At 37.8% G+C, this 134,523-nt stretch overlaps 10 protein-coding genes and 1 non-coding gene across 17 annotated transcripts; 7 read left to right on the forward strand and 4 right to left on the reverse strand.

Annotated features, from left to right (window-relative positions):
- The first annotated feature begins 8,428 nt into the window (after positions 1–8,428).
- LOC117291889 (carboxypeptidase M-like) lies at positions 8,429–22,386 on the forward strand. Of its 2 annotated transcripts, XM_033773885.1 has the most exons (11): positions 8,429–8,729; positions 11,330–12,009; positions 13,178–13,294; positions 16,387–16,580; positions 17,001–17,101; positions 17,467–17,639; positions 17,770–17,954; positions 18,761–18,949; positions 19,584–19,736; positions 19,895–20,043; positions 20,247–22,386. In XM_033773885.1, the coding sequence occupies exons 3-11, from the start codon at positions 13,266–13,268 to the stop codon at positions 20,466–20,468; spliced, it is 1,395 nt and encodes a 464-aa protein (XP_033629776.1). In that variant the 5' UTR covers positions 8,429–8,729; positions 11,330–12,009; positions 13,178–13,265; the 3' UTR covers positions 20,469–22,386. The 2 variants fall into 2 exon arrangements, with proteins under 2 accessions (XP_033629776.1, XP_033629774.1); XM_033773883.1 differs by lacking the exons at positions 8,429–8,729; positions 11,330–12,009 and having other exon boundaries at positions 13,002–13,294.
- A 95-nt stretch (positions 22,387–22,481) lies between these two features.
- LOC117291887 lies at positions 22,482–28,321 on the reverse strand. The gene is made up of 4 exons (XM_033773881.1): positions 28,111–28,321; positions 26,983–27,192; positions 24,309–26,720; positions 22,482–23,401 (listed from the first exon to the last, which is right to left on the reverse strand). Exons 1-4 carry the CDS (start codon positions 28,181–28,183, stop codon positions 22,872–22,874), a joined length of 3,225 nt encoding a protein of 1,074 aa, XP_033629772.1. The 5' UTR covers positions 28,184–28,321; the 3' UTR covers positions 22,482–22,871.
- A 1,329-nt stretch (positions 28,322–29,650) lies between these two features.
- LOC117291890 (Golgi reassembly-stacking protein 2-like) lies at positions 29,651–38,289 on the forward strand. Its single transcript, XM_033773886.1, has 8 exons — positions 29,651–29,916; positions 32,201–32,281; positions 32,576–32,779; positions 33,435–33,521; positions 34,254–34,384; positions 34,839–35,001; positions 35,524–35,689; positions 35,964–38,289. Exons 1-8 carry the CDS (start codon positions 29,854–29,856, stop codon positions 36,224–36,226), a joined length of 1,158 nt encoding a protein of 385 aa, XP_033629777.1. The 5' UTR covers positions 29,651–29,853; the 3' UTR covers positions 36,227–38,289.
- A 970-nt stretch (positions 38,290–39,259) lies between these two features.
- Positions 39,260–44,656, reverse strand: LOC117291888 (pre-mRNA-splicing factor CWC25 homolog). The gene is made up of 10 exons (XM_033773882.1): positions 44,553–44,656; positions 43,811–43,923; positions 43,300–43,472; positions 42,762–42,894; positions 42,434–42,540; positions 42,110–42,179; positions 40,984–41,840; positions 40,692–40,791; positions 40,298–40,359; positions 39,260–39,960 (listed from the first exon to the last, which is right to left on the reverse strand). Exons 2-10 carry the CDS (start codon positions 43,826–43,828, stop codon positions 39,852–39,854), a joined length of 1,629 nt encoding a protein of 542 aa, XP_033629773.1. The 5' UTR covers positions 43,829–43,923; positions 44,553–44,656; the 3' UTR covers positions 39,260–39,851.
- A 394-nt stretch (positions 44,657–45,050) lies between these two features.
- On the forward strand, positions 45,051–49,031 carry LOC117291662 (death-associated protein 1-like). Its single transcript, XM_033773504.1, has 3 exons — positions 45,051–45,245; positions 45,756–45,855; positions 46,212–49,031. The coding sequence occupies exons 1-3, from the start codon at positions 45,209–45,211 to the stop codon at positions 46,375–46,377; spliced, it is 303 nt and encodes a 100-aa protein (XP_033629395.1). The 5' UTR covers positions 45,051–45,208; the 3' UTR covers positions 46,378–49,031.
- Positions 49,032–49,461: 430 nt separating this feature from the next.
- LOC117291700 (obg-like ATPase 1) lies at positions 49,462–57,023 on the forward strand. Its single transcript, XM_033773549.1, has 13 exons — positions 49,462–49,633; positions 50,660–50,771; positions 51,082–51,152; positions 51,560–51,575; positions 51,982–52,038; positions 52,212–52,339; positions 52,706–52,881; positions 53,454–53,531; positions 53,864–53,961; positions 54,455–54,595; positions 54,876–54,972; positions 55,298–55,420; positions 55,714–57,023. The coding sequence occupies exons 2-13, from the start codon at positions 50,674–50,676 to the stop codon at positions 55,819–55,821; spliced, it is 1,191 nt and encodes a 396-aa protein (XP_033629440.1). The 5' UTR covers positions 49,462–49,633; positions 50,660–50,673; the 3' UTR covers positions 55,822–57,023.
- Positions 57,024–59,855: 2,832 nt separating this feature from the next.
- LOC117291238 (transcription factor Sp3-like) lies at positions 59,856–67,856 on the forward strand. Its single transcript, XM_033772853.1, has 6 exons — positions 59,856–60,027; positions 60,231–61,217; positions 61,640–62,264; positions 63,450–63,660; positions 64,198–64,397; positions 65,079–67,856. The coding sequence occupies exons 1-6, from the start codon at positions 59,965–59,967 to the stop codon at positions 65,321–65,323; spliced, it is 2,331 nt and encodes a 776-aa protein (XP_033628744.1). The 5' UTR covers positions 59,856–59,964; the 3' UTR covers positions 65,324–67,856.
- Positions 67,857–68,315: 459 nt separating this feature from the next.
- LOC117291239 (zinc finger protein 436-like) lies at positions 68,316–78,928 on the forward strand. Of its 3 annotated transcripts, none has more exons than XM_033772854.1 (10): positions 68,316–68,383; positions 69,268–69,363; positions 70,056–70,195; positions 70,781–71,114; positions 71,558–71,754; positions 72,020–72,151; positions 72,480–72,671; positions 73,393–73,513; positions 74,092–74,297; positions 74,614–78,928. In XM_033772854.1, the coding sequence occupies exons 2-10, from the start codon at positions 69,287–69,289 to the stop codon at positions 74,934–74,936; spliced, it is 1,722 nt and encodes a 573-aa protein (XP_033628745.1). In that variant the 5' UTR covers positions 68,316–68,383; positions 69,268–69,286; the 3' UTR covers positions 74,937–78,928. The 3 variants fall into 3 exon arrangements, with proteins under 3 accessions (XP_033628745.1, XP_033628746.1, XP_033628747.1); XM_033772855.1 differs by having other exon boundaries at positions 70,880–71,114; XM_033772856.1 differs by lacking the exon at positions 72,020–72,151.
- LOC117291241 (DNA primase small subunit-like) lies at positions 74,949–85,376 on the reverse strand. Of its 3 annotated transcripts, XR_004519146.1 has the most exons (13): positions 85,121–85,376; positions 84,518–84,675; positions 84,206–84,312; positions 83,915–83,988; positions 83,323–83,459; positions 83,140–83,198; positions 82,676–82,788; positions 82,277–82,374; positions 81,963–82,165; positions 81,380–81,468; positions 80,697–80,795; positions 75,984–80,301; positions 74,949–75,886 (listed from the first exon to the last, which is right to left on the reverse strand). XR_004519146.1 is itself a non-coding variant. In XM_033772858.1 (12 exons), exons 1-12 carry the CDS (start codon positions 85,344–85,346, stop codon positions 80,282–80,284), a joined length of 1,383 nt encoding a protein of 460 aa, XP_033628749.1. In that variant the 5' UTR covers positions 85,347–85,376; the 3' UTR covers positions 74,949–80,281. The 3 variants fall into 3 exon arrangements, 2 of the variants coding, with proteins under 2 accessions (XP_033628749.1, XP_033628748.1); XM_033772858.1 differs by having other exon boundaries at positions 74,949–80,301; XM_033772857.1 differs by lacking the exons at positions 74,949–75,886; positions 75,984–80,301 and having other exon boundaries at positions 80,332–80,795.
- A 10,064-nt stretch (positions 85,377–95,440) lies between these two features.
- Trnay-aua lies at positions 95,441–95,513 on the reverse strand. Its single transcript has one exon. It is a non-coding gene; the product is annotated as a tRNA-Tyr (tRNA).
- A 6,661-nt stretch (positions 95,514–102,174) lies between these two features.
- On the forward strand, positions 102,175–129,101 carry LOC117291242 (nuclear receptor subfamily 1 group D member 2-like). Of its 2 annotated transcripts, none has more exons than XM_033772861.1 (7): positions 102,175–102,434; positions 120,669–120,779; positions 124,025–124,169; positions 124,630–124,841; positions 125,440–125,691; positions 126,387–126,528; positions 127,089–129,101. In XM_033772861.1, the coding sequence occupies exons 2-7, from the start codon at positions 120,675–120,677 to the stop codon at positions 127,286–127,288; spliced, it is 1,056 nt and encodes a 351-aa protein (XP_033628752.1). In that variant the 5' UTR covers positions 102,175–102,434; positions 120,669–120,674; the 3' UTR covers positions 127,289–129,101. The 2 variants fall into 2 exon arrangements, with proteins under 2 accessions (XP_033628752.1, XP_033628751.1); XM_033772860.1 differs by lacking the exon at positions 102,175–102,434 and adding an exon at positions 106,885–107,268.
- Positions 129,102–134,523: the final 5,422 nt, after the last annotated feature.

Below are 134,523 nucleotides of genomic sequence, written 5' to 3' on the forward strand. Positions count from 1 at the left end.
GAGAGTTCCAAGACTCCTCGAAATTGATTTTATCAGAAAATACATTCAAATAAACTTTTTTTTATTAACGGCCGTGTTGATCCCAAGAGGGCGCAATACCGAGGTATATGCACTTTCGTACCTAAAAGCACAACCAAATGCTTACCAGAATAAGGTTACCAGTCAAACTATTACGTGAGATGTACAATTTGTTGTGACTGGTACCCTGCTCATTGCTGCCTAGCAGAAGACATGGGCTTTCTCATTGATATTCCTTGCCAAAACAAAAAAGGGTCGATTTTTGCCTATAATCGATTCCATGTTTTGTTATCTTTACGCTACTTTTGCCTATCGATTAGCGTTATGTTTTCAAAATTTAGTGTTCTTGAAAATATCGACTTTGGTAACCGGCTTGTGTTTCGGTTACTTCTATTATTCGGAAATCGGTATCATTGGGTCTGTTCTTCTCGCGCCAGACTATTTCCAACGACGAGGCGAGTATCGATGCGTAGTGAGCAATTTGAGGCCGAGGTAAATGTCAATTATTTCTTAATTAACCACCACTCTTCCTTCTTCTAAATGAATCAAACATATCTTCCGGTATTTCTCATTTGAAAAATTCAACACATCTTTGCATAGGTTGTAATACTTCAACAAATTATGAGTTAATTTTTTAGGTAAGCGCGGATTCACTTTTTAAAATGGCGATGTCACCCGCGCCGTATAGCCTATGTTACACACGTTACAGCGTTGCTGTTTCAATTTCCGACCCATACTTTCAAAGTATTTTTGCTTTTTTTTCTAGAGATATCAAATGAATCTTTAAGTTTAATGCCAAAAACAGACACGTAACAACAAACAAAACTTGTCAGAATCACAAAAAATTACCACCCTCCCAAAAATAAATAAAATATCAACCATCAATGTCAACTAAAAATACTCAATGGCTATCAAATAACTAAAATTAATTAAATAGAATGAATTAAACAATAGACAGAAAAACTTCCAGAATGTTTTGAGCAAATTACCAGCAGCTGAGTTTGTTGGTCATTCTCCATCAACTAACGTCCGTCGATGCCAGTTTTTTTTAATAACCGATCGGCGATATATCAAAAATTCAATATCGAGTTTACTCGATATATCAAAGGATGAAGCCAACTAAAAACAGTTCAAAAAAAAAAAAAAAAAGAAGATCGACAGTTTAATAATTGGGTTTATATTTGGATAACTTTCCGTAAGGCGCCACCACTTGTTCACTCATTTTTACAAAAAGGGATATATCATTGAGGTAAATAAGTTACTATATTATTTCATATCGAATGAAAAAGTGGTGGCGCCATACGGAAACTTTTCCTTATATTTAATGGTTTTTTGCCCCGCACTCCGTTTTTTCTTCTTCTACCAACAAAGAAAAGACGTGATTTCGTTGCCGCTTCTGCTCGCTAGGCAAAGAGAGAAAGTCTGTCCCTGTATGATTGACACCATGTCCATAAGGCATGCTCCTGTTTCCAGTATAGTTTGTTTACACACAAAGGTACCAATATCATATGCGGCTAACACAAACTTCACAACTCTCCTCGTACAGCAGACGTTGTACACTGTTAATGCACAGTCTGGCTCCATGTGTTTTTACACGATTCTCCTCGTACAGCATACCTTCTACACTGTTTTCTGCACAGTCTGGCTCTGTTGGGCCTTATTGCTTGTTGTATAAGGGAATGCGGGGCCGGAACCAGATGAAAAAGGGAAAAAATACTCGACGGCAATCTTCAGTTTTAATTTCCGTATTTTTTTCAGCTGAAGAATTGCATGCCTGTTTTTTGCATGGAAGTAGGTTTTTGTGACATCAAAGTTTTCGATATTAGCAAAAAAATTAGGTCAATCAAAAATTTCAATATTTTGATATGATTAAAAAAAGTGTCATCAGCGATTTGGATGTTGAAGAAATATCACTTCTTTTTAGTATTTTCGATATATCGACGGACGTTATACTCAACTAATGTCAAAAGTGGCATTATTGAGGCCTGCCTCAGCCAAAATATTAAGCTTTGCAGGTACTCACCACGACTTCTACTAGAGCCTATGAAATATTTCCTTTGTACTACAAAACCCATAGAGATGTTAATTCATATTATGCGCTATATAAATGTAATTTATTATTATTATTATTATTACAACTAGTCTCATTCACGCACAGCATGTCGCACGTTGATCACACCCGGCCCACACAACTGTTGCGCACAACCTTTACGGGGTCAAACTTAACAGGCAGTTGGCGAAGTAGTTGTACTTTTCAAAATTATTTAAACTTCATATTCTGTTGAAGGCATGATTAGTTAATCATTTTGTGCTATTTTGATGTTCGTATCTTAAAAGAATCCACCCGCTGTAATAAAACTTGAGTTCATTTCACTTTGTGACCCGCGCTACATTGTAAGTAAAGAGAGCGCGCAAGCATGCTTGCTCTGTCGCTACCGATGCGTTGTGTATAAACAACCGTCATGTTCTTCGTGAGCCCCAGTGAATTATTGCCACACAAGTACCAAGTACTTCAGTTCACAAGGAAGATGGTGCCAGCTTTGTTTACTGTTTTTGTTCAACTAATACACCCGCTAGTTTAAGTACATGTACCATCTGCGGTTTAAATGCCAACAAAAACCTGGATAATGTTTGATCGAATGTGGCGAGTGTGTCGCGGCATGTAGGTAATTGAGAAAGCGCTGTGTGGAGCACACGTAACCTTTCACTGGTATGGCACACACTGGGTTTCTGCCCTCACGCACTTTAGCAATTGTGCATTATTGCGAAAAAGTCATGCTGCATGCGCACTGTGCAAAATTGAGAAGCGACTTAGTAAAGTTAAATACTGGCGGTCAATGTGAGACTCGGCGTGTACAAACTATTTGTAATGAAACAAACTCACAATTTTATGGCACAACACTTAATTGCAAGTGAAATTCAACAAAACTGCTTGGCCGTAGCACTTTCGGCTACAGCAGTCAAAGACTGTAGAACAACTTTCCCTGTCCAAGCTCAAAGGGAATCTGGGATTTGAGGCATTGCATGATTTGGGGTATCAACATATTTTGATTATCATTAAAGGAAATAATTATTATATTTGTAGTGAATTCCTTTAAGAATAAATAAGACTTTCTTTGTGCACAAAAGACGCACGCTTTTGTTCCTTTCTTCTTTTGAAAACTGCTGAGGTGTAACGACAACGAGGGGCGCATAGCAAATGCTCGTCCACTTCATCGTCAGCTCTGGTCAGAGAAGGTTCTCGATTATCAAAGCAGTTTTCTTCGCTACTATTTTCCTTAGCCAATGTAGCAGGTTTGGACTTGGCTTGGTGGTGTTTGCCCCTCACAGGGAAGAACCTGCTCATTGGTTAAAGTTGTAAGTAGTAAATATTAATTATTGTTAATTAGTAATTACCCCGCCTAGGCAGTTGCAGGCACATTCCCATAAATTAAGGCCTCGGCAGTTGCAGGCCAATCTAATTTGTATTGTTGGTAAAGGTATAAAATTACTAGCCTCTTACCACAAAATATTATTATTTTTGTGCATGTTACAGGATCCAAGTAGATGTCTGAGGCCAGGACTTGAGGAGCTTCCTAATATTGTACAATGAGTTTTGTAAATGAACTGCTCTCTCCTTGATAAAAGGTAAGGGAAACTCTCGAGTCGTGAACATTAGAACAGCTGTTAGTTCATAAATCTATCATAGTTTCCTTCATTCATTGGCAAACTTGCCACCTTTCTTCTATTGTACCTCCTACTGACCACCAAACTGTAAAATTGAAAGGGGGGGGGGAGTGACACTGTTATTAGGAGAGCATATCTAATTTCCCTCGCATCCAAATGTTAACAGCAGGAGTGGTAACAACTAAACACAGAGAGTGTTTTGCTTAGCCTAGTTTGCCATAAAACAAAACCAAACATGAAACCAATATTGCTTTATCATTTTGACGTTGTGGTTGTGTGGAAGCTGCTCAACTTTTTGCAGCTGTTTTCGACTGCTTTGAGCATTACTAGTATAATAATAATAATAATATAGAAGTCTTACATAGTACATGTATCTACCAACAAGGTACTCAAGGCGCTTAGTATATACATTTATACAGAATGAGAGGTTATTGAAAGGTACGAATTTTGAGACCCAATTGTGTAGCACCTTATTTATAAGAACAAGTTTCAACATGTGGGTTCAATAACTAATAGCACAAGGTGTTGCTTATTTAGAATTTTTATGATCTTGGCTCACAAGGTGCTACAGCCAGGAACACCGGGGCGAACCCCTTCTCTCTTTGATAAGTGCACTGGGTTCTTTTACATGCGTTACAAAACACATGGGACCAACGACTTTACGTCCCATCCTAAGGACGAAGCAATGGTTAAGAGTCTGGCTTAAGGTCACAGCTGATTCAGGCCACTATGGTCTCTAAAGTATTCTAACCCTAAAAACCTGTGCCATTATTCTAGAACATGAGAGTTTCATAATAAAAAAAGAGTATAATCGTTACCTGCTCGATTCCTCAACCCCCCCCCCCTCTAAAAAGAAAAGAAACATCTTTTTCATTTTGCTTGAATTGTTGAAATCAAGTCTTTTGAGATGACTTGAATGCCCCCCTCAAATGGTAAAAGCCTTATTAAATTGTTGCTGCAGATGAAGACACACCACAACACACCTCTTTTACAAGATATTGTTTATTTTTGTTTAGCTACAGAAGGATGCCATTGTCAGATGAAGTCTACCTCTTCAATAGTAGATGCATGATGCTACCCAGTGTCAAAGTACATCAAGGTCTTCCCCATCAACAGGTAAGAACCAGTTTTAACATGTGGGTTCATTAACTAATAGTTCAAAGTGTTGCTTTTGTAGACTTTTTATAATCTTGGCTCAACAAAAACCACGGACAAAAAGGTTTTATAAACATACCAGCTAAAGAATCGAGGCTTTCATTGTCATTAGTTAAATTTAATTATATGAACCAACATTAATTTGAGATTTTAGACAGCTCAAAATAATTTTGTTGAAACCAATTTGATTGAGTTTTACTCAATTGTATGTAATTATTACATGTGGCACTTATTATGTACTTGAGCAAGACACTTAACAGTAAGCTTCTCTCCACCCAGGGGTAAATGGGTACCTGTGAGGGCAGAGTTGGTTCTTGTGATTGATTAGCTTAGTATTTGGCAGCACAGACTGTATACTTCCCAGGGAGCTGAGCTGGTTGAAGGAATTATTTATGGCCAAGTGACCAGGGGTGATAATGTTGAAGCGCCATGAGCGCCACTATGTGACCGACCCGATCGCTGAACAAAAAGCCTTTATTATTATTATTACTATTAAAAATGTTGAAGTTGATCTTTAATAGTAAATGTTCAAACTGCCCTTGTACTTTATTACTTGCTCTTGCTTCAAAGCTTAATAAGCGTTATTGTATTTTCTGTTTGCATTGATAGCTGGGGCAGTCATCAGACAGCGAGGGTTGTCAGCTCCACAGAGATTTACTCATCAACCAAGTAGATGTCAGAGACCTGCAGTTGATGAGCTTCCTAACCGTTAACATTGAATCAGGTAAATAAACTGCTCTAAAAGGTTGCGGAAACTATTCTGCACATTACGAAAGCTGATGGATCAATCATGAATCTATCCCAGTTTTGTTTTCTTAATTTTTTTCACTACTTTGTCTTGATAGTTCATGCAATAGACCATTAGGCTCCGCCCTCCATTGAAAACATTCCGCTCACGTGGCTGTTAAATATATCTACACAAACTGAAATAATAACAACTTTTCTGGGGGGGGGGGGGGGTTTGGGAAGTAAATAATTTGAAAACAAAATTTACACATACCTCAACATAATGGCTGTTCCTTCAAATGCCTACATCTCGTTGTTTGATCTTGATAATTTTTATCTTTTGTTAGTACATGAAAAACTAAAATTACATTGTTTAATGTCACAGTCTAAATATACCTTAATAATAAACATTTGTTTGTCTTAATATGTCTTTTCTGTGTCCCGTTACATCTTAGGACACCTCAATGTTTTCATCTCACAGCATAAAAAAAGCCGATATCCTAAAACTTAGAGAGTGTAGCAAATAACTCTCATTACAATCTTGAAAGCTTCAGAGTTTGAGAGAAAAAGTAATTTTTATTATTTAAACCTCACGGTCTTCAAGGCATTATATATGAAGGAATCCTAAATGAGCAACCTGCTTGTTGATTTCATTTGTAAGTAGACATGTTAATTATCTATTGTCGGAGGCAGATGTATTCTAACATTCAAGTAAATGTTCTTGTAAAAAGTAAGTGTACAATTTGCAAGCAAGCACACAATTTGTGTGTTTTGAACTCACAAAGTTGGAGAAAAATGTACTGTTTCTCGGGGTGGAATACTTCCCGAAAGAGTGGCTTTAAGATTTCAGAAAGATAGTGGGTCTAGTATAGACTTTTGTTACCAGGAGGAAAAAACCTTAGCTTAAAATAAGATTTCTTGCAAGGTACACTTATTTACTCCACAACTTAAAGCTTCACAAAATTTTAAAGTAAACTCATAGGTCAATATAAGTAGCCATAATCTTTGCTCTTAATGTTGTTGACTTAAAGACACTGGACACTCGTGGTAATTACTCAACATAATTGTTAGAATAAAAACTTACTTGGTTACGAGCATGGGAGTGCTGTTGATAGTATACAACGTTTTGAGAAACGGCTCCCTCTGAAGTGACATAGTTTTTGAGAGAGAGGTAATATCTCACTCAAATCTTACGCAAGGTGTACAGTGCCTTTAGAGGTATTATTTGCATAGTGGACAAAGATCTTAAAAGCAAATTATTATTTGATATTAATGAAAAACTAGACATTTAAATAAAAATGTCCTTCACAAGTTTTGCCTATCAATTTATGTGACTGGCTGACGAAACCCTACTCTCTGAGCCAATAAGTATTTTGATATTTTCTTGATAAATTATTTAATTGACCAAGTGTAAAAAACATGATTTAAAACCAAAAACCCAATACCAGACATTGTAGTTTCTTGACAGGAATACCTGATACGATGACAGAACTGTTGCATCATAATCAATTGGGCAAGAAAACATTCCTCATAGTAAAAAGTGTTACTAGCATACAATCTGTTGCAAACGATTTTTCTATGATTTCTGGTATTTGGATTTTAAAACTTGCACAATTTCATAGAGGTGCTTGAAGCCCAAAAGTAGCTAAGCACAAACATAAATATGCTTGCCAAAATATGGTTACCAGCCTAACTACCTTGCTATGAGTAAATGTGTGACTGGTATGGTATCCTGCTCCTTTCTGCTGAGCTGAAAACTGCTAAGCAATATTTTCAGCTGAAGCAGCTCTGTGAAGATTACTTTGTTGTGCTTAGCTACAAGAAGGGTCATGAGAGTGCATAAAACAGCACTCTGCAAAAGATTCAAAGTTTTTGCAAAGAAAACCAATTTAAAACAATTGTCTTACGCTGGTAATGTTAAGATACTTTGTTTACATTATAATATACTCTTTGAAGTTTGAGTTGTCAAATAAAATGATTCTATAAATGAAAAAACAAATCTCTCTATTTCCCTTACTTAATGTGCTATTGTTTTACATAAAATGTGTTGTGGGTTATAAGTATTAAAAGTAACTGAAAAGTATTTAACTAAAAAGTATCATACCACACTTTTAATATGAAAAACCCCCACCGTCAAATTACATCTAAGAACAACCACTTTAATAGAAAGTACTACACCACACCTTTAATGCAAAAAAAACCTTCCGTTAAATTACATCTAAGAATAATTACTTTAATAGAAAAAGCTCCACCCCATTAAACACTTTAATTAAAAGGTACCACACCACATCTTTAATACGAAAAACCCCTACCGATAAATTACACCTAAGATTAACCAATTTAATAGAAATAGTTCCACCTCAATAAATACTTTGAATAAAAAGGACCATACCACACCTTTAATATGAAAAACCGAGCCCACTGGCTAACCAGCAAACTCCCAGGCCCTTGCCCGGGAGTCTCAGAGCAGAGGCAACCCTTACCCTAGCCCACTGAGCAACCTCCTTGGCCCCTCAGCACTTAGACATTTAACTCCTCCAGCCAAGCTCCAAGGCCCTTGGTAGGCCCTTGGTCAACTCTCAGATCAGCTAGAAATCCAAGGGAAAATAAATTCTGAAATATTTTCTGTCAGCCATTTTTAACTTTATCACTCCAAAAACCGTTAGATTTTATAACAGCTCATTAGCACAGCAGTGAGAGAGAGAGTGCTTACAGAGTGGAAGGTCCCAGTTTCAAACCCTGCACAATTTTATCAGAATTATAAAAAAGTCTTTTTTTATTGGTAAAAGGGTCCCCGAAGGGATTTGAACCCACCCTGCTCACAGCTCCAGGCGTGTCATTCCACAAGGGGCCATAACGCATCTCCACACAAGACTCTTTTACCGCCATTTTTCTCTTGGCTCATACGCCAGTTGGGAGTGGTCTGCCAAGGCGTGACAAACTCTAACCGTATACTGTTCAGCCTCATCAAAGGTCTTAGCATCCGTCACAGAAAGGTAGCAATGATCACCAAAACTTGTCTATGGACTGATGCAGAACATGCATGGATATACGATCAGGAAATGCGTCTGAAGGAGAGCTGAAACAGTGAAGTTTGCCGCCATTTTGAGCGCCGAGTGATAGCGTCTGAACACGGCAGGACGACGTGTCTAACTCAGCAAGTGGTAAGCTGTTGTAAGCCGTACCCCCGCCTGTCTTTACTCTAAGTTAACTGTTTTAAATGTATTTTATTTTATTCCGAAACGGGGAGGGTAACATTGTAAAGAAGTCATAAGTCATAAGGAAAGGAGTGTGAAAGGAACATGTTGCCTTGGATCGGTCGAGTTGGTCTTTGAAACAGTTTGTTATAAAATGCAAATGGTTTAGAAAGATGTTTTAAAAGTAGAATACAATGATCCAATGATCCACACACATTTGCCACAAAATTGCGTGTTTTTTCTATTACTTGACGAACTAACACGGTCGGCCATTTATGGAAGCAAAATAGTTTGACTCCCAAAAATGGCCGGCCGTGTTTGTCGACAAGTTATAAAAGGAAAACCACGCAATGAGTGGTTACTTAGAGTGATACTTGTGTGGATCATTATGTTCTACTTTTAAAATATATTTCTAATCATATGTATTTTATAAAAAACGTTTACAAACGCTTTTCAAAGACCAACTCGACTGATCCAAGTCAACGTGTTTCTTTAACTAATAAAAAAAAACATATATTGGTATAAAGCCTTGTTCACACAGGTTGATTTTTTTTAAACGGTAAATAAAAAAAACATACTTTGCAACGCAATGAATTATAGCTTCATCAGGAGTGTCCATTAAAACAAACTTACATCTATCTTCCCTACCAAGAATTTAAAAGTCTTTGTTTTATCAATAACATAAACCAACATAATATTCATAAAGTCGATTGGATAACTTTCAATATGGCGCCACCACTTTTTCACTCATTTAAAAAAAAAAGGGGATCTACTTGAGGTAAATTAGATACTATATCATTTCATTTCGAATTAATAAGTGGTGGCGCCATACGGAAGCTTTCCAAATTCTTTAGCTTGACTCTAACCCAATAAACCTCCCTATAAATCAATAAGTAGCTTGTGTGAAGAGCATCTGAATTGGGCCAAAGAATGGCGATATTATAATTAACACAACGTAAATATAACTCAAACTCAAACTGGGTTTGAAGATACGGTATGTCCTGAGCTTAGTCTTTCGGCCAGAATTAGTTCTATAGCCATTATGCAGTCTATTGTACCAGTTAGAGTTAAACACTTAACGTTTCACATTCCTTTGGCTATATAGATGGTACAGTTCCTTTTAAGAATGAGAAATACCGATGTTTTGCGGCCAAGCCCTTGTGTTTGATCACAGAGAATGTACAGCATCGTTATCACGCCATTTCAACCAGTAACTTAGCATTAGTACAAAGGAAAATGACAAAATTCATCCCGGAATAAATCGGGTGTACGTACAGCTAACCGATGACGCGGTAAACTTGTAGAGATTGGGCATTAGTCTGGAGTCGAAATGACCTTAACAAATCTGTGAACTTTTATTAGACAGCTCTGTGCATAAAAATCCCTTTTGGGAGGCTGTTGAGCACAGTTCTGATTCCCACTTACTTGGTTTTTTCCGCTATCAAGAAAATGTCCAAGCCGCCCTAAAACTTTTACAATTCTGATGCAGGGATATGCCAGGTAGAGTCGGGTACAATGACTCCGTGTCTCTAGCATGTTTAATTTCAGAGTTATTAAAGAGTTCGGCTCAAATTTATTTAAAAACCATTCAACGTTCGTTTCGGAGCACAGCCACATACTTGTAACTTTTGGTATCAAGAAGTCTGGAAGCCGCTGTACTTTTTATTTTCTCTGTGCACAAAAATCCCCTAGGGAGGCTTGTTGAGTTCGTTTCGGAGCACAGCCGGCTTCTTTTAATTTTCGGTGTCAAGAAGTATGGAAGCCGCTCTAAAACTTTGAAATTTGAATTTAGGGACTTGCCAGGATGACGCAGGTACAAACTGCGTCTCTCTATCGTTTTCAGTTCCAGAATGATTCAAAAGCATAGCTGAAAGTTTTTATAAGTCCGGGCTTTTTTTTCAACACATATATTATTTGTTTTCTCCATTAATCACCACATGCCGTGTGTATCATGCATTAAATGTCCCAAATTTATGGGGTGTGTCGGGTCTACTCCCGCCAGAACCACCAACACATCAACTGTGGCTGACCCAACCAGGTTCCTTAATAAAGAATGGAACGCCAAACTGGTCCAACAGATGTTCCATTGGATTCAGGTCTGGACTGTTTGCAGGCCAATCCATCCGGTGCACCCCAACATTTTTCAGGTAGTCAGTCACCAGTCGGGCTCGATTGGGGCGAGCGTTGTCATCTTGAAAGATGGCATTTGGTCCAAGAGTCTGCAAGTATGGGACTGCATTCGGCTGTAGAATATCGTTTTGCAAATACCCATCAAACAAGGTGTTTTTCGTTAGATGAGGGTTAATTGTGTCCGATGAGCTCACTGATGCAAATCATTGTGTAAACCATTATTGGTTCTGAAAAGCTTGATCGATTCGATTATTGAGCATTACCTATTGACCATTCACAGACAACGGTAATTTTGGCACATTTGATTTGTGACTTTGCCTCATTGTTATTCGTGTAGCCAAGTTCATCAACATGTGATCATTGCAAATATGGTATCATTTTAAAAAGGAACAGTTCAACTTGCTAATCACTGAAAATGTGTGTATATTATTATTTAGGTGTTTTTGAAGGAGGCTTTAAATCTACCAGCAGAGGACTGTATGCGAGTGCAGCGACCAGTAGAATTCCAGAGGCGGGGCCCATGGTAGAAATTCTTGCGTACAGAATTCTGAGTTGAAGAAGGTGGGCTTTTGTGTCACGACAAAAATTCCTTAGATTTTTTAGACTGACATTTTTACCACAGCCGATTGGCTGAGATGGGTTCTATTGTTATGCAAATGAGGTGTTTATATGGCGCTGATATCGAAACGTCATTCGGCAGATAAAAGACAGTTGGATTGTTGTTGTATGGTGATGAAAGCATGCTGTAGTGTTTTATAAACTAAACGGGATTCCAGCTTCACTCTAATTGTGAAAACTCAGTCATAGCTTTGCTCTAATTACACACACATTGGTATGGAATCCTCGAGAAACGTGCAGTATGTGTTATGGTGATTCCAAAGCACTGTTGGACTCTATTGTGCTGTCCTTGCTGACTGAAATGACTTTGAGTTAATAGGGTAGAAACTAGAAATACACCGTTTTCCGAGGCGAGGATCTCAATCAGAACATTTGACCGAGTTGAGAGTCTTGATTGTCCGTGAATAATGAGGACGTTGTGAAAACCTTGGTTAACCAATGGATGTTTCCATGGGTTAATTTCCAGGGATAAAGCGGTTATACCGAGACTAACTTTTTGGTGAGTTTTGTTGTTTGAAATTAACACTATTTCGAGTGTGCTATGTGTGGTTTCTCTATCCACTCGATGGATGAACCGTCAAAGGACTAATGGTTTAAGCGAAAATCTCCTATATGTTCTCTCTGCGTTTAGAAGGTTTCTGCCACCCTAATTTTATTCTTTTATGAAACACAACAATATCAAATGTACTCAAATGAGTTCACATTCCTTTGGTGAGGCATGGAGGTGAGGCATGGGGGCGGGGGTAAGGCAGATAGGAAAAGAACTGCGCCCTCTTAAGATTTTTGTTAGTTCAAATCAAGGTATTCGGGAATTTTGTTTATAAATAATGGTCAGTCGGACTTGTATTTCGGGTTTACACACGGATTAATCTCTTTCTGTTTTTTTTTTACATTTTTAATTTTAATGTCCTTGCTCTTTAAGTTTGTAGTTATTTTGTTCAACTGAGTGTTGATAACGAGGGGTTTAATTATGGTATGAATGTTCATAGATTATGATGACTATTCATCATAAAGAATCAGGCATCATTTGATTGAATGATGAGGTCACTAACAAGTTGCGTCTCTCTTCCCGTGTGTGGTTTTGGTTTGAATAATAACAATACTTTATTTAGGCATAAGGCAATACATACACAAATATAACAAATTTAGTACGTAAATAAAAATGTATAAAAATATAAATACCGCCCTATCTATACACCACAAAAAAAAAAATTAATGCAATTATAACGAGGAAATTACATGGAAATGGAAATGGGACACCAGGGAGCCACAGACATAACACAAGTTGTTAATCACCATACATAAAATAAAGCTCTATATTTGGAGCTACCGTAATGACAGGAAAACCCCAGAGTACCAACCCAATGTTTGTAAGGTAATGGCATCCGCCTGCCTCTGTCTTTGTGAATCGGCTGATCTCAAGTCAACCCCATGCCCTGCACTTGTCGCTTTTTGACCAGTCGGAAATGCGTCACACGAAAATCATGAGTCACTTGCCGCATCCCACCACGGGCTTCTCATGCATGTACACGTAACTGTCGCTCCTATAACAGCCCACTCTAAACCGTAGAAGTCCCGAAACGGCCCATTGATTTCTTGCAGTAAGAATCGTCTGATTTTATGAATGGAAGACTGATAATTGTGTCACGTGCATGCGCGTAACCCAGGGGTAGTCCAACAGTACAGTGGATCTGGAAAGTTCCTGACTTTGATCAACGCCAAAGCAAGACAAGGATTTTAAATTGCTCGTCTTGAATGTTTCATTCTCGGAGCAGGAGTAAACGGTAAGTCGGTGAATTTTTTATTTTTTTATTTTATATTTCAATTATAAGAGTAATTTACTATAAGCAATAAATCATGATCAAAGATTGCTATTGAAACAGCTGTGTGTTTAGTGTTAGCCTACGTAGGTTGAAGCTAGGCATATGATATGTGTACACTGTATATGTGTTGAAAGGTTAGCGTGTTAGACCCAATAGTTTCAATAAGTTTCAGAATGTGTTAAATCAACTCTACTCTATAAAACTATCTGGTCACAAATTTTGCGTAAGTTTAAACCATTTCTGGATCACTTGGAATCAAATCAGATTCTTAACGTCAGGGTACCCTGATCCAGGGTAAATTCTGACCCAGTGACCCAGAAGTGTTAAAGGGTGAATATTAAGTGTTAAGTTAACCCAATACGACAGACCTAAAACACAAGCAAATAATATCTCCAAGTGCCGAAGTGTGACCTGGGTTTAGTCAGGATACGTTTGAAGTGTTCCAACCCCAGCCAACATTTGGGAAATCCCCATAATCGGTTAGTGTCAATGCCTATCTTGAGTAGCTTCAGTGAGATGCTTGACCAATATAAATCAAACCACTGAAATGTAAAGAATCATGAGTTGGTTATTTTGAGAGGGTTGGGCCAGAGTTGTCCAAGGTTTCCCAGAATAAGGCAAGACTGCCAAACCGTAAAGTGACTCAAAAGACGTGCCCATCAACACGGATCAGGTCCCTAGACACATTCAAAGGAAACGAGTCGGAAGGAAAAACTGTCTCAAAAGTTGCCTTGTGGTTGTGTTTTTATTCCAAGTGTTCTTTTCTTATTAGTCTTATTTCGACCTGTAGTGTAGATACGCCCCCAGTAAGAAATGTCAAAGATGGATTGCTATGAATGGGGCTTTGATAATAGGCCTTTTGTAAAATCCTAAGATAACAGTTTTAATAAAATATATATTCAAAGCATGTTGAACAGCTTCCATCTTAAAGTAGAAGGTAACTTAACCGTATGCATTATAAAATAAAAATAAAAAAACAGGTATTCACCAAAACTTCCACCTTCAATGAATTGTACTTTATGCGGATAATTAAATTGAACCCCAACTGAGGCATAGATTGCTTTTTGACTTGCATGTGCGAATCTTATTAAATTGGAAGTACGTTCCCATTTGACGTTAAGAGTAATGAACCACCGGTTGCTTTTTCTGTTGGACAGCACATTGCATTCCCACTGTCTGATTATATAAGAAAACGAACAAGTTACCGCTAATGTTAGGCTTTTAACAAAGTTTCTCACTTATTTCCTGCTTTGGAAGACAGTGGATATGAGATTAGTTTCCAACATAATCTTTGAAGTAACAGCATTTTAGAATTGTTTTCCCCCCAAAATGTTCAATCACTTGGCAAATTCGTTTACGATGTCCCTTCAATAAAAAGTATAGGATTCTTGCATGGTGGGAGTATAATTAGATGAGGGTTTGCGGTAGATGTGATAATAGTTTTTGGTTATGAGAAGAACCGTTGTTCAATTGTGAATATTGATTGAACATAATTTAAAGTTTGCAAATCAGAATCAGAGTTTGGTATGACTGCATTTATAATACACAAAAACAAAAATAGGCGAGGGAAAACATTGAATACAATGGCAGACTAGACCTGCAGGATATTATGTAAACACAACTGCACTTTGACAAAACAATATTATTAGAATGGAATTCGGTATTGTTACAAAGGTGGATGCCGGCATCGTTTGACTTGCATAAACCCGCTCCACACAAAGATCTGTCCTCTCTTACCTTGATTTCTGAGGTCTATTTTTGATTATTCTTTCTGACTGGCATTCCGGACAAGTTCACAGTACTTAGTAATTATGTACGCATGCCTGCTTGCATTATAAAATTACTGGACGACTGTGCAGGCCTACAGTCCAAAAGTTACAAGAGATCTTCATATAGGCGCAATTTATTGGAAAATAAAAGTAATTCTACCAAAATATAGATTAGGGCATAATCTTTTAAAAACTTAAATCATTAAAGAAGTCTCCAGATTTGTCTTATCAAAATCACTGTGAAGTAGAGCAAGGGGAATATGATATAAATTGCATTCCCGCGCGGATTGCGTAAAAGGCACCATTCACACGTTCCCGGTCTTTGGTTTCAAACAATCACCAAAAATATGTCTTTCGAGAAAACACCCTGTCATTGTTGAGATTTGTTATACTTTGTTTTTTTAGAGGAAGATTAGGCTTACGGTATAGGATATGATTTACAGTTAACCTCTTGTTTCCAGATTTAATAACTTCCCAGGGAAGTGCACACATTAAACCAATCAACCTTCACCCAATGAGTTCTTTGAAACCTTAAAGTCAATGGTGGGAGTATTGCTCATTAAGTATTCAGTACGAGGAATTGTTACTGTGGGGGCATCCATAATAATATTTAAGTTTTGAGCATTTCAAATTGCCTTTTTGAACGTGGGAAGGTGTTAATATTTGAAAAATCTAATAAAAAAGGGCAAATCAAATGTTTTCATGGATGGGTGATGAGCGAAGAAAGTTTACACATAGTTGATATATACTTAAAGGTGGTTAAAGGGAAGGTACACGTTTGGTAATTGCTCAAAACAAATATTAACTTAAAAACTGACTTGGTAACGAGCATTGAAGAGCTGTTGGTAGTATAAAACATTGTGGGAAACGACTCCCTCTGAAGTAACGTAGTTTTTGATAAAGAGGTAATTTCTCACTCAAGTAATAAAAGGCTTCTAGCTAGAAGTATTTTAATCTTATCTCATCTGAAACCACACAAATTCGTCCAACAAGGGTGTTTTTTCTTTCCTCATTTTCTCGCAACTTCGATGACCAATTGAGCCCAAATTTTCACAGGCTTTTTATTTTATGGTTATGATGGGATACACCAAGTGAGAAGACTGGTCTTTGACAATTACCAAACGTGTACCTTCCCTTTAAGTTCTGAATGGCCTCCAGTAGTTCCGGGGGGAACCATATAGTTTTGCTTCATGTCTCGATTCAGTAGTAATTGTTAGATAGAGGTACCAAATCGTCTGTAACTATTGTCCATAAATTATTATACTTTTTTCCCTGTCATCTTAGGTCTGATAATTACGTCACCATGACGTCCACACTGAAGGCCATTTTGATACTCTACCTGACCTGTGCTGCAGAAGCATTACCAGTGGTGAAGACTGATTATCACAATCATGCACAGCTGACGTCAGTGATGACGTCACTTTCAAAAATATACCCGGATACTAGTTACATGTACAGCATTGGAAAATCAGTGAAAGGTTTAGCTTTTTACTTTCGGGCTGTTCTGTGGAATTATTTATGCATTTCTACTTAACAAATATTACTTTCTTTCATGTATTGTCGTAGAATATGGAGGGTGTAAGCAATTTGTCAACCTTCATTCCATCGTAGTAGATGTATTCACGATAAGCCCCTCATTACATATTCACCACCAACCATTATTCACTTTTGTATATTATGACAACGAGTTTGAGTGATGTGGGAGAAGAAGCTCTATTATACAAGGATGATAAGGGGAGGGAGTTTCATTTGAGATGCTAGGCAGGCTTGTGTATCTCGAGCTCCTAAAAGGCCTCGATGTCTGGAACGATTTTTATGCAAGACATTTAACTAACCACAACCGCATAATGTCCTGCAATAACGTTACTCACTCATTTCTCTCCTCTATCATTGTTTAGGTAGAGACCTTTGGGTGATGGCTGTTGCTGGGAGTAAACCAAATGGTCGGGTAACGGGCAGACCAGAAGCTAAATACGTAGGCAACATGCATGGCAACGAGGTGGGTTCTAGTCCTATAGGCCTTTACCCAAACATAGGCTTGGGCCCCGTCATCCGCTTCGGGCTCCATTACAAAGGTTTCAAACAGCGTGTACATTGCACGAGGTAGACTTGTGGACAAGTCGTTAAATCGGCCCCACGCGCTGAGATAGTGGCCTCGCGAGATCACAGCGCGTGAGGCCGATTTAACGACTTGTCCACAAGTCTATGCACGAGGTGGTTCGAACATCAGCCGTGGAGCCTAGAGCCCGCCGGAGCCCAAAAGATTTTTAAGAAAGACCAATTTTCTTGAGTGTTTGTTTCGGAAAAGTAAGAATGGAAAATGAATATTTCAAAAACAGATTCCTTGTTGTTTTGTCCATTCAGGCTGTCGGTAGAGAAATTTTACTCCATTTTTTGGAGCATCTACTTCTGGAATATCAGAATGGAAATAGCGAAGTAATACAACTAATGGACACCACAAGGATCCACATCTTACCCTCTATGAACCCAGATGGGTTTGAACTATCCACGCAAAGATGTAGAGGGGTTGACTCAAGGTAGGCAAGCATTTCTGGTATATCCTAATGATAACTTATAAATAACTTAGTATTCCTTTGATAAGGGCACAACATTTACAAGGTTTTTTGCATAGTTTGAATTGACTCTTCAAGTTACCTTTCTCCTCAGATCGAACGACAACGGCTACGATCTTAATCGGAACTTTCCGGACTTCTTTGAACCAAACAACAGCCCACTTCAGCCGGAGACACTGGCCGTGATTCAATGGATACAAAGAAACCAGTTTGTCCTGTCTGCTAACTTCCATGGAGGAGCTCTGGTTGCTAACTACCCCTACGATATAAGGCCGCCTGGTAAGTGATTACGCCCCTTTCTTGACGCTTGTCACACAAGGCAACTTTTACTGGCAACTTGAATGCAACAACTGCAGTGATTACGCCTCTTTCTTGACGCTTGTCACACAAGGCAACTTTTACTGGCAACTTGAATGCAACAACTGCAGTGATTACGCCTCTTTCTTGACGCTTGTCACACAAGGCAACTTTTACTGGCAACTTGAATGCAACAACTGCAGTGCAAACTACAGGACTACTTTGGTATAACCATCATGAGTATAGTTTTTTCAAAACAAAGTCTTACGATCCCTGAGAATAATACGTGAACATTCAAATGTGAACGAATTCTCTTCTTGGAGATTGTCTTATATCTGGAACTTCTGACTTTTAAATTGCCTCATGGGACATGACGTTCTCTCCAAGATAGACACACCTCATTGTAACTGTCAATGATTATGTGGTGCTTGCTCTCAATTGTCCCTACCTCATAGGCTAGTCGAACAGTGTAAAAATGAGAATTGTATTTAACGATTTGGAAAATTCACATTCAAAAATTAGTTTAGCAGACCCTTTCTCTGTACTTTGATTGGCAAATTGCTCCAGCAAACCCCTCATCATTTTAAAATTATATAAAATGACTTATCTCTTGGCTTAGGGGAATGTTTCACATTTTTCATTTCAAAACAAATTATATGTTGTCCTATGTGTGATATACAAACAATACATATTTATGTTCATAATCTCTCCACACAAGACGCTATCTAGAGGGAGATGGTGAATGCAAAAAGAAAAAACAGTGATCTATTTCATTTTGTTGATCACAGAGGCTGAAAACACCCTGGAAACTCCATACCACCAAAGTCCAGACGACAAAGTGTTTAAATTCCTCGCCAAGACGTATTCCAAGACACATCCACGAATGCATCTTGCCAATGAGAACGCATGTGGTCCGAACAGCGATGCAGGCTTTACGGATGGGATAACCAACGGAGCAGACTGGTATCCTGTTGCAGGTATATACACAAATTAATAGTCATGTACAGGATCTTTTCGAAACCACGAAATTTGTATCTGTTGGCTCAGTCAGCGACCTTAAAACCGTGGCCCCAGTGCCGAACCGCATGAATACCAAAAGTTCCTATAATAGCTTGAGAACGAAACCATGCTTTTAAAATTAGGTCCAAGGAACCACCTTTGCTTTTTGTAACAAGTGTTTACTTTTTCTCAATAAAAAGGGGTCAGTATAGATTTTGATTTGTTTTTGTTTTTATTTGAATGGGTGGAATGTTTTATAGGGAATACAATTTCGGATAAAAATATCGATGACTTTTCCCAGCTATGGCTGTACAATACAAAATCTCATTTTAATGAAGTGTAAACAAAAAATGGTATTGAAGGAAAGTATTAATTGTTTCATGTTTAATTGTCACATGTAAAATAGTTTATACTTTGAAATGCATTTTGGTTTTGCGTGTCTAATAAAAAAATCACTACAAAATACACACTATAAATTGCCGTTATATACAAAAAATAAATTGACAACTATAAACATTTATGAAAGGTATGACAATATGCAGGCGTAGTACAAAGGTTTACAATCGGCACGTTATGAATAAAATCAGAAAATTAATATTGTCTGTTTTTCAGGTGGGATGCAAGATTACAACTACGTCTTCGGTGGTTGCTTGGAGATCACCTTGGAGGTTTCTTGCTGTAAGTACCCCACCGCTTCCAAGTTGTTGAAGTTCTGGAACGAGAACCGGCACCCAATGATGGAGTTTCTCAAGCAAGCAAATCAAGGTATGCTCACACAAAATGTTTTGTCTTTTCAGGTTTATTCATTCTGTACATTGTATAATCTTAAAACTTCTTTTCCCCTAATAAATCATGCGTTTACATACCAATAAAATTCTTACATAACTTCTGAATTTGTTTATACTGTTTGTACTTACTTTTAGGTGTAAAAGGTCAAGTGTTTGACACGAACAGGAACCCAATCGAGGGCGCTAGCGTATGGGTCCTGGAACACAAATCGCCTTTACCTCTCTTCACCACGGCGTCTGGAGAATATTGGAAAATACTTCTGCCAGGATCGTACACATTAAATGTTAGTATATTGATTTGGTATCCCAATAATAACCCAATTTCAACAAACAAAGAAACGAAAAATAAATAACTGAATAAAATTGTTTATCAATATAACACGTAGCAATATTATGGTGATATTTCCTTCAAGTGATGTCTTAATTTTATCAATTAGGTTACAAATTAAATGTTTTGATAATTAATCATTGTTATTCTTTCTTTCAGGTATCAAAGTACGGTTTTGTGACCCAAAACCTCAAATTCAAAATCCCAGAAGGTGCAAATGACGCTATAATCTTTGATGTCACTCTTAAAGACACCAAAAGTCACCTCCTTGTATCTGAACAAACTGAACCCACGCCCTCACTTGCTATGATTTGGTCAGTCACTAAGAGGCAGTCCATTGTAATGACAACGGTTGTATTATTGATGCAACTATGGATATGAATTCGAGGAGAGAAAGCAGCATTTTAGTCTACCTTCTGGCTCAAGACATACTCTTCAATTTGACCAATAAATTTAGACATTAAAAGTTTCAAAACAAAAGGCATGAGCTGTCATTTTGTGTCACCATCTCACGGCTTTGTCTCTGGCTTCGGCTTTCTTAAACTAAGGAGCCTAAGCTGGAGTGGAAGCAAATAAGGGTGCCCATCACTGTAGCAAACCAAGTCATAGTCCGAGGGGATGATGTCTTCAAGCAATAGCTAGGATCGTCGTTCCCACAATATCCAGTCTTTCACTGAGTTGAAACGGGTCACTAGCTCTATGCTCAAAACTTCAACTATATTCATAATATTTATCTCAAATAGCAATTACTAAGTTTTTCATAATTATTTATAACTTTGCAGCTTCAGGGCACAACGTCTTTCGATGGGACAATAAATTGAAAAGTCTAGATTTTCTTCTTAGCAGGTATTTTATTTGAAATGACATGTCCATTATATCCATAAACGTATACCACAAAAAGATCACACGTTTCTGTCAATCATGCACCACTATTACACAAAATTGTTGTCTTTGAGAAATATTTTCTATAACCACATTGAGGTGTGTAAGAAGAAATAATTGGCCGACACATTTCTGTCATGAAAAAATAAGCGTAGAACTATAGTTACAAAAAGAACTCACAGACAATCGTTACATAAAAAAAAAAGAAAGTTAATTCCCTTTTTGCTTTTGTTTAGCAAAGTATATTCATGTAGGGTAAGGAGGGAGCATGTGCCCCGGATGACACGCCCAAAATCGACCTAGGTTCGTTATTTTTTTAGTAAGAGAAAAAAGGGTGGGTCTTGGCCACTGGCAACAAGACCACACTGTACAGCCATGTGCAACTTTACCATACGGACGCATAGGTGTAAAACTTCTGTTCTGTTAGTCCTAACCCCTTAATTACACCAATTACATCAATGCAACTAAGCCATAGTAAGGCATATGCTTTCTGTAACTAAAAGTAGGCAACTTCATACATGTACAGGAAACTTACACAAGACGGTAATAGATCGATAAAGACCCGCAAGAAGTAGGGCGCTTGGTACATAAAGTTCAAGGCTGGAAATATATTTTAAAAACTTCTAAAAGTTTTGAAAAGTAAGGGCTTAGCTCAAAAGCAATCAGTTTGGGGTATTACTGTGGCTACAACATGTATATATTTTGTTGAACAGAAAACCCATTGAAAAATAATTTGGTTAGAGATTTATGTGCCAAACTATAACTAGCAGGAAGTTAAATCAGTTACCATGGTGCATGAACCGATGACAATGCTGAAAGCAATCATGCTGAAGAAAACACCTGTTTCAATGTGTGTTGTGTCAAGGGTGTGGCAACAATCAAAACAGAATGTCATGATGAGGCGACATGGTGACCCAGAAATTGTGGAACAGATTTTACAGAAGGAGGATTGGTCATTTGGACAATCTGACAGGTCACTGATTAAAAAGTTCAGACCATCACCAATCATCAAGGAATAAAAGCACAACTTTCCGACTGATTTTACTGTCTTTCAAGATCATTATTATACTCTTGACCTTTTAGTTCAACATAGTCCTTGTCACAGAGAAACCCCCATGTTGATTTGTTTAAATGCATATTCATAAGCTGACATGAATATTGATGACCTGTACCCATATTGTGAATAATGCAAAAGCTTATAGAAAGCTTCTCTCTATCCACCTGTTGCTGCATTGTCTTGAATTGTTCTAACTTCTGTGAAGTATGGCCAAATATTTTGTCATGTATAGAGTACAAAGCATTTTTATATCTAGGCAAGAAAATATTAGTCATAATATAAAAACAAACTAAAATCTCTGTATATACATATGCTACTTCCTTTATGACACAGAAATAAATTGTACTCCTATTTAAAAAAGAGTCTGTCTACAAGTTCATCTTCTATTACATTTGATTTGATGCCCTTTCACGTTAAAGCAACGTCCTTTCACGTTAAAGCAACAAGTCTCGCGATAATTTCACCCTTGGTCCCCATTGGTGTCAAGGGTCAATTTCTCGCGAGACTCCAATCATAAAAAAAATATATAATGCAGAGTTATCTGCACAGTGTAACAACAAATAAAATGCGTAGCTGGAGGCCAAATACCAAAATATAGTATACAAAATAAGCGATCTGTAGCCTAATTATATGGTTTAATTTATAGTTAATGCGAATAAAGAGTTTGCACATCACACCATTTTGTGCGATATCGACTACCTAAGTAAAAAATGTCTCCTTTCAAATATTAAAGTTCGAACTGACATAAATTGCAAATAAAATTGTCCAATCATCGATTTTTTTCCCACGGAAATAGAAAAATATGCCCAGCCTCCACACCCCCATGAGTGGTTCAGCTGCGTTTGCTACACATCGGAGTAGTGAAAACCCAACGGCCTCGCGCTAAAAGCCGGCATAAAACCAAACATTTCCGTTCGCGGCACGTACACCCACATCCAGTCCACCTCACGTTGCTGACCTGAGTTCACCACCACGACCTCTGCCTCAACCACGCTGACCTCGTCCTCGTCATGCGCAGTGTAATCCTCAATCACCACGTACGTCTCAATCAAGGGGGCGCTAGCCTGTGATCTTATGTGAGTGTTGAATTTGTTGGGACGCGCTCGTGATTTTTTCATTGGCTGGGGAAAGCGACAATCAGGTATGTTTTGTGAAAAACTTGATTGGGATTGGTTGATAGTTTTTGAGGGGAAAGTATCCACAGCTGATTGGTCGGTGGACTGCTTATCAGATGATATAGACTGGCGCTTTGGATTGGCTTGTTGGGCAAGATGGCGGGAGTTTGAGTCAGATGTGTGACTTAGTTGCTTGGGCAGAGATTGCTCGCCGGAAGAAGATGCCAAGTTGTCCCGATGATTATGGTGACTTGGTGGCTCTAAAACAAAACAATAAACAAGTATACTATATGAATGAGTTCATTAAATATTAATTTTTGTTTTTACCCACATTCACCGATGTGTGTTAGCACTGTATACTCAGTACTTCCCCGAGTCCTGTGAAAAAATATCACAGGCATGTTACTCGGGTGGGATTCGAACCCACGACCCCACGAGTTCATTAAATGTATCGCTACTGTATAGAGTAATGAAATGTGAACAGTGTTAAAACTGTAGATGAATGGAACAAATTGGCACGGGCACGAAGAGCTCACTAAGGAACGGATACCCGGGAAAAACTTGTTTTAAATTATTTTAATCGAGATAATTAATGACAAAAGAAAGTACATGCGAGCCGGTGTCGCATGCATTATGTCCTCTATGCAATACTATCCGGAGGACATTATTGCATATGCAATAATGTCCGCCGGACGGTTTTGCATATACAATCGTGTCCGCTCGGACGCTGCTGCATAATGCAAGTGTGTCCGCCCGGACACATTTGCATATGCAGTTGTGTCCGCCCCCGTGCAAAACCGTCCTTGCAGTTAATTTAACGCCTTGGTCGACGGAACACGTTCGCCATTTTTTTACGAGCTATTCGTGCATGTCATAAATGACATGGGAAATGTTCGGCCGTTGGGTGTTCGCTGCAATCATACAATACGTGTACATGTATATTCATGCTGCATATACGTAGGTTCAGTGCATGCACGCTCATGTACATGTCAGCCGGACGGTTTTTGCATAGCCCCCGGACACGATTGCATATGCAAAAGTGTCCGGAGCGGACAGTATTGCATGGTGGACACAATTGCATTTGACACCGGCAACTATGTTTTTTATTGTGCCGAAAAATGGCAAATCCAGTAATGTATGGGAGTTTGTTTTTGTTTCAATGCTAACCTTCCTCGGATGTCATATGCAGAAATATTCTCGGAACAAATCCTTCCTCTTGAATCTTGGAATGTTTCTTCACGAACAGCCAATCAGAATCGTCGGTATTCAGCACCTGGACACACTCCCCTACGTCCAATGAAAGATCGTCTTCATTCCTCGCTTCGAAGGCGTAGACAGCCACGGCTTTCCCAAGATCCTCTTTCACGATATCGGTCCTTCGACTAACTGCGCCCTTCTCTTGATGATTATCCCTCTTTTGAGTGGTAGAGTCCAAAGAAGCCTTCATTGCAGCAACAACTTTCACGATGTCCTCTCTCGATGCTTCCACGGCAGAGATATGCCGGGCGCGTCCATTTGGATTTCCAGGGGCGCTACGTCTCACCTTCCGTTTCTGTTGGTTGGAGAGGGGGATCTGCAAAGCACGAACGTTAGTTGCTGATCTTGTTGCCGAGGTTGCAGAAAGGTCTTCTTTAGTCTGGTTAGTTGATCCGGTAAAAGATGCAGATTTATACATCTTCACGGGCAATGGGGGAATTCGATCGTCTTCATCAACTCCGGAAGTTGTTTCAGCCGCCATCTTGGATGTACTGACGATCCTTGCCTCCTTGAGTGCGTTGGCGGCAAACTTTGGTTTGTGGATGAGATTTTTAGGCGGTTGATTTGAAACGACCTCGGCACGAACAGTTCCCTTATCAATGACAGTCTCTAAATGTACGTTCATTTCATCTATTTGTATAACCGAGGACTCAATAGTGCTGGGAGTAATCTGACGGGACTGCTCGTCTTCCTTCTCACCGAAAATCTCGTCATTTGGTCCGGGGTCACTTTTGCATACTGAGGTTAATCGCTGCATCTGAACTCCTGCTCTATTTCGATTTGAACCATCCAAATGTCGTTCCTCGAAGTTAACGTCTGTCACGGCACCACGATTTGAATATTCCTTTACAGTATTTGAGTTCACCGATCGTAAGTCAAGTTTGACATTCGAAAAACCCTCTCGATTTACAGCATTGCGAGTTGCTTTCTGTGTTTTCATTTCAACTTTATTAGTAATGAAAATATTGTCAATGTTTTCTTCCTTCACGGTGAGGTTTGGCGAGCGTGGAGACTCATTCGTGACCTCAGTTGACACTCGTCTGAGAGAGCTTCTCCGTCGACTCTTGACGTTCGATCTCTGCGGGGTAGGTCTCAACTTCCCTGCAGGCAACTTCACCGAACCCTGAAGTTCTTGAGACCGACGAGGGGTTGTCCTGTGAGCCGGTGGGGGTACCGAGACGGAGCTTCCTCCTGGGTGGATATATTGGTGATTGATCGGGCGCTGAATGATCTCCATGCGAAGGCAGACAGACGGCCGAGGGCGACTCACATTGGTGGCTTCACTTAAAGGTGATCTTTCTCCAGTTTGGCGCCATTTTCTGGCCGTGGATGACTCGAGCCTGAGCTTTACTGCACTTGGATCCAGTGCACGCTCCGAGGTTGCTCGCATGTAGAGTGGTTTAGACCTTACTAGGCTTCCGACTGCACTAAACTGTCCTCGGTTCCAATGCTCAATGTTTTCATTGTTGATATTTTGTGTGGAAGTTTTTGTCAAGTTTTTCATCACGGGTTGCTTTTCCTTCCTTCTAAACGAACCCATCTTTTTAGACCTCCTTCTGAGACTCTCCATACTTGGGGACTTCTTTATTCTTGAGTGTCTTTGTTTAGGAGCAATAGGAGAGTTCTGGAGAAGAAGAGGCTCTCTTTCGAAGACGGAATCATCGGTCATGACAGACTCACTTCTTCGCGTCTTCTTTGGGGAGTATACATTCATGGCTTTCATGTCTTCGGCAATCATGTTCACATGGAGATGGTGATGTCTTGGGTGCTGGAGATGGTGATGTCTTGGATGCTGAATCTGGTCATCATTGAATACAACATCATTTGAATCATCACTGTGGGTTCTCTTCACTCTACACATACTATTTTTAGATTCCGTAACCTCTGACCTCGGAGCCTTTTTTCCAGTTGCTTTGTTGTTGTTGTTATCGTCTTTGCCGATTTCAGACGCCATGCTGAAACTACCCAGACTGACGGCGTCTATATTATCAAAATCGACCTCGTTCAGTGTGGGTAGGCACCGACGCTGCCTCACCCAAGTCGGTAGGTTGTAGTGTGCCTTTTGGCTCCCGCTGCTGGACGGCGTTGTCCTGGGGTCACGTCCGTAAGACTGGGCTGGAGTTTTCTGCTCTTTAAAGGTGTCATTAGTTTCTGTCTGATCAATGATTGAATCAATGTTAGTGACGTCATGTTGGTCTTGGGATGAGATGAAGGTCTCTTCAAAGAAAGTAAAGGACTGTACGGTGGCAGGATCGCGTGAGAGAAAACCGGCATCTTGGGGCTTTGTGCAATCATCATTTGTCAGTAGAGTCTTTTCAGCATCTGAAAAGAACAACAGTACATAAAATCAAACTCTAGAGGGTTGATACATAAAATGAGATGTTCTTGGTTCATAGTGAATACAAAAAAGTGGCGGTCGGATTCGGCATCTTATTTTCTAGTAAAAACAAAGTAAAGACATTGAAAAGTGGGTCAAAGTTTGGAGGTACGTCACAGCCAGTCACGAATTACTTGAACAAAATAATGCAAATAAGACAACGTTTGACTGTACAGATAATTAAATAAACCGTGTAAAAATGTGTACCTCCACCGACGTACACTCCCGCGTAAGATTCCTGTCGTTCAAGTTCTCGTCCCGTTTCACACTCACGACCTGATCCTATGTCACCGTAGAGGGCGCTGAAGCCTCCTTGAGATGCTAGAGAGACATCGCTCCCTCTCCTCTCGAAGGAGACAGATGTTCCCCGATTGCGGACGTTGGAACGAATTTTACCAGTCCTTGGCCCAGCGAAACCTAATGATGGAAGACAATGCAAAACGTAATTCGACACCAAAGTGATTTCAAATTATAATTAATTTATCCAAAACGCAAAATGATTTGTTTTTAAAAGGGATAACGTTTAGGTTATTAAATTTAGTTATAGGGGACACCAAAGCTGTCAATATTTGCTTTTTACCGTCATCAGGGAGATTTTGTACTACAAGCAGGGTAGATGTAAAAGTGTCCATAATCCGAGAGATTTTGAAAATTGTTCATCATTTAAAAATAAAACATTTTTACGATATTTTTTAAGAACTCGAGAGGGTTGTCAGCTCTTCTGAACGGGTAGACAACCTTGTTAATTAAATATCTTTTTAGGGAGTATCCATGGAGTAGATTCTGCCCCCCCCCCCCCGGCCACCCACGGCGAATTTTGTAAAAACTCGCCTGAGTGATGGCGCCCTCTTTTGAACCATCATTCTTCAGCCTTAATATTTTATCGAGCTAGGAACACACGAGATAAGGAGGAATAGTCCCAACGTTTTAAACAGGGGAACGGATTTTTTGGATTGCAAGGAATTAGGGTTATAATTATTGATTATATATATCAAGTTACAAATCAAACACTGCGATAATACCGTACCACACCGTTTGTAGAATATTATACAGTATAAATTATAGACAAAAGTAAAAGTAGACCTCCTTCCTCCTGAATAATCATAACTTATAAGAAGAGTCTCATGTCTAGAGCACGGAGAGCTTTTAATTGCTCAATGCGGAGAGAGGAACATATAATACAGAATGTTCTTTCTACTTATGTGCTCCACAAGTAGTCACAACCGTAAACCACACCATTATTGGGAAAACTGAGTAAATATACAAATTGAGTCAACGGACAGCACATTTTCTATCTGGTTTTAAGTTTTGTTTTTACTGTGTAAAAATGCTTACCTGTTTTTGTAAATCGCCTCAGCTTCAAAAGCCCCACGCTTGGACACAGGAATGACATCACCAAAGTTCTCATCAACTTGACAGAAATGACAAGAGAGTGTACATCACCAATTACATCATCCAAACAACGCGGACATTACTCTGTAATGTCTTATGTACTTATTTAGGCCTGTAGCTGTTATTTGTTTTGAAGGTAGCAGTTGAGTTTCAAACCCAGCGCCACACACGATTGAAAGAATGCGATTGGGTTGCCCTGCTGCTGGTGGGCCTTTCAGCTTGAAAGGTCACATTCCAACGTGCAGGTTGTTATCGCTGCATTCAATTTGGCTACCCCTCTGTGTATGGTGATTTCGTGACCATGTTTACCCTCCAAAGATTTCACTGATTTTACTAATCGCATGAGTGGGTTTGTGGTTGCAGGCTGGATTTATTCTCAGACGGATCAGCAACAGGTGTAACAATAGAGTGGTAATTGGGGTTTTAAGATGTCACTTTTATTACCAAGTCGAGCTTTTTTTTAGCTGGGTTGGTTGGGGGAGGGGGGGGGGGGTGGTGCAGCCCTGCGCAAATTTAATTTTGAGTTTATTTATAGGTGTCTCTTCTCGTCATCATTCTCTGAGTGCTCTTTTGTGTTTTGATAGAAACTAAGTGGGGAAAACACAAACGAAACACAATTGTGGCAAAATATACACTAAACAATAAATAATAGCCATATCATAAATAATTAGATGCCCCATTTGAGAACCGTAACGTACATTTATTGCAATTTTTTGCAGTGATTCATTTAAAACATCGGTTGGTAAAAGTAGCTCCCAAGTAAAAACTTCACTCTCGGATGATACCACGAATAGCACAAAATAAAAAAATTCGGAACCTCCAACCCCACAAAAACACAACACAAACGCGTGTTATGTTTGAATTTCGAAAGACAGTTTTGTGTTCTATTTTGAAGAAGGTTAAAAACACTGAAAGGTACAACGAAGTTGTCGGTGTAAGTATTCTTATTTTTTTAAACAGTGGTTATTTTTTTGTCTCGGAGACATAGGCCCTCAATGGGGTTTTTCTTCATATTTACTGATGAGAGTAGGTATTTTATTTTCCAAATTGAGGCTCGTTTTGAAAATTACATTATATAAAGTTGGAGGAGGAGTGACGGGCCCAGGGATTCCCATATTCAGCAGGGGATTAAAGTGAATAATTTTCCCGTTGCATTGAAAAGTTTTAGTCTTTTTAATATTTACCACTCAGAATGAAAGTTTATTTGTACCGAAGGGTAACAATCGCCACTAGATTACACTTAATTGGATGTCTGTTCTGCTTTGTAATCGCGCAAATTGGATTTAAACCTCTCAGTTGAACTAAATATTCAATTCACAAAACAAATGTCAACTTTATTTTTGGTGTTTTTTCTTGTCAATCAATTAGTGGTGCTCTAACTCAACACCCACAATGCATTGGATGCCACGTAAGAAGCCATTTTGTAGCTGGTATCCGCTTGTATACAGTGTAGGGTGGCAGGGAAGTAAGCGACAACCAGCGATCGAACTATGCACACAAAAATTGACGTGTATCAATTTGCGCCGTGTGTTTGCAGATTATCCACCGGGTAGCACGAAAAAACAACTCAAAAGTTACTGCTTCTGCTAAATATAGAAAGTCTGTTGCGGAGTTACGGAGGCTGTTTCGACCATCAGACATATTTCCCGACTTGTGCATTGTTTTCTGACTAATTTGTAGGTGAACATGGGTGGAAATACCAGCGTAGAAGTTCCCGGTGGTGGTACCGAAGGATATCACGTTTTGCGGGTAAGGAATGACATTCACGCCGTATCTCAGGCCGTAAACCACGGCCGAGCTCAGTGCTTCTCTGCCGGTCAATTTTCCCAAGTTTGGATTCGGTTTTCATGTTCAAATTTAGTTGGCTGTATGCATCCATTTTCCTGTATTCATGTGTAGTTGTATTTGTTCGTGACTTAAACATAAATTTTGCACATAAACTGTAAGACTAATATTGTTCAAAAAGAATTTTGTGAACATTCATGATTCATTCATGAATCAATTCAATTTCAAGTCATTTAGATTAGAGCAGTCAAGTCCATGCCTCAAATTTGACCAACAACTCCCAGTAAATCTGTGTAAAACTGGTTATTCCTTGTTTTATATACTTTAGCCATTTTATAACACTATGTACGTTATTGTTTAATTGTAAAGAAAATCTTTGTTTATCATGGAGAGATAGAGTTGTTAAATTCTTGTATGTATTATTGTATGAGATATAATTTCCTGACCCTTTCTTTCTCATATACAAACAAACATTTGTTTAACGTCTATGGTTATGATACAGTAACTAGACGATTCAAACTCACAACCTTGTGATTGCAACTCCTGCAGTCTAACCACTTGACCACGGTTACTTTACCAATTAGATTATGCTTGTCTCTAAGCTTGTTCTCTGACAAGTTTGCCCATTCCAGTAATCAACTAATCAATCCAAACTTGTTAAGGTTTGGATTTGATTTATTTATTTGTTTTTATAAATCAGAACAATTTCAGTCCCATTGTTGGTTCAACGAGCATTAACCCAATGCAACTCAAAATATTTAGTATTTTGAAAAGATTCAACTTTTTATTGAATTGAAGCCCCACAAAAGACAGTTTGTTCTTTACATTGTGGAACATTTCCATTAATTATGTTTTAGCCGTGTCAGTTTTGGGGAATACCAGTTTCTCATATACCGGTATGCAATATTTTCAACTTTGAAGCTAAAAAACCCTTTGTGCACTAGGTGCTTTTCCCTCAAACATGACACCATATTACTCAAGTAGCTTACTGACAAATGCCATGATTAATCTCTATTTTGTGTTTTGTTTGCCAATGGCCTATAAATAATTATTACACATTTTAATAGAAATGTCCAAAGTCTCCTCAAAGTGATTGTATCAAATCAAGAATGCGTCAAACCTTTATTCATCTGCAGGTGATAATTTGAAGTAGTTGCTGATCAAAGGTGACTGTCCCACAGATACTAGAGCTGAAACAGATTTTATTGTTTGCATCCCAAAAATTCATGGCCTGTTTTTATCTTTATGCAGAGACGGGACAGGTTTTTGCTTTGTTTGCAAAACTCCATTCCCCCCCAAAAAAATTGTCAAAAGCATTACCCGGTCATAAATACACGTACACATGTATTGCAGCATTGCGCTGTTTGTAGGAACAAATTTAACAAAGAATTTGTTTAACTATTCAGATAACAAAAATCTGAATTAATTCTTTTGATAACCAAAATAACCGGTAAAGTATCCGATCTTTAAACCTTTATTATTGAAGTTTTGATATTGGCTGATAAATTTGGCTTTGTTTGTGTGCATAATGTGCTGCTGGGTTAAGTTGTTCAATATCTGACGCTGTGTGTGGCACTTTAAACTGTATTAAATCTTGGTAAAATCTTCTGGGAATTCATAGACACCCACACCATTTGTTTGTGATATTGAATCGGAATTTGAAATTGTCTTAGCCAACACCCAATACATTGTACAAGGATTCTGCCTTTTTATATTGGTTGAGAGTGCATTGCAGATTAGTTGTAGTTTTACAATGTACCGTACCCGTGGCAACCAATGCATTGCAAGCAGTGTGCTATGTGTCCATAGCAACAGCAGCTTCTTGGTACCTAGACAGTCTATGCACAATTGATGAATACTGTGGGTTGTTAAGGCCGAGTCACTTTGCAGCGATAACGAAAACGATCACATCTGGGGTCATAGCTTTTTCAGAAGCACTCAAAGCAGTCAAAGCAGTCAATATTTGCATTTATCTCAGTCTTCAATTACTCAAATCAAAAGATAAGTCAAAGTAATTTTGCGATGCTTTTGGTGTCGATGTCTTTGGGTTGAAAGTAAATGGTATACAACTTTGAATGGCATATACCGTTTTCGCTGGCAACCTGTTTCTGCTCAGCAAAACTTTTAGTTTGCTAGCATTTGTTTATCCGTTCGAGATCTCGTTCAAGATTCTGAATGATATATTAGCTTTTAAAAACAAGGAAGAATCACCAACATTGACACATTTTATTTGCTTCCCATTTTTCAGGTTCAAGAGAATTCACCAGGACACAAGGCAGGGCTGGAGGCGTTCTTTGATTTTGTAATAGGCATTGGAAACACAAGACTGGTATGTTATTTTACATCAATGATCATATTATTATATCACCCAAGTGGACCCCTGTCATTTGATTAGAGGATAGTGGGTCACATTATTTTACTGCCTACTCTTTTGTCGTAAACTGTGTAATTAGCCGTACATTTTACTTCATTTACCGTGTATTTTACTTCCAATTGGGGTACATTTCAATTCATCACATTTGGTCTATATTAAACTAATTTAATTTCATGTGGTGTTGTTTTTCATTCTGTGATATTTCTTGGCGATTATTGTTTCATCCTGTGTTGTTTCTTGACGATTCAGGACAAGGATGATGACACTCTGAAGAAACTCCTGAAGGAGAATGAAGAACGTCCAGTCAGAGTGCTGGTGTACAGCAGCAAAACTTTATCCGTCCGAGAGGTCACGCTGACCCCAACCAATAGATGGGGCGGTCAGGGGTTACTTGGGGTCAGCATTAGATTCTGCTCCTTCGAGGGAGCAAACGAGAATGTTTGGCATGTTTTGGTAAGGATAAATAAACAACCATTAATTACTAAAGATGACAAATACCATAATTTACTCCTTGCTTGATGGGCAGCGCACTTTCAGTTTCATTTCGCCCCTATCCTGTTCCCCATTTTAGGAGTAAAAATGTACACAAATATAGTGACCATCAAAGTGGTGGAAATGGTATACGCGCATTTTGCAGGTAGCGCCTTTTACCTGTGCTTTTTTTAATTTGAATGTTTTTAATGTCTTTGAATATTTTTATGTTTGTATACTTATTTACATGTCTATGTCTATGATTATATTGTTCTGGTAATGAATAATTGAGTGATTTGTGATAAAAGGTTTAGCACATGAGCATTGAATTTAATAAATGTGTTAAATTTATCAGCATGTTAGGTGCTGGAAGCACTTTTCTATTTAATTGAAGTTGAGGTTGCAAAATATTTGTGATTATTTAAATATATAATTCTGTCTTTAAATAAGCAAATAAGTTTTAAATTTTAACTTATTAAAATATTATTTTGACACTGCCATATTTGTATAGTACACATGCTATAGTTCCTTCTTTCATTTTCCCAAGCTGTTTATAACGGATAAACAGATGTTGATGATTTTCAATAAATTAATTGCTGAATTTGATTAATAATTATTTATTATTGACACTTTGCAGGATGTACAGCCAACGTCACCTGCAGCCCTTGCAGGGTTCAGATCTAACACAGACTACATCATCGGGGCTGATACTATCCTACATGAGGTATGGTTGTTAGTTCCAATAGACACCCATGGACAGTGAATTAGTTCTTCCATTGAGGAAGGAAAATTATCCATGGTTCAACACACTATTAATAATGTTATTGTTGAATGGACTATGTATAGAAATACATCAAGGTCATTCTATACAATTCCCCAATAACATTATTACAAGTGTGTGTATCACAGTGTCCTGGGTATAGTTCACTGGTTTACTGTTACAGTGCATAACATGCATTTATTTTAACATTATTTGGTTTTACCTAAATTAAGCACTGTATACTCAGTACTTTACAGAGTTCTATGAAAAATGCCTTTGCTTTGTTAAGAATTTTCATGATTTCAGGATTTCTGTAATGAACTTGATCTTGTTTTTTGTATGTAACTTAATGGATTGGTGATTTGAATTTGAATTGTATTCTTCACATGACGACGTATCAGATGTATCTGTTGTTATTGTGTTATTGTTTAATTATTTTATTTTTACCCACATACCTATGTAATGTACTGTAGATGAAGTTTTCATCTATTTGTTTATCTCCTTCACCTGTCTGTAGTTTCATTCCATCATTTTCTTAATTCAGTTCATTCAATAGTGTATATGGTTTAATCAAATAAATAGTTACTGCAGAATTAACGTGTGCATTAATCAATCAAGTCAAGACCATACAGCGGCTTGAGGCCAAAGAGTTCACATAAATCATCTTGTGTGATTTGGTATTTTTTCTTATTTCAGTCTGAAGATTTGTTTTCCTTAATTGAATCTCACGAGAATCGTCCTCTCAAGCTGTATGTGTACAATGTGGAGACGGATGGATGTAGAGAGGTCACCATTACACCAAATCGCACTTGGGGAGGAGAGGGCATGTAAGTAGAAGACATCCTTCAATACCCTCTGAATATTTGGCCGATAAACAATGTTGAAAAGACAATTATTAGCAGTATTTGTACTCTTTGTATGTTTTTTAAAAAGGGAGGAAAATATCATCAAAACAAAAATGTTTGAAAAGAAATTTCTCAAATCCTAAAATTTGATCACATTTAAACATACCATGTTCATGCCAACATCGGGCTACATACTGTTACTCTGTTGGTAGAGCACCGGCACGTTGATCTGGAGATTGGAGGTTCAAGTCCTGCTTTGGTCAATTTGTCTTTGTTCATCCCAAAATTATGCTTATTTTAGTAACAGCTATGTGAAATCAGGCGGCACTTTGTGTAAAATAAATTGTTTAAGGAAAACTTGCTTCTAAGGAATTCCTACTAATTTTATTTATTTAGCTATCATTAAATCAAATTCTGTAATGCTTTTATTTGTCAGCCTGGGTTGTGGAATAGGATATGGATACCTGCATCGGATACCAACACGTTATTTCCCAGAGGGGCGTAAGATGACATTCTCTGCCCATCTCAATGCTCCGGTGATTCCTGCAGAAGTCTTAGAAGGTGTCAGCAAAGATCCACTCTTAGAAGGATTTGCAGAGGTGGGAAACTTAAAAGTAGTTTGTTTAACTTTCATAACAGCAATTTGTGTTTAGGGCCTTGTCAATTAAAGCAAATTTTACGGTCAACTTGGAAGCAACCAACTGCAGTGCAGGCTATAGTACCACTTCTATAGCACATGAGTCATTCTTTTAATGTTGTGTTTCAGTCCCCAAGAAAAATATGTGAACTTTCAAATATGAATGCCTTTTCTTCTTTTGGAGATTGCCTGGAACCAGTTGCCTGTAAATTGCCAGTATGACTTGGCCCTTATGATTTGTTTTGAACTTGAACTTTTACAGGTTGTCTATATTAGGTCACCAAAGTTGGGGATACTGGTCTTTGACAATTACTGATGTTTGCTGTGTGCTTTGAGGTCTAGCAAATAAATAATGTTTTAAAAACAGATTTCCAAGTTTCTTATATGAATGTATACTTCTTGGTGATTCACCAAAATCTTTACAAGGTTTTTCTTGAAAATGGCCTGTTGTGACAAGTTGTATTTCTGATATTGTTTGTTGTAGGTGTCCCTAGCCTCCTCAGCAGACACAAGTCAAATTGAGAAGGGTCTCTCCAGTGTATCCTTCTCTGCTGACCTCCCTGTTCAGATCCCCCATCCTGCTGCTGTTGGAGCTCAACCAACAGTGCCTGTCACACCACAGAACTCTGCTGGTGATTCAGCGACAGCAGGTGAGTCCCTTTACACACTTCGAACATTCCTTTTGTAAGTTTTCAATAAATAGTGCACATGTAATTTACTGAATCACTCTTTTTAATAATTGTTTGGTTTTTTAAGTGTTAACATTGTATGTGGAAAGTTCCCATATATTACTCAATTTAGCATTTGGTTATCATGTGATTTTTAACAAACCTTTAATAAATAAATAAATGAATGTGTTCAGACACAGTGCTGTTCACAAACATGAAGTAACTTTAGTTTATCTGTCTTGCTCTCCCTCTACAGCCTCTACAGGAGTCTTACCACCCGTCAGTCTGGCCAATATTCCCGGCCTTCCAAATCTCAACATATCCCTGCCTCCTATGCCTACCCCGGCCCCAGTCACAACACCTGCAATGTCTGCTGCTGGCACAGCCCCAGCAGCGTCTGGTGATGGTGTCACAACTCTGCCACCCCCTGTGTCGCTCCCCGGTGGTATCACAATACCAGGCCCCACACCACTGCCCACTCTTCCTGTTGGAATCAGCACAACATCGCCGTCATCATAGGACTTGGATCTCTCTTTGTTTCATCTTTAAAATTCGGGGAATTGGTAGAAAGGGGTAGGGAGATTAATCTTCTTGATGACGAAGATTCTCCATCGATTTGATCGTATTTGTTGGTCAGGAAAAATTCACTTTGACACTGTCTGCGGCTGTTTTATTGAAGGTGTATAATTAAACCTTGCTACAGCTTCAACAGTTTAATTCTACAGATCTTTATCTGTGTGTCACCATATGTAGTCTTGCTGCCAGTGTGGAATGGCAATATCACATACTGATTCTCATTCTACTGACATGGTACCAAACTATTCGCCCTTCTAGCCTCTGTTTGGTTTATATTGATTTGAGAGGTAGGACAAATAAAATGGTGGCCTGATAAAAGACACTATTCAATGGTTAAAGCTAAATATACTGTAAATCTAAATACAGTTTATTTGCTTGTTTATGTAGCATGGAACACTTCTCACATTATGTTACATAATGTATAGTCTGGCACCCTGACTTACTTGGCCTAGCGAAGCTAATTTCCATACATTTGACTCTCTGAGGTTGTTACCACTGAAAGTGTAAACTAAGTTCTGAACTTGTGATATACCTATACCATGGATTTAAAGGTCCAACTTGTGTGAAACTTCCTGCATCCCTAACTGTGGTTTGAGTGCTGCCAGGTACAGGCACTAAGGCAATGGCCAGGGGCATTGAGACAATTGCCGTATTGCCCCCATGAAGTATCAGGGCTGTGTTCATGTAGGCTGATTCCCATCCAAGCTCACATGAGTGTTAGGGAACCAACACAGGAATGAGCTCATTTGGAGAGTGGTTTTATTTATGTCCCTGTGGTCAGCAAACACACACTGATTTACGGTTTGTGCAAATTACCATTTCTATGTAGTAATTTCTAAAGACAAAGAAGGAGACGAGGGAAGCTCTTACTTCAAGTTGTTTACTTTTTTATTTTCTCTTCCATAGTTTACACAAGGATCTAAGAAATGTATCAAATATTCTTCTTAGCACCTGAATTATTTAACCACAGTTAAGGTTGACCCAATATAAGGTCTCAAATTAAACCAAAAAAAAACAAGAAATTTTCATAGGTTTTTACTGCACCCTTTTATGTTTTACATACTTTTCAAAGCATATCTAATTCAAGAATTTATTGACCCAAATAACTGCTCTGAAGAATTTGCCCAAACTTCAGCCTCATATAATGTTTTGTACATATAGAGTATTTACCAGCAGCTAAAGTTGTTTGTGTTAAGTAACATTTGGGGGAAGGGGGTGATCATACCATCAGCATGAAATTAAAAATATAGAAAAGTTTATGTTTTAGGTTAATAAATGTCCCACATCCTCTCCTGAAATAACTGCAAGTCCAAACCATCTCCTGTTAAATTCATATACATTGTTGCTTATTTACTTAGGCACACAGGAGAATTGTTAAATCAGATCCAAAGATTGTATAGCGCTGCAGGCGCAAGACTGGCAACTTGGGCTGAAATGTAGGCTTTGGATGCCATTTCAGTAAGCAACTCTTTTTATTCGACAACGGATTAGTGCAGTTGCTGTAGCAAAACATTTGCTTACCAAAATGGCGCATAGCCATACTCTCACAATAGATAGAGCTCCAATTGCCTTAAAGCGTTTTACCAGCTTTACTAAAGATTGAACTTGCCATATTACGTATGAATTTGTAATTTCCAGTCCAGTAGCAGGTATCTTATAAGGTAATGAATTTTGTAAATATTTTGGAAATTTTCTGATTCTCTGGGCAGGTTTGCAATTTGGTGTCCTTTGCCCTTGATGAACACATGGCATTTGACGCATAACAATATCCGATTTAGGCCTTGCGGTTCATTCTTTTGAGGAAAAGGTACTTTTCCTTTACATATCTACTGGTATATTTCAAGGAGCATGAAGGAACTTGCCTCCACACAGTACCGAACTTGATAGTGTTTTTCCTACATAAGTCTTAAATCTTATACTTCATAATTGGGGGTCAATCAATGTGTGGTACAGAATGTTTGGAAGAGTAGGTCATTAAAAATAAATTGTCCCCAAACCAACCTCTAGATATAGGGCCACTGATTTTCCGCGATCGCGGAAAACGGACGGAATTCGCGGAATCCGCCCTTTGAAACGGAAAACGGGATTTCAGAAAACTTGATTTTTTTTTTTTTTTTTTTTTTTTTCTTGACGCCAAAACTATTGAAATTGCATTCTTTATTAAGATTCTTTTTGTTAAACTAAAAAGGCATCAGAAATCAGACCATTAAAAAGTACGAGATCGTAACCGTGGATCATTCTGTTCTACTTCACACCATCCTCAATGTTTACACACATGATGTACACACGTTGTTAACATGGTTAAGCGAAGGGCATTATTCGCGGCACGTTTTAAACATTTTTTGTTCACCCAAATTGCATTTTCTCCCTCTCTTTTACCAACAATAATACACAAACTAGCTTACCTATGATCTATAAGAACACATACAATGTTTTTTCATCTCGGAAAGGTCTAAAATAAAACCGTAAACTGTCAACATTCTGTCGCCAAAGCGAAAACAAAATGGCTGACATTTTGTTTGTGGATGGAGAATGGTCACGTCCATAGACTTGTTCCCAAGTCTTTGATCATGCTGAAACAGCGCCCTCTTGTGGATACACTCCTGTCATTAGCCTACAATGTGGCTGATGCAGAGAATCAACTGCAGTTTTAGACTTGGAATCAAGTCTATCACATCATGTGCATTGATACTGCAGTCACAGTGCAACCTTTTTAGAACAGCAGTATACAAAATAATCAACAATTATAAAAAAAAGTATTTTTTTGAAATTTGTCAGTTCAAATGAACATTTTACGAAGTCAACAGTGCAACTTATCTCAAATTGATTTTTATAAGTGTGTCCCTGGGTATTAAACAACCTTTTATCTAATTAAAAAAACATGAAACGGAATTTTTTGTGCCTGAAACGGAATTCATGTTTTTGCCAAACGAAATTTGCACTTTTCTGAAACGGAAAATCAGTGGCCCTATAGATATGACATCGCAGTGTTGGTTGGTACGTAGATTGCTGTACATGGCAACATTTGGTCAATGTGTTTGTTGAGCTTGATTAAAAAAGTTGAGCATGAATTATACACAGTATATCAAAACAAAGTAAAAAACAAAAACAGAGTTTATGTAGACTTAAAAAAAAAAAAAGAGTTAAACACTTCTATATTTGAATTATGTAAATTATTATCGACTTTAAATTTAAAAGGGTAAAATTGAAGTCTTGAAAGTACCGTATACTTTAAGGAAAGGTCTTTGAGGAATGAACTAAACCAAATGAAATTACAACAAATTTTATGATTATATATTGTTTGCTTATTGTGTTGTTCTTTTTTGTCTTTTTTCCTTTAAATTGGAGTTTTGTTTATGAAACTTGAGCAAGAAGTATCAAGACACAACATAGGGTACATGCATGTAATAATTGTATCTAGTTTCTCCACTTAAGCTTGTTTCTGCCCAGTTCCTGAACCAGTTCTCGTGTTGACAAAACAATCCAACTTTGGATCTATAAGATGCAGTTGTCTCGGAGTAACATTACCAATCCTAAGAATGTCATTGTTGATCCACTATTATTCCGGTCACCTCTTGGCGAAGTTCTTATCAAGAGCAGCTTTGGTCCGTTGGATGTTATAGATATTTCTATGGATACGATCTTCTACTGAGCTGTTCTCAGGTAACTTCATAGGTCTGAATAATGCAAAAGCATGAAAGTAATGATCAGTAAAGCTGTGTTGGGATTAATGGCTATTGTTGTGGCTACTGCCTTATCACTGTAAGGTCTGTATCAGTGTTATTACTGCAGCCATAAGCCATAGTCATGGCTGAGGTCGTTTAATAGACCCCCTTGCTTCTTATCTCACAAAGTCAAACAGAGCCCTCACTGAGGTCAACATCGGGGTGTTGTGAGAAGTGTGTACACATTTGCACCTCTCCATTTTAGTTTTCAGCCTTTGATTACGTAGACAGTTTTATGAAGGCTTACTGGTATTGTGGTACAGTTGTATTTCATATTGTGATAACTTACTGTGCAAATTCAGCATTCTTGGATTTCTTCTTCTCCATTTCGACCTCGGCCTGTTCCTCTTTCTGTATGAAACGAATTTATAAAAATGCAAGATTGAGGAAAGGAAAAGTATAGCAAAACCTTTACTGTGACTGTAAGTTAGTCTACCAACAGCGGTGCACACCACCGTGAACATCCAAGCCATGTAGATTTTTTTTTTTCAGATCTTTGAATTGGCCAGAATTCAGCAGCTATTTTTTTCATATGTGCCAAAAATACATGTTCCAAAATAAATAATTCTGAAATTGACATTTTGGGTCCTGAAACCTAACCCACAGTTCATGCCAAAATTTTTCATTATGGGTAGATTTTTTTACTTCACCAAAATTAAGCATTTGAATAATTAAAGACTGACCTCGTAGGTCATGACCCTTGACTTGCGTTGGTCATCCCTCCACTGTGCATTCGTCATCATCTCAGCTCGCTTTCGCTCCATCTCCTCGGTCGTCAGTTTCCTTCACAATAAAAAAACACAATAATCCTGAGTTACTATTGCTCCAAATGAGAAAACAAACGAACTTCCAATAGGTCTTCAGTTTTGTCCTTTAACTTGAAATTCTAATAGCTTTTTAAAAGATGTTAAAGTTTTCATTTTCTGAAACACATGACAAGTAACTATAAGAAACCAATTGTTTATCTATTTGTACCTTTTTGGCGCCATACTCTTTTGGCTATTCCTTTGCTGTGGAGATTTGCTCCTCGAGACTTTGTCAGATGACCTCCCATGATGCTTCAGAGGTGAACGTGATCGACTCCTTCCCCTCCGTTTCTCACCTCGATTGTCACTATTTCTATTTCTCTCTACTCTGGATACGGGTGAGGGTGACCTATTCTGTTTTTTCTCGTGGTGTTTGGTTCTAGAATGGGAAGATCTATCATGGTTTCTTGAGCTATGCTTGTCTCTACTGTCGGACTGATATTTGGGAGGGCTGGTTGCTTGAGACGGGGGCGGGGATCTTCGCTGACTTCTTGCTCCTCTCTGCAGACCATAACCTGCTGGAATTCTCTCTTCATCATGTCGCTGTCTCCTTGATGCTGGGGGTGATGACATATCATCTCTCCCTCTCTCATGAGATCGTGACATTTTCATTTTCTCCGTTGATTTGTGTCGTTTTCGCTGCATGCCCTGGTCGTCAGAGTCACTCTCGCTGGAGGAAGACTCGGACTGGACTTTCTTCCCTCTATGTTTCTTCAATATTTCTCTCTCTAAAAGCTCTTTCATTCTACTCTTGTTCAGGGAAGCAAGTGTCTGTTCCTGTCCTCGTCCGCGACCCCGATCGTCGTCACTCCCACTTGAATGTTTTCTGTTGTGACCTCTCATGTGATGTTTTCCTTTGTGTCTTTCGCTGGACGCTCCAGAGTTGTGCATTCTCCTCTTCTGGTGTCTTGAGGCTGTGTCATCATCGCTCTCGCTCTCAGACCTCCTGTGTTTGTTCCTCTTCTTCTCCTTGTGTTTCTTGGCCTTTTTACTCTTCTTTTTGTCGGATCCAACTTGAGAATGAAGCTTGAAATGAAAATAAAAAATCAAACTCATTTAGTTTTAACATCTTGTGTTCACTGATATAAACTTGACAAATTTACAGAATTAATCTTTTTTTTTTCACAGGAGTCCGAAAATATTCAGAAAACTGCTATACACAGGTCTGTGTTTAGGGTGTAACCAAACTAATGTTCTTTTTCCAGGATACAACAAGGAAGGACAATGTACAGACACCATCAAGAATGACTCAATCAGTTGTGAAATATAAATAAGATAGCTTCTTTAAAGCTTACCAATTGTTGTAGCTGTTTCATCCTTATTGGATTACTAACTAGCTCCTTCCGATTGTTCAGTTCACGCTTTCTGAAAAAGTAATACAGTAGCCAGAGTGAAAATGACATCACTTCCCAACTTGGCATATTTTATATAGCAACATTAATTGTTTAGTCTTGTATTCAACAGCAATATTTCTGAGTTACAGAGTCAACAAAATTATCCAACTTGAGTTTTCTGAAGATGATGACTTTTTATTTGTGTATTTTTCTACAAATGTTGGATTGAACGTCAAAGAGTGGAAGAACATGAAGAAGTAGAAATTAAAAACTAAGTAAATTTACTTGATTGCAAAGAGTGGATCCTCTCGCATCTTTCTAGCCATATCCTTGGCATCAATAGCAGGACTTGCTGGGCTGCTCACAACTGCAATAGAACCACGATCCAGAGCCTAAAAACAAACACAAAATGCACAATCAACATTTTGATTATGAAACAAGGTGTACACAAATCTTTCTAAAGGCAATCCACAGGTGGCTTGAGCCCCCTGCTGTTTAGAGTAGACTGATGTCTGACCGCTTGATTATCAAGCTAAATGCAGAGACTTTGTGAGTGAACATTAGACTTCTTAAGAGGCTTTTTATAACCTAAAAATGAGTGAGTTCTTCTTACTCCGTTGGACTGAGTATTTCCACTTTGTTTATCAACGATGACTTTGTCAACCTCCTTCCCAAGCAGGTAATCGTCAGGGTTGACATGACCCCCTGGTCCTTTGTACATCCAGTCTAGGCGATCTTTGCGTTTCCTTTTGTTCAATAGAAAAACAAAAAGCAAAATTTAATTGTTACTTCAAGTTTATCCCTCCCTGGGCAAGACCAGCGAAACTCTGAAGGGTGTTGATGGGAGAAAAGTGAACAAATTTATTAGTACAAATGTTTCCGCCTTTGATATTGTCCTTTGTGTTTCCATCTCCTTGACGTCAAACCAGCCCCTTCCCTCCCCCTTTGTCTACCTTTTATTACTGTTTACCCCTTGCTTTGCTGTGTGCTTCCTGACTTTCTCTCTCTATTCATGTATTCCCACTTGACTGCTTATGTAACACTTGTAAAGTGTGTTGTGTTGTCATTTAGCCTTTAGAGTCTTTTCCACTAGAGTCGAAAAGTCAGACCAAACTAGAAGTGTTGTATCTGAACCAGTTTCAAATACTCACTCAATGACCCCCGCATCTTCTCCTCTCCTCCTCATCTCTTCTATGGCTCTCTCTTCTTGACGCTCCTCCTTGAGTTCTTCAAGTCTCTTTCGCTCCTTCTTGTCACTCTCCTCTAGCTTCCACTTCTTCTCCTGGTTGTCAAGGCGACGAGGATCCCAACTCTTCTTCAGGTTCTTGGGTAGTGAAAGGATTTTTAAAACATTATTATATTTAACCAAAAGGCTTGTTTTACAGTGTGATGTACACTGTATACTGTAAACAACTGCAAGCTCTATTTCTTCCTTCATGCTTTAATTCACTTCTATTTGGGATACAATTGGTCTTGGTACAAAACGAGTCCAGATAAATATTTCTAGATCTGAAAAATCCCCAGGCTGAGATTGAGGCTTTATAATCCATATGCTGCTTAATATTTCCATTGAAATTCCTAGATGTATTCTTTTCTAGGGCAATTGTTATTTCTCTGTAAGTACTAGCCTCTACAACTTATTTTTTTTTAAAGTTAGTTTACCAGATCTCCTCCCCCCATGATGATGGTCTGATCTCGATCTGTGTGATATCTTGACTGGTGGTACGTCTTTGGGACGATTGTAGCTGTTGTTTGACTGTAGAATTAGCTATCTCCTGCCGCAAACATGGAAAAGAATATCACATACATCAAACGATAAGGCCATTTAAACTGGGTTTACTATACTACTTCTCATCAGACATCAGTACTTGGCCCCACACACAGTACAGGGACAGTGTGAACCAGTGTACTGACTGACAAGCCCAATCATTGAAGACGCAGCCATTTAAATGTATAAAAAAAAACACACCCTGTGGTGTAACTTGTTTATATAGCACCGCAAACTGCTTCAAAGTTAAATTCTAATCATCATGCGTATGCATAGATTTCGATAAAATAAGAGTTAAGACAAAAAGAAACAAGAACAAATATTATTATTATAATAATAAAAGTCTGACCTTGTGACACCAAGATCAGTCTCTGCATGGTCTCTGTTTTCTAGTGTCAGTAGAATACTACACTTTACAATAAAGCTACAACAACACGTTGTTAATGTCAATGTAATGTTTGCTGAATGATTAGTTTAGTCTTAAGTAGAATAAGAATGCAATGCAAGCCAAATGGCAATGCAAAGTATTGCAGACAATTTAAAAAAATTAATTGTAAAAGTGTGCAATTCAGACAGGTATAACTGATTTAAATATAAACATTTAATACAAAAAAGAAACATATAATTATACTTTACCCATCAATCACTTATTCTGAGTTGCTGGGTCTGTGAAAAGCTCAAGTTGGCAACCAAATTTCGAGGGAAATCAAGATATTAAAAAACACCTATACGTTTGTGCACAGCGATCAACCTCGTTGTGTATACGTCATAAAATAATGTGCACTCCACCTCGTTCCCAATAAATACACACAAACGTATTGCTCAACCCTCGGAGAAAAAGGTTAAATGATGTGTATTTTGAGGTCACGCTTGAAGGTCTTGCCGCAAGGGCAGGTCATCCGGGGGGTTCCCCACCCCAATTAAAATAGTTTAAAGCAATCTTAATTAAACGATAATTGATCATAGTTTCATAAATTAATTGGTATATAACATATTAAAAACATGTTTTATGGAAATAAAACATTGAGATTGATTATGTATTTAAATCAATCGATTGAAATTTTAGTCACCAATTTTACCGACCGTGAGTCTAGGGTCACAGGGTCACAAAAACGTAAACAGTGGGGTGTTTATAATCTTGGCACAACGTCACGTCGACACACACACATCGCATGCTGCAGCAGCGCGGAGCAACAGTTCATGCAGTTCGGGCGTTTTGACACGAACACATTTATTTTGCAAGGGGTTGCAGTTTCAAGTAACACGCAAGAAAGAAGCTCTGAAACTTCATCATGTCTGAGGATTTGAAAGCTGGACATGCACCTGCAGGTACTGAAGTTTAAAGTAAACAGAGGTTTTTAAAACACTTTTTTAGTTGCCCAACCAAATCGTAAAATTTAAATGCCAAGAAATGAGTTGACTGGTATGTTGTGCAAATAGCATTCGCAATTTTGCAGCAAACCTGATGGTGTAGATCCTCCCTAACTGATTTGGTGGCCTCGTCTAACTTTAAGCCTTTGGTAGAGGGCATGTTGGGACTGGAAGTGTGGGTGTGCATTGTGGGAGTGCCGGTATCTGTTTCTGATTATTTTCACATTACATTGATTCATTGAACTTAAGATTTTGTAGACATTTTGTCTGAGCGAAAGCCCTCTTTAAGTCTCCATGCTTCAATCAACCTCTGGTAGTTATTTAACCATAATCTTTATAAAATAAAATAAATATTTTTAATTTGTAGTATTATAAAATAGTACGGGTACAATTACAATCCATACTAATCGTGTAGCTGTTATTTTAAAGATTTGTTTTGTTGATTTTTCTCTTTTTCTCTTTATATAGTCAAAGCAGGAGGCATGCGAATTACGCAGAATGCCAAACCGCATGAGAAGCCTCAAGAAATGACCCCAGAAGAAGAAGAGGAATACGGCCCAGCTACAAGGTGAGGCATCAAGGGCTTGGCTGATGGTTGCTGGCTGTGATTTGCAATTTTGGACAGCACTGAAATTATATTGGGATGGACCTTGTCTTTATCGCCGTGTGTGTGAAAGAAGGGCGTACAATACGAGGAGTCCATTATAGAAATATATACCTGCCACACTTAATTTCGGCCAAACAACATTCAATACGTGTTTAACATCGCCTGAAAAAGGCTCAAAAAACACGTGAAGGATTAGTATGCTTTACATAAGAAACTAGAGGAGGGCTTTGTAGTTTTTTCTTGTCAACTGGTTCACAACTTTCAGGAAAATTGAAGGATAATGGAAGTCTGTCAAAGTTTCTTTCTTCTTTTTCTAGTCCTCCCAAGCCCGATGTTCAAGTTTTGATCTCTGGCGCCCTGTCCAGGGGGAATAAAGACTTTCCACCTGATGCTGTACGTGCATTTCATGATAAGCCTCAACCTTCACACCAGAAGTCCCCTCAGGGTAAACAGAATCATCATCTAAACCAGCCCCGGAAATAGAGAGCTTACAATTCGCTTTCAGGCTGCGCTTTCATGTTGGGAACAGATCTGAGAAGGAGGTTGAAGGTTGCGTGGTTGATGTAAGCGAAGGAGTTGTCAGGTTTTACAATACTGTGTGGTGACATTACTGCCTGGCCAACCCTGTTTTACGTCATGAATAATTCATGGCAGGTCCTTAACAAAATATCTTAAAGGTATTGTCAAACAATGTTGACGCCCTGTTTTAAAATTTAATAAACAAAAAAAGATTACAAAGAAAACTCTCAAGATTTATTTTACATTTTATCCATATTCCCATGCCAAAATATTTTGCATGTAATGCTTTCATCTTTGAACAAAAACATATATATTGACCGATTGTTTTTGAAATCACAACTTTTATTTAAACAAGAGGTGGTGGGATTAGTGGACTTAATTATGCTTTACATTTTCTACACTGTAGACTGGCAAGTCTTATTTGACTTATGAAGGGTTTTTTGAAGGCCGTCATGATGTGTTGAAGTTCCAAACAAATGTTTAGCATGGTTAAAGCATGGAGGAAGGAAATTATCCTCCATGGTTTCCAAATGAGACTTCTGAAAATTCTTTAACCTTTTTCCCCTCTATGTTTCACATTCATCTGTTTTTTGTTTTGCTTTAAAAGGGAATTGAGTCATTTAATAACTTGCCAAAAATTGTTGTTATTTAACTACACCAAAATCATGTAGAGTCACTTTCCCTGGTTTGGCCTGATTTTGGATTGAGTAATGCAAAGATATTTCGTTTCCCTTCAGCAAAGCTGGTGTATGAATCTTAAAAGAGGATCTTACAGAAATTGAAGTTTACTATCTCAATATTCCATCCTTTAAGGATTTTTTTTTTTGAAGAGATACATGTAGATGCTGGAATCCTGGTAAAACTTTCAACTACAATGACAGACTTTTGGGACTCTAGGTGGCAGCAGACCTGCCTGTAAATCCACCGTTCTTGGAAGTTTGCACATGCTCAGAATAACATAACAATGAAAGAATTACCTAGTATGCCTTCTGCCACCAGGTGTCCAAAAGGGTCTCCATTGAAATACAAATTTACTTATGTGACGTAAGTTAATCTAACTAATCGTGTAGACAAATTCTGTGTAATTTTTGGAAATCACCAATTGTAAACAATTTATGACAATTCAAAAGCGCTCTAAGAAGAAAGCAAAAAAAACTGTCTTTTAAATTAAACAAAGTCTGTATCTCAAACTTTGTTAGTTTTATTTTCCTCCTTTGACTTTTGCTGTTCAAGATCTCCTTTATTTAGCACTAGTTACAGTTTACTACAAATTCAAGTTAAATGATATATAACTCATTGTTTTTCTTCTCAATTTCCCAAGTTTGTTCGCTCACAAATAAGTGTTCCAGTAACAACTAAATTGTCATGTTTTACTACATACAACTCTTGCATTATTGACAAGATTTATTGTTCTTTATTGATATTATGCAGTTACAAACTTGTTTTGTATCATTAACAGCTGATACAGTCAAATATATATTTAGTTTGTGATGTTAGCAAAGTAATCTTATTTGATTCTTTTATTTTTCATAAAATGGATCTTTTCAAGCATGATCTGAGCACAGTAATCAGACTTATTTCAATCAGATTTTATTTGTTCTGCCATTTTATTAATCATGTCTGTTAAACTATTTTATGTGCAGGGATAATCACTTCAAGTTTGAAAATAAATGATAATTTCCAACATTTGTAATGCCAGTAAGAAGATTGATCATGAAATCGTGAGTTTAATTTTTATAAAAGTATGTTACAATAATAAGGAACATCTCATAGAAATACAATTCTTATCTTTAAAAGGACATTACAGTATAAGTAAGAATTGAATGCATGAATTGTTAGCTAGATGTTGAGAAAGCTATATACCATTCTTTCCGAGAAATGTGTTCACTGTAATTAACCTCCAATTTGAGAAAAGATACGACATTGTGTGTTGTAATTGAAAACCAAGTTGGTAGACACTCTTTTTGTAACATGAAGCCATCTTGATGTTGTTCTAGTGATGCTTTGCCCTAAGGTTCAGTTGTCGATGTGGCTTGATTGTCATTAGCACAAGCCTTGAAGCACAGACTGCCCATAGCAACCTTCTTAGCAACAGCTTTAGCCATGGCCGCCATGTTTTACATGTTAACTTGGTACACATGTTCAGGGATCTGACTCTACTGGCTAGTTTGTTAACATTAAAATAAGAGGACGCTTCATCATAAGAACTTGAGGCGATTACAGAACCTCAGGCTCTGAAGTTAGACTCGGTGTATTTGTACCCCCTTCAGAAGTGTCGCACCAGTTCTTGACCACCATTCATTATATAGAAATATGTGCCATATTATTTCTTTGAAATTGTTAAAGGTTTAATTTTATGAGAAATCTTTGAAACTACACGATCAGGAATACCATGGCTATACTCTTAAGTTTACTTGAAAATGTTTCTCTATAAAAGTGTGCTTTGGTGCTGACAAACCATATTTCATAATGTTTCATATTTTGTTGCTTTGCAAGTTTTCTTTTGAAGAATACTGCAATGGTCTCCAACAAATTCGTCTGTTCTTCCAACAAGTGTCAATCAAATCATGAACTTTATGACTCTCTGATACTTTAATCAGTTTAATTTTCCCGAGAAACAATTACAGAGTAAAGGAAAGGGCAATTTTATGCTGTTTTGACACCAGGATTTTTGTCCTGCTTTCAAAGTCATTTATTTTGTTTAACATCTTTATGCTTTTATTCATTTATTCAATTGAAATAATAAATACCTTTAAAACAAAATTGAAAATGTTTTGACTTTACTTTTTTACTTTTTTTCTGGTCATTGAATTTTTGTATCTTCCAACCGTAACCGGATAATCTTGTGATGCAGGGGTATTTTTATTTGCGACTTCAAAGATGGAGAAATGCCCTTTACCAGTATCTATTTTACCTCCCCCCTCCCCCCATTCCTGCCTAGTCCCCGCCCCATCCACTTCCATCCGACATTTTTTAGGGCATGCTAAATTGGTCTGGGACCCGGACCCGTGACCATAACCCAGATTGTTGCAAAAGTGGAGAGTCGGCAGCCAGACCTGATGTTATTGCATTGGCACCACACGTTGCAAGATCGCTTGTTCCTCCATCCATGCTGCAATTCCTGTGCAAGAAGTAATCAGAAGAGGCTAGCGTATTGCTTGTTCAGTGTCTGGCGCGCCCTTGTATCTTGCAAAATTGAGCCAGGTTCTGTCTCTTGCAGGTAAGATTTATTTTTTGAATAATTTCCTAGCTGAATTGTCAACGCCATTATATGGCACTCTGCACTGAAATCTATTTCTACCTCTCCCTCGATTATTGAAGTTGAACATCAGCAGCACAGGGGACAGGCTTGCATTAAAATTAGGTTGACGGATTTCATACATTCCTCAACTCAGTCAGTGCATAGTGCAGTGATAATATTAATAACTCTGCATTGTAATAATAATATAGAGTTCGTTGCTCTCTATAGTATAATGCACAGGGAGACTATTTGCTAATTTTGTTAAAAATTTCATAGGTTTGTCTCATTTTGCTATAAAAAAAATATAATTATAATATTATGGCACAGGTAAGGAGATTTCTCAATTATGTTCTGTTGACCGTTGGCTGCTTGATAATAAAATCTAACTAACAGTAACAAGTGATATAACAATAACATTATTATTTATAAATTATTTTAAAATATGGAGCTCGGACACGGAGTGCTGTTTTCTGTACAAATCATCAATTATTCAATTTAATTGATTAACATGCATATTAATATTATTAAGCATGATAAGAATAAGACTACTAAGAGACAGTTCAGCTCGGGCAGAAAGTTGCGATAACCAACCAAACCCTCCATCCTCCCGACCGCAACAGTCAAAAGGAAGAAGGAAGCAAGGATGGAGGAACATCTGGAGGATAGAGGGTTATTTCTACCTCCATGGTTATACTATAGTAATATAGCAACGTAACATTTATCCGGACAAAAATATGCATGCCCTCCAAGTTTAGTTTTGAAGTAGACCCAGTAGACTGGGGCTGTGTACAATTTTTATAAGTTTCTGAAATCATAATATTAATTTGCATCTCGTTTTTAAATAGAGTACAGAGCCCCAGTTCTTGCTGGGTCTAGTTGGGGTTAACAGATAGCTGGCTGGGGTTAACAAAAGTTTTCAGCACTTTGATGTTGAAGGTTTATAGACCCCCCCCCTATATTCTCTGTATGACTTAATTCTCGGTATTTGTTTTTCTTTGTCTGCAGCTAGAGAGTGAAAAATGCCTCCAAAGAAGAAGCAAGAAGTCAAGCTCCCTCCTCTTATTGGTCGAGTTGGGACATCACTGAAGTGTGGTATTCTAGGATTGCCAAATGTTGGGTAAGAAAAATGCTGATTTCAAAAAAAAGGAAAAAGTTTCAAACAAGCAGTGAACTGAAGTATTTACATACATTGTCAATTTGTCTTGGGTTGTTTTACAAGCAATTTTTTTTTATCTTCAAATGCGTGGAACCATTTCTGACCATTAAAGAAACTTACCCCCCCCCCCCAACTGAGCAGGACACTACCGTATACAAAAAAAACATGGGTCTATTCTCTATACTCCAATTGTTCAAAGGAGGACAAACAAATTTGCTTCTTTATTTGTTGTTACATTTTCATTTTTATGTAATAATTTTTTTTCTTACAGGAAATCAACATTTTTCAATGTTCTAACTAAAAGTCAAGCTTCAGCAGAAAACTTCCCATTTTGTACCATCGGTAAGAAATACAAATATAATCCCTTACAAATACATACAATTGCATACAGTAGGGTGGATTGTGCATGTTACAAATAATTATTATTAGCAGGCCTAGTAGAAGTTTGTAAAATAAATAAATCACATTTTGGTAAAACTTTTTTTTTTATATTTTTTATATGTTGGTCAGGGTTCCTTTTCATATTTTGAGAGAACCCTGTGAAATATCCTTTCATAATTGCTTTGGTGATTTCGTTTCAATGCTGCATAATTTTGAAAGTCAACCCAATCTTGGTCCTAAATGTAATGTCAATGGTGTAATATTAGATCGAGTGTGAAGAATTGTTTTGTTGAGACACGTTGTGATGACTGACATTATTTATTTTTTTTTCATGTACTTTTGCTGTTTCCTGGATTCTTTGTGAGCAGAACCCAATGAAAATAAGTATACACATATTCTCATCTAATTAGAGCATTACAAAAACCACTAATAGTCTGTTGGATTTGATTGCAGGATGCGGTATGGTAAACCAATATACATTGAACACAAGAGGGTGCTTTTGTTTGCTCCATTGTCGCTTTGTTGTGAATAAAACCTCTAAGGCCCAATTTCATAAAGCTTTTAATCAGATAATTTTGCTTAGTAAGTTTCATTGTTACGCAAGAATTGAGTCAAGTACCAGTTTCAGCAACGTAAACTGTATGGTGTTTTGGCCGGGTTAAACCTATTCCTGCTAAGCAATGTATTTATGTGCTTATCAAGTTTTTATGACTTAATGCTCAGTTGGGTACAATGTGATGGACTGAAGGTTTTATCAAAAATGTCCGATTGTTTTGTTTCAGGTACATAGGGTACCAGTCCCAGATGAGAGGTTTGACTTTCTGTGTGAGTACCACAAGCCTTTAAGGTAAGACTTCAGTAATTACCATATCCCATAAAAGAGTGGTGACAAGGTCATAAAATCCTGACTGTGGCAATACCCTCTTGACCAATCCGAATGGATATACTGTCCCAGGTATTTATGAAAACATATAATGAGCCAGAAAAGCTTTCAAATATGCGTTTGTTTAATCCTTACAGCAAAGTACCAGCGTTCCTCCATGTGACTGACATTGCTGGCTTGGTCAAGGGTGCCCATGAGGGCCAGGGTCTTGGTAACGCCTTCTTATCCCATGTCAGTGCCTGTGATGCACTATTTCATCTCTCAAGTAAGTTGAGAGCTGTTTCTTACTTTTTGGGCATGGCCTTCTGAATTGATGTTAATACCTGGGCCCATTTCATAAAGCTGGTAAGCAGAAAGTACTGCTCAGCAAATTTCTTTGCTAAGCCAAAAACTAAGTGGGACACCAGTTGCAACAATGCAAACTTTATGGAATTTTGGCTGGTAACCAGTTTCTGCGAAGCAAGACTTTTCTTTGCTTGCTTACAGGCTTTATGAAATTGGCTCAGGTGTGTTTCAAAACATGGTGCTGTAAAACTGTATCCGTTAAGGAACAATGTTTACATCTTTTGTTGATATGTTGTTGCTCTTTCTTTGATTGCCTCTCTCTCTCTCTCTCTCTCTCTCCCCCTAGGGGCGTTTGAAGATGATGATGTTACCCATGTGGAAGGGGATGTGGATCCAGTGAGGGATCTTGCAATCATCTTTGAGGAGCTCCGTCTTAAAGATGAGAGCATTCTTGAGCAGAGGGTCAAAGACATGGAGAAGAAGACTGCACGAGGGGTTGACAAGAAACTCAAACCAGAATTTGTAAGTCATCATTATTTTAATTTTTCATTTTATTTGATGATTTCACATCCAACAGCATTGGCACCAATAACATGATGACTAAGAAACAAGAAGAAATGTTCAGTTTTAGATGTGGAAGGAAAACCCACCAAATCAGGTAGGGACTGTAAACCCGATCCACGTGCAAGGCTCTGGTCTGAGGTGGGATTTGAACCGGGGTCCACAGAGGTTGAAAGACAGGGAAAGAAACCACTGAGTCAACCTCATCCCCAATAATAGGTTTTTAAAGTGGGGTGAATTGTACTGTCTACCATTCATTGAATGTAGGCTGGCATAGTTTAGCTATCATTAAAAAGTAAAGTGAAAGATATATCGAATGGTAACACAGTAGGAGGGTTAAATAAAATATCTATGATTAATTATCTGGTATACAAAATTATATTTTGAGTTTCACACCTTTGCACAAATTAGATTTTCTGCAGGGTTGAGAAAGCACCAAATCTGCAGTGCTTGGGGTGTGAGTGAAATAAATAATCCTAAATATCATTATTGTCTACTTTATTATGTTATTGTAATTTTGAATTATTTATTAGGATGCATTGTTCAAGATTCAGAAACATGTGATCGAGGACAAGAGGCCAATAAGACACAAGGAATGGAACGGAATTGAGGTGAGAACACTCTACTGATAACAATAATCTCACACTTTATCCCTGGAATACTGCCCTTGGGAGGCAACATGAGTTTTTGACCCCACAGTCACCCTGTTGCACTTTTACACGCTCCCCACCTATGTCCCTATTCTAAGGTGTTCCTTTTGCACGTTTCAAGAATACCCCAGGGTTTTATTGCTTTCCAGAGCAAGGGTGGCCATTCTGCGGGGTATGCCAGATTTTTTTCTCACAACTTTCTTATGGCTCCAATAACCAAGTGAGCTTGATTTTTCAGAGGTTTGGATAGTGGTCTTTGACTTTTTAACAATGTTGTCCATTTCCTTGAACAGATTGAGGTACTCAACAAGCACATGCTGTTCACTGCTAAACCAATGATCTATCTGGTCAATCTATCAGAGAGGGACTACATAAGAAAGAAGAATAAATGGTAAGACGAGAATAGAAATCGCCCAAAAGGGGGGCATGACTTTAATGACTCGCCATGAACCTGTGACACTTGGATTCTAATTAATCTCAAACCAAAAGTGAGAATGAAATCCCAATCTGACTCTGCAATAGTGAGATCCCAATCCAACTGGCTGATAATGAGATCCCAATATCTTTCAGTGATATTAATATATTTTAATCTCATTGATACTTGATCGTTACCCAACTCGAGTGATAATGAGGTCCCAACCTTACTTAGTGAGCTCATAATCCCGCTGTGTTGGGGTACGGAATTCCCATTTGCACTAACTGTTTAATGAGACCTATAATCCTACCCAGCGATAGCGAGATCCCAAGCACATTCAGTGGTGTAGAAATCCCAACCAATCCCCATGGTGTGAGTTCCTAGGTCCACTCGCTCGCCGATACAGACAAAGTTGCTTAGCGATAGTGAAATCTTAACCCCGCCTTATCCCACTGTTTTTTCCTCTCAGGTTGTTAAAGATTAAAGAGTGGGTTGATGTGAATGACCCAGGTGCCACAATCATTCCGTTTAGTGCCGCCTTTGAGAATAAAGTGTTTGACATGGATGAAGCTGAGAAGAAAGCTTTCTTCGAAGAGTCCAAGGTCACAAGGTCAGTATATCTGTGTGTCCTTCTTGGAGTATGTTTGACTGGTTGTTTGTTTGATTAATATATCTTTGATAAAATCACCCTCAGAATAATATTTGTTTTAAAATGTGTATGTGTATTTTGTAGTCGACCAACTGTGATCTTAAAGATGTATTTCAAGACAGTAATTTCAAAAATACTCAATGCAAAATCTATCCTTTATAATGAGTCAAACTTTTATTGAGCAGAGTAAGGAAACCATGTACAATGTAATTAGAACTCCTGATCATTTTATTTATCGCAGTGCTCTGAACAAGATCATAACAACAGGCTATAAAGCACTACAGCTGATGTACTTCTTCACTGCAGGGCATGATGAAGTCAGGGCATGGACAATACAGGTCAGAGATTTGATTAGATTAGAATATATTTGTTTTGGTTTGTTGTCATTGATCTACAAGTATAAATTTATTAATCAAAAGCCAGGGTTGTAACGTGTTTCCTCAGAGGATGATCTAATTTGAAATCATTGTTATTGGACGTTTGTAATTTTCTTAAGCAATCTTTATCTGTTTATCTCAAATTGCTAAGTATAAATTTGTAGCCGTTTTATTATTAATATTATTACCAGCACTGGTTTAATTGTTGTTGGGCCTAGTATAACTTACAACTTCCGTAAACTCTCAGTAACCGAGGCAATCAAAGTTTATTATTTGTTCTTTACAGAGAGACACCAAAGCCCCTCAAGCTGCTGGAAAAATCCACACCGATTTTGAGAAAGGTTTTATCATGGCTGACGTCATGAAGTTTAATGACTTCAAAGAGCTAGGCACTGAAAATGATGTCAAAGTGAGTGGAATGTCTTTCATTCTTGCTTATCACCATGTTTGAAAAAGGATTGAACTTGAATGCTTTAAATGAATGTTTTTTTATGTGTCATTGTTAATTAATATTTGTCAAAACTTTTTTTAGGGTTGACAATAAAAGATCCTTTATCTCTGTACCTCGTCTTTACATCTCTCGGTCAACAAAATGAGTGGATGGAAAATAGTAACATTGCTTTTATGATCAACAATTCAAACTGTTGACTATTACCCAATGTGTTATTGAACTGTCGTTATTATTTTAATTACTTTTTTCAGGCTGCTGGGAAGTATCGACAACAGGGAAGGAATTACGTCATGGAGGACGGTGATATTGTTCATTTTAAATTCAATGCTGGAGCAGGATTGAGCGATAAGAAGAAGTAGAGAAGCCATAAAGAAAATAAATATTAAGAAATCACCATCGCAACAAGATGTCTGAAGAAGCTGACAAGATTCAGTAGTTTTTTTAATCTGCAGAAAGTACTCAGTTTTTTTGTATCTTTAATGAATTTGTTGTGTCGATTATCAAGAACTTTGACTGTTTCTTAAGAAAGAAAAACATTACTCATACAAATATTTTCTTTTCATTTTCAGCATCTTCAATGAAATATATCTTTAAACACATGAGGATTTTCTCTGAGCTGAATCATGTGCCATTATTTGCTTAAAAACATGATATTTGCGGTGTGGCCAAGCAAGCAAAAATGTGGTGTTTAGTACTTAACCACTGGGAGTCTGGAAGGACTGATTTATCTGTTTCAGGATTTGTTTATTCTCACTGATCAGCCATCTTAGATGGAATACAAATTCACTAATCAATTATAAACAATAGAGGACGGTATAACAAGTCTACAATATTGTTGAAGCTTTCCAATACAATATTTCTACATAGATGTGTAAAGGAGTAAAGAGATAATTAATTTTCAAGGATGTACCTCCTTAAGGAACTGTTTGGTTGTTTCTATTCGGGTAGCTCCCGAAAGTTTTAGGAAACGTGTCTGTTTGGACTTGTTAAAACACGCTCCAACTTTGTGGTAAGAATTAGTGGTTGAGTTTGAGTTATACAGAGCATCACATGCAATGAAAATTATGAACAATTATGAGGGTTTGGGGTATTGTCTGGTTAATTTAACCAACAAGTTATTTCAGATTTTTTCAAAGTTATCACCTTTTTTTCTTGTGAAGAGCCTCTGACCTGGCCTTGTTTTTTATCTTACAAAATGCCATAATATCAGTTAGAGATGTGCAATTTCAAATTGTTTTAGAACTCATTGTTTTCAACTTATGCGAATTTCCTCTTGGAGAAAATCCATTTGAAAATTTGCATGAGGGTGTTCTCTTTTGTGTTATGTTCCCATTGGTTGAAATTTCTTTTCAATGCTTTCCTATAATCCACTTTGCAAATTCAGAAAAACAATTCAGTGTTTAAAAAAATGAAAACAATCAAGATGTGATTTCAAAATGGTTTCTGTTAGTAGGTCAGCTCTCGTAAAAACAATAATAAATTCTGACCTGTGGAATTTAGTTGGCTATGTCAGACAAGAGATTTATTTTTCTTGGGGCGAATAAATGAATGAAATGACAAATAGGATTGTGTATATTTATTGTAACGTTTTTGTGTGCTTTGGGGGTCGGTTGTTTTACTCTGAAAAGGCGCACCTGGTTAACATTTTCTCAAACTTAGTTGGTTTATTTTTATTATATTTGATGTAAATCGGTCGTCTTTATTGAAATTGTCATTTTTTTAAAATCGAAATACCAATTGAAAAATGTGTCCAAGGGATTACCACTGGACCGAAAGTGAAAGAATTTGCCGTTACGTCAAAAAGTCCTCGGTGCTTTCAGTAAACACTGTATGCAAGAAGTGGGCGTTTGTTATGTTTGAAGGGCACTACTTTTCTTAAATAATTAAACCTTGGGGGCGGGTGCGGTCGGGTCATTACGTAACACGAAGCCATATACCCGCCCACCCTATAGGGTTCAGCGGCACGCATGTACTGTACAATAGGTCTAGACCTCGAGATCTGACTCGTCCATCTTGAAGATGCCTCCTGACTAAGCATTCTCAAGTTGTCCTCGAACCGAACAATACGCCGGGACCCCTGCTGGGCCGAGCTTCAAATAGATAATTTACTTGGAAAGCAAAATAAGATACCACAATACAAATGGTGATGTGTAGTGGTATTACGTAACTTCAGAGTTTCACTTTTGATTCCTCGATCATTTCTGCTGACAGAGAACAGAAGTTAAATAAAATGTGTGAAAACTGTTCAAGTTGTATGAAACTTGCTGTGCATCCTGGGGCAAGAAAATGCTATGTGTACTAAAATAAAATCGGCCATCGAGAAAGTCCCGGCTAGAGTCGAAACGTCATCGGGCCCATTTGTTTTTAAAGTGCTGATTGGCCTTTTGTTTGAAAGGTTTTGACAACGTTTTTCCCCACAAGATAAACAATTGTATTACTTTTCTGCTCGTGTTGTTTGTTTTGTTCTTTCGCTTGATGTTAGTGACGTTTGGGGTTTTTTGTTTCATTTTTTATATAATTTTTTTTATAAGCAAATTAGGTATGAAATTTCACAATCTCTTCAGCTATAATTTTCCTCATTCAATCTACAAAGACCTCTTTTTATCTTGAATAATTTGCCATTACAACGAAAAAACCCGAGACGTAACATTTCTTCACGGACGGTCACTCAGCACTAGGTGCTCGTTGCAGGGGTTCCTGGTACAGTAGGCCGCCGCGGTGCGTCGGATCCGCTAAACCCCCTTTATAGTGTCCGCCCACACGACCGCCTTAATGTCCCGTGTGTACACCCTAATGGGCGGAACGTCATGAGGTCGGGTTGTCTTTATTGTGTTCATATAATATGGGACACGCGGCGCGCGATACTTCACGAATCTCACTCAGCTGGGTGACAAGTGTGAAAGTATGATTGTTTTTAACATAACGGTTTAAAAACAGCTAGCCTATATGTTGAATTCCCGTGCTTTGTGAGCAAATACAGCTTGTCCTTTTTTCCCATGCTGATATTTAAACCATTTTAAACGATGGTCACGGGCTGGACAGATGATCTTTATGTAAAACCATCAGCCCCTGTTGGTTGGCGCTAGTGCGACACCCTGCTCGTGACCAGGCAGTGAGGCGGTACATCAAAGACATAGTGGTCGGCATCGTCAAAGAGAAAAGCGACCCCCATAGTGCACCCTTGGGTACACTAGTGCAAATTACCTGGCAACGAATTTTAATTGCCAACAATTCTTAGTTCTCCTCTGGACCGGAGATGTATATTGGGTTCACGTTGACTATACGACAGCAGGCCTACCACTTGTTGATATGGTGTGTTCGGTTGGTTAAGAATTGAAAGTAATTGGAACGAATTTCCTGTGAATAAATTAAGTGTTAACGACATTGGTCATCGCCTATAGTTTTCATTTTAATTCATAAATAAAAGTCAACAACTTGTGTGGCTCCCTTATAATTTAAGATATGCATTTAACTATGTAAAATGTACAATGGAAGCATTCATTCTAACTCAACTAAATATACATGTACATGTACCATGGTTAGCTTTCAATGTGGGTTTTCGTGGCCTATATATTTGTCTCTGACTAAATTTGTTTGGATTTTCTGACAGGAAATTCATCATGTCCTTCCTTCCCCTAATGGTGAAAAACATAATTGAAAACATGAATTTTTCAAAACATTTAACCGTGCATAACGGTCTAAAGAGGCGACAATGAAAGCGATCATTTTAGTTTCTACAAAAGACGAGTTTTTCTACATTCAAATGAAATAATTATATTTTATGCCGCCCAGCCGTCGGGACGCCTCGGTGTTGACAAAGTAATTCATAAAGCAATGTCACCGTTTCTACACGCCCTAAATGACCTCTGACATTTTGCACATAAAACACCCTTATAAATTATGCCAATTTACACCAGTTAGCTGCCATTATCATTCTATAAATAGGGTTTATTCGAGCAAGTGTATTGTAACGATATTGTCCTATGTATTTTAAGACTGATATAGACAAATAAAGAGGTAAAACTTATTGGTTCAGTGCTCGGTAGATCCAAAACGGTTTCGGCAAATGCCTTTGAAGTCTGGATGTTGGGCCGCCCCGGTCACTAGCCGTCAATCACTTGCCTTGCCAAGCGCACTATTTACAGCGCTACTCCGCCATGTTTGACAGTACGCGTCAAAAGTAGTTTTAAATACGAGATATTTTTTGAGGTAATCATAAAGTGCGTCAAAAATAACTTATTTTATTGACTAAGTCGTATGTAGCCCCACAAAATAAATGATAAAAGTTACAACTAGTGGAATAAATTGCATGAAATAAGCTAAAATAACAGCGCGTATTAATATTTTCCTTAATGAGTGTAAACAGTCAACCTGCATGCCCAACTGGCGTGGTCCCACGTACAGCCCATGTACTACATTGATGCAATTTTTATTCATGTCTAGTCTGGGAAGTCGCTATTTTAAAACAAATTGTCCATCGAAAGAACGATAAATTGGGCAAAATGTCGACAGCGGCTGTTACAAGAGGACAGTCGGAGTATATTCAACCCTCTACTGCCACACAGGTAAGAAAATGTAACACATTGAACCAATTTTTCTGTCATTTTGACTAGATATGTTTGAGTCGTAGGTTTGGCCTAGTTGACTTCGTTCATAACTTCCGCAACGCTTTATTCACACCCACATGTAAAGCCCGCCCCTTGATCCATCCCGTAGATTTATTGAACAACACAAAAACAGAAATGTTGCTCTCGTCACCTCTTTGCAGGGAGACAATAGTGGCCAACAGCAGCCATCACCTCTGGCGTTGCTTGCAGCAACTTGTAGTAAGATTGGATCACCGCCTGAGGAAGCCGTGAATACTGCAACGACCACAGCCGTCCGGTTTGTTGGGCAGAATCAGGGCTTCCAAGCGGCAGATACACAAATAGGGTTTGTGGGCGCCAACGGCGTTATAACCGCCATTCCTCATGTATCTGCACAACAACAACAACAACAACAGACACAATTCCAGACCATCTCTGCTTTTCCCGTTCAGATTGCCGCTGCCACTCCTCAGTTACAGCAACAACAGCAGCAGCTCATCGAGACAAACAACACCAGTAAACAATCAGGTACGAATAATGGAACCAATATACTGAACTGGAACCCACAGGTGCAGCAGCACCAAATTATACAGCCATCCCAGCTTTTGACAGCTGCACCTACAAATGCAGCCAACTCGGGTGGTGCATCAGGCAATACAGTTCAGTACAACATTATTCCACAGCTTCAGCTAGATGCAGATGGTAACATTATCGCAACTCAGCTAGCGAATGCCATCAACCAATCGCCAACCATCATCCGACCAACTGCTGCATCAAACAACTTCACAGGCCTAGCATTGCAAAATGGGCAAATTATACAGACGCAAAACAGCAATATCATGCAAAATATTGCTACACCACCGAGGGTGGCCAGTCAGCCCCTTACATTCCAACTGGCTCCGGTGGCTAGCTCAGGGGGTAATATGAACGACCAGCAACAGCAGGTTTACAGCATAGTTGCAGCAGCTCCAATGCAGCAAGATTTCACCAATGTAGTGCAGATCCAACCTCAGCAGTTTCAACAGCAACAGCAGCAGCAGCAGATAGTTGCAGCAGAGCCGCAGCAGTTGCAAGTAGTTCCCCATCAGCAGCAACAGCAAATTGTGCTTCAACCGCAGCAAGCCAATTCGATACCAGTCGGCATCAGCATGGCTCCTCAGCAAGTTCAGGTACAGTTGAATTTTTGCATATCATCAAAGAAAAGGTATCTCTATGGTACAGCTTTGAAGTCTACTCAATTAAAACATGTTAGCCTGTTAAATTAGAAAAAGGACTTTGCTGTATAAAAAGGTACAGCAAATTTATCTTGTTTCTACCGTTGTTGAAAGTCAAGTAAAAATCCTTCAATCGTAGCAAATATTATTTTGAAAGAATTTGTCCATATCACAAGGGAAGTGGTTCAGTGATTTGTGTCGTAGCACATTTCAGTCATAAGCCATGAAATTATAGTTTTGAGCATGTTTTCCTTCTTTTTTAACCATTGACAATTTTTGTTCAAGTTAAATTTAAAACCACTTGTACTTTTGTTTTGACTTTCAAAGCAGTCACTGTACCTAATAATATTTCTCACTCATCATTTTTATTGTGGTAGATTCAGCAGCCTCAACAGAACTCGGGAACCACAGTTACTATTCAACAACAGCAACCACAACAGATAAACATCCAGGCTCGCCCACAACAGCAACAACAGCAGCAGCCTCAGCAACAGCAGCAAAGCTTCACTGTGCAGCCTGTTCAGCAGGCATATGCAATCCAACAAGGACAACCACTGCCGGTCATTAATGCCTCTACCTCAGGGCAACAGACCATTACAATCCCTGCCCAGACAGTCACTGGTCAACAGGGTTTCCAGAACTTCATCTTACAACCACAGAACCTAAATGCAGTTCAAACAATCCAATTGCCCGGCCAGCAACAGACGGCGACCATCTTGCCTGGCTCTATCTTTACGACCCTCCGTTCTCCTAATAACACCATCAACCTTCAAGGGTTACAGATACAGGGGATCAGCATGGCTGGTACAACGTCCCAGCCTCAACAAACTTTAACATCTACGGCAGGGATGGGGAATACTGGTTCCGTTGCTGGAACACAAACTGTCACAGCCTTACCCAATTTCAGTTTATCAACGGGGAATTTGGTTTCTATGGGAATGCAGCTACAGCAGATAAGTAAACCGGGAGCAGGAAACAACACAAGATCCACTACAGTCACAGGTAGGTTTGAAAAAGCTATTTGACTCATCGTCGATGTTTCAATGTCCAGGTTGTTACTTTACTCTACCTGCTCTTAAGTAGGATGTTTAAACTTTGAGGTTTTCAGTAGCACCATGTGTAAATCTCTTTTAAGTAGTGTTGGTTTTAAAAAGAACTGGTGTTTCTAATGACTTTTTCATTCTGCTACTGCAAACTTCACAATTAAAAGCGCATTGTTTGGCATAATGTATCTTCCACAACTGCAGTGGATGGTATTGAACTGCTAGACACTGACAGTAAAGTGCTGCAATACCTTTTGGATGTTGTGGCTTCTTATTAGTTGGTAGTTGATTAGCAGCTTGTGGGTGGGGCCAGCTGTCAAATGGGCATTCAATCAACCCTTATTGAGTCGCTCACCTCCATTCACTCCCTCTGACTAATTTGCTTGTCTCCACTTTTCTCCTGTCCAACTTATTTTGTTAAAATTTGGCCAATACAATTTAATGAAGGCTCACTTATTGTGTTAAAATAAAACAAAAATTGGAATAGTCTTCCCAAGATTTCCACATTCCTAAGAAAAGGCTTTGCATCATCTTTATTTAGATATAACATGCAGCGAGTAACGAAAATACAGAACAAACTTATTTTGATGCAGAATATATTTTTGGGTGAGCACTCAATTATAATTTCACTCAGGCTCTTGTATAAACTCTCTTTTTAAGTTGTCTGGTATCTACTTTGATAAGGTCTCCCCCAAACCAAACAAAATCAAGATAAAGGGTATTTCAGGTCAAGAAGTTAGATTTGGTGGCCATCAATCATCCTTTCATACCAATAAGACATTCCTTTAGGCTTTGCCTCAGACTGTTGACCTTTGTACTCCCTAAAGGTGTGTGTTACTTAACCTCATATGCATTATCGACATTGTACCGAGGCATTACTTTATAATACTCTTACATGTGGACAGCAACATCAAGAGAAATGGAAGACAATAAGAGTATAGCATTTGGAATTATTTAAATTCTCCAATCTTGTAAAATAAAATGTAAAAAACAAGATTGTCATTTCACTTCCAGACATACCTTAAAATTCATGACATTTAACAAAAAAATAAGTTGTTGAGGAGAACACAATTTTTCAGAGGAAATATGTTTTCTAACAGAATACTCATTTGTTACTATTCTTTGTGTCTCGTGTCTCTTTTAGTTGCACAGCAGCAGCCTGGTACTCTTCAGGATAAGAAGTGGCAAGGGCAAACACAGGTTATTAATCCGGTGCAGACTAATACATCCATTAGTCTGGACAATCAGTTTGTAGGGTCAGATGAGGAAGAGAACCAGGGACAACAGAACCAGGTGCCTAAGCGGCTCAGGAGAGTGGCATGTACATGTCCCAACTGCAAGGACAGTGAAGGAAGGTAGGTGCATGTAGAATATAAAAAGAGCCTGTCGGTACTACAGGCTTGGAATAACATGAAGGCCATGTATGGCCCCTGTTGCCCCTGGACGTTGCCTTGGTGCCAAAACAATTTCACATACACTAGACTTTTGATTTCGCAATTGAAAAACTTTTAAAGTGGCACCAAGGCCAACACCAGGACAACAGAGGTCATGACCGCAGTAGCCTTTGTGTAAATTCCAGACCAACAACCTTCTTGTCTTCCTTTAGTATAAATACAGCTTGAACTTTGAATATACAACTTTAGGTTTGACAATAAATCTTTATTCAGCCACTTACTTCATCCTTCATAAGTTTTAGTGAAAATGATGCTTTAGATCTGGACCAAATTTCATGGTTCTTCTTCTTTCAGAATTCTGTGCTAATGGCTCAAAAATCTACATGCTTAACAGCCCACCGAAGGTACAGAACTCCGCAGTAATTAAAGCCATGAATTAGGATCCAGACCTGCATGCAATTTTCGTTTCTGAAAGACTTTTTTTGCTCACCAAAATAGGAATCTGAATGCAGAGGGTCGCAAAAAACAACACATTTGCCACATGCCAGATTGTGGCAAAGTGTACGGCAAAACATCCCACCTTCGAGCTCATTTACGATGGCACACAGGGGAGCGGCCATTTGTCTGTAACTGGTTGTTCTGTGGTAAGAGATTTACAAGGTCAGATGAGCTACAGCGACATCGGCGGACTCATACAGGTAGGGTATTAGTGACATTTCTTAATTTTTGATGTAAATAATCCAAATAATCCAATATTCCAAAAATCTGCGCCTTGAACACCCAGCAGAGTGGATATGTGCGCATTATAAGTCTTATTATTATTATTATTATTATTATTAAAGGTATCACAATGTACGACACTGTATATTATGACCAATATGGGTATGTGGGAACCCCCTTCCCTCAATGTTCCAATATTTTAACACACTGTTTGCCTCTTGTACGGAAGTACCCCCCCCCCCTTCCCTAAAATTCTCTGAAAGAATTTCTGTGATTCCAAGCCCACATTTGAAAACACAGTAAGCCCCATGTTTGAGCTGATGAAGAAGAATTTTACAAAAAGCACTGATCATATACTAGTTATATCAACTGCGCAAAATCCACCCCAGCTTTACAAAGTTGTAAACGTGTAAAATTGATGTAAATATAAAAGTTCAAGCATTTAACAATTAGCAATGTAGGATTTTGACTGGTGTAAACTAGTCACAGGCATGCATGCTTCGTTAATATGGAAATTTCTACTGGAGCATTCCAAGGGCACCAAGGCAATGGCCAGGGGGCACAGAGGCAATCGCCTTCGTTGCCTCTGTGAAGTATCAGGCCTGTAGTCATCTTCAGGATAACTAATACATTCTCAACAATTATATTGAATTTCCCAGGAGAGAAGAGGTTTTCCTGTCCGGCTTGCTCAAAGCGCTTCATGAGAAGTGACCACCTCTCCAAACACATCAAGACTCACTCCAATAAGAAAGCCAACCCAAGGGATGATGAGTTTAGTGACGGTACAGTGACACTGGAAATGGATGGAAGTGAAGTGATGGCCACTCCAGACCAAGAGGCCTTGACCAATGCTGTGGTCATACGGATGGGTACACAGGCTCTGGACAGAATGGAAGCCAGCTAGCAGGCATTTTAATCGGTGACCCTTTTTTCAATTCACTCTTTGTGGAGTTGGTCTTAGTTTTGAATATTCGGGCCGTGTCACAGGGGGCGTTTTACAGGCAACCAGTTCCAGGCAATCTCCAAGAAGAAAAGGCATTCACATTTGAATGTTCCCATATGTTTCTTAGGGATCAGAAGATCCACATTGCTTGAAAAAAAGACTCATGTGTTACAGAAGTGATCATGTATTATGCCTTGCAGTTGGTTGCCGGCAAAAAGTTCCTTGTGTGACAAGGCCCTAACTTTTTATAACACCACATTATTATCCAGTGTATAAACATTAACAAATCATGACAAATAACGGTATTAAGTGAAACATACAGTACAACTGGTTTCAGGCCTGATTCTTCATTTGTTGATGGTCAAGGGCAACACGGCATTTTCTTCTTGGTCAAGGACAACTCTATGTCAAAATTGTAAATTTCTATTGGAACAAGGAGGCAATTGCCTCCATGGAGTATTATTTAATGCACTGAACTCATGAATTGAACATTTACTGTAAAATAATGTTAACTTATTTTTGGTTTGACATCCTGAAATCATTGTGAAAGCATTTCAATTATCAATGTTTGTTTCTCTCCAAACAGTAAAGTCAGCTATAATAAGATATAAATTCACAATAGCACAAACAATCTTAATTAAGAGAGAAAGCAGATTTTTGTTTCAGTTGAAATGAGCTTCAACAACCAAAAGATAATAATGTACTTAATTTTGTTAAGACTGTCTTTAAATGTAAGACACACAATTTACCAACAGTATGAACTGCCTTAGATTTGTTTTTTTAAATCCACATGGATTTTTCTATGTGCATTTAGGTAGTGATATTTATTATTTTATATTATTTTAACTTGGCACTTAAAAAGTAAAACATTCACAATAGCAATGCTTGATGTATGTACTCTCAAAACAATTTGAGGGACACCAAGACCAAGACAACAGTGATATGGAGAAACATTTTCATCGATTTTGTTTTGAGAAAAATCAGTCTTATTGCAGCTCTATAGCCATTTTGAGATATGGTGGACAATGCACTATGACACTATCTATTAGATTTGGTTAAAATGGTCTGAAAGTACATACATACCCAAACCAAACAGTCCACTCCTACCTATAGTGGCCACCATTTCTCAAAAAGGTTAATAGAATGGTCCCCTGATGTAGACAACATCAAAAAAATGTCTTCAAGTCAGCAGTATTAGGGCGTATCCAAATTGACGACTTTGGTTCATAGCCAGTTTAAAGTTAACTGCAGATGTTAATGGCCGTAGCTGTGGTCCAAGGGAAGTCAATTTTAATTGGATGCAGCCTTTATCAGTCATACACTCATGGGGCAGTGGCAGCTTTCTTAAAGAAAATCTCATCTGCCATTTTTATCCTGTTTTCAACATACTCAGTATATTTTCCCAAATTATAAGACATTCTCACAGTGCCAATTTTTATCCATAAAGCTGAAATATTGTAAATACTGTACATGTGACCCTTGTTTAATACAAGTTGAGCAAGATTTATGGGTTTCTGTTCAGAACAAGCTTGCCTTTTATTGTATACAAAATGTTGGTTGTACATATGAAGAAATTAAATTTTTTGAACCAATTTGTTTTGGCAGATGTTACAAATAGGGATGGTGTCTTTTTTTCTTCTCGTTTTTTCCTTCTGACATCTACAGGGTATTGCTTTTATAAAATTATGAAAGTTGTTTTTAAAAACCTCAATTTAATTAACGTGTGCATTTGAAATTTGATTATGTCAGTTTCCATTCTGTCAAGAGCTAATATGCACAAAATTACAACAATGTATTCCAGAAACATTTTCATTATTGTTTCATGGCATTCTATTATTGAAACTGCTCATTTTGTGATAGCCCGGCAATATACCTTGAGAAAAATGATCTTAAATTACTCAAATTCAGATTTTGGTAAAAGGGGGAAAATGAAATTAATATAGATTGCCACTTTATTTTCAACTAACTTTTATAAAAGAGGTTCTGAAGTTCATCTGATGGAATAGCTTTCATGGTCTTCTTTTGTTTCAGACGCAAATAGAAGGTAGACATGGTTTACCTGTAAAGTGTTTCCTTTGGCTTGATTCAGAGCAAGCCTTGTAGTTGAAGTTTATACATTTTTTATTTATTTTGCTTTGAAGGATTTATGTTTGTCGTGTATATAATATGTTAATGATATTATTCTTGCACTAGGGATAAAATAGTGATTGTTCAAATTGAACAATTAATTGTAGGTTTTGCTTTTCGGTATGTATTATGATCTCTGTTTACATGCGGTTTTCCGTTGTGGTGGGCAAAGTGAAATTGTTTTATGTTTACTGGTCAACTTGGAAAGCACCTTGTATACATCAGTGATTTTACAAATACATGGAATCATAGTACTTTACTGAGAGACAAAACCTAGAATAACTTAAAATAAATTGTACATGTACTTATTAATTCTATTGAACTCGTCTGTTATTGGAAATAACACATGAACAAAAGATATACATGTACCAAAGAAACTTTGTGTCGTTCGTTATTTATTTTGTCAATTTGTGTTTATGTATTGTATGTTGAATCTCTGAAACTGCAAGAATTTGAAAGAAAAGAAAACGAGGAACCACAGGGAGTGGGTTTGTGACAATCCTTGGTGAAAACTTTGTTGGGGTTAAAATGTTTTGTTCTAAAGAAAGGGACAATTTTGTCTAATATAATTAGTTCCAAAATTGCAGATAGATTCTAAAAAATTATCAGTTTGAAAATATATTTCACCAAAGCATCATTTGGTAAAAACAAATTCAGGCACTCACGCATGAGCAGTGCCCTAAAAAGGGGGCCCGTCCAACCCCGTAACACCCACCCCCCCCCCCCCCCCCCCCCACCTGCCCCAAGCTTTCAGAGTTCACTGACCTCGACGCCGCCCTTCATAACTCGCGAAGGGCGCCACCAAGTGGTTGTTGTTTAAACCTTTCGTGAATGCGCCTTTGCTGGCATATTTGATCGCCAAACGGGGTTGTGTCTCCTTATTTCTTCTCAATGGTGAGTACTTTTAGCTTACTTTTATCGTTTTAATGATTTTGAATGCTTTTAGCTTTCTTCCGTATGTATTTGGTTGCGTGTTGAATTGAAACAATGACTGCAATAAAGGATTCTGTGGTGGTACATTGTCTGCCATTAATTTGGTACTCTTGTGAAAATAGTGCCCAGTTTCCGGACGCCTGTCATTTTGAGTAATGTATAGCATGGATGGCATGGGCAACTGGGGGATATGGCGCCACCACTTTTTCACTCATTTTTACAAAAAGGTATATCTCATTGAGGTAAATTAGATACTATAGTATATGGATAACTTTCCGTATGGCGCCACCACTTTTTTACAAAAAGGGATATCTCATTGACTCTGACTCTGAGGTAAATTAGATACTATATTATTTCATATCGAATGAAAAAGTGGTGGCGCCGTACGGAAACTTTTCCTACTATATTATTTCATTTTGAGTGAAAAAGTGGTGGCGCCATACGGAAACTTTTCCTTATTTATAAATTAGTCCCACTAAATGTACGGATGCGTTCGACTACCAGTAGTAGCATTGACCTCCTGTGATTTCTTCCTCTTTGTAGATGGTCTATCTTACAATAATTAATATTACAAAATGTTGGGGGGGGGGGGGGTTCCAGCCTTGTCAGCTGTCTGCTGAATCATTCATGAATTGAATTGAATTGAATGTCTTTAAAATTTTATTAACAAAAACTAAATTATAAAGAATAACAATTTAATTTACAATCTTGTTCCAGAAATGATTTCTACTTTATTAAAAAGTTTTATTTGATTAAAGGAAACACTACACTTGTTTGTAAGTTTGTTGACGTCAGGGTTATTTAAAATCCAAGGCCTGAAAAATGACTCACTCCTTTATTCTCAGATTGAGTTTTTCATACATCATGCAAGCTTTGATTGATGTCAAACCTGATGAGAAGCCAAAACTCTTCTGCATCTGCAAGACACCAGATGACGGAGGGTAGGAATTTATTTTCTTAGATTAGAAGGGCCTCTGTAGAATTGTACAAGGCAGTATATGCAATTTCTTCTGATGTACTTTATGTGTTATTCTCATGGAGCGTTCTACCTGAACAGTTTTCCTCTGTTCAAATGCTAGTTAAAACACCTGAGGACCAGTCAAAATTATCTCTAAGTGGTCTGGCTGGCTTGAATGTAAAGTGATTGTAGAAAGGCATCAATATTTAGAATGGATTAGGACTAGTAAAGAAGATGGTAGACAAGTAAAATGACAAGCTTACTGTTTCCGCAAAGGGTAAACACTGAAATAGTTAAGGGCAAACTCTGTCATGGAATCTATTTTAATTATTTATTATTTTGCAACCACAGGCGCTACAAATAATTTATTGTAGATATCGCATGTGTCTTGAGTAAATACCTTTCCTCCTTTTAGGATAGATTTCCTTGACTGTTTAGGACATTTAACCTTTAGAGAATATTTTTGTTGATCACTTGATCTAATAGATAGACACAATGTGAGATGCCATGTAAAAGTTCCATTATGTTTGCACATATAGAAATGCAAAATAGTTAGACCAATATTTTTTTATTAGTCATGTGGAATATGATAATAACATTCACTGTCGGAATGATTGATAAGTTATCACAATTGAGCATTGTACATAATGGCCGTATTATGTGACACTCTTTCAGGTTCTACTTAGGGTGTGACAGCTGCCAAGGATGGTTTCATCCAGTCTGTGTGGGTGTGGCCCAACAGGATGCCAAAAAAGACGGAGCATGGCACTGCCACGCCTGCACATCTAGGATTGCAGGTGACCCTGCAAACAAAGGTAACAACAAACAGGGTGTGAAACAACCAGGCAGGCTACTCGTGTGGGATTCAAACCCAAAACCTTTGCCATTCCAGAGAAGATGACGAACAACTGGACAACCTCATTCTTTAATCATTTATTACCTTGACAATCATTCCCCCTTGTGTGGGGTTGACCAAAAAAAAACTAAAGGTTAACTTACTTTGAGAAAGTTTGTGTATGGTTAACAACACGTCTTGAATAGAACCCCGGACCACTCGGCCACCAATGCTCTACTATTTCTTTCTATACTTTCTGCTTTTTCTTTCATGAGAGGCTTGTTAACACTCGCTGCACAGGGGCCTAGTTTGGCAGAGCTGCTAAGTAGATTGTGTTACTGTGCACATTATTGCTAAGCAATCACTAACAAGGGAACAGTCTTGTGCACATCTTCACATAGCATTGCTCTGATAGTGACCTGTTTCTGTATAGCACACATTTTCTCCTGTGTGCTGTAAGCAGCTCTACAAAATAAGCCGCTGTGGTTTCTCTCAAACTCTTAGCGCACATTTACACCCTGTCGGTATTGTGCCCTGACTCCACATCGCTTAATTTTCCTTTCAGCTGCAAATGAGCACCATTGGCCTACTGGTCCCTTCATTATACCAGTCTCTGAGATGCCAAACGAAAACCCTAAATCCCCTGAAATTCCCGACCTTGCAGTTGACATACCCAGCCTTGCTGACGAGCTCGCCGACCTGCAGAACCCTCAACCTCAGCAGCAGCAGCAGCAGCTCCACAGCCAGGGGATGATGACCGGTGTCGCCCAAGGGACCGCTGATTGCCAAGGAGGAGCGTCTACTCGGACAACAATGGCGGAGGTTAACAACGAAGGGATGTCCATGAGACCTAGACGGGAACGATGTTGCTGCCCTTACTGTGAAGAAGACAGAAAAAAGTAAAAACTCTTCTTCTTTTTTCAAGTTTGTGTTTTTTTTTTTCAAGTTTGATTTTTTCTTTCTTATTTTGTTTAAGTATTTGGTTTTGGGTATTTTTGGCATTCTATTTAGCAAACATAGTAGGCATGTAAATTTTGTCCAGACACGCCTTCAAGCAGTTTTAAAAGCTGTGCAAATTTCCATTTGTGTTAGTTGTTGGCAACCCGGCAAAGGGTTACATATATGTAACATTTTCTGATTGGGCAGTTGGAAAGCTTCAACTTGCCGACCAGCTAAGAAAAGCTGTCTGCCATAATGAAAACCAGGCTCACTGGGTAGACCACTCAACATTTTCAAGATTTTTGTTCTACGAATACAACTTTGAAGAAACAGCTCTTTTAAAAAAACACTTGCAGTCTTGTTCCTAAATAACATACACCATACTGATTGATTGACTCTTTAGGAGTGGCATCACCCTAGGGGTCAGAGGTCACATTTGCCACATCCAAGCCTGCAGTCGCGTGTTTGCGAAGTCAACAGAGCTCAAGGCTCACTCAAGGATTCACACCGGTCAACAGCAAAATGTCTGCGACTGGCCGGAGTGTGGAAGCAGTTTCTGGCGATCTGATGAACTCCTGCGACACTACAGGACTCATACAGGTAAGGTGTTCCGGAAATGATTTTAATTTGAAGTTTTGGTTTTGTTGAAAAAAAAGTTTAAAATGCCTGTAAATGATACACGTGTTACATTTGTTGTTGCTGCTACCACTTTATCAATTCTGATTAATAACCCTTTTTCCCCCAGAAGTTTTTACAGAAAATAATCTTGCTAGTACAATCACTGTCAATTATTACCTTTTTGGAAAGAACTTTTTTATTACTTGAGCCCAAATAATTCTTTCTGTTTGGGGTTTGAAATTCACAGCCAGACGCCGCAAAGCTAAAACCACGCCCAGTAAAGTGGTTGGGGAATTGCCGCACATCTGCGACTGGCCATTGTGTGGGCGGGGCTTCAAGCGGGCTGACAAACTCCAACGACACTACCGGACGCACACAGGTACAAATATCACAAACAAATTATCATTAGATAAACCTCCCTACTCTCATGATCAAGTTATTTGGGGCTTGACAAAGTTAAGGTGTCACTAATTCCATACCTTTTTGACCTGTGCATGTTGAAATAGTGGAGTTTGTCAGCCCATTCATTTAGAGATCATCTTTGGTAAAATTAAAAAATGTTTAGTGAATTGAGAACATTTGTAACTTTTTTCCTTTCTTCACAGCTTCTTAACTTCATGATCCTATAGAAAGAAACTGGCACAATTTAAGATGAGAATATATTTTTGTTGAAAAGTTTCTTTTTTTTCTTGTCTACTGGGAACCAGGAGAGAGGAAGTACCAGTGTACACAATGTCTGAAGCGGTTCCTGCGTAGCGACCATCTGTCCAAACACGTCAAGACGCACGATAACAAGAAGACTAGAGGTCGACGGAAGCAGACTGGTCCAGCGAGTGCAGATCAGAACATGATTGTGGACAACGTGGTGCCCATAGCTGGGGGAGGAACATCCAATACTGGTAAGGAAAGGAAGAGAAGCGTTTTAATTGTGAAATACATTTGATTTTGAAATTGATGTTTATGTCTTATCAAGATTTTATATATACTTGTGGATATAAACTTTGTATTATCCCATTGAGATGTACATATCTTGTTGATGCCTGTTGGTACACTATTGATATCTTATTGATAATTGGTTGATATTTGTTGACATAATTAATATCTTGTTGAAATTGTTATAATGATCTTGTTGAAATTGTTTATTTCTTTGTGATATCTTGTTGGTATTTTATTGATAAGTGGTTGATTTCTTGATGACATCGTATTGTGTTCTTACTTTCATAATATCTTGTTTATTTCTTGTTGATATCTTGTTGATGCTTGTTGACAAAATGATATCTTGTTGGTATGTGTTGATTTCTTGTTGATACGCTTAAAATGTGTAGATATTTTGTGTAGATGCATTTACATTGATGATATAATTTTTGGTTATATATCTTGCTTATTGACTGATTTACCTCAGGAAGTGTAAAAGTCCAGATTTCACTGTGTGATTATATTCTGCGGAAATGTACTATTATACATCCAACATTTGTATAATAATAAACGGCTGTTTTTATATATCACATTCTACTGATATGTTTTTTTATAACCTACTGAAGTATTTATATTTTATTATATTATGTTGCCAATTCAATTTGATGAGACTTGTTGTTGTTATTTGTTGTTGTTGTTTATCAGTTGGTTATAATCAAGCTCCCATTGAAGGATCGGAAGAAGAGTCTAAAAAACAAGCAGCTGCCCAGAAGAGAATACAAAGACAGCCCTGTAGCTGCCCCAACTGCGTGATGGACACCAACAGGTAAGATGGTATACCCAACATACAGTTGGTGAAAGATATTTTATGTCATTCAATTCTACTCAATTATTTAAATTTTTATTTTACAGTTGTTGGTATCATTATAAAATGTTGCTAAAGATTTTGTGTGTACAATTTCAGACACGAATGACAACAATTTTTTGGGGCCACGACTAATGGTATCTTTGCTTATCATTATTTGTGTAAAAAAAGCATCTCTGGTACTTGCGTTGCTTTAGAAATGTGTTATTGGGACATACACTTATTATAATAATTTATTCCTAATAAAATCATCTACAACCTCATCAATTTCCTACTAATCATCAAAATTCTGTTTTTACTTTGTGGAGTTGTTGCACTTAATATTTGCATCTTTTGTGTTGACAGATTGAAATTATGTTAACTTCCAACATTAGTTTCATCCAAACATTATCTCTTTCTGAATTTGTTTTCATTCCAATAAATGAGAATAAAGTTACAGCATTGTTTGAGTTAGTGCCCTTTATTCAGAGATACTTTTTGTAGACTCTGAGTTAATGGAGTTTGTGTGAAGTAACATTTGCCTGATTTCCCCTTTACAGGCAACCGGGTGAACCAAGTCCCTTTGGTCCTAAGAAGCATTTATGCCACATTGAAGGCTGTGGTAAGGCCTTCGCTAAGACGTCCCACCTTAAGGCTCATATCAGGGGTCATACCGGGGAGAAACCTTACATCTGCTCATGGATGGGATGTCAAAAATGCTTCACAAGGTCAGATGAACTACAGAGACACTCCAGGACTCATACAGGTAAACAATAAAACCAAATCAGCAATTAATAAATACATCGTTTGGTTATTATCCACTACTAAAATTGGGTCAGTTTGAATCTGAAACCTGATAATAAATAGTTCTTCCTAAAATACTGTCAAAGTTAACCACAAAGCAGATGAAGATTTTGACCCCCCTCCCCCTTAAAAAACATTCCCCCCCCCCCCTGCAATTAAGTAAAACCTGACATTATCTAACAAAATCTTTTACTAAACACTCTTTGTTGTTTTCACTAAAAGATGAGAAATGAAGTTATCTAAGGTTGGTTTTATTTGATTGTTGAATCCTTATTCAGGGGAGAAACGCTTCTCATGTCCAGAGTGCCCGATGAGCTTCATGCGCAGCGATCATCTCTCAAAACACGTCCGGACGCACGACAACAAGAAGACCCGCGTACAGACGCAAGGGGAACGAGGTGAGAAGCGCCATCAATGTCCAGATTGCCCCAAGCGTTTTTGGCGAAAGGACCACCTAAAGAAGCACGCTAATACTCACCCAAACCCACAGGGTAACACTCCTAATCTCAGTAGTATCCAAGCGACGCTGCAGATCATTAATCAACCTCAGTCTGCACCCATGTCGGAAAGTTTGCCTCCGTTGGCCTCAACCTCTTCTTGAACTTTGTATTGTCAATGATTTCTTTTTTAAATCAATTTTTATTTCCTCTCAAAGATTTTTATTGTGAAACTTCCAAGGTAAAAAGTGAAACACTACTTCCAAAATCTGGGAGGTACTGGTTGTTACCCTAATCTTCTTCTCAACAAAAGATAAACAATATCAGATAAATAATGAGTGACAAAACAAATCAACAAAAGGAAACAAAATTCTGATACCAAATGTGTGCGATCTTTGAAAGTAAAAAAGCAGTTTTATGGAAGTGTGCTTTCATAACTTGCTGTATTTCTTGAAGACCCAAGGCTTAACAGCATCTAAAAGCTTAAGATAATACAATATAATTTGTTTTAAAGCAGTAGTGTTAATTTTGTACATTATTTTATTTGTGTGTAAATTCACTTTTTTTTTTTCCCCCGTAAAAGTTTATTGTTGATAGTTTAGTCTGAGAGCATTATGAAGTCGTGTTTGATTATTTAATTAGAAATGTTTTTTATTCTAAATGTTGTGTTGTTTATATTTCTGAGATCTGCTTCAAACACTGAAATAACACCGAGTGTATTATGGTGTTTGGTGTTTGCTTAGTGTCGAGACTAACTTTACCCTGGCCAGTCTTTTCTGCTTGTGATGGGTCTGTACCAAGAATGATTAACTAGCGTTTTTAGTAATAATCACCAGTTGTACAAATATACTCAAATATAAAATCAAGAAGTCATTATTTTAAAATGAAAATAACTTCCTTGGCCAATCGTCACTGTTGTTTGTCTTCAGCCTGTTAAGCACTGAGACAAATCTGTCTTGGTAGGTTACTTCATAACTTGTGCTTAGCGTGATGGCTATATCATCAGCGTAAATGTTTTGAATTCACTCGTTTCCTTGAGCAGGACCCTTCATCTTAATATCTGTTCGTTACCCAGGAGAGTAAACGGTTACCCATGAGGGTTGAGAATGATTACCTACGGGTGTGCCAACTTGGCTAATGGTGCTGCATACTCCTCAGGAGTCGTTACCTAGGAGAGTAAACGGTTACCCATGAGGGTTGAGATTGATTACCTACGGGTGTGCCAACTTGGCTAATGGTGCTGCATACTCCTCAGGAGTTGAAATAATATAAAGAGTGCCTTTGGCTTGATGAATAGTTGGTAGATAGCGCAAGTCGCTTGGTTTGATAATATGTATGAAATATATCATAACTGTTGCTTCTATACGCTCATTTCAAACTACTTTAGGTTTTTTTCACCAGATGAGTTCTTTGAGATGTAAATTTTTAGAGATTTTTTTAGAGCATTTGCCCTAGAGAACAGTGCTGCACAAACCGCTTCACTTTGGTATGTAAATAGGATGAGATGTTGAGGATGGGTGCCTTTTGTTTTAAACCATTGTACACACAACTCAATCACAGTATTAATGTTATATATTTTGAAAACTAGTGTAATTTTCTCGGTTGACTTTTTAAACCAATGTAGACGATGCACAACACCGCGCACCATGAAGAGTCACTCACTAGATTGTCTCAGCTTGTCAAACACAAACATTCTTGTTGACCAGGCAAGATATTCTTCCTACCGAAGTCTGTTTCCTGATTTTGTTTTCCTTGGGAAAAAAATCACAATTCTTCAAGTAGAATGTGAAACTTAATTTTTTTTTAGAGTATATTTACTTTCTCCTGACGATGATGTGAGCATACTGATCAAAACGTTGAGTTTCCAACCACAGGTTCTTTTCAGAACCAACACTACCCCAAAGAGATTTACACATTGTGCTACGGCAAACCTGGCCTGATTATAATACTTTTAATTAAGGTCTATTAGAGCCTTAGCTATGTGTACATATCGGTTAGCAATTCACGTCTGTTGACTGAATTTGCAAAATCAAGGTCTCCTTTGTGAAATGAAGCTGATCTTATAAATTGGGTATGTCATCGAGTAAATTTGTTTTATGTTAGTCCTCCAAATGACTTTTTTTTTAGTGTACAATATCAAAGGTTTGGAAGCAAAGGTTCAACATATATTTGAGAAATCCACAGATTATAAGTGCACGGTTTGCCTGCCTTTATTTGAAAAAGGATCTCGGTGGGAAAACTCTTCATGATGCTCTGTATTGGAATCTTCCAAATTGTTGTGATGTAAATATGTGAATTCAAATAATCACCATTTTAAAAGTAATTGATTAAGACTTTCCTAATCCCAAGTGTAATGTGCCAGTTTACAAACAGCTAACCAATCATGAATGCAGAATGGTTCATTGATGAATGTCCCAACTATAGTTGGGACCCATCTATAGTTGGGACAGGCCTTTTAAGTGCAACTTAGAGCAGGCTTAACTGTACTCATTTTGGGGCATAACATGGGTAAGAAATACATACAGTCTGCAATTTCAACACTCCTCCTTTGGATGTAATCTGTAAACAGAATCTCCACAGTGGCCAGTTTGACTTTGTTTTTTTAAAACAAAATCACTTTGTTTTCTACTAGTGAGTAAGGTAAATTAATTTCTCAATAAATAAAGGCCTACAAGTTAAGTTAAAATAGGAGGGTAGCAGTAGTGAAATCTGCAGAAAAGTGAAGAAAAAAAATTGTTAAGGTCAAAGTGAGAATAATTTCCAGTACATGTATTTGTGTCCTTAAAAGTTGGCTCCAAGTTGTGTGGATAGATTTGGGGGTACACACATTCTTTTAGTTACCATTACTTTTCTTAAAAAATGAAATGTTTGTTAGTTGTGGCAGAAACAGTACATGTATAATGAAGTTGTATTTTGCATTCCCTAACCCGGTGTGGCGGTTTCAACTTTCCGCCGTGTTCAGTTTTCCGAATGACCAAATACGGTAACATTACGTCATGCGACGCCTGCGCACGGCAAGCGAAAGTAGTCAATTGTTAGTGCCGTACTGAGTCACGGAAAAATGAACAAGGCGGAAGACTGAAACCGCCACACCGGCACTTTTGTTTTTTTGTAGGTGTTTTTGTTTTTTGCACACAATTTAGGAAATTTAATGAAGATAAACAAATGTACATTCTTGCAATCGACTGTTTTTATTTGTTAGTACTATATAATATTGTAGTTATGTACAATGAGCCAAGAAATTGTGTATACATCTAGGCTTGACATCGGGTACCAGTGTCATAGCTTTGTTTACTGCGCAACACTGTAGAATATTACAGAATACTGCAGAATCTACTGCAGAATCACGACTCAATGAGCCATAAGCGCAGATAGATCTCTGCAGTAACCAGAACCATGACAATGAAGCCTGGTCATTAAGATTTTTTAAATGACAAGGGGAACATTATGGGGACCAGTTACAATGTACCCATTTTTGCCATGTACGCAACCAGTTTAATGTCATTTTCCAATTGTGTACTTTATATCCAAAGGCACCCTTGTTGGTTTTGTGCACATAATTTACTTCTGATTATTCTCGGTTTGCCAAACCACATGAATCCCTTTTTTAAAGAATCGTTGATATCAACTCCAGACATGCTTATAAACATATGCTCATAATTGTGAACCATATTTTGTAAGCTTTATAGCAATGCTTAGCTGGCATCTTCTTGTTATATTTGTTCATGGAACTTAAAGCAGTCCACTGTGAATACAATGGCTTGAGCCATAAGCCAGCCATTCCATGCAGGATATCACATTGTTGCAGATGGTAGAAAATGGTGCCTAGATATGACTATATTCACTAACGAGTTTGTACAAGTTTTTAGATTTCAATTTATAGACGTGCTGGCTACAATTTGCACTCACAATATATACTCTGAAAACTACAACGCCCGAACCCAAATTTACACTGTATTAAGTTATCAATGGTGAATTTCCTTTGCCAATTAGGAATCCTAGAGAGTGCCTAGCTTCAACTGGATTATTGAAGATTGTATTTACCCATTAAACGTCGTGGTGCTAGTTACAAGAAGAAATTAAATCCTAAACATGTCTTTATTTTGTACAGAACACATAAGAAATTATTATGACAATATACTAGACATGAACTTAATCAGTAGGACAATGCGTGTCTCTATGTATTATTGTGTACATGTACATGTATATAATTATAATCATTATAATTGTCTGTCCCAAGTCATACAACTTGAAGCTTTGAAGTGTGCTAAGGTTGCCACCATTTAGTTGAACATAGGCTATTTTCCAAACCTGGGCTAAATTTCATAAAGCTGTTAAGCAAATGACTCTGCTAAGCAAATATCTTGGCTAAGCAAGAAATGACTAGGGTACCAGTTGCAGCAATGGCAATTGTTAGTATTCTGGTTGGTAAGCTATTTCTGATAAGCAAAAGTTGTCTGTGCTTACAGGCTTTAGATCTGGCACCATTCACCTTTTTGAAGTCACTGGTAAGAAAGTATAGGTTTTCAAAATGAGTGCAAAGGCTAAGAAATGATAGCGTTAATATAGTTGACTTTGGTCAAATCTAAAAGCTACAAAGCATAGATGCTTAAGCATTTTATTTATATGGCTTGGTTAAGACCAGTACCGGTAGTTGGGAAAACAGTTAGCTGCACTACAAGTCTGTAATTACTCCTATTATTCAACAGTTTTTATTGAAAAGTTTGTGTTTTTAATCATGAAAATATGTAATGTAAATTAAGAAACAACGGAATCTCACTTCATCCTCAGATTGAATTTGACGGAAACAGAAACCAATTTACTTGATAAATAACTTGTGATTAAATTTGTTGTTTGGGGTTTCATGATGAAGCAAGGGTCTACTCTAGGGTCAGACGAATTCAGGAATATTCACCAACCTCAATATATTTGCTTTATATAGAAAGTGTACACATAAGATATTAAAAATGTAAAATACAACACTGATGAATTTGATCCATTTTAAGGTTTGATTCTGAGACAACTTTCATTAAATACAGTGTAACATTGGGGTTTGGTTAAATTAACTCCCGTTTATAAACACTTTGCCAACTTCCATACTAACCATCTTTCTCTGGATTTCCGTAGGTGACATGGTGTCAACAAGGAGGGAGTCTGGATGATTTCTTAACAGCTTATTTTTACTGTTGTTATTCAATTATGGAATGGCATGGCCGAGTGGACTTGTGCACCAGACAGTTTCAGTGTTGTGTGGGTTTGGGTCCGAAGTGGCACTTATATCCTGGAGTTTGTATATACATTGTAACTGTATTGTTCTTCATATGGGACATAAAGCAGCAGGTCTTGTGTGTTGTGTAGCACACTTAGAACCAAACGGCACACTTATTGCTAAGTGGAGGGGTTTGCCAGGTGTCTATGGCATGGTTGGCTGCAGACTGCACCATATCTCCTTGTAAACCTTGATTATGTTACCATGGCGAAAGTCTTCTTGCTTGACTTGTTGAAATGCTCAGAATTCTTTTTTGATATCTGTGGAGGAAAGAAAACATGCTTGATTTATTGACAACTGCAAATACAAGTCCCTTCACTATTAGCTCAATATGCAGTTGTGTACATCAGCTTTGCGGATGACTATTTCTTGCTACTGTAGCTGATCATTTCAGAACTTTGTTAAGTGGCATGAGAATGAATTGCCATTTATGAATCACATCTTGAGTCAACCTACTATCATTATTGTACCCTTCTTTCTGCTCTTCCGAGATGGTGAGCATTTGGACTCATTATTTACTACTCAGGGAGCCATTCAATGACAATGAGTCAGTCGATTAATCTGGGTTTGTTCTTGTGAGTCACAATAACTCAAATAGTTATTTGCGGAGTAGAATCTGGAGTCACTCGTCATACACACGAGATAAAATACTCACCACTTTGCTCAATTAATTTGCCCTTCCGTGTGCCTTCCAAGCCGGTGACAAATTGCTCAAATACTTGGATGCTCTTCAATAAACTCGTCTTCTTATAATCTGATTAGTGAAAACAAGAAAACATAAACTTATCACTTTGTGGATTGTAGTCCAATGTCATAATGTTGGTCTTAGTTGGTGTGTGCAAAAGAAGTTAGGAGTATTGTTTCTCACGGTATAAAACAGTACCAGACTATATCCTCTTCCAACCAGATTTTGATTATTTGAATATTCATGAAAGAGGTCACCAAAGTGGGTCATGTTGGACAATAATTACTTGCATACTCCAGGCCTGTAAGCTTCGTTTTTGAAAGGGCAAGGAACCCAAGGCATTTTCTCCTTATAAAGGGGCAACCTATAAGGAAGTTGTCAACTTCTACTGGGGCATTTTAAGGGCAACAAGGCAATGATACTCCCATCTCAATGATACTCGCATCTCTCTGTAAACTTGACAATGGATCAAAAGCTTCTGGTTTCAGTTAATTCAGATGAATCTAGCGTATTATTCAAGCCTCAACATTTACCTTCAGACTTGTAACTCTCTTGCCTTCCAGTCTCATTTTACTTCTTGAATAAAAAAGGTAAAACACAACTTAGAGGTTTTTCTTCTTCAAGTCTTACCAGGGAAACCTTCATGTACCTACCCTTAATCCTCTTCTTTGATGGAGGCTCATTTTCATCATTTGTAGCTTTTTGTTTTCTGTCAAACTCATCAATTTCCCTGCACAGCTGGCTGAATCATTGAAAATAAAAGAAAGTTTTTCCTAAATTAAAACAGGCGGCCAACTTTGGCGATTGTCAAAAACCACTTAACATCACCAACATAACATAAAACGAAAATCAGAGTCACAAGAAAATACAATCTTCAAATTTGGGACTTACAAGATCAAAAAAAAGTTGATCATAAACTATAGTATTTCAGGCCAAAATATTTCAAGGAAACTTTTCCACCACAACCCTCTTCGTACCATGTTAGTTATGTTTAAACTGTAACAACTTTTGTATCTTGTGAATATTGAGTACACCCTTTAAGAATCATTGGAAGTAGAGTTGTGATTTGTAAAGTTTCGACCATGCTCGAAAAGCTTACACACTAACACAAAGTAGGTTTGAGTTTTAATTCTTAAACACACTGGCAAAAATCCTAGGCTACATTACACCTTTGCACATCAGGTCTGGGTCTACTACATTGGAAGTAGAGGGCAGAGAGGAAAGAAATATCTTCACCTAATATCAGGGACAGTGAATGGATCAAAATTGTCCACATCTTTGGCGTCGAATGCAACACAGACTCTGCCCGTTTTCGGATGGACACAGAATGGACTCTTGAGTAAATGGTTGATTCCTTTACTGACGTTGACGTCCAAACGAGGGTAACAATACTGGAACTTGATCTCTGTTACAAGGTGCTGGCACTTCTTGACATTTCCCTAAGACAAGGAAATATGGAAAAAGTTATCATGGCTGTTTTCCGAGGTTCAAGAGATATGACAAATAATTGGTAGTTTGAAATTGCTTATTCTGGCTTTGAGATGGCTTACTTTGCTGACTTCCCCCATAATGCATCTCTCTAAACGATCCCATCTCTCGGCTGATGTTTTGGCGCGCTCCATCTGCTCTGCAAGTAGTTTCCTAAGATGTGAGGGCACTATATAGTCAAGGAAGAGCTTTGCAATTAATAGAACACTTCTTTGTTTATTTGGATTCTTTCTTGAAAGAACATGTCTGGAATTTCATCTTTGAGAGGACAGCGATATTTTTATTTTACAAAAGGCACTTCCAAAGGAAAATCTATGAGAAACTTTAGAAAGGGCACCAAGGCCAAGACCAGGGCATTGGAAACCATGTGGTGAACCAGATTTTCTGAAAGACTTATGAAAACAATGAATCTTAAAGATACTTTTTTTTTTCTTCTCAAGAGCTTTGTGTTTAAAGGATATTAGAATCATTGACAAGGGTCAAGACTTTCTCCCACGATGCTTTGTCTTCCATCAGACCCTGGTTCCGCAGAGCATATCCCTCAAAATAGTGATTGATGATTCGTTTGGCTTGCCTGAAGAAGGTAAAAAGAAGAAACGACATAATTGGATTAATGTATTAAACTGAAGTGTGTGAAGCCTGCTCAATGCTTAATTTATCTGAGCACTTCAACCAATAGCAACACATACTAAACGTGTGGACCATATTTTATATCACTGATGCGCCTTAGCAGGCCTGGAATTTCATCTTTGAAAGGGCAAGGCCATTGGAAACTTTTGAAGAGGCACCAAGGCAAAGACCAGTCCATCGCCTATGTGTAACTCCAGCATGTGCCTGTCAAACAAATAACTATGAATGGCTTGGCTGCAAAATGGATTTCTTGGCAATCTTATTGTATGGGGACTGTTTTATTATCACTACTTACTCGATGGAAGGATGTAGATGCTCTGGAAGACTCACTTTCTTGACTTGGTTCTCACCCCCCTGTTTAGTAAAAAAATATTTGAGATAAAGCCTGAAATGTTTGGTTCGAGACACACATTTGAAGGTTTAAAAATGCACTGTCATATTCAATCCCCACCCCCTCCTGTCAATACACAAGTCTTACCTTCACAACACTCAAGTATTCTGCAATTGCTGAGCGTGCATTCTGGGATAGTTTCCTGGCGGCCTCATCAGCGACCCAACAATGAACTCCTCTCCGGCCAGAATAAACCCACATGCGATGATCGAACCCAAAATCATCTTAAATACAAAAGAGACATAGAATTTAAATTATAATTTCGACTGATTTAAGTAAATATCAGGCAAGCAACTGCAGCTTGTCTTAAATTGCCAGGCACAGCGAGACAGTGAATGAATCAGCTAAAACATTGCATATGGATAGTGTATGTGTCTGTGTCTTGCTTTCCTGTATAAAAATAAATTGATAACAATAATCGTATAAGACTTGGAGGAATTCCTATGCATCTTTGTTATTCTATATTTTTGCACCGTCAGCAGAAAACATCGGTCACACAAAACTTTCACAAGGGTTTCCCTTCTTTTTCTGAAAAACTTGGCAATCAGCTGATAGGATTCACAAGTTTGGTAATTGGTATTCACCATTGACAGTACAAAGGGACACAGGAAGCTATTTACAATCCTTCCCCCTTTCTGGTTGTGAAGTTTAGAGAAGAATAAATGAAAGTTGTGAATACCATGAAGTGCTCGATCAACGATGCGGACTGCAATTCTCATAAGCGGCCAGCACTTTTCACAAATATCAGCTCCCCTAAAAGATGGAAGAGAAAAACATATAGAATTTTTATTTTCAAATGTAATTACTCCATTCTTTGGATGAAAATTTAGCCGTTTACTCAGGAAATACTGCCTTGACTTTACGAGATCGAAGTATCAGGCCTCTGTAAGTAGTAACCATGCCCATTGCCCCATAACACTACTACATGGTATAATAATTTCTGGGTTGAAATGCTTCCTCTATAACTTACTGACAGCACACCCTGACATCATCGTAGTCTGTCATATCGATATCAAATACAAGTTCCTTCTCTTGAGCTTGAAAAGATGCTGCTTTCACTGTCCTGTGATCCTTCGGCTGAAATATAAACAAAATATAAATAATCAAAGAACATTTCTGCAATTCCCCCCTAATGAAAATAAATCTTTCTTTGTGGAAAGTCTTAATTTGTTTTGAAGGCAATCTAGCTATCATTGATGGGGTTGAAAGTGAGGGGCATCTACGACAGTTTGCATTTTAAGGTCGATTAAATTCCTAAATGTCATTGGTGTTGCTTACTTACCCGGTGAGTGAAGACTGCGCCGATATCAATCTTGTAAGGACATCTTTTCTGTATTTCTTTCTCCATCTCACTCTGATCGGCAAACGACTGGTAGCGAATGTAGATATCATCTTTTAGCGTGAATGAGAACTCACGATTCTGGAAGTACGTCTTAGGCACTAAAAAATGAAATAAATCATCTGCAGTTAAGAATCATTCATGGACAATTATGTCATTGAACATTTGGTACTCTCGGATGTACCTGTGTCTGTTTGGTATGTACTGTTGTTTAACTTATTGACAAAAGAAACATGAACCATGTGAATTGTTTTATACACTAGTGACTACACAGTCATGACAATTTCTGGTTTTATTTTAAATTACACACAACACAAGTAACTTAAATTAACTATCAAGCTAAGAACAAGAACTGAAGCTAATAGTAATATAAAAGTCAGTACAAGCACCGACAAAAACTAGCTAAATTAATGATAGGACAAGGTTGATCACAATGTTTACAAAATAATGAAGTTTTTATTTATTAATAATTTCATCTTCCCAATGCCAATCAATCAATGCAATAATGGCCAATCAATCCAATATTAGTTGACATTGTTCGCTTACGTCCGCCGTAGTTGAGCCAACGGTAGTACTGATTATAAGGAAATAGACGTCTGTAGTACAAAGGCAATAATTCCGGCAGCTCATCCTGAGAATATGTAGATTTTGTTGTTGTTTCTGAATGATCGTTGAGCGCCATGACTTTCAATTGTTTGTTATGATCGGTTTTGTACAAAGTTCTAGTTATATATATGCCACAGTGTGTGACACTATATAATGCAATGTACATTCCGCTGGTGGTGTGTGTACATGATATAAAATTGGCGCGGAAAACATGGCAGGATGACAAAACAGAGGGCGCTGTTAATTTATTTTTACAATCTTGGCTTGGGTGGTAGGGGCGGGGACAAAGACATAATTGGGGGAGGGGATATTCAAACCAACAATAATAAAACTAAAAGAGGGAGACCATTCAACAACACAAGACACTGTAGAAAATGTTGAAGCGCCTTGACAGTGCCATGCATTTATTATGAGTCAAGGATGTCAACAGACAACAGAGTTATTTGAATAATAATTAAAATTATAATAAACAGAACGTTTCGATTAAGCTTACTTACTATTGTAAAATTTGATATCCAGATATTGCTTCTTCTTTTACCTTTTTATGTGAAAGCCTATATTACCTAATAACTCTGTGAAAAAATTGGCACCAGTCGAATACAGCGGGTATGTTGGGGGGGGGGGGGGGGGGGGTGTTGCATGCAATTATGTCCTCTATGCAATACTATCCGGCGGACATTATTGCATATGCAAAAAATGTCCGCCGGACGGTTTTGCATATGCAATCGTGTTCGCCTGGACGCTGCTGCATAATGCAACTGTGTCCGCCCGGACACATTTGCATATGCAGTTGAGCCGCCCCCGTGCAAAACCGTCCTTGCAGTATACTGACGCCCTTGGTCGAGCGACAGAACGTTCGCCACTTTTTTTCAAGCTAAGTGCATGTCATGGGAAATGTTCGGCCGTTGGGTATTCGCTGCAATCATAAAATACGTGAATATTCATGCTGCAGTGCACATACGTAGGTTCAGTGCATGTTTTTTGCATAGCCCCGGACACGATTGCATATGCAAAAGTTGCACATGCAAAAGTGTCCGGAGCGGACAGTATTGCATGGCGGACACAATTGCATCTGACAGGGGCGTAACAAATGAATTACATCACAGACCATTCAACATGGTTGGGAGGGGGGGGGGGTCAGTTACTGTAAAATAGGGGTTCGATATAATTATGAGGAAAAAACTTATACAATTTATGGTTGTGCAACTTTCCGTCTCTGCCACGTGCTCACACCAAATCTCTTCTTGTTGACGTTTAGGACGTCAACAAGAAAGAATGGACCATTTCCAAAGTAGGGGTGTTTAGTACAATCGAAGCATTATTGTTACACCAACAAGTTAATTTTACTCTAATTTCACACAATCTTAAAACAAATTTGAAGTATTGTGCCAATATTTTATTTTAAAAAGTCCTAAAATGAGTTATATTTAAGTAGTAGATGGGTGATTTTTTAAACTGCCCCTCTGAGCTGAATTTGTTGACACCCCTGTCATTAGTATAGGAGGCACATGTCACTATATGCAGTGTGTTTGGATGGTTTTGGCTGGCACGTAGCAAACTCACGTTTCTAGGCGCGTGGACTGAATTAAGTTGCATGGTTTGCAGTAGAAAAACCACTGAAATCCCTTCATTCGATTACCAATTATATTTTGTGGGGTCAGCAGTGGGCGTGTGGTATAGTCACTATCAGGTTTTCAAGTCAGCTACTTGTTCTCGTGCATTTTGTGTCAAAACATTCATTTCTTTGCCAAGCCATCGACCCACCAAGATCAAGAAGGGAGCTACCGAAATCGTTCCTGACGTTTCATTTTCAACAATCGGCTTACACCACCCACCATTGCTTCACTAGAGACAACAAGCTGACAGGAGTCTTGTGAGTTCCAATCAGTCACAATATTTACAGAGAACTTTCTGTCAAAGTTGATCGGGTCTACTAGTGCTACAATTTCTCTTCAGTGACTTTTGAACAAAAATTGCACTGGCAAAAGAATTCAAAGATCGAGCCTGCTGGTCACTGTGTAAGTTTCTGCTTCATTTTCCTTCTTGACCATAAATGTATATTTTTTTTTCTTCATATTGACAAGAAATAAAAATAACACAGGATTGTATAATAATTCTTATCGAAAACTATGAATGAAAAAATGTTCACTTCCATTTTAAATTAATTTCATACCGCACTAGACTTGTCTCGTTTATATACCAGTCCTTCCCAGAGAAGTATTTTACTCTATAGAGAAAATGGCGTCCGAACACCCCAAATCACGTAAAAAATATTCCAAAAAGATAAATAGTAACAATATGTCAGACTCTCCTCCCTGAACCCTCAAGAACCAGAGATAGTTTAAGAGAAAGATGCTGCCTTCATTGCACATGTCGAAAGTCGACCACGTTTGGTAAATATAAAACTATTTTTGGCAATAAAAATGAGTGGAAAGTTGTGGTCTTTTTCTTTGGGGGTCTATTCTTGTCTGAAGTCTCTAGCCTAGGCCTAGCACATTGTTTGTGTAGCTAGATTGAAAATGTCTTTTTTTCTAAATAACTATGGTTAATTAGCCCTCAGGTTTGGACCAAACTTCGTAGCACTGGATACCACAGAATTCTGCACTTACTTACCGTGCCCAGTAAATAGCTGTGATTTCATGGGTAAACTCAAACTGTTGATATAATAATAATGTTGATATAAACTATTGAAAAGTAAGTAGACCCAGTAACTGGGGCGTTGTACTCCTTTTATTTCATTATTCATTGGTTGTAATGTATACGAAAATGTCAAAAAAAAAAAAAAAAAAAAAGTTGTACAGTGCCCCAGTTACTGGGTCTCATTATGAAGGCGCTAATTTTGAAGTTGTGGCTTGGTTAAAAGCGTGAAAAGAAAGCTTCATTCATGAAACCCAGTCAAGTCAACTCAGAAATGCCAATTCCATGCAATAAAGGAGTCACTAAATCGGTTGTTAATTTAGACGTGCCAGCCTTATAAGTTATACTTCATGTGCATCAATTGAGGTAACCCCAAGAATAAGGATTCATGAAAATCTTTCACCAAACCAACTTATAATATTGCTTACTATATTAATCAACCTGGTTGTTTGATGGTTGTTTGTTTTTCACAGATTGGGAAGAAACTTTGTTCTTGGCCATCAGAGAATGACCCAGAGCCTCCTGGCATTCAATACAACCCTACCACTATTGGTGCACTGCACAAGAGACACCCAATCACCAGCTTCAACTTTCTGAACATCGGATAAAGTGCTGAACCGGACTGAAGAATGACTAAGGTTAGTCTTAAGCCACGTTCTTACCCCACATCGTCAGGAAATTCCACACTATTTTGTTGGATTTTTCACACTTAACTGCAGGAAATGTTTGGGAAGTATTTTTTAACCAAGTTGCAGGTGTTTTTATCCTCCATACGAAGTGTGGACCTGAGAACAAAAGAAGTGCACATAGTGTAGGGACTTGAAACACTTTGTGGACTTTCACCCGTCTACACTTATTTTCAGTGTTGTAGAGTAGCATTTTTCTTTAGTGTTCAGAGCTTGCGTTCAAATCAGATACACCCAAGGGTTGTACATGTGTTATTGAAGTTTCAAGTCTTGCTTGGGGAAGCTTTAAAAAGATTGAGGTTTCAAATTCATGAGGAATTTTCTAGAATAAAATCCTCAAGATATATAGCTTTTTCTCAATTTAAAAAAACAATAAAACTATATGATGAATTACTTTCACCAAAGAAGGACTAATTGTGATGATCCAAAGCTCAGGCTAAGCTTTAAAAAGAGCTTGATCCCATGCACACATGGCTGGCGAAATAATCCAATTCTCCCCCCCCCTGCAAAAAAATATTTTGAAGCACTGTATGTAGAATAGTAATAAAAAAAAAGAGTACATTATAGCCTATAGGTTGTTTTATACAAAAAATTATTGCTTTATCACCATGGATACCAAACCAGGATGGTCTTTCTGTTTTTGCAGCTTTGATTGAGGCAAAAACATTAAGTCACTATGTATAAAATACACTAGTTAATTGTTTTTGAATGTTAAGTTTATAATTAATTGCTTCACTCATGGCTCACCGGCTGTCAACTTTGGGGTCGAAAGTTTGTCTGTAAAATGTAGCATGTCTGTAATGAGCTCGTTAGTAAGATGATTCACGTGTACAAGAAACGTGACACTGTCACGTTTCAATGATAGCATCCGAGAATTGGATGTACTTGCTCAGCCTTATTAATTAAGTCTTGGGGAAAACTTATAAGAAGTCATTGTTGTGTTTGTTCTGATTTGTTTTTGTTTACCTGCAATCATTTGTAAGGAGTTCTATAAGGACCTCCAAACTGTTATCCTCTCAAGGTTTAATATAATTATGGCAACTTTACGTCTAGTTAGAGGTTCATCTGTGAACTATTGAGGTTGAGCTTGATTGTAACCGATAATTATTTCAAAGGCTCTTTAAATTATTATCTGGAAACGATCAGTTTTGCAAAAAAAGAAAAAGAAACAAGTCTGTTTTGCTATAATTGCAAGTCTGTAAAACACCTATGTTCTAGTTGTCCAAAATCAAAACAAATCACCTCACATAATTCATACATTTATCTGAGTCTTGTAAATTGGTGAAAGACACAAAATCACAAATTTCTTTGGTCCTAACATTTCAGAATGTGTTAGGCTTGCAAATAAAAATGGTAACATTGATGGTCAGTGCTTACAGTGCAACACAAATTTAATTGTCGTAGAGAAGATATATGAAAGTAGAATATTAAGAAATCTAATCTTCAAATGAGGCATTTAAAAAAAAACTGTATTTATTTGGGGTTTTAATACCGAGTTGAAAGCATTTCAACAGCCTATTTTATGAATAGTTCCATTTGTTTTATTGGAAATCTTTGTGAATGTAGTGATGATAATATGCCTTGAAAGATATACTCTTGATTTCATTATTGTTGACAGTTTTGATTTTCTCTGGGGACAACAAAAAGGAAAGGATACTGTTTGAGATTTGCATCTGATATGCATTTGTGATAGATTGTTTCTGGGTAGTAATTGCAGCCTCGCTAAGGTTCACTGGAAAACAAGTCCATTGGTCACATGTATGGTCACGTGCAGACTTGATTGTCTCACGTCCGGCTTCAACCTCCCTCAGCGGGATAACCATCGCAAGACATATCTAAGTCTTCATACAGCTGTTGATGCTCTAATAGACCCTTGCTGTAATTCATTTTAAAATCACCTGTGTACAAATAGGTCCTTGATTATCTTCTGATCAATCCATACGGTACTAATCCTTTGAACCCACGCTATATGACACGTTTTGGGACATGTGCAGCGTACTTTATTGTAGCACTTCATCCTCAAGATCAACTCCTTGAGGTTTTTTTGTAGACAGATATTGTGTGCGGCATTTCTTCAACTAGATTGAAAGAAAACTAATAGTGAAACAGCGCTGAGAATTTCAGGACTGATTAATAAGTGATTATTTCTTTATTGAAAGAAGCTGGAAATTAAAATTGTAGAGTGTTCTGAACTTGAACAAGTGGCAATGTCATCTTCAATTTGGAAGGCAGTACTTACATGATAAATGAATTTTACAGTTTGGAGAAATAATTTGCATTTTGTGTTTATAAAAATAATAGCAACCATACATGTACAAACACAGTTCTTCACTCACAATAATTTTGGTGCCGTTGTTGATAGGCTGCATTTTAAACTGTATACTGCCCTCTGTTGGGCTGTGGTTGTTGAAGATATTGGACGTGCACTTTTATTTTAGCCTAGCCCTGCAAGATTTTGTTAAATATTTTCATGATGTGTTTTTTTGGAGACCACCAACATAGGGCTGGATAGCTCGGGTGGTGGAGCACCAGCGCATTAATCTGGAGGTAGCGGGTCCAAGTCCAGCCCTTGTCAATGCTTCTTTGTTCAACCCCAAACGATTTATAGAAATACATAGCATGAAATGGTCACTGGTAGAAAATGAGTTTTAAAGGGCCTGCCCTTTTGTTTTTAAGTACATAGCCAACCGGACTCATGAACTTTCCATTTGTCTTAGAATGTTCACACTATGAGCATAATATAAAATGTTTTGTGCAGATTTTATGCAAATGATAATTTTGGGTAGTAACTGACTTTTTGTGTTGCATTTCGCTCTACTGTACAAGGAAAACCCTTCAATTATAAACAAACCCACACCAAAATTTGTGGAGATGTAGTGCAGGATAGTCTCTGTATCCTTTGAAAATGTCTCATACATGTACAACTGTGTTTGGAGATTGTGATTCAACTTAAAGGGTAGACTCCTGCCCTCAAGACAGAATTGTGTACTTTTTGGTCAAATAAACAAACCGCACCTCTTTCAGTGGCACCCAGGACTCATGATCAAGACATTAAGGAGACGTTTGTACCTTGTAGAGCTGGAAAACCTTATTTGCATAATTCCAAATTTCTTTTACTCACCTGAACAAAAAAACAGAATATGTTTATGACCTGCCAAGGTTCAACAGGATTTCCTGGACCCGTCTCCGAAACTAGGATGTTCAAGTTCCTTTTCTGTGTCAAAAAAAAAAATGCGCTTTCATTTTGAAAAGCAGAACAAAAGCTGTTTGATGGGTGGGTGTTTTTCTGACGAGCTCTTTTGATAGTGTGTTGGTTCTAACTATATTTTTGTTTAATTCTTAAGCATTGTGAGAAACGGCTCCCTCTGAAGTAACATAGTTTTCGAGAAAGAAGTAGTTTTCCACGAATTTGATTTTGAGACCTCAGATTTAGAATTTGAGTCTCGAAATCGAGCATCCGAAAGCACACAACTTCATGTGACAAGGGTGTTTTTCTTTCTTAGTATCTCGCAACTCCGATGACCGATTGAGCTCAAATTTTCACAGGTTATGCATATATTGAGATACGCCAAGTGAGAAGTGGTCTTTGACAATTACTAATAGTATCCAATGTCTTTTAATTTAAAAAGAAACCTTTGAAGTGTAGATGATGGATCTGATATGAGCTGGTTGATTATTCTCCATGGTTTAATTAGCTCTAGTTGTATAGTCAGAGGACTACCCAGGATGACATGCAAAATGGAGCCTCATTTGAGATGACAACCTATCTATTAAATGGAACTTAAAGTCATTTTAAAGGAATTTAATGTGATGCCATATTTACTACATTCGTTAGGCTTACTGAACAAGGAGCTTACTACTAAAAGACATTGTAAACATCCCGTATTACTGATATTCTAACCGAATGAAAGTCAGAAAAGCAAGCGTATATTGACAAAATAAACCCAGTCTATGCTTACAGTGTATAGAGGAGTGTACTGTAGTTGGCAGTTGGCGGTAGGCGTATTGTGAGAGATGCACAGTCTAAGCAGCCCTGACCTAGATGTACTTGTTCATCTATGTATGTGCTCGGCCTACTTTCTTGATGTTTCACTTAAATCTCTTAATCACACCCTGTCCTAGTTCTCTTCCCTTTTTGCATATTTGCTCTAAATGTTCTAATTTAATGATGTGTACCAGCTGGGAAACCATGCAGAAAACTGTCTGAATGTGATTCATTAAATAACATCTGGTTAGTTTTTGCTTGAAATTTCGGCATAACGGTTCTATTTGTTTACTTCAGAACCACTTTAGATTGTTGACCTACAAACGTAAAAACATCGGGGATTACACAATTCAGAGAGATAAACAAATTAATACGTAAGCGGCTTTTACTTTGTAAAAATAACTTTGTTAGAATCCTACTTTTTTTCAAATAGAAAAAAAACAAACATTTTCACAATTTTAACAAAAAAGGCTGTCCTTTTAAAAACCTTTTTCAACTTTGGTTTAAAAAACGGTTTTATTTTTAAGCACACTGTAAGTAACTGCGCCATTCTCAAGAGATTTGTGAGATTGTGTATGGGCCAGTTCAGTCAATTTGTAAGTTTAAAGCAGTGTGTAATCCATCAGATGGATAACAATTGGTGCTTTGTTTAACATGTTTTCAGGTGGAAATGGACAACTCATGAGGTTGACATTAGATTTTAATGTAGTCTTAGCCGCAGGAGTTATTTTGCACCATTCTTACAAATTAAACAAAAAGTAAATTTTTTGACTTTTCCTGCGCCTTATCTGTAATTTTGACTGAAGAAAATGGCCAACGTCTTTAGGAGTTTCAGCAAACTTAGAGATGTCTTATATCCAGATCCTAGCTAATATCTTCTGTATATTAATTTTAAAACTTGTCAACAAATGAAGGCTCTCCCAAAATGAGCTAGAACATCCAACGCACGCCTATTGAGGAACAGCGTGCGCAGTGCAGCTGGATTTCCCAATCACATTCCACCCCCCTCTCAATCAACTCTTGACTTTCATGTTCACGGATGGCACAGAAATGTCAGCAATAATGAGCCCAGCCCTGGATTTTTTTGTCTCGGGCCTACTGTCTCCCTCTCTGCCGGCAGCCCGCCACCCCGCCACCAATAACAAGCCAGTACCAACGAGCAGAAATTATATTGTTAACATCAATTCAGTGGGTGCATTCATCCATCATCAATGCAATGTCATTAGTCACGGTATACACCGAGCAGTGCTACAAGGGTGCTCTTCCGGCCCAGTTACGATTCCGATCCTGCGATCCACTGGCCTTGGTGCTGCTACTATGAGGATGGCAATGTAGTCTGCATGTCTCACGTCCCTCGCAAACCCCCGTATTTTTTTCCCTTTTTGTCGTTGCTTGAATTAGGTCAAGCCGAAGGGAAAGTTACGGAAAGCCTGGCCCGCTGCTTCGTCACTCAGTGCATTTCTAACACATGGCTGGATCATGCACAAATCATATAATCAGCCTGCCGGGATTGTTTCAAGATGACGATGGGCCAATTGGTCGCTTGGCCTAGTTTGCCAGACGTGCTGTGGCCTAGATATGCCATCCGGGTGCCAAATGATGGAAGGGAGGGGGGTGGGGTGGGGGGGGGGGTGGACTTCAATAAGAAATGAGCCACAAGCATTTTTTGGAAGGCTAGCATTCATGGTGGCCGCCAGTGCCAGCAAACTGGTGTTATGGATGTGCACATGTTTCAGAAGGATTGAATGTTAGAAAAACCTGTGGCAAGAAAATTAAAAAGGTTTTTGTAAATTTGTAGGAATACGTAACAGATTGTGTGAAAAATAAAGTGTGCAGTACATTACTTTGCTGCAATCACTGATGCTCCCTAGTAGCTGGTAGGCCTATAAATTAGAAACAGACGACCACCAACTGCAATCACTAATGCTCCCTAGTAGCGGGTAGGCCTATAAATTAGAAACAGACGACCACCAAAAGTGTAGTCATTAGTGTGTTTGAAATTGTTATTGACTGGTCTCCCTTCCTCACAACAACAGTTGCAATGTTTTTGTTTTTTTCAATTTTACTATACCATTGAAGCTCAATTTCATCTGCTCAGTGCTTTAATGTCTTTAACGCAATTTTATATCAAAAATTATCAATATGGAGACATGAAATTATGTGTGTGGCTTGGTGTGTACTTTCCTTTTTACTCATTGCGCACTATACACATTACCAACAATGCATGACAGATACATGGATTTCTGCTCTTACCCCTTTGAACATGACACGGGCATCAAACAACACAAAAGGTAAACGCAGAAAAAGGTCAAAGCAGAAAGTATCTGCTAATGATTTTGGAGTGGGAGGGTTACAAAAAATCTTCAGTCTCCCCTCTTCCAAAGTGTTTATACTTTATAGGATTTCCTTTTAAATCAAACTTTATTCAGCCAGGTATTGCGTTTTTAGGGGAAGCAGTTAAGTACACACATTGATGAACAGAGCTGTTTTAGCAGCTGCCAGCTCAGCTGTTTCTGTATTGGAATGAGCAATTCTCCAGAAGTGTTTTTTCCTTCTTTTTTCCCCTCAAAACATTTCTGAAAACCAGTTTAGCGGGCGGATTTCAGCCATATTTGTTTTCTGTTTAACACAGATTTACATGATGAAATTGCAATTGTACACCAAACATTATTTTGTTTATTCAATTCAATTCAATTTAGTGGAACATTTATTTCCGCATTGGACATGGATACATTGTCTTTAAAGCCGACAATTTGTAAACCTTCAAACTTACATCTTGTTTCTTGTAACAAAATTGTGAATTTGTCAAAAGATTACATTTCTGACTGATTGTCCCAGTCAGTTTTGGTACAGTGTGTTTTATTCATTTTGGTTTTTACCCATACACCGATGTGTGTTAGCACTGTATACTCAGTACTTTCCCGAGTCCTGTGAAAAAATATCACAGGCATGTTACTCGGGTGGGATTCGAACCCACGACCCTTGCAATTATAGAGCAGTGTCTTACCAACTAGACTACCGAGGTTGCCCGGCAGCTAGAGGCAGTTCGAATCCTATGTTTTGGCAGCGGGTACAGCAACGATATAATAGATGTTAAATTTGCATCGGGGATAAAGTATATTCATTTTGGTTTTTACCCATACACCGATGTGTGTTAGCACTGTATACTCAGTACTTTCCCGAGGTGAAAAAATATCACAGGCAGTGTGTTTTGTTTGTTTATTTGTTTGCTTGATTTCTTTTTTAGGTAAAAAACAAACAAAATGGGGGGAGGGTTCTTGCTGTTCCTTGCTCTATGCTTCAGAGGGAAATACCTCCCCGGTGGTCTGCTTGTGTGTTTTTATGTTAGTAGTTTCATCAACTTGACAGCTTATATGAACTTTCAGAATAAAGCTTTGTCAGCTTGTTTAATAGGACCTGATTTCAAGAAAAGTTTGCTTAACAAAATCAAAGAAGGAAACTAGGTAGGCCTATATGTTATTTGGTGTGGTATTTTGGCTGGTAAACTGTTTTTCTGGTAGGCAGAAGTGTGCTGTACTTAGCAAGTATTAGTATGTTCCAGCAGCTCTTTGATTGTCCCCCTGTTCAATTATGGCCAGTGCAGTATCATGCATAGTGGGTGTTCTAGGTTGTTGTGAGTATAAGAATTCACAACTCTATTTATTATATTTACAGGAAAGGGAGAGTTTTTACCCCCATTTTCCTATTTTTAAGGCAATTTGGATTATTTTTTAAAAACCTTGGCCCAATGTCGTACAGCTGAGATCTTATTCTCAGCTGTAATTTCTGCTAATCAAAAACAGGAAAACAGTCTAAGCAGGAAAACAGTCTCAAATGATACAATGGTATTAAGGCTGATAGCCTTCTGGTAAAGTAATCTGGTTGCTGTGAGATTAGCTTCTAAATAGGGCTCTATTGCATATTGTGCTGTTTATTTACTACACGTATCGCTATCGTTTAATGCAACATTAAACGTGTCTGAGAGGCTGTATAGAGTATTTTATAGTGTGAGCAACGAGACACTCTAAAATAGCTAATAATGCAATTTTGCTGCTGATTGAAAACCTAATCTATGAAGCTATGATTGCAAACCAGTTGACCTACTTTAGGAGAATGTGCACCTATCCACTTTCCTGATTGACCTGTGATACATGGAGATTTCCCCTCCCCCCCCCCCCTCGATCTGAGCCTCATTTATTCCCGATGTCCGCCCCTCCTAAAATTGACCTGATTCTAGCTGACACTGCTTGCTCTTCTTTTTTTTCCCCTTTATTCCTTTTTTCCCCTGTTTGATTGGGGAGAGTACAAGGCTAGGTCAATGAACCATACGGGGTTGACACTGTCTCACCACATTCAACCAGTCTGGTTCCTGGTTCACTAAGAGTGAAACTGGAATAATCCGGTAGACAAACAACCTAAAAATAGAAAAAAAAGACAGATGAATGCCAACTAAAGGACCATGGAGTGAGCCAGAGAATCGGACATTAAGAAAACAATGTTGAGAGAGAGAGAGAGAGAGATGGGGAAACAAATGCAGTACATTCAACACGTGTTTTAATGCCAATGATGCGAATAACACACCCAAATGACAGTGAGAAGTCGGGGTCTGAATGGTGAAATCCATATAGGCCTGCGGGGGCCCAGGGCTGCCATTTCACGCCATGGCCCACCTCGATTGACCTTGCCGGAGCTCCCTACTGGCCAATCACAAACCGGCCCTCTGACGTCACTGACCCAGTTTTATTATTTTTTTCCCTCTTCTATTGAATGCCCCAGATGTTGTGTGTGTGTATGTATAATTTTTCCTCCCCCTCTGGTATACAAGGGCATTGGTTTTATAGGCTGTTTGTTTTGAGGGAGTTGGATTTCTTGTGGTTGTCCGTTGCTGCTGGGGTTCTAGAGACACTTCGTCCAAGGACAGAGGGGTAGAGGACCAGACTTGAAGGTGCTTGACACACGTAAGCCCTGCTGGCTGACAAAAGACAACTTGGCCCAATTTCTAATCTCACTGGTACCCCTGGTTTTATGGCCTTGTTACTCGTCTTTGAAATTAAACAAAAATTACTTAGGGTTGAACTTTTTTAAAGTGCAGTGCACAAAACTGTGTACATTGGAAACTGTTAATTTTAAGAGGTCATGAGAAAACAAAGAAATTCTAACATACTTTTGTTCAACATTAGTTCTTGTATTTTTTCATGCAGGAAACTCCTTTGATTTCTTTTTTTCATATGTGACAATTTGATAGCAACTTGGCAGATGTCGAGCCCAATTGGCATCAATCCATTAAGATCAATTGAAATACTTGCATTCTGACCCTCTTCTGCATTTGTCTTGATCTTAACTACGAGCTGAAAGATAACTTTCCACGTTGCCGTTGCTGAAATAGCGTCTGATTTACAGTTAGTGTATCGCATGTTGTCTGACGCCCTTTGGCCAAATGTCAAGAAGTTTGATACAACCGGTTTCTAGGCCAAGCGCATCCCATAAAATTGTCATGAATGAGACCCGACGCCCTCGCTCCAGCTAAATCATGAGGAAGTAGGTTAAATTTACAGTATGATGTCATGGCAGCTCCTGACCCCCTTAAAAGTAATGGAGCTGACTCTATTAGAGAAAAAAACCCAGGAAAGTGAGAAAAGTTCCAAATAAATCTGCAGCTTGAAGAATCAGGCCGTAGCTTGGGTCTCATGAATGATTGAGTTAAAAGCAATATTTTTCCGGACTTTTTTCATGTCCCATTTCTGTCATGTGTTAGCTACAATATTGCATTAATATAACCCTTGTAAAAGAAGTGCCTCACAATAACAACTACCAAATCTAGGCAGTAAAAATACTTGATTTTTTTTTGAAAAGTCAGTAAAAGTGTACTGAGGACGACTATCCAAGTACTTATAATAAACACATGTAACACACTAAAATTTAACTAAAAGGCAAGTTAAAAAGTAAGAAGAAGATGAAATCCAAATGTTTAAAAAACTGAAAAAGTATTGAAAAAGACGATAAATACTGCAGGTACAAGGGAACAAAAATTAGAACACAGAACACTCCTATCTGATACAAAAGCTCCCTGCTTCACTTATTTTGACTGATACTTTCTCTTTTTTGGAGAGAGAAAGTCACTTTGTCTGTTTTCCCATCAGTTTCAAATGATTTCAAATGTTGTAACTTCGAGTATGAGTAGCAAAGTTCTGAAAAAAAATAATGTACTGTAGTTCTAAAAGAAGAAAAGTTGTAGGTCTTTGGTCCAAGATCATCAACATTAACAGATGAGTAGGACTAAGACCACAGGGCTCGATAACCAAGACTCCTATAAGACTTGAGATCTGTATCAATTGGGTAGGAAGAAGAGCAGTTTGGGTGTAGGTTCAAAGTAAACCACCATATAGTCCATCATTTGACATCTAAGGGATCACTGGTTTAGAGGAAGCTATGAGAAGAACCAATTCCTGAGAGCAATTATTGATACTCAAGACATAGCTTGGGAAATGAGTGGAGAGCAATTATTTATACTCAAGACTAAGCCGGGGAAATGAGTGGAATATGTTGTGGGGGACTCCAGGCTATGAATGCACCTTCCCTTCCACTCTTTCCAACAGGTCTGAGCGGATCACAAGAGTGTCACAATCATCGCTTTTATACATGTATCTTGAACTCTAGTATTCCCAAGTCTGAAGAGCTTTTATTCACATGATTTTTGTCTTCATTTGTCAGTTGATCGTTCCATTCTCTCCTTCCCGCACTCTCTTCAATAGCCCAATCCCCTCGAGGTGTCCAGGGGGAAAATTTACGTCCTGGTAAAGGCGCACACCCGAACTGCGATGAAAGACTGTTGTTTTATTTTGTCACACGATCCGGTGCGAACTCATTACAAGGGGTCAACGAACCCTATCACTTGACAAAACTAAGTCTTGGTGAATCTAGCTCATGATCCGGGGTCGTGACCCCTACCATAATGTTCCCCTGTTCAAGTGAGTGTGTACGTGTTTGCTGGGGTTGAGAGAATGTTCTGAGAAATCTATGTCGGGGTTACATCCAAGACAGCATGGGGAGACTTAATTGACGCCCGTACTGCTATAATCTGTCTTTCCTTACTGAGATGGGACGTTTGTTACTCTTTGTGTTCAACTGCTCTTCGGACCAAAGAGACCTGGAATATTTTAAAGGCAGTGGACACAGTTAATTATTACTCAAAATATATGTTAGCATCAAAACTTACTTGGTAAGGAGCAATGAGGACTTGATAGTATAACATATTGTGAGAAACGACTCTCTCTGAAGTAACTAAAGTTTTTGAGAAAGAGGTAATTTTCTCACTAAACTAGTTGAATATGAGAAAGACCTCAGTCCGGAAACCTTTCTATTTTATGCATTTATGGTGGGATACACCAAGTGAGAATACTGGTCTTTGACAATTACCAAACATGTCTAGTGCCTTTAAAGCAAGATTGTTCTCTGTCTTACATAAAATACACAGACTTGGCTAACTTTTTTATCAAGTGTGGTTGGTCACAAATTCAGTTGTTTGTTATGGATTATGCTAAATACTTTGGATTAGAAGACTTGGTCTTGGGGAGAAAATGTATTTCAAAAAGTTTTGCTCTTCAAGAATGGCTTTGAGTGTTTTCTTATGGGTGAAAACAACATCACACACAGGACAAACAATAACTCTGCTAGTTGTTGGTACTTTGGATGGCAGCAAGCGATGCCAACTGGTAAAACTCTTATGTTGCTGTTACTTATTACAACAAGATCAAAGAGCAAGGGCAACTTTCTACGTCCACGTCACTCATTTTCTACATCCACGTCACTTACGTCCACGTCACTTCAGAATGCATGCTTGCAATAATCATAACAAAGGTTCTTTTGTTCTTTTCTGAGGTCATTGCCTAGGTCAACAATGTCCAGTAACATCAAACAACTGAAAGGAAACCATGTTTATGACCATACATAGAAAGAGCGCATTACAATACTGAATGACACAACAATGCAAATAGGTTAACTAGCTAAAAACAAACCGTTTTTTTATTTCTTGCTGAGGCCATCAAAATTCAACAACCTCAGCACACAAAGAAAGAACTGTGCTAACTGTTAATTGGTGCTATGCAACAAAAATTCTTTTCTAAAAGAAAAGTTGTCTGTTTTTGTTGCTGATGAGGTCAACAAAATAATCACAACATCTTATATATAATTGTGGGAAAATAGAATTAGCTGTTTCAAACTGCCTAGTCCTACTTACCAAAATGACTATTAATGCAATGGCCTGATGTTTCGACCCTAGCAGAGTCTTTCTCGAAGGATACAAAATTAATGTTGATTGAACATATACAGAGGAATGCTGCAACGTGTCGAATGCAATCAAAGTAAAAAGATGGTCCAAAGTTTGTGTCCTCTCTGATAGTGCAAATGCTTGAAACCTGTTGCCAGATCTTGACAGTTTATTTGTTCGATAATGAACCATGCTGTTTTAGTGTGAAGTTAAAAGAATGGACTTTATATTTTCTAAATATTTCTATATATACTTTCTTCTAATTCTTCTGACGTTTCCTTCACCAGTTTTTGTATTAGAAGCATCTTGAAGATAGAAGCCAGTCAATTGGATTAATCTTGTAGACCAGGGTTTGAGATCTAGGCCAATGGATTGGTGAATCGACAAGTGTCATTAATGACAGTCTCTCCAGTAATTGTGAAGACAGCTGTGAAATGTTTTAGCCTCAAATGCGAGGTGGCGGTGTTCTGAAAAGCGTAAAAGGGTTTCTTTGATTTTGAATGTCTTAAATCTGTTTGCAGGTCATTTTTATGGGTGTGCGTACATCAAGATGTCAAAACAAGGAGCTCTTAAAATCAGTTAGGGCTCTGATGATTGTTAAGAACAAGGAAACTGTCAGAATCTGTGCTGGGAGTAAACTAGATCAGGAAGCAACATAGCTGTCTTTTCCTTGTAATTCCTTTCTAAGTTCATAGGCTTGTCCTTTTCAGATTTTGTGTGTGCGGTCCAGTTAAGCATGATAATTTGCCCAAATGGTGAACAGGCCTAAATACCTGCCCCTGGTCACTGCCTTGGTGCCCCTCCAAATGTCCCAATGGTTAGGAGAAAACGCAATTAAAGGTGAAGCATCAAGCTGATTGGTGATTATCGATTAGGGTCGATTTCACTCAATCTTTAAATTATTCTTGTGAAAACTAGCTCGGGTTCCCTATTCACATAAAACAAGTCCAAGTTTTGTTACTTTAATAAATTTTAGTTGAAACGCTTATGGTTGCCACCCTTAAAAAGTAAAGTACATAACACTAGGATTTTGGGGTTCAGAAATCTTTTTGGAAAAAGAATATTACATTAGCTATGTAAAGTGGTCATCAACCAAATCAAAAGGATCTACAAATGCATTAACATTTTGTATAAAGGCCTCACAATTCGACCCTAGTGGAGTCTTTCTCAAAGGCTAAATCGACAACACAATATGCACACAATTGCATCAAATATAAATACCCGTTTTGTAAACTGCATTTTCCCCTAGAGGAGAAACATAAACCTGAATATAGATGGCCCAAATCTGGCCTATTTAAACTAGCACAAGCATTGATCGAGAACAGGAAAAGCTCAACACACAGTTTATATAGGTCAATCAGGCAGGCCGATGACCTTGTAAGAAAAGACCAACTTGCACTTGTTCATTGTAGATCGGAGGTCCATGACACTGGTTTAACAACAGAACCCCCAAAAATTACAACTCTTATCAGTGAAGGGAACCCTGTCAACTCTCTCAGTTTGGTTGGTGGAAGTGCTTGAACCCACTTGCCATTTTGGGAGAACCTCGCTGTGGTTGTGTGAGAGACTACATGTAGCTGGTTCTAATTGGGTCAGATTGATTAGTGACTTCAAAGTGTGAAACAATCCAGCTTGATCTTTGCCGTTTTTTTCTGCTGTGGAGGTTCAATCTATTGGAAGGTAAGCTGGTCTTATACCTGAGTTTTTTATGGTTGTTTCCTTTAAATTAAAAGCAGTTTAAGTGCAGTTCCCCTACACAGTTAAACTGTTGTGAAAAAGGTACCATACTTTATGATGTACATTTTCTATCCTGTGAAATTGGATTAAAACAATTAGAGGTCAATTGATATAGGAATTTGTTAGTAGGCTTTTTGTCTTGGCACATTCTTATAACCAACAATGTGCTAATATTCTGTTCAGAATGAACAGGTGGATTTAAAATTGTCTTAAAAAACTAGAAAAACTATTGATTGCCAAAAAAAGTTGAAAGATGGAAAATATTTGCATCATGTTTTTTATTTTAGAGTACATTTTCTGTGTGTACACTTCCAGCAACCTTTTCGTGCAAAATTAACGTTTTTAACGGCACACTGCTTCTTTGCGTATACGGCCAAGTTGCTCCAGATGGTTGTTAAACGCAGGTGGGCTCTTTTGATGTAGAAGGGTTGAGGTCACAGCGTTTTGAGTCTCGGCATTTTGCTTCAAAACTTTGATGACAGTTTGTTACTCACAAAGTGCATTGCCTTGGAACAAACAAAGTATGTGTGAGGCTATGTTTTGAGGGTTTTTATTTGTATGTTTCTTTTAAATGTAGAAGGTCCTAACTACTGTTTTAAAATTGATTGATTGGATTAAATTCAGTATTGAGGATAAAGGAATTTGTGGGTTGTTTTAAAAATAGGTGTCCCCACCTGTTTGTCGAAATGAGGTAATGTGGTGTGAAGGTTGGTGTCCATATTTGTTCATTGTTAAAAGTTTTTTCCTGGAATTTTCAGAGTGTGGGGTGTTCGAGTTTCTGTGTCTATTTTGTGTTTACTGTGGCAATTTTTCAAATGAAAATGATGTACACATGTGAGCCATTTCATTTTGTGCATTGTCATGAGAAATAACCACGAGGTGAAATTTTGCTTCTCTATTTCATTTGGCTGCTCCTCATGAAATAGAATAGTTCAGACATTGTAGTTTACAAAACATGAAATAAGAACTTGGATGGAACAGGTGGAACGAGGCCCATATTGAGTTGCTCACAGATTTCCCCAACAACACTCAGTAGCTCCATCTTTGTGATAAACATATGTCGGTAAAGGGAAAACAATAGAAATCATTTGTCCTACAATGAGTGGTTGATTTCATCACATATTTGTCATGATTAAACTGTGCATCATTGAGCATGAAAACCCTGAGCCATTCCCGGAGCAATTGTATATTGATTACCTTCATTTACCGATGGTCTTGAAGTTGCTTCCTTGTTTTCAAAAGGCAAGCCGCGCCAAGCCTTTTATACCCTGTAATCCTGCATTCTTGTAGTCCGATAGATTGATATTTTGCTCTAGGTATGGACAGAAATACTCATTTGAATTGCGCCTTTAGTAGTACCCTCTCTGGCTTCAGTGAAAGCTAAGTCAGCCATGTTGAGGCTTTCAGTCGGAAGCAAATTGGTCTGAAATTGGTCATTGAGCAACAAACTGGTTTAGAACAGTCACCTTTATGTACTTTTCTTCTCTCAATGTGCGCAAAGTGCATTCCCTTATACTAAATTGTGTCTTTTTGGACGAGTGCTTTCTCAAAACAGTTAGGACAAAACCACAATTTCAGGGAACTTTAAACATTACTAGCTTTCTTTTTTTAAATCATAAGAACAATTTTTTTGTTGAAATATCAGTGATTGTCATGTTCACAGATGACTAAGTTGGTTTCCTGTCAGCGAAGGTTTTGACTGTGTATTTGAACAAAAACACATTTTTTTTTTTAAAGGGAAGCATTTTTGTATCACACATGTGCGTGCTTATTTCTCAACAGGAATCATGTTTCCATTGTGTTTTATTTGTTGTTGCCAGAAGTTGTGTTTGACTTTTGTTATTGGCCTACTGTTGAGCTTTTGTTGAAGTTTTTACTTAAGTCTGGACTGTTTCTCTTTTGTAGGAAAAGCTTGTTGATCCGTGCTGTATCTTACAACTGCTGAACTTTCAGTATAGAAATGAATCAAAGGTGCATTTTTTTATTATAAGTTTTGTTTTTTCAATTATGTGAACATAGACAGTCACCCAAGGCTGAGCAGTTGGGCGCCTTTGCCATTTTCAAAGTCTAGTTACTTTGTCATAAAAAGGACAGTTGAAGTACTGTGTAGTCCTGCGTTCTTCTAGTGTGTTTTCCCAAACAAACTTGTATTAATTCAAAATAATCAAATAACACATTTCAAATATATGGATTTTTATATTTTGTTCAGGGAATTTGTTGTTCATAATTCCTAGATTTTAAATCAATAATAAACCAAAGCGGCATTGAAGTTGACTGGGGTGTGGAATGTAACAGGCAATTTATTGTGGAAAACCACTGACCACATGTTTCAACTTCCACTCTGAAAGTGTTTTAAAAACCCAGAATGACCTTTAACACCATTTCAGCATGAGACAAGAGACTTGAAATACTGGTTTTATTTTCCCAATTGAAAAACTGTCGGTATTTTTACAAAAAGGAGAAGTCTCATTTGAGCAAATAAGATGAACAAGTGGTGGCAGGATACAGAAACTTTTCCTCACAATCTATAATAAGGAAAATGAGTGTATTACTAAAGCTTGGGCGATACCACGATATTATCGAATATCTTGATACTAATTTGGAAACGATTTCGATATCGGATTGATTTGGTTTTATTCGAGATATCGATATATCGCGATATATCGCGATATATCGTGATATCGCAATATCGCGATGTATTTTCTAGCTGAGACATCTTGCACCCCATAGGTTTGGAGTAAAACCAGAAGAATAGGTCATTAGAACACCTCTCTTATGCTGTGACTGTCTCTTCTACAACTTTCACTTGGAGTTTGAAGACTGATGATGTCAAATTTAATTAATCGCGATTATATCGAATATCGCGATATATTGTCGGCGATATATCGTGAATAAAACAAATCGATATCACCCAAGCTTATGTATTACAAAACTGGATTTGCCCTTAGAGCCCAGGCTTCTCAACAGCTCCCTACACCCCTGTATTTTCCTTGACTACCCCCCCCCCCTCCTTCAGCTCCCGCCTACTACAGAGCCTCACTCTACCTTCATACCAAATGACTTTGCCAGACTGGGGTTCATGCAGCAGAATGGTTTAAATTTGCAAAATTGAAAACACTCATAAAATCTGGGTCCGTCACCCTGAGCAGTAAGGGACTTGTGCTGAATGCTCGAAATGCCCCACAAGGTGGCGCTCTCATACTTGGCCTTGTCCCTCGTCTCTTGAAGAAAAGAAACTTTTAAAATAGTCCTGTGTCCACAAAGAGATTCTGATCAACATCAATATCTTATCATTATTGATTGTTGGACCATTTAAGCTATCCATTAAGTTTTATTGAAATCAATTCTTTACAAATTGTTCAGATACCCTGCTTATGAACAGGCAGACAGACAAACATAGGCAACAACATTACTCTTAAACATTTTCTTTAAACCCAACCTACATATTTAGGCCCCTTTACCGGTAAATGAAATAGATTTCAAGCCCATCCAAGCTCCTGCTTGCCCTGTCTGCCTCAAAATATCAAAAAAACATGTTTAGTTTGCTGCACTGAAAATATTTTAAAGAGACACATGTGTAGAACGTGATGTCCCAATTTTCTGTATGTCAATTACCCTCATTCCATACTATTGTGATCAGTACTGTACTCATGCAAGTTTTTTTCTCTTCTTTTTCTAAATTGACGAGTGATGATTTTTTGTAAGCTTATCATGTTCCTGCTGGTCAGGCAACTACCAGTTCATCAAATATTTTTTTTCCAGTTTGGTGGTCATGTTTCTGGATTGATTTCAAGGCTTATTTGACCTGGAAAAAAAAATACATAACAAAAAATTAGGAGACCCTGACTGCATGGTCACCTGCAGGAGAATCTAGAGCAATGTAATCAGTGAGCCCTCTCTTGTATTCTAATAGGCTAACATATCACTATACAACACTTTAAAACACATTAGGATTGGGCCATAAATAAACAGGACAGTTTGTTTAGAAAAACGTTGTCATAAATTGTCCTTGGAGCTTGGGAATTAAATAGTTTGTGTATAACCTACATATCTGTCAAAAACTAGGTTCTTTTCACACCTCCAACGGGATCGGGAGAAAGAAGAAAAAAATTATCGGGTAGGCAGGACCAAAACGTGATATGGCACAGTTGCCGATAAAAGCTAAATTTATCCCTGCTGTTTCCAGCCCTCCCATTGATAGCCTGGCAGGCAGAGTTTTTGAATTGGCAGTGGAAGTTATTCAGGCATTGTACATGCACGAGGGAGGGATTGGGTTGTCTGGGAGGCCAGGCTTCTTTCCGTCTGTGACACATATACAGCGTCTCATGTTTCCAGCCGGATTGACGCGCAGACAGACTGGAAATGTTTTCTCTCCCGAAACTGGGTCAGTGCTGGAAGAGCCGTGGGGGGAAATGTAGGCCAATCCCCAGCGCGCTTGACACCATTAACGCAAGACCTGTCTCACTCATTCCCTTGCCGGCTCGGTTTTTATTGCTTAGGCTTTTTTTTTTTCCTTCCCCTTTTTGTGTGTGTTGCCTTGGTGGATTCCTGATGACGACCTGCGTACGCTGAAATTCTCTCTCTGGCGACTTCTTGGTCTAGATTTGCCTAGTTTTCATGAGTTGTCAAGCTCTGTCGGCTCAGGGGGATGGATGTTCAGTGACGGACGGGGAAGCTTCAGTGATAGTTGATAGTTCAAATCTCTCGTCCCATTGATCCGCCTTGCAAGACGCTTTGATTCCGTTTCAAACAGTACTTTTTGTTTACATACGTACTGGTGAGTAGCTCAACTGTTATTTTTTTAAGTTAAAAAGTTCCTTTTTTGAAAGTTTTTTTTAGGATTGAGTCTTTTGTTTGAATAACTGTAGTCTAAAGCTTATATTTGTTTTTAAAAAGTTGACTGACAGGTTACCAAAGTTAACGATTTGACCACAATTCAAAAGTTTGTTCTGAAGTTTGACGTCTTGCAAATTGTACTTGTTTCTCGGACAAAATGTAAAAGAAGTTCCTTTTTTATATGGGTTTTGTTCAAACTAGCTAAGTTTTTGGTGAAAATTTGCGTAAAATGCTTCGAAGTGAAACTGTTTAAGAATTTATTTTAAGGAGTGTTTTAAAATCGCTAATAATGTTAGGCTGTTGTAACTTTCTCCCCACTTTGAGTTGAGTGTCTTTTGAAGTGTTTATTTTAATATTTGTAGTTTTATAGTTTTTGTGAAGGAATGTTTTAATTGAGGTGTGTGCAGTGGAATTTGATCGTAAATAGTCGTTGTGTATTCTCATGTTTGTTCTAGCTTGCTTTATTTGGCTTCACAGGACCCTGTCGTTAGACATTTGATTCATATTTCATCTCAAGAACGGAAACATTTGTAATTAATGAAAGTTTGTTTTGATTGAACAAATAACATAGAAGATACTGTTGCCTTTTGTTAATGTTCCCCATCTGTGCTTGGTATCTGCTCTCTTTCCCTTGTGCAACTTCTCAGAAAAGTTTACAAGAACTGTTGGAAATATTTTGATATTTTGGATTTACACTTTATAAAGGCGATGTTTTTTATTTAACAGTTCCTCAAAAGCCAAAAATGTATACATGTCATGCCTTATCATTGATCACCAACTAACAAAACCAGTAGCTTAATGTTAAACATTTTAAGTTTATTTCCAAAACTTAAGACAAAATCTGAGCCTGAATGATTAATCGATGAGGTTCCAATTTGTAATTGGGACCAGAAACTGCTTTGAAGTGCAGAAACGATGAATTGATAAGTCAACATCCATGTAAAGAGTAGAAATGAAAGTGTCCAAGTAATTATTATTGTAACTTTATTAGTTTGTCAAATGATTAGCATTGGATTTTTTGCAATTTCTTGGTTCTCCAAAGTTCAACTTCTAATCAGTTTGCTCTTCTAATCATAAAAGACAATATACAAGATCGGAAAAATCAGAGAAGAAGTTTGAGAATCAACTGGAAAAGATGACTGATTATGCCATTTGAACGAGTAACAATCCTTTGGGTAGAATGTGATCTCAATTCTGCCAAAGGATAGCATTTGAAGACCACTCCCCCATTATCTGTTTATTTATTTATTTTGATTGCGGTAAGCAAAATACTGGTATTATCTATTATTATTAAGTTTGTAAAAGTTGCATGATTTTATGGTTTTTTTTTTATTGAAGACTCAAAGAGTGAAGGCGAAACTACTCCACCCCAAAAAATTAAATGAATTTAAAAAACGAATAATTAAAACAAAACAAACACACTCAAAACTCGAAATGATTTTCTTTCCCTTTCTGTAAACTTTCTGTTTACGCGTTTCCTGAGGAAACCCATCGTGTCACGTTCTTGTTTGGTGTTTGAGGTTTAACACAGACTGATATACAAACTAACCCATGTTTCTTGATATGAACCAGGAACCAGTAACTAGACATAAATTAACCTGGATTCCTTAGTATCCAATTGCAAAGTTGTTCTAGTTTCATGAGCTGTTGGTGGTGTACATGTACATAAGTACACGGTGGTGTACATGTACATGTACACGTAACTATAAGGCCTCCTGCAATTCGATAGAGTTCGCATGTCATGATTGTCAGCCAAGACCGGCTTGCATGTCAACAAACTAGTACTATTTATTTTTATTAAAAAATTATTATATCTTTCTGGTAATGGCATTAATGTACCCTTAAAACTGCTAGCAATGTGACCTGTAGGTCTGGAGATACTGGTGTAAAGAAGGTGATGAAGAAATGCCAGTTTTTAAAATCGGAATGAGTTTAAACAATTTCTATTGAAGAAAACAAGATTTGTATAGAAAGAGAAACAAATGTTTAGCTCATTGTGATCATGTTTCAGAGAATTTTTTAAATGTAGAAACTCAAAATTACTTAGGTTAAATCATGAGAAACAGCTTTCTGCTATTTTCTTTTTTCTTCGTATGATTTGGATTACATATTTAGGAGGTTCAATGTTTTTTTTCTTGTTTTTTTTTTCTTCTCTTTCTCACAAATGTGGATTTGGAAAATATTAGAATCCAAATGAATTGAACTAATGATTCCAACAAATTGATTTTGATACCACGGATTCTTCCATCTGGAAATTATTTCTTTTAATAATTGCTGTTGAACAACTGGAACCCTTTGTCGCAAAGGACCCAGAAATAAAAATCAGATTAAGTCGATCGATTGACCTACATAAAATATATACAAAGTGTTGTAAAAACCCTCCAGTCACGCGATAGAATTCTAAGAAGAACGAATAAAACCACATGATCGTTTTTGTTTCCTGTTTTGGCAAACGCATGAAAATAATGAAAATAGTCACGGAAATGACAATCCACAGTATCTTTGTATACTTCTTTTATAAAAAGCATGAATGTTTGTTTTAGGAAGTGCTGCCTCAATTCTAGATCAATTGTTGGGTTATTTCTCAAACCTAAATTCTCTCCCTTTCCCCCACTTACAAGAGCAAACTTTATTCTTTGATATTTGTTTTATCTTTAGAAAACGCGTCAGTGATCCAGAAAGTAAAAGCATCCAACGAAATTAATGCCTCCTTTCAGAAAAGCCTGCCTCGCCAAAAACCAAGTCACTTGAAATACATTGAAGTTTCGTCCCTGCTCTGAGTGTGATATTAAATTACGAAGAATTTCTGGAAAGCCCCAGTTCCCTTTTTGACTAGCGAGGCAGACAAAAGTTCAAAATTCATTGCCTTCTCTTTGAAGTGTTTCTAGGAGCCCTAGATTGGATCACAGCCCTAGGATTGCCCCAATTCCAGAGAAGCGCCAAGTTTTTGTGTATTGTGTTTGAAACAAATGGTTCCATGCGCAGCTGAATTAAATAAATAAAAGGATAATGGGAAAATAATTCCGATGATGAAGCCCTAGTTTAGGTTGAGATCAAATTTAAGGCAGTTAAATCAGCCCAGGAATTGACACAATCGTAGTCAGTTTAGGAGCAGATATTATTGCGAGTCTAAATGGGGTTATTTTTACACACATGTGTGTAAAAATAATCTTTTTATGATATTAAGCTCGGTCTGTCTGCAAATATTTCTCACTTAAATAAAGAACAACCTTGAGGAATTCCATTTTGTATAATTGTTCTGTGCTTTACGCTCTGACCGTAAACGCAAGAATTTCTGCAGTTGTTTACTTTTGTGTAATCTTTTTATGCAGTTAAACATAATAAGTATCTGTGTGTTTGACCTTCTTTTCTTGCAATTTAAACCTAATTATGGATGCAGAAAAACAAGTATATAGGGTTTTAAATATTCTTGCCTTGGTTTCAAAATAACTGACTTTGTTTCATCTGCAAAGATGAGTTGTCATTACTGCCAAATAGTGGTTTGATTGTGACATCATACTTAGCAATTCAGATTCAAAATACATCTTAGCTCTTTGTGATAGTAGTTTTACATTATGTTAATCTTGCAGTCATGTAGGCCTACATTTTATTCACTTCTAGAAATCAAACGATTGATTTTTATGAAAATTATGGTTTAATTTATAAGTAATTACAGTGTACACCAAGGTTTCTGTTTTGTTTCTCTTTTTTCCCCTTCATTAAAAATCGATTTTCCACCTAAGGGGACCAGCATAGCATTTAAACTCGGTCAAAATATTTGACCGAGTTAACAGTGACAGGGTTTGGATTCCTGCTGGCTTCATCATGACGGTCTTGCTGGCGCCAGGCCGGCTTAGTTTCGACCTTGGCTTTCAGCGAATATAGGTTAACTTCTATTTAATGAGATATATATGGAGGGGGTGTGGGGAGGATATGGGGGGGGGGGGGGGGGGTGCATGGACCTTCTTACATCCGAACATATGGCTCTGTGTTTCTTGAAACAGTAACAGACTTTAGTTATTAACACTACAGACCTCAAAATTGATAATTTTTAAGTGTATTTTAAAGCTGCCGATATAATTTCTTTAACTAAGATATTCTGAGAAAGATATAGGGCTTTTATCCGCATCTGACCAGTAAACTTATGACGGGTCAAGTCAGATGGTCATTTGTATTTTTAAAATGAATATTAATTCTTCAAGATGTAATATCTTTAAGATTTTATCAAAATTTATGTTAAAATGTGGACTTGCATTGTTACCAAATATCTTTCAATTCTGTTTTGTGTCAAATACCCTAAAACACATAATACAAAAACTTTAAGTATCCTCAAATAAGAACAGTTCAATTTAAAAGGTAAATATGATAGAGTCGTGAGGGTTACACCTTGACCTTTATATGTGTCCTCGACCTCTACATAATTATTCGGCCATGAAATCAACACGCATAGAAACAGCTGGGTTTGCGCACATCATAAATTATGGTCTTTACCACGCATTATTCGTGCACCATCTCTCGGCCCAGTCTCTAAGGGAGTGGGTTTGTGATGGCTTAATAAGTACAGTGCATGTAGGGCAATATACGACCTCTTTGTTGTTGTTTACAGACACATAATTGATTGGTTTCAATGACAGGTGTAAAAACAATATATTCAAAGACTATAAATGCTACTTTGCTGGGATGTTTTTTCCCTCTTATATGGGTCTGTGTAGAAGACTCAAATGTTCTTTTGATATGAAGTTTACAGCAAAAAATACTAATCGAAGTCCTTTGGTTTAACCTTTAAGAGCTTTTTGCCTGAGGAATGGGGGCGCTTAAACTGGACTATAACCCAATGTGCAAAATTGATATCATAGATCTTCAAACATTCAACCCGCCACACAACCAGTGTCATGTGTTAAACCCTTCCTCCATGGTTAAACACAAACAAGAAAAGCACACTCAAGTCTCTCCTGGTAATGCTCTGCAATACTGTGTGGCATGTCTCCACAACACACACGTGTCATTACACCGTAGGCTTTAACAATCCCTATTATGACCTCATTCTATGAACTGTCTAAACAAACGTGCAGTCAGCTTGTCTCCGAAATACCACGCTAAGTTAGCAACAATTTAGGTGTTGTTTTTAGGAACGAACGGAGAGCGAGAAAAGAGGTTAATTATAAACACGGGTTTGATCTTGATTGTATAGCGGGCCAAGGGTGCGGGGCGTGTGTTCTTGACTACTCTTTAATCAAATGTTAAAAGGAAATTGCCATTTCATATTGGGATATTGACAGTTTCCTTGAATATTAAGTAGCAGGAGGAAAAACAGACTTGTGCAAGTCTCTTAATTTATTAGTTGTTTTATACATTTTTGTAGGTGTGTCAAGTAAAGTTTTGATTGAGAGGTTTACATGATGTTTCCTTGGAATTGAAAGAGGAAGGAAAATATGTGAATTATTGAAACAATAACAAAGATTGACTCTCATATCCAAAACTGAAACAAGGCTAATTAAAGCAGTTTTTGTTTTACAAATAGTATAAAATAGCCATCAACAAAAGTACAGGGGAGGGGGCAGCTTCAGTTAAACTTCTAATAAGTTTCTCCCGAGAGTTCCATTGCGTTCATTTAAGAAATTGTCAGGGAGAATGTGTGTTGGACAAGCCTAAAAATCCCCCAAATCATTGTTTTTCAGTTTCCAACGTCAACTTAAACACATTTTTCTTGTTACATTGTATTTGGGCAGTACTGTTCGATTGATCCCTGTCAGCGCTTAAAACAATATAAATCGGGAAATAGCCGTGGGGTTTTGCTGCATCATTATGAATTCCAACCGTGAAGATGTAGGCCGAGAATCAGGTCGTTAAATCAGGTCACGTTAATAATCACCCCCGCCTGCTTGTCTACTCCCTCCACCCAAAAGGAAAAAAAAGCGGTTAATGAAAAAAAAAAGGGGAAAAGACCCTAGCCCTGACCGAATAACGAACACTAGCATGTACACACACACATGAGCAACGTGCACTTTATTAAATAATAGGCCAGCCACAATCTCTCATCCACATGAGTAAATCCAGGGAATGATGCATATTTGTTGGGGGCCAGCCTACATGATCAGAATTTAGATCTAAGCTGCTGGAGATCACCCATTGAAGAGAGTCTCTCCCTCCCTCTCTCTGCTAACGTTACCCTGGGCGTCATGGGGGTACGATAAACTAGCATCCGCAAGAGCTGTCAGCTACTCTTGTGGCAACTTATGTAGGTCACAGCGAGGTGGATGGATAGAAAACTGGGTCAGAGGCAATCTAGGCCAAGATAAACTCAAGGAGTTGTTATGCCCTCATTTTTTTCTTTCTCCGGTCTTCTTAAACTATGGCAAGGCCCTCGTTGTTATGGCTATTTATAGACCTCTGTTAAAGCAGCGCCCTTTCTTGGATGTTTTTTTATGTCTTCTTAAACCGAACCGGGTATGTTGTCAACACTTTGATGCGATTACTTACCAATATTATTGGTTTTTCCCCCACCGTGGGACAGCTCCAGGATTGTTGGTGTGACCAGAAGGCCTGGGGAAATTAGAGCTGACAATTGGAATGTTTGGGGGAAATCACGTTCTTTGGCTATTCTGAATAGAATTTGATAAATATTGCAGTTGATTTTATTTGGTGGTGGATTTTGGATGGATAAATTCTGACAAGGGCTGATTAGTTAGATGTTCTGCCATTTCAGTTGTATCTGGGTTTCAAGGGTGAAGAATACAAAAATATTCTACGGCAGAGTTATAAATCTTCTGCATTTAGTATATTTGACAATGTAGATTGCCTAATAACTAGAAAATGTTTCTTTCTTTTCTTTGAAAAGAAGAAATTGCTGGTTGTGTTTTGGTGGAGAAACATTTTACGAGAAAAAATGGTTTGGTTGAGAAAATTTTTAAAAAGAAGAGGGAAGTACTGTAAATACTTTATGAGCAATATTTGATAAATAGGCTTGCAGAATCCAGTTTGAATGTCACATGGCTCATCAATAATGCCAAGGAAGGTCAACCTACCCACCCACCCTTTTTGATGGAGTTACTTTTTTTAGACCAGGTTGTGAAAATGCGTGAAGTTGAACCAAATTTGTGTGTAGCAAAACAAGCAAAACAAGCAAACCAACCTGTTTTTTCTTTTTATTTATGATTTATTTGGACATTGTTTCACGATATTTAACACACGGACAAAAAAAGATAAAAATTGTAATTATCAGGCAAGGAAATTATCCTTTGAAAGCGTTGTAAAAAGTACGGTCAATTTGAAGACAAAAACACTTGGGTTTTCAAAGGGTGATACTCATTGAAAATAAACATCAATATAAAACATTTTTATTGTCTTTTCTTGAACACATTTTTATTGTCTTTTCTTGAACTAGATATGACTCAGTGAATTAAAGTAAATAAAAAAAAGACTCAGTCGAATAAGTGGGACTTGTAATGTAATTCAAATTGGAAACCATTACAGCTTAAGTACACGATTAAAGTACAGTAAACCACAACCTTTTGATTGATTGAGCATGGATTGAGATGGCCCAATAATCTTATACAATCCTCCAATGATGAAACCCCATTTAGCTCTAATTTGGTCTGAGAGTCTTTTAACTATTTAACAGTAGCTCAAATAAGTCAGTGTTCTGGCATGACTCATTTGACATGCTTGATGTGGTCTATTCGGGCAGAACATTTCTCATTTGAAGACTAAACAAGATGAGCACACTCCACCGTCTCTTTGTTTCTTGTTTGTCCTGACACCCCCCCCCCATTGTTAATGTTTGGAGTGACCTATAAATATTCATCACTGGTTAATTATTGGTTTTATTAATATGCATCTGATAAGTAAATTATTGCTACAAAAGTCCATACAGTTTTTTTTTTAGTGAGGTTGAAATAAACTGAGGAGTTCAGTGTTTTAGGAACGTGACTTTTTCTTTTAAATAAGTATTTTTGCCATTGTTTGTGGGGGGGGGGGGATGGGGGTAATTACAAACAAAAACAACTGGTTTATATTATAGAAAATATTTGTGCATGTCATTGTAGCCAATCTGACCAATTCATGTTTGTTTGCTGGTAAAATAATCTGCCCGAGACAGTTTCCCTTGTGGTTTATAACTTGATATGTAAAATAATCTTGAAGTGTGGTCACAACTACAACAACAGTTTCGACAAGCCCCTCTCGTCTGAGTTTTGTTAGCCTACAGATTCCCAGCTTCTACCCCCTTTGGCCCACCTTACCAGTAGTACCAGGTACCCAAACTTGTTTACTTGTTTGACGTGACGCAATGTTTAAATTTCATTCTCAAGTGATTACTGAATGTCTACAATAATTGAACCCCAAAAAGCAGACTTATGCGATAAGGTTCACAGACATGGTTCTGAAGGACAGCAGTCAATATCTATATAGGGGGTTGAAATTAAGGTTAGTGTGCCAAACTCAGGAGGTCACCCGGAGGTGAAATACATTTGGTGTAATGCCAGGACTCATTCCGAGTTTCAGTTTTAGACGCAGTCCACTATTGCTGGCTCAAAGGTCAACTACGTTTCAGGACTGCCTTACATACGATAGAGGTCAACTCGTATTCAGGTTAGCCAACAGTCACCTAGTTCTAAGTGCAACAGCGTGGTGCCATGATTTTCAAAGTCACAGGCGGTGTGTATACGTGCGGCAGTTCATAAAGCTTGTCAATTGCTTCATCCTGTGCAGCGCTGTAATAAGTAAGCACCAGCGGGAACTTGGACCTGTGATTTCTATGTAGACCCATCTGTTGGTACACGGTCGAACATCAGTGGTTGGTCTGGCATTTAAGTTTCCCCCTCCCCCTCACCATACTGAGGTCTCTCCGTGCGTGCAATTTGATTGTCATTGGCTGCTTTGTCAGGGAAGTTGTGAGTTGCGTCTTTTGTGTTGTTGCTTCTTCGCTGTGGTCTGTGGAGAGTAAGGGGTAAGTTGATCGCTTAGAGTTGGGATTTCATGGCTGTAGTTAAGAGATTTTCAAAGTTGCCATTATTTTCAAAGGATGATTATTGCTTAGTGTGAGTAACACCACCATAATATTGATACAGTTGTTTCAACTCATTCTGATAACTTTTTCGTTATAACAGTTGTTAGGATGTGTAATTTTACACCCTTAAGCAGTGTTTAATTCCCCCTTAGACTAGCTCTATCTAGTTACCTTCAGCTTCCTTTTCCCCGCATTTTCTCCAGTCTGTAAAAGACTAGATGTTCACATCCCAAGTACCACAAGCCCAATGAATTGTATCGCAATAATGTGTCCGCATACAGAGCTTGGTACCATCAGTCAGTCCTGCTCGTATCCCAAGGGATCAGAGCTTTGGATTAGCGCTGATCCAAGACCATTAACCAAATCAGGTCAAACAGTTTATCAATAAAAGCGACCAGGGTCTACCAGGATCTACCAGCTAGTCACTGGGGTCTACCCGGCTCACCTCGTCCTCGTCCTACATGTACAACCATAGGAATGATGTCACACTCCTTACCAACAGCCAACACCAACAACCTTCTCGCTGTAACCCAACCCTACAAGAATCATAATCCCACATGCCTGCCTGTCAACGACCTGGCTATAAATCTTTCATTGGTAATTCATGTCACGTCTTTGCCCTCATTCCCCCCCCCCCCCACCTTCCATTATTTCAAACCAAAGCCTTGGAAAATGGATTATGCTCTCATGGTAGTCAGAACCCAAATGTTCCCTATTTCCATTTCATCCCTCCGTCACGTCACGTTGAATTTCTTGTCTGAGCAGCCTGATCATTGGAACTGGGCCGCCTGAAAGGTAAGCCTAAACCCTTGGGGTGGCTGACCATAAAATCCCCATGTTCAAACAGAAAAGCGTAAGGGAATTGGGGAGAAGTTTCAAACAAAGAGTAAGATGACTGTCTCACTTATCAACTTTCAATGATTTGCTGTATTTACAGTGTACTATACAAATAGTTACGGGTATAGTTAATGGTTTCAATCAAAATCTGGACTTATCTATTAAAAAATTTTCTAAAAAGTATTGTTTCCTACTGGATCAAAATCAAAGAAAAGTTCATACTTTTTTTTAATGGCTCTGAACTTTACAGAATTCCTGCATTCTGGAAACCTCCAGAAAATGAAGAAGAAAAAAAGAAAAAAAAAGGATAAATTTATGGCCGAAAAGTAACTAATTATCATTTGCAGGGAAACATAAAACTGATGGCAACCCTTAATTGAAGGTTGAAAACTCCCTGATCTTGGCATTTTGTTAGTTGTGAAGAAGAATCGTTGCATTGGTTTGTCTTTTTTTAGCGCCACAGAAACACCTGATTCAAATGACTGACACTCCATTCTTGCATATCCATTACAAAAACAAATACAGCCCTAACCTTCCAACCCTTTTGCCATATCTTATACCACAATCCACAATCCTTTCATCTTTTCCACCACCCTTGAAAAAAAAACAAATGTAATTCCAAATCAATAATGATCCTCCTCCATAGCCCTTTGTCTGTGACCCAGATTGAAGCTATTCCTAGAAATATGCTTAGCCTTGTATCCAGACTGCCCGAGCCTCCCTCCTACGTAAGCACATGCTGTGCTAATTTCAGCCGAGAACTCTGCCCACATCGGGAGAAGAGAAAAGAAAAAAGAAGGGGAAAAAAAATAAGTAGGCCAAACGTCGTCAGTGATCACAGGATCTCGGTTTCTGTGAAGTGGGCCATGTTTCAGGGCTGGCACAGGGGCTTGAGTTTAATTTATTTATAGCACTGTGTGTCAGGGAAATTTTATTATTATTTATTACACTATTTACCCTGCCTTGATGTGTGCACTCGTTTAAGCTTGAACTTTGAGAGATGGCGGATGTGTGGATTTCATTTTACTTTGCTTTGTCTTATAGGGCTTCCAGGGGATTTTAAATACATTCAAACAAAACCAAAGCTTCAGACATGGACTTAATGTATTTTGTTTAGATTACTAATTTAGGTCATGTTTGGATACTGCTGATAGGGATGGAATAACATTGGAGCTCGTGCAAATTGCTGAATTGCTTTATTTCATATTTAATATAAGCTTACGGTACATTTAATCTATTCATATGTGACCCATTTATTCCATAAGATGCCCCTAAAATGGCAACAATTTTTGTAAACTGTTTTCTCAGACACAACAATATTACGAACTTGTCAAAACAGAAACTAAGATGAAAACATTGGAGGCCAGTTTTATAAAGGTAAGGTTGGACATTGCACATTTTCTAAAGAGTCATCTGGGCCCAATTTTATAGAGCTGCCTAAGCGTAATTAAGTACAACAAAATTTTGCTTACCAACAATTGATTTTTCATGACTTTTTCCCACGAGTATGTTCCAGGTGAGAAAAGGTTTCTGCTAAGCAGATCAATTAGTTGATTTGTGGTCCTGTTTCTTTTTTGTCAAGTCTCGTTTGCTTTGGTTCAATTTGGAGAAAGAATTGTTGATAAACTATTGCCTTTAAATTGTAAATTAATTTTCAATTCATATGTGCCTATATTTCTGTATGTTTATGATGCAGACAATAACATTTCTGTTTCTAATTCAGACAGCATCTTTAACTGGGCAAAGTAAAGAGTCGTCAGTTTCATTTGTGAACTCAGTTTGGTTTCGTACAACGGACTTGAATAATACCTAGTATTTCCTGCAGCAGCTGACATACAAGTTTACATATGGACTAACCCGTATCATCCGAAAGCCTCAAGCCAACAACAGACTCCCCGTTAAAAACCCACGTTCAGAGCACAGCGTAGGTTGATCATAATTTCTTTCCCTGGCATCTAGAGAAGTGTGTACCTTATAAAAACCTGACCTACATTGGTATATAGGGCATGGACCCTTGAGGTGTAATCTCCGTTGTGTGTATCGGAACCAGGTGGATCAATTGTGGGTCAGGTCACTGGCTCTGGATGGCCCACACGTTGAGGCAAAGTGACACTAGAGTGACATGGGTAGAATTATAATATCCAAGGTTTTGCGGTCCTTTGATGACCACTGCTGTCCCTGGGATGACCATGGCATGATGATCAACCTCTGTGTCACACAACTTGCTTGAATTGCTTCTGATGACGACACTGTTTTGATAATCCAATCATCTAAACTAGAAGGTTATGAGGAGAACATTTTACCAGTCTTTACAGTATGTGTTCCATCTGTTTCAAAATTTGCTAGTAACATGTTCATTAAATTCTTGCTAATAAAGTTGACTTGAAGAATATAAATTGTTATTTTATTTTGCATTAAAAATGAAAATGATATTTATACTCAATGAAAAATAAACATGAGAGTCTGTAGGATGGGTTACCAAAAGTCACACAAAAAAGTCTTCCAAATAAATACAAAGCCAAGTAAAAGGCCCTGGCCCTTTAAGAAATTTGGCAGATTCAATTTTAATCCCCCCCCCCCTGGAGATGGAAATATTTCAGTAAGAATCTTGTTGTTAATCTAAAGAAAATATATAGGAGGATAAAGTAAAATTTCAACTGTAATTTACGTTGTTTGAATGAAAATAATCCTATGCAGTATTTGCAGTCCCTCCAAAGTGGCACCGTGGTTCACAAAGTGCGTGTTATAAATCAAAAGAGACCAAATCCATTTGTTGTGAAAGAGAAAGCGATATAACCCCCCCCCCCCCTTTCACATGGAGGTCAAGAAGGCAGCGTCCTAACATGACACCGCTTGTATGGGGAAGGCTCGTGGAGCTTTCGATAGAAAAATGTGTATATCCGGACCGTATAAACGCTCTTAACTCAATTGTTTCGCGGAAGTCAGAATCTGATGCTGTTTTTGTGTCCTGTTAACCTAGAGTTACCCTGGAATTTGTGGGAGCTTTTTTTCCCTTTCTCATTTTCTGCCGAAATGTTCTAGATCGGCTCCCCACCACAGTCAAAGTCAATCAGTTTAAACTCTTAGATGTGAAACCAACAATTTGGCGTCTTGGTGTCCAGATTGGTGTGCACTGTCAGTGTAAGTTTTGAAAACCAGGTTATGTCTGAAAAAAACAAATGCATAGATAGAATACATGAGTCTTGAAGATTAGTGCAGTTTGTCTTGCAGATCAAGTGTAAACATGTTGGAGAGTGAGATAATCTTATAGGAGACTGGGATAATCTTGTAAGATTTGTGATAAACATTTTAGGGGTTGTAGAGGAGGAGTTGATCCGATTGGTTGAATCCTCTAATCTTCCAGCCACTCCCTGTATGTTAATTTGTCCATAACATTTGGATATCTACTGAGACAAATTGTGTGTTATTTAAACTGCTTAACTTGTTTGATTGATTGATTGACCTATATTTTATTTATCTTTCTGGCTAATTTGCAGGGCAAAATGAGTGTAATGACTGGGGGCTACGGCTATGCCGTCTTGTGCCGAGTATGTGGAGACAAAGCATCAGGGTTTCACTACGGCGTTCACGCCTGCGAGGGTTGCAAGGTAAGGAGTGGATTTAAAACAAAAAATCATTTGTCTTTTAGATATTCTGACCTTAGACAATCCAAATCCAACAGTCTTGCTTGATTCTGATAGATTCGGTTCTGCATAGCTACAGGCCAGGAATTCAGCGTTGAGAGGCCATTTTCATTCTGCAAAGGACACTTCCTTTGTTAAAGTGTTTAAAGTCTATGGGTAACTTGTGAAGGCACCAAGGCCAAAACTAAGGGCAACAGAGGCCATGGTGCCTCCCTGTCATCCCAGGTTTGTAGTTGATTGTAAAACTGGGTCTTCCCACTAATGGTTAAGTGGTCCTTGCTGCTCATACAACATCTTTATAATTAGGCAGTGTTTAACCAGTATAAATCTCACACTTCTTTTGTTGTTTTGTAAAATTTGTTTCCAACTGCGAAGCCTATAGCCTGAGCAAGTCTTATATGGTTTTGAACTGTTTGGATTCTCTTGGGTTCTAGATATGAGATTATTGACTTGTGAAGAAAATTAAATCATGCCCTCATTGTGTCCAAAGTTTTGAACTCGTTTGAGGCTTGCACTTTCAATGGCAACATCAATTATTTAAGAAGAAGAGAAATGCAAGGCTTCAAGTTGAATTCCACTTCTTCTAATGGTTATCTTAATGCAATTATATCGACCCGTATTCTACTGGGTTTTTTTTTTTTGAGCGAGCGACAGAGACATCAATGAATCTGTGTCACTTTATTAGCTTTAGTATTCACAGGATATGTTGTCTTAGTGTTAATCATTACAACCTTACTGTGTGTCTAAGACTTGAGCAGGATGACAATGGTACACGCTCCTGAAAAGTGCAATGGAAGAGGTCAGAAGTGACAGAAATTATAGGAAAGTGCTTTATTGCAGAAGGGTTGTCAGGACTGGGGGTGGGGCTGGGGATAGTGGGGGGGGGGAAGGTCAAATTTAATGCAACAATTGTCAGCAAAAGTAACTGTTGCATTCAACGAATCAAATTATTGAATTCAACGTTTTTCAGGACAATGATTTGCATCCAGTCAGCCAATACACAATTTAGCTGATTTACAAAACAAGATATTGTGTAAAGAGTTCTAGAAAGACAAGCTGTTTCTGTTGTGGGTCATTGTTACACTTTAATCTTGAGTTTACACTGTTGAACAAAGGTCACTTTGTCATTCAAGTAGTTTTTAAGATTATGGTTGAACGCCATTTATTATTCAGGATTGCGTTTAAATGTCACTCCCTAAAATCGATCCTTAGTTTGGGCCCTTCCTCCGGAGACACTGAATATTGAAACCAATCTCTTGATAAGTGGCTCATGTGACAAAGTTAGAAGAAGTTTCAGCTAGGCCCCTAACCACATTGCTGATGGTCTAATGCAGAATACGCTCCCAAGCATTTGATAAATTAGCATGATTACGGCGGGCGCCACGGCCACTTAACACAATGGCAAAAGGGCGTCCGTAAAAGGGCACAGTTCTCGGAAAGGACGTCACTAATGTAGGACAATATAAGTTTTTTCTAATTTCACATCATTGATGTCTAGTCAGTAATAAGCCTGTTGCTCGGTAACCCCGTCCCCAAACAAAACAACGATTATCCGAGGATTTCCTGTAGCAATTCGTCAGAGAATGGATGACTTGATCATCCATAATGTCTTCTAATAACAATTAGGAACAAAGTGCTTCATTACTTCACAGCTGCACAGTACAGAAGAGAGAAGAAAATACAGATGTACAAAGCATGTCTTGAATGTCAGAAACTGACAGGGACATTCTGATGGGAGACATGTTCATTTCAATGTTGACTTCACAAAATCAAATTTTAATGCAGTTCCAATTGCTCCACTAATTTGGAATTGATGTACATGTAGACGTGGTTTTAGTACAAATTGTCAAGGGAATTCTGATAGGCTTAAGTGAAAGTTTTTGGATCTCCCAATATCCTAAGGATGGTTGTCCTTTTTTTTGAATTTGCAAATATAGTTTGTGGGCCATTTATCATGTCTAGTGTGAACCAAAACAGTTGATTGGATTTGGGGACTAAATTTACTTACAAAAAGTAAGGATTAAACTCAATTTTTGTATTTTATGAACAACCTATCTTAAAAAGAGAAATTCTGTAACAATTTACATTTTCCAAGTTTAGCTTTTGTATTAAATGTACGTGTTAAGAGTCACTTCTAAATTGTGTGCGCATGCTACCTTTAATATTGTCGTGCGTGCACGTCCACTGGTTTTGATATGCAAGTAGAGCATGAACTCTGTTTAACCTGACATTTTATTTATGTAAAGGGGGGCACTGTGTAATCAAAATATCACATGATTGATGTTTGAGTTGTGTAGCCAGAACGACTGGTAGCGCTGTAATGATAAACTTATTAATTATTATTTATTTCTTGTCAAACCTGAGGTTCACGTAAACAAGCACGACTTTGAAATATTTTTTACACCATTATTTTGTTCACCTTTTTTTTTAATGAATCATTGATATAGTGTTTGCTGAAAAGGTACAGAAAAAGGTGAAGAAGAAAACGGATTGTGAATTATATTATTATTATACTCTTTTTTGTAAAATTTATGTTCTCTAGTAACATAAATCAATAATCCAGCTCCTTTATCGGCAAATAAGTGTTAATCTTATGGTGTGTTAGTTAGCAAATATACAAACAAAACTATGACTGCATTTCTTTGTTTAAACGTTGTTGTTTTTTAAAGATTTTTTTTTGTATTGATATTTTCTTTTATTTTTTTTTCTATTTTTTTTCTTCTTTGAAACTGTTAAGATTGTTTATACAGTTAATTTTACTTTAAAAACAAGAAAAAGCTACAAATTATGTGTCTTCTGCTCTCTATTGGTTTTCTTTATCCAATACTCGGATTAAACTTCCGCTTAGTTCAAGATTTCTGACGCCAATGAAATAAAACTTAACTCATTGCCATTTTCTCCAGTGATTTCCGTCCCCTGCATCAGTCAACTAGAACTAGATTTGTCTGTCTCATCATTATCTCCCATCGAATCAAACCTTAGTCATGATAGTGTCTTCATTTGGTTTCCAGCTTATAATTTCCTTAACAACTTCTTAAAGATCAAGAGTACGATTCATGGATTTAGTCCCATAAGATTTGATTATCGGTCCCATCCTTTTCCTCTCTTGAATCTTAAAAAACTCCTCCTCCTCTAAGACCCTCTTTCTTCTGATGACAACTCCACCTGTCTGACGCTATCACCATTTCTCTGTCTCTCTTGAACCCAAGGGCTTCTTCCGTCGCAGCATTCAGCAGAACGTCAAGTATCGCGTCTGTACCAAGGGAGACGAATGCCTCATCATGAGGATTAACAGGAATCGCTGCCAGTACTGTCGACTCAAGAAGTGCCTCCACGTTGGCATGTCCAAGGATGGTAAGAGAGCATTCTTCTCTTTCTCCCAATGGCCCTTGATCGTCCAAGCAGTCCAGTAGATAGTGTACGATTAGCTGTGGCCGGGGTCAGGGTAGAGCAGATTCATGACCCTATACCCTGGATTGAAAAACACTTGCAGATAGTAAAACAGATAACAGAGGCTGGGTTATTCAATTATTCAAATTGATGACCTACTTGAAGAGGAAGCAGCAAACAAAATTCTCTAACAAAACCTTGCTTAACATCTCACAAAAATGTATGGATTATTTACAAACAATGGATAAAAACAAATTAATGGAAACAAAAAATAATGGATAAACAAAAACAATTGATAAAAAAAAAATTGATAAAAAATATTAATTACTTACTAACACAAAATCATGTTGCATAAAGTACAAATACCAAAGAGTTCTTTTATTTTATTTGTCCCTTTCTCTTCCTCCGAATTGTCTTTCCTCAGCTGTACGTCTCGGACGATGCCCTAAGAAATGCAAACCTCAGGGTATGCCAATCCCGTCCCCGCCCAAGTCACCTTCAGGTGAATACATCATCAACCCAGAGGAGACTCAAATGAAGATGGAGCAGTTGATTCTTAGTATACATGAAGCCCAGAAGAAAACGCTATGGGATTGCTTTACATTCAACGGATGGAGCGAGTACTTTCCATCTATCGTAAGGGACTCTTTTGTTCTTTTCTTTTTCTTTTTGATGAAAGAGTGACCTTTTTTCCCTGTTCCCTTGCTGAAAGAGTGAATGACATCTGTCAAGATATACTTTTGGATTGTTATATTGCACCTATGAAAAGAAATTGTCTATAAAATTCTTGATGTCAATGTGTGTTATGTAGAGGCGAATGCTGCCCTCTGTTGTTCATTCCTATTTTACAAGCCTTTACTGTTGGCCAACTGATCTCACTCTCACAAGTGGGTGAAGGTGATTTCTAGTTAATATAATATCAACTTTCGGAACTGCACATATTTAAAAGAGAGATTTAACCACATGGTTATACTGCAAATATACTATAGTTGCCGATTGCCGTCCCCCCGCCCAAGTCGCCCTCAGGTGTACACATCATCAACCCGCAGAGGAGACTCAAATGAAGATGGAGCAGTTGATTCTTAGTATACATAGTATACAGAGTAAAAAAAATAATAATAATAATTTAACTTCAGAATTGACTCATCAATTGCTCTTTGAAGAACAGCACCTATCAACAACATTCTAAAATTGATTAATTCTTTACCATTTTGTTTTATGTTGTTACCTCCAGATTAACAGAAATAGCATTGCAACAAACACCCAGAGTCAGACCAAACTTATTACTGACCTCGTGACCAACAACTTCACTCCGTCAATCACTCGCATCATCGGCTTTGCCAAGATGATTCCAGGCTTCTTGAACCTGGATAAAGATGACCAGATCATGCTACTCAAGGGCGGATCGCTGGAGGTTTTATTGGTCCGTCTAGCTCAGGTCATCTCGGTTAAGGATGGAATGTGCGCACTAATAGAATACCACAAGGTATGCACTTTTTTTTTTAGATCATATTTAATTGAAAGAAACAAACTACTTCTAAAGTGAAGTAATTTGCATTTTTATTGTTTCAGAAAATCTCTTTAAAAAAATATCACCTGACCATAATTTTTGTTCTAGTGGTTTTTCCTCCAGACCACAATTGAAAACCTTCAAAAAAAGGTGAACAATTACTAAGTGTAACATATTTGTTTTGTGTTGTTAGTGGAGCATAAAAACACTTTGCTGACAAGATACTGGACAAGATGCATGTCTAGCTTTCACTTGTATTCTTTGTATTATTGTTTTGACTTCTCCAAGTCACTTTCACTTTCCTTTGACAAAAGATTTGTGTTTATTTTGAGAGACAGTCAGTTCATTTAATATATTTGTCCAGCAAGTAAAACATTATTTCTACAAAGGGTCAATAAAGTGATGTTTTTCCCCTGTTTATCCAATCCCACTGTAAACAACTTAAGGAAAGCCTTTTGTTTATAAGTAGGATGAATTAACCTTTCATGGGAGAAGTAGAATTGTTTGAGCTTTAAATTCAAGAAGAGAACATACAGAGGATCGCAGCAGATGAGGCGTCTTTAAGCAACCCCTACCTCCCCACTTCCTTCCTTACTAAGTTCTTTCCCCGCATCTCGTCCCGAGTAGATGATTATTGACGTCTTGATTTTTCTTCTTTCCTTCCTGAGCAGGAACTTAGCCATGACGGGACCAAGATAACACCGCTGATCGAAATCATCCAGGATGTCATTGAGTTCGGACTGAAATTCAAGCAACTGGAGCTAACCAACTGCGAGGTTGCGTTATTTACTGCTGTCATCCTATTATCGGCAGGTGTGTGTTCTTTCTTTCTTACTTCTTTCTTTCAATCTTTTTATTTTCCACTTTGTGTGGGAGTTCTGGTCTTACCATGTCTGCTAGCATATTTTCCTGTTTACTGTTTTCCATGTGCCTGGCATTATTGTTGCATTACTGTTATAAATCAATTGTGATTTTTAAACTTATTTTCGTCAATGAGGATAAGACGGCACTTTAATTCCTATCATTGTTATGTGCAGTGAGTTTTGTATCTGTTGGTTTTTTCTGGTTTAAATTTTATTGTGAACTTTGTAAATGCTTTATTATATCTAAGTTTCATTGTTGTTGTTTTTATACTGTTTTATGGTGATCATGCACCTTTTTTGTCAAGGCTTTGATTTCTTTTTCGCTTATTTTCACTAGTGTACTTTTTAAATCTTTTTCTGTGTAATTATCTAATTGTTTGTTTACTGTTGAACAGGCAATAATTATTATTTTTAGGGCAGGTCTTTGTCATTCATTTGCCCTCTCTAAGCCGGCATTGATATCTAGACAACATTCCACTCATTCCTGTTTCTATTCCTCTCTTTGGACAGATCGGCCAGGCCTACTAATACCTGATCAAATCGAGACATTACAGCTTCAGATTGTTCAAGCTCTCCAGTCACAGATTCTTCTCAATCATCCAAACGACCGGCTGGTCTTCCCTCGTCTTATGATGAAACTATCAGACATACGTCAGTTTAGCGTCACTAACTCTGACAGAATGATCAATGTCATGGATGCTAGAAGTTGAGGAACCATCACTGATCCATACAGGGGGGGGGGAGGGATAAAGCGAGCCCTGGGATGTTTATCTATCAATCGAGAGAATTCAGTAAACAAAACAAGAGATATTTTCTGCGATTAATGTTGTTTTCGTTAGCAATCTTCCCTTTCCAGTTTTATTGGGATACGATGCATTGAAGAACTAGGCCGTTTTCATAGAGATGCAAACCACAAAAAGTTGCTCAACAATTGCTTAGCACAAATTATTCGGCCGCCAGTCAAAGTTATGTGCATTTCATAGCATTTTTAACTGATGAGCATTTTTTTCTAAACATCTGTTCTTTTTGCTCAGCAATTGTTTTGTGCTTGATTAGCAGTTCATATGAAATAGACCCTCAGCTTGGTACCCATTGTTTGTTTTTTGGTTTTTTTGGGGGGGGATGTCCGTCTGATGTGCAGAGTATAGTTGATTGGGAAGAATGAAACTCATATCAGTGGTCGGCAATCAAATGTTAACAAACTGTTGATTGTCCAACAATGCACGATTGGTTGAGCCAATATTGTCCTCTTCAGTCTCAAATAAATAAAGGGTGTTTAAAATAAAATTAAAAGTTGAAATCCCTTGCCCTAACAACCAAAAATTTAAAAACACAAACCGGAGAATATTTGCAAGTGTCGACTTAAAAGTTTCTAAATTAAACAAAGGATAGTAATGTTAGATTTTAAGCAAACGTCTCAGTAGGTTTGTCTGTCAATCATCTTCTGATAGTTTTGGTGTCATCAGTTTCAGAGAATTAATTACTCATCTGAATTCTTTCAAACGAATATCATCTGGTATTCCATTCAATATATGTTTCATGTAGACAAAACAAAGGTTTGAGAATGAGTATTTTCCCAAAAAATTTGGGTGACATAAAAATAAAAGGCTAAGTGTCTGATGAAATATTTGCAGACACAAATTCACCCAATCCTACGTGGGATTTGAGCTTGTTGCAAAATTGTTGTGCAATGTGAATTGCTCTTGTTGGCTACAAGTTTCTTGCAAAGAAGAATTTCTTTCATGTCTGCAAGCTATAATCTTTTATAAGGCCCTTCAAAATAAACAACATTTTTGTACAGCGCAGCCATCTTTGTAGTTGGTTTCCTAATCATACAACTGTGATTTGATAAATATTTGAAGAAAGGAACCTGGCTAATTTTTTCTTCCAGCCTCAGTTCATTTACGTAATTTCTGTGGAAGAAGCACGCAATGTCTGTACTGCACAAAAAGTAGTGTTATGCCTACCAGGGTTTGGTAGGCATTGGTACTTGTGTTATGCCTACCAGGGTTTGGTAGGCATTGGTACTTGTGTTATGCCTGCCATGGCATAGTAGGCATTGATAATAGTGTAAAGCCTGCCATGGTTTGGTAGGCATTGGTACTTGTGTTATGCCTACCAGGGTTTGGTAGGCATTGATAATAGTGTAAAGCCTGCCATGGTTTGGTAGGCATTGGTACTTGTGTTATGCCTGCCATGGCATAGTAGGCATTGATAATAGTGTAATGCCTGCCATCTCTTGGTAGGCATTGGTAAAAGTGTTATGCCTACCAGGGTTTGGTAGGCATTGGTAAAAGTGTTATGCCTGCCATGGTTTGGTAGGCATTGGTACTTGTGTTATGCCTGCCATGGCATAGTAGGCATTGATAATAGTGTAATGCCTGCCATCTCTTGGTAGGCATTGGTAAAAGTGTTATGCCTACCAGGGTTTGGTAGGCATTGGTACTTGTGTTATGCCTGCCATGGCATAGTAGGCATTGATAATAGTGTAATGCCTGCCATGACTTGGTAGGCATTGGTAAAAGTGTTAGCAATAAAACTAATTTGCAACCCCAGAGCTTAATTCCTAATCTTCCATAATGACTACCTTTTTCAAATACCTCAATTTTACCTCTTTTAAGTAGAATTGTATCTTCACTTGTATCTTCCACCCAAAAGCACTAAGTATGGGATATGCACTTTGTTAACCTGTGTGATACATACACATTTCAATGTTGTGATGAACCCAAGAACACAATTATAATATCAATTGTAATTATCACCTCTGCACCCAGAAGAGTTGTTTTGCACTAAGACTGGAATTTGTTCTTGCCAATTTGTGACACATCTTGTCTAAACTGTGTCTGTGATGTTTTAATTCAGTGCCGTTTGTGAAGAAAGCGTTAACTTCTAATGAAAGGAAAAAAATTGCTTAGTAGAATAACATTTTTAAAGATCCCCTAATTCATTGTTATAGATTTGAGCAACATAGTTTACTAAGCTGGTGTTTAGCTAAACTGTGTGAAAATATTTTGTCAAAGATGCTCAAATAATATGACTATGCGCTTAAAATACATGTAGGTTTATGACAATGAACTAATTTTTCCTATTTGTGGTAGAAAAATATAAAGTACACCTTCATTACTTATAAGCACCCATCAAATTTACATAGATGTGAATACAACCCAGGCAGTACCATAATAACATTAGTACGCTTAATATTTCTTCCCCTAAGAAACTTTTGATGATATTTTTGTATTTAAAAGCATATGTCTGCCATTTGGTAATTAATTATCTGCGTAGCTAAACTTTATCAAAAACTCAAATCAAAAGTGCAATAGAATGTTGTAAATTTTTGATGTAAGCTTTTACTCCAAAAAAAGGAAGAAGAAATATTGTGAGGAAATTAGACTTGAGGTATTTTGTTTTTCTGTGTGATATGATTGAGCAGTTGTATCTCTTGTAGTGTTGTTTGTTTAAAAACATTTACTTGTTTTCTTTTTTTCTTTTGATATTCGCACAAAGATTTGAAGTAAAGAACTAACTGTTGTTGGAAGTGTTAAAAATACAACAAAAACCCCTTATTCTTGCACAATTATAACTGCCTAGTGATGAAGAATCCTTGGACCCTCAAAGGCTAAGGCCATTAAATGCATTTATCTTAAGCAAGGTTGCTCATATTTATTGTGTTACAACAGTTTTGCTCTACATTCTCATCCAATATGAGCTGACTTTAATGCACATCACAAAATAAAACGAAGTGGAGACTTTTAAACATTTCTCTTAATCCCAAAAGAACTAAGTTATTTCTGTTTTGAAAACCTAAAAAAAGAAATCATGCTCAATTGTTCAAACAAAAGAACAAAATATCTCATAGAGAATTCCTCAACTTTCGTTGCCGCTTATTGGGTAACTTTAATTGTGTTGCCTTTCTATCATACCAAAGCTGAGTTGTAACTTGTGGTTTTTTATAAATTAAGAATAGAATTAAAGATACATAATTGGTGTAACTTATTTCTTTTTGAAATTAATCTTTCTTGGATTTTAATCTTTACAATTACTCTTTTGTATAGAAAGTATCACTTACTTTCCAGTTAGTAATTTAAGCAACAAATCAATCACAATTTTAGGCCTGGCTAGTTATGGACTTGAGAATGTTTGTAAAAAGCTGTCAAGAGGAAAATGTTCTGCTACCTAGGTAACTTATCAAACAATATTTTGAGGGAACCATGGCGATGAATAGATGTGTACTTAATAGTAGCTCTCTATATTAATATTTGACCTGAAGTCAAATTTCACCCAACAGCGGGAAAAGTGCTTTTGAAACTTGATTCCTTTCTAAGGAAATACATAAGATGTTAGTTTGATTAGCTGTAAAGAAGAAAAAATTCACCAATTATGTATTTTTATTTAAATGAAAATTAAATTTTTGCAGAAAGCTAGACAAAAAGGTGTATGTTAAATAAGATTATTGTATTTCTTTTTTTGCAAAAGTAAATTTACTTGATATGTTTTGTTGATTCCATAAATTATTTTTCATACAAGGCCAAGCTTTGTTTGTATTTTATTTGAATGAGAACCAGAGGTTCTACATTGAGTTACTCAATGTTTGTATAAAGGCTGGTGCCTTAAAACTACATCTGAAACATCTCAAAGTGTTGTTTAGCAAATAGCAGTTCTGAAACCATGCAAATCGGCATTTTCTCAAAGAGCTGCATTATGTCAAAAGTTGGCTTGAGATCACATTGTATGCAAAATATAATTTTCGAGATATAAGAAGGTTCCATTCCTGTATCAATCAATAACTTTTCATTTCAACATGTGGCTTTTGGGGAAAATGGTGACTAAATAATGGTGGGTAGGGTCAAATTAATGTAGGTAGGGCCCAACCTAACAAAGAAGCTGGTATGCAAGATACTTCTGCTTGTCAATTGGTTTTGCTAGACTAGCACAAAATTTACATGGATTGAAACCAGTTTCAATTCATAGCTCATCTCTATTTTGGCTGGTAACATCTATGTTTATATGTATGATTCTCTGAGCTAGGCAAATTGTGTACTTGAGACCAGCTTGTAGTGAAGCAAATTAGTGTCTCAAGTAAAGGAAATAATGAGGGGCAGACTTGTTGAAATTAGTTGCCCCGTGTCGCACAGGTACACTAGTTGAGGATCCCCACTCTATGGTATCCCGATGCGTATAATGTTTAGCAAAGAGGTTTACACTCTGTAAATGAAAGAGCTCTGGAAGCCATGGAAGTGACAGTATCAATTCCCCCTAAGGAGTGTTGTGTGTTAAAAAGAACAAGTACAGCTCCGATGTCAATGACCAATAGTCCTAGAAACATCACAGCACTCAACTTGGCCATCGGTGACGGTTAACACATCAAACCAAAACCCATCATCCCAATACAAATCATTTCAAACTTAACTGATTATCGGGTTGGCATGCTGTGGAATAATATCTGGCAAGCTCACATTTCTATAGCCCCAAGAAATAGAACTAGGTCGATTTATTTTACTGCTCAGGTGTCGGGGTTTGTGTTTTCAGCTCAAGCAGCTAACATTGTCCTCGTTTAGAGACTTGATGTGGTCATTTTGCCTGTCAGGGCTGACTGTATTATTATCAAGGAAAATATGGCCAACTGGTTATAGACTTATAAAGCGTTCAGACATCAGTGCGTAAATCCACAGTAAGTCCGGCTGAAACTGAGTGCATCTAGCTAGTGAGGTCTTAGCAAGAAGGAAGCGATAGTGTGGGTTGGAACAAATTTGTTTTCTCTAGTCAGTGTACTTTATCTGCGGAATCTACCGACTTGTCAGAGTGGCCTGGGGTTGTAAATCGAGAGGTTCTCGTTTTTTCATCATTCCAACCAGGAGAGTCCACTTTGTTTGAAGAAAAAGGAAAGAAGTTTTGTTGAGGTTGAGGGAGTGTCTGATTTCTCTCCCTAAAGCTCGAGCAAGCGTTCAATAACTATGGTCTCTCAATCTTTGCTTTTTTTTCTTTGCTGGAGTAGGCCGGAAGGCATTTTGAGCAGAGTTAGAAATGCTAGCATACCTTGTGGGCCTCTGGACATAATATTGTTGGATTCTTTGTTTGGGGAGGGGTGAGTGGAGATGAGAATGATATCTTTATGATATTTGTTTTCTAGTTGAAGGGAAGTTGAAGCATTTGTTTGTAAAAGTATACCTCTTTGTAGTATTCTAGGATGGGTGGGAATCGGTTTGTGCCTCGGATCTGACGAAAATCTGTAGTAGTGAAGAGATTTACCAAGCATAAAAAAAAGGAATGGTACATTTGTTGTTAGAGATTTTCCTCATTTTACCTGCTTTGATAAACAACTTGACAAGTAGAACCAACCTCAACATTGAAACTTGAACCAAGTTTACATTAAGTGAGTTAAACTCACTTTTCTCGTTCTTGGAAACCGTGCTAGTTAAATTTTAATCAATGTTGTAATTTCCCTTGAATCAAAATAAATTTAGGAAATGACTTTATTTTAAATAAAATATATTGATCAAAATCATAGTATCCTGATTATGCAGGGAAAAGCAAAGAATATGCATCTTTAGAAGTCTGCTCTTATTTTAAACTGTATATTTTGTGATAATTATAGTACTGAAAGGTCAAACAGAAAAGAGAACTTTATGGCAACATTTTACAATATTTGTCACTCTACTAGGAAAGTATTTAATGTTAGATACAAATACAAAGCACTTTGTGTTGATGGTTGATTGACAACCCCAATTAGTGTGTTAATATTTAATTAATTAGATATACTGGTAACTTCAGAAAGAGCAGGGTACTGAAAATGCTTGGCATTTGAAATTTGCCATTTTGTTCAAACAGCAGATCTGATAAATTGTCAACTATTTTCTTCCGTTTGTGCTGGACTATGAAGGCTAAACTAAGACATCTGAGTTCACATTGCCACTGTAATGCTTATTATTTTAAAACTTGTTTGAGTTGACAATAATTATTGTTATGGTTATGTGACACTTTGTGAACCTTGTAACTATATGGAGAATGGTGCTATCTTGTGGTGAATTTGTCTTCACATCGTTATCTTTGATTGCGACTGTCTTTACAGTAAACACTGAGCAAAGGAAAAACCAACCAAAAACATACATATTTATTGACCTACATGGAAATGTCACCCTACAGTTTTAAATTCAGTTTTGTGGTTTGTGTTTATTTGTGAAATATTTTGTAGGTATAAACAATTACCTTTAAAAACTAAACCAATGTTTTCTTAGTTGAAGAAGCAGTAACTAAATCCTTGTTATACAAATGCATTCAAACTTCTGAGTCAAGGGGAATTGAACCAAATAACACATTTTCACCCATTTTTGTAGTGTCTAGAACGCCATTCTTGTCCTATTTTTGAATATGCATGATCTGTTTTCCTCAGTATTTTCTGCTGTGTCGAACTTGGTAATGATATATTATAAAATGTTGCACTGTCATTCGCACTTTCAGATTAAAAGCGTAATTAATTGTATATATGTATATTTTGTGGACAAGCATTGTACCATAAACACAAATAAAGTATTTAAAAAATACATTTTGACTGTTTCAGTGCATTTGATTAATCGTGTCTTGTCAGTTAGATTGAGAAGGGAGGTGTCAAGTCTTGGGCGCAAGCTCGGGTAACAAAGTCGTTAGAGTGTGGGCTCGAATCCTCACGATAGTTGTACCCTTTGGCAAGACGGTTTATAATCTACCATAATTGCTTCTCATCACCCAGGAGGGAGGGCAGAGATCATGGTAGGCCTCAACTAGCCTAGACATGGTTCCATGTCTTTGATCGTGGCTTTTTAGTCGTCCTGATAGCTGCTACAAACAGCGCCCTCTTGTGATCAACCTTTGGCATTTAGCCTATGATCAAGTTAGGGCGCGTGATAGCTAGTAATGTGAGGGCATATCTTTTCGTGGCTGAGAGATGCATAAGAATAACCGCAATCTAAGA

Source organism: Asterias rubens, chromosome 6 (assembly GCF_902459465.1).
Source record: "Asterias rubens chromosome 6, eAstRub1.3, whole genome shotgun sequence".
Classification (NCBI taxonomy): Eukaryota; Metazoa; Echinodermata; class Asteroidea; order Forcipulatida; family Asteriidae; genus Asterias; species Asterias rubens.

Coding starts and splice junctions, on each gene's coding strand:
- LOC117291700 (XM_033773549.1), top strand. CDS start 50,674: ATGCCTCCAAAGAAGAAGCAAGAAGTCAAGCTCCCTCCTCTTATTGGT. Junction 54,596..54,875: donor GAAGAGTCCAAGGTCACAAG/GTCAGTATATCT, acceptor TATTTATCGCAG/TGCTCTGAACAAGATCATAA. Junction 55,421..55,713: donor GCACTGAAAATGATGTCAAA/GTGAGTGGAATG, acceptor TACTTTTTTCAG/GCTGCTGGGAAGTATCGACA.
- LOC117291890 (XM_033773886.1), top strand. CDS start 29,854: ATGGGTGGAAATACCAGCGTAGAAGTTCCCGGTGGTGGTACCGAAGGA. Junction 29,917..32,200: donor AAGGATATCACGTTTTGCGG/GTAAGGAATGAC, acceptor CCCATTTTTCAG/GTTCAAGAGAATTCACCAGG. Junction 35,690..35,963: donor TGGTGATTCAGCGACAGCAG/GTGAGTCCCTTT, acceptor CTCCCTCTACAG/CCTCTACAGGAGTCTTACCA.
- LOC117291887 (XM_033773881.1), bottom strand. CDS start 28,183: ATGAGAACTTTGGTGATGTCATTCCTGTGTCCAAGCGTGGGGCTTTTG. Junction 26,721..26,982: donor GGGAGTGTACGTCGGTGGAG/GTACACATTTTT, acceptor TGTTCTTTTCAG/ATGCTGAAAAGACTCTACTG. Junction 23,402..24,308: donor GCATATGACATCCGAGGAAG/GTTAGCATTGAA, acceptor GTTTTGTTTTAG/AGCCACCAAGTCACCATAAT.
- LOC117291889 (XM_033773885.1), top strand. CDS start 13,266: ATGTTTCATTCTCGGAGCAGGAGTAAACG. Junction 13,295..16,386: donor TCTCGGAGCAGGAGTAAACG/GTAAGTCGGTGA, acceptor CTGTCATCTTAG/GTCTGATAATTACGTCACCA. Junction 17,102..17,466: donor GCAACATGCATGGCAACGAG/GTGGGTTCTAGT, acceptor TTGTCCATTCAG/GCTGTCGGTAGAGAAATTTT.
- LOC117291242 (XM_033772861.1), top strand. CDS start 120,675: ATGAGTGTAATGACTGGGGGCTACGGCTATGCCGTCTTGTGCCGAGTA. Junction 124,170..124,629: donor CGTTGGCATGTCCAAGGATG/GTAAGAGAGCAT, acceptor GTCTTTCCTCAG/CTGTACGTCTCGGACGATGC. Junction 125,692..126,386: donor CACTAATAGAATACCACAAG/GTATGCACTTTT, acceptor CTTCCTGAGCAG/GAACTTAGCCATGACGGGAC.
- LOC117291241 (XM_033772857.1), bottom strand. CDS start 85,346: ATGTACATTGCATTATATAGTGTCACACACTGTGGCATATATATAACT. Junction 84,313..84,517: donor GCGCAGTCTTCACTCACCGG/GTAAGTAAGCAA, acceptor TTTATATTTCAG/CCGAAGGATCACAGGACAGT. Junction 80,796..81,379: donor ATCAAAGAAGAGGATTAAGG/GTAGGTACATGA, acceptor TTCACTAATCAG/ATTATAAGAAGACGAGTTTA.
- LOC117291662 (XM_033773504.1), top strand. CDS start 45,209: ATGTCTGAGGATTTGAAAGCTGGACATGCACCTGCAG. Junction 45,246..45,755: donor AGCTGGACATGCACCTGCAG/GTACTGAAGTTT, acceptor CTCTTTATATAG/TCAAAGCAGGAGGCATGCGA. Junction 45,856..46,211: donor GAATACGGCCCAGCTACAAG/GTGAGGCATCAA, acceptor TTCTTTTTCTAG/TCCTCCCAAGCCCGATGTTC.
- LOC117291239 (XM_033772854.1), top strand. CDS start 69,287: ATGCAAGCTTTGATTGATGTCAAACCTGATGAGAAGCCAAAACTCTTC. Junction 71,755..72,019: donor ACACTACAGGACTCATACAG/GTAAGGTGTTCC, acceptor TGAAATTCACAG/CCAGACGCCGCAAAGCTAAA. Junction 73,514..74,091: donor TGCGTGATGGACACCAACAG/GTAAGATGGTAT, acceptor TCCCCTTTACAG/GCAACCGGGTGAACCAAGTC.
- LOC117291888 (XM_033773882.1), bottom strand. Junction 42,895..43,299: donor GAAGATGCGGGGGTCATTGA/GTGAGTATTTGA, acceptor ATTGAACAAAAG/GAAACGCAAAGATCGCCTAG. Junction 42,180..42,433: donor GATCCACTCTTTGCAATCAA/GTAAATTTACTT, acceptor TTACTTTTTCAG/AAAGCGTGAACTGAACAATC.
- LOC117291238 (XM_033772853.1), top strand. CDS start 59,965: ATGTCGACAGCGGCTGTTACAAGAGGACAGTCGGAGTATATTCAACCC. Junction 62,265..63,449: donor AAGATCCACTACAGTCACAG/GTAGGTTTGAAA, acceptor TGTCTCTTTTAG/TTGCACAGCAGCAGCCTGGT. Junction 64,398..65,078: donor ACATCGGCGGACTCATACAG/GTAGGGTATTAG, acceptor TGAATTTCCCAG/GAGAGAAGAGGTTTTCCTGT.